This window comes from Diabrotica undecimpunctata, chromosome 1, assembly GCF_040954645.1.
Source record: "Diabrotica undecimpunctata isolate CICGRU chromosome 1, icDiaUnde3, whole genome shotgun sequence".
NCBI lineage: Eukaryota > Metazoa > Arthropoda > Insecta > Coleoptera > Chrysomelidae > Diabrotica > Diabrotica undecimpunctata.
In genome coordinates this window covers 58609824-58754002 of record NC_092803.1, presented here as the reverse complement: position 1 = coordinate 58754002, position 144179 = coordinate 58609824, and the positions used below count along the sequence as shown (strand labels likewise).

General features: G+C 33.7%; 4 protein-coding genes across 16 annotated transcripts in view; 1 reads left to right on the top strand and 3 right to left on the bottom strand.

The window, feature by feature from the left end:
* LOC140449696 (phosphatidylcholine:ceramide cholinephosphotransferase 2-like) overlaps positions 1–19435 on the top strand; it is a 302843-nt gene extending 283408 nt beyond the window's left edge. For all 10 annotated transcript variants that reach the window (XM_072543001.1, XM_072542994.1, XM_072543012.1 and 7 more), the window contains one exon: positions 4630–19435. In XM_072543001.1, the coding sequence (XP_072399102.1) occupies positions 4630–4779 (150 nt within the window). In that variant the 3' untranslated portion in view covers positions 4780–19435. The remainder of the gene's footprint in view (positions 1–4629) is intronic.
* Positions 19436–31524: 12089 nt separating this feature from the next.
* LOC140449676 (uncharacterized) lies at positions 31525–138896 on the bottom strand. 3 transcript variants are annotated; one of them, XM_072542960.1, is made up of 3 exons: positions 138767–138881; positions 38778–39107; positions 31525–33566 (listed from the first exon to the last, which is right to left on the bottom strand). In XM_072542960.1, exons 2-3 carry the CDS (start codon positions 39104–39106, stop codon positions 31538–31540), a joined length of 2358 nt encoding a protein of 785 aa, XP_072399061.1. In that variant the 5' UTR covers position 39107; positions 138767–138881; the 3' UTR covers positions 31525–31537. The 3 variants fall into 3 exon arrangements, with proteins under 3 accessions (XP_072399061.1, XP_072399053.1, XP_072399069.1); XM_072542952.1 differs by lacking the exon at positions 138767–138881 and adding an exon at positions 52697–52818; XM_072542968.1 differs by lacking the exons at positions 31525–33566; positions 38778–39107 and adding exons at positions 120960–122905; positions 127171–127500 and having other exon boundaries at positions 138767–138896.
* On the bottom strand, positions 60488–61966 carry LOC140448984 (uncharacterized). Its single transcript, XM_072542143.1, has one exon. The coding sequence runs from the start codon at positions 61964–61966 to the stop codon at positions 60488–60490; it is 1479 nt and encodes a 492-aa protein (XP_072398244.1).
* On the bottom strand, positions 71764–73368 carry LOC140439010 (uncharacterized). Of its 2 annotated transcripts, none has more exons than XM_072528643.1 (5): positions 73282–73368; positions 72841–73073; positions 72610–72776; positions 72330–72560; positions 71764–72272 (listed from the first exon to the last, which is right to left on the bottom strand). In XM_072528643.1, the coding sequence occupies exons 2-5, from the start codon at positions 73071–73073 to the stop codon at positions 72022–72024; spliced, it is 882 nt and encodes a 293-aa protein (XP_072384744.1). In that variant the 5' UTR covers positions 73282–73368; the 3' UTR covers positions 71764–72021. The 2 variants fall into 2 exon arrangements, with proteins under 2 accessions (XP_072384744.1, XP_072384748.1); XM_072528647.1 differs by lacking the exon at positions 73282–73368 and having other exon boundaries at positions 72330–72401; positions 72453–72560; positions 72841–73271.
* Positions 138897–144179: the final 5283 nt, after the last annotated feature.

The window sequence follows — 144179 nt, the reverse complement described above, 5'->3', positions numbered from 1 at the left end:
ATAAAATAGGTATTGTTGTAGGTTGTAATGATGTGCAGATTGTTCGTAAATGAGTCTTTTGGCCTCAAGTGTTTTTCCAGACTGCGATATGAACCTTCTTTATGTAAATGTATGTTTATAGCTTTCATGTAATCATTAGTGCCTGCTTTAATTCTTCTACGACTACGAAAAATGTTGTTCTCATTTTTTTAACTTTAAAAAATTCAGTTACGTACATTATAGCTGGTAGTTCTATAGAATTTCCCTTTCAGATATTTTCCATATATCCCGCCATAACTCTTTAACACGCGTCTCCATCTATCTCTCCATTACCTCTATTACGGATCTATTACCAAAAACTATTGTTACTTCACTGCTCTTCACAATTACTTCGCCATCCAAAATGATCATCTTATTTGTAGTAGTTATTTTATCTTTAAATGAACATTGCAAATACTATGTTTTATTTTTATTTAAATTAATGTGTCTCGGCTGCAATGGCCATTAACACAAACAGTATTGTGTACAATAATTAGAATATGAATGTCTTTCAAGAAATCAATTACGTTAAAGCCTTGATCAGGTAAGTTTAAAACGTCTTTATTACTTGACTTAAGTTTATGTTGCAGTCTGTGTTTCGCGTGTTTCACAGTTACACTTAAGTAGATTTGTCAATTGGGCTTCGGCTCGTAGTCATATGTGAATCGGGTATTTGGTGCAATTCTTAATCTTCGGACGACAGCTTTTTCTTTTCTAGAAATTGTTGGAAGTTCAAATGTTTTAACAGTTTGCCGGATCTCATGTAATGTACTCCTGATTATGTACCAGTGGGTTTGCCTGATATGATACTGTTGTTGATTGAACGTTGCGTATTTAATGGCGTCGTCACGAAAAAAAATATGAGTTTTAGAATAAGTAACTAAATTATATAACTAAATTCATATTATAATAAGATAATATATTATAAGTAATTAATAGATATATGTATAACTAAATAAAGTCATATTTTTAATGAAATAATAATAGGTATTAAAATCAAAATATGTAAACACATACTAAATACTTTCCCAAACATTCTCCTCCTCTAAAAACGAATGTTTTTAAGGACAGCTGAAAGTACAAATGTAAAGGATGGACATGAAAAGATAAAAATAATAATGAAGAACGAACTAAGAAAAAATCTACCGGATATTGTTGGATGCCATCTGAAACGGTCCTCAGATTAACAATGCGTACAATGCCGTCAGTTAAGAAGAATAGCGTCGAATCATAAATGAATTTTTCTACCGATTTAACTAGGAAAACTGTGTTAAAGAGAATACCGTTGACCTCTTTGTCGGATACGAGAATACGTGGTGTCGCATATAAGAAGAACTTCTTCTAGGACAGCCGGGAAAATGCCATTTTGGTGAAAATTGTAAGAACTGTGCCGGTGTTAAACCATGACTAACACAATCGGAGGGGTTTAGGTTAGATGGCACATAATGCTGAGAAGAACATGGTTTCAGTACTTGTGTGTGTATAATACGATTGGTAATTTGATGGATAGAAAATTAACCCAAGTAAAAGCAATCGTGGAATCAGACCAAACATGAAGACCGGATGAAAGACTCTTTGACATCAGTTACTAGATCAGCCAGCGATACAAAACTAGATCAGTCAGTAATACGGCTGCCAAAAGCTCCGATTTTGCGATAGATGGTCTTGTGCAGAGAAGATACTAGAAATTTAGCACGTAACTTATCCTGTTCAGATGTTTTATCATCCTAAGATACCACAACTGTTGTAACAGACGTTTGCCTATCAAAAAGATATGGAAAAATAAAACCAAGAGGGTAGAAAAAAAATTAGACTGATTTCCGAAAGAATAGCCCGCGTTGTGTAAGGTTCGTCAAAGGAACGAGAAGAATAAGAAAATAAGTCAGACGTAGGATCCCATTTTAGGTCTAGCACAGTAATAATGGAAGGTTCCTCTTTGTCAAACGAACAACATAAAATATCTGAGCCAAATCCTTGAAGGAGATGTTTGTTGGTGCATTGCCTAGCGGAAAACCATCTAGTTTTAAAAACTGAACTAGCTCCTAACTGAAAAGAACGAATAGATAAAAGAAAATCACTTCCTAATAAACCGTTGTCAATATATAAAAGGTAGCTTAGCGCTTCTGAGGCAGTAGGAAAGTGTGGTTTTGGCGAATTGGCTAACTCTTGTAGAGTTTTTAAAGCGAAATAAGACGAAGGAGAAGTGCCGTAACTGTATACGTAGGAAAGATTCTTGCAAAGATGTAGAAGAATCCGAAATACAGAGAACTCTTTGGTAATTACAAAATTCATTGTCTGCGTTAATTTGTCGATACGTTTGCTTTAATTTATATTTAAATGGGAATAAGCCACAATTAAAGGTTAAAATACGTTTATTGACGTTTCAATTTCCACTTCGGAAATCGTTCTCAAAATACAAACATTAGTAAATTGACAATTTACTAATGTTTGTATTTTGAGAACGATTTCCGAAGTGGAAATTGAAACGTCAATAAACGTATTTTAACCTTTAATTGTGGCTTATTCCCATTTAAATATAAATTAATTTAAAATGCCACAAGAAAATAGCTTCAGAACAATATTAAGAAAACGTTTGCTTTATATCGCAAATGAAAACAACAACGAAAATATCGACAATTAAGTAAAATAGACAAGATAGAACACCCTTTTAGAGACATACCTCGAACGTCATATAGCCTGGCGTCGAAGCTAGTACGAATTTTGGAGATCAGAAACGAATTAAAAAATTTGTTTTTTGGAAAAACTGCATGATGCGCAGCGTAATAAGAAATAGTCGATTTATCGGATTCAGCAACCGGCAGAGTTTAAAATATGGCTCTTTGAGATTCGGGACTTTCCTGAAACGATTCTCTAGCATGCAAAACGACGTTATGCATGAGATAATAAAAAAAGGTAAATAAAGAGGATTGGGTTGTCAGTAAATGATATAGGGGGATTCTGTGCGGGAAATGAGTGCGAGAGAGAACGTGTGCCGTCATTGAAAATCAATGGGTGGGAGAGAGAACGTGTGACGTACGTGACGTTACAGTTTACGATCATGCTGAACGTGATGGTGACGCTAGTCTACACGAGAGGGCGTTACATTTTACAATTTTTATTGTAAAAATAATAAAAAATTAATTTTTAATCCTAAACGACGTATGACAGCTCGTCTACCTGTCATATGTCATTGATTTCCCCTTTTAAAGAGGACTTGGCATGAAACACAATGATTTATTAAAAACAAAAATGGCGACCATTCTTCTTCTTTCACGTGCCAAGTACTAAACGCCTTAACGTTGCGCGACATGTCACGTGATAAGGTTTAACGAATACAATGCAGCTGCATAGAAAAATTTAAGGTGGAGGTTGTTCTGCTTCTTCTTTCACACAGCAACTTCTAAACGGTGGAGACGTACTATAGCTAAAATAGGGAGACGTACGATAGCTCGTTTTAAAGAGGACTAGGTATGCAACACAATGATGTTTCAAAAAAGATAGCGACCACTCTTCTTGTTTCACGTGCCGCTCGATGATTAGCGTGTATACTGGGTGGATAAAAAAACAGCGTTTAGCAAAAACAAAAGTATTTTATTATTGAAAAAAGTACATTTATTTACTATTAAAATTTAGTTATATACAGATACAAGTTTAGATATTAGAGTTTTTAATTGTTGTAAGATATTTTCCTCCTATGAACGAGGTTGTTAGTTGAGGCATCTTGTCAGTTGAATTCTTTTTAACGGGTATTGTGTTCTTTTTGGTAATTTTCTTTCTGACAAATGAAAGTCTGCAAATCGTTTTTCAATTGCAGTTCTATCTTCGTACCACTGTATATCGGCTTTTAACTTTTTTATTTTTTTCGCAAAACTCTTCTAATCTACACTGTAGGGAAGACATTGATGAAATGACACACGTTTATCGTAAAGAATAAATATATCTTAATTTTATATTTGTTTGAAATTTTCCTATATACTATAGTAATTATATAAGAGTATTTCAAAAATTAAAAATTAATTTTTTAATATTTTTAAAATAAAAATTGTAAACTGTAACGCCCTCTCTTGTAGACTAGCATAACCATCACGTTCAGCATGATCGTAAACTGTAATGTCACCTACGTCACACGTTATCTCTCGCACTCATTGACTTCCCATGACGCCACACGTTCTCTCTCGCACTCATTGATTTCCCTATCCCGCACAGAATCCCCCATATCATCTATTGATCGAAACGATTGCCTGGTGACTCTCGGAAAAGTAAAGAATTAGAAATATCCTCACGAGCTTGATTGTGTTGAGACAAAACTAACACGTTAAGGTATGTTTTTGACTTCCCAAAACTATTGTAGAAGAAGATCTATGTTTGTATCCATAAACGTAACGTAAGATGTGAAGTAAAATTTGAATGAGCCGTAGAGACCTACGTAATAGGGTCGCTTCACCCCTAAGCCGACCACGGACAGTAGCTAACGGGACGTTCATACATATAAAATATGTAAATACCTACTATCTACTTTCTCAAAGAGACAGATTTATATGGATATAAAGAAATAGCAATTAATCTTTAAACTGAATATTATTTTTGTTACAATAGTTTGTTTTGTTTTAGCAACATTCTCCAAGCAATTTGCTGGGCCGTGAATGGTGGTTCTCGTTATTCCTATACTTCGAAGGCAACGTCAGCGGTCCGTTGCCGCGGCAGTACAACTGGCCGTTCCCGTGGCCCCGGAGATGGCATCTCAAAAGTCGTGATAGTTAATGACTCACTCACCCTTAGAGGAACTACTTTAAAATATAACTATATGTGATAAATGAGTAACGTGTGTTTGCCTTAAATGACTACAACATCTTGCTCTTTATATATACATTTACAAAAGTGTTTATTTTCGCTGGATGATGATTTTTAAATTTCTCACTCTTTTAGGAATCTATCTTAAATTTTTATATAATATATTTTATATTAACTATTTTTCAACTAACACATAGGAATTTATATGAAAAAATGCTGTGTATGTTATCATTATCCTTATTATTAGATCTTAAGTTTCAAATTGTTATGTCTCATTCAATGGATTTCTTTAAAATGTTGAAGATATAAAGCCGGCCAAATGCACTTTTGCTAAGATTATTTTGGGAATCTCATGTAAATAGTATTAGTAAGCGGATTTTGCAAAATGATTTTTAGTATTTATAACTCATATTATCTCTCATATCATCTCTATTAACTCGTATTACTATTGCCAATTCTCTTTTTTCCTATAAGTTCTGATTAATATAACTTTAAATGTGGTCGTAATCTTTGTACAGTAAAACTATCATTGGAATCTCATTGTTTTTAAAAAAAACTTCAAAGTAGCCCCTAATCTTGCCTTATTCATTCATATATTCTTTATCCATTGAATGAGAATAAATATGTTACCTGTTAAGTTGTAGTTCATCTGTTTTAATTTTGATCAGATCGTTTGTAGATTATTTTTTAATTGTGCCAATTTTGGAAGTAATAGTTTCAAATTTAATCATATTCTCGAATTAATTTTTTAAATAATTATAGCAGATCGTCGTACAGAAACTACTTTACTGTGTGGATGTCATTACAAGGTTGTAGATTGAGCCATAGAGAAGGATTATGTTTTTCTTGTATGATAGATTGGTCTTTTAAAGAACAGTTTTTCAATGGAGAACTTACAAAAACCTAATTGTCGTAACACACGGGTTAAAATGTTCCATAATTTGAATTTATTGTAAAAAAACTTACAAATACAAATATTTACAAATAATAAAAATATTCAAAAGGAGTATAATTTACAAAACGTTTTGTGTCCTATCAGACCATCATTAGTGAAACCTTAAAGTAAGGAATCTTACTTTAATGTAATGAACAAAACGAGTAATTTTTGACTGTTAATCTCAAAAAAAAGTGTATGATTACTTAAGTATTTGCAAAAAAAACATTAAACTGTATAAAAACCTTTAAAAGGTACTATTACCGTCTAGAATGCTAGAAAATGACACTTTTTTATATCTAATTTATTATATATCGCAAAGTTTTTTCATATTATTATAGAACTTTTGAAGAATACAAAACTTTTTTTTCATTGTTCCTGTATTTTAAAGAAGGCGACAAAAATTTTTCGCTCAATACTGATCCATGGCGGACAGTTAATATCTGGTACGGCAAATCTGAAACTTACAATTCGAGAAGGTTTTTGCCCTTACGTAATAGTTTACCAGAAAAATTTAACAGTCTTAAAAAAATGGCGGATATTTGAAGATATTGTTCAAAAAATTAGCCTTTTTGATTTTTTTCAGTAACGAAAATTTTATTATTTTTTTTTTGTCAAATTGTGGTAAACGATCATAGAAAAAACCAAAACAAACAAAATCCATCAAGTTTTATTAAAATTTTCCAACTGTTCGGCAGTAACTACATTTTTAAAATATGTAAAAAAACTTCATAATGTTGGTAATTTTAGATTTAGCCAAAAGGAAACATATTGAGCCTTATTCGAAACGGCAACCACGGCTGGGTCTGACAAAAGTTACCAGCCAACTGAGTTGGAGGATCCGGAACTGGAATTAATTGTAAAGAAGAGAAGATTCATAGTTTGTTTTTAGAGCTGTAGGGAATGATTAATCTGTATTGATTGTATATCTTCTGTATTAGTGAACAGTGGCTATCTTATTTAGTATTTTATAGAATAAACATTTTGTATGTTATTGATTATAATTTTATTGATTAATCTAAATTGGAATTGACGATAAAATAAAAAATAGTTCCGTGATGTTAAAAATGTGTCTTCTGTCTTTTAAAAATGTGATATTTACCTTTGCGTTGCCTTTAATGGCCAAGAATAATATAAAAATGTAATACGATTTTAGCTGTTTGACGATCTTCTTAACGAGCCATACCATTTAGAGAATAAACGTCCCTGCATATACCGAAAATATTAAATCTCTTGAAAACAAAAATACAATATTCATGAAACTTTGCATATAATATGTAAAATTTGCTAAAACGAGAATTAAACCACTTTATAGTTTAAAAAAATTACTTCAAATGTTCAAAATTCTCCCAGTTCACATCCCGACAATGTGTAAGCTTATAGTTAAGTAGATAGATAACGAGCTCAGTGGTGCAGTTTGGCAAAATTGTGACGTTAACCTCATGCGAATACTGACGTCACAATTTCACTAGATCTGGTGGTCAGGATTTCAGGACTTGGTCAATATACGGACAATTTTTACTTTGTGAGGCCATTCTTCTAGTTTACTTGAAAGAAAAACATTTACCTCCGCTTATGTATTAGTTACGGTGCTTATGAGAAAACTATTTTGATAAAAATTGTGATTTTTCTAGATAGTTTTCAATATAAAAAAATATTTTTTATACAAAAATGTGCTTTTGGGTAATTGTATATACGTATCTATAACTACTGTTAATGCTGTATGTGTATGATATTACAAGTAATAAACATTTTCTTAAAGCATATTCAAAACCATTCGAACTAAAACATACAAAAAAGAATTATTACTTATTATGTTTTTCTAGATTTTTTGTCCTTTTTTATCCTCTATCTTTACCTTTTCTTCATTCTTAAATTACATATACGAGGATAGATTGATATTAAACTAGCCTTTGATAGATGGCGCTACTTGATACCGAATTGGTTTCGGTGTTGACATTTGCCATTCATACCTGACGTCTGTCAAAATTTTAAGTTTTAAAACAATTAGTTTGGTTTTTACAGCCGTCAAAACCAAGCAAATTTTGTGTTTTCGAAGAACTGGAAAAATTCGAGTATCGTTCGGTGATTAAGTTCCTCCACAAAAAGTTTAAAACGAATGTGTAAATCAAAGCCGATCTAGATGAAGTTTATGGTGAGGTTGCACCTTCGTTAGCAGTAGTAAAATTTTGGAAAGCTGAATTTGTTCGTGTTCGTACGAGTGTTTTTGATGATGAGCGTCCCGTAAGGCCAAATCAAGTCACCACGCCGGAAATGATCAACAAAGTCCATGACATGATTATGGTAGATCGTCGAATTAAGCTTCGCGAGTTAATAGAGGTCCTAAACATTTTCTACGAACGCGTTCACAACATCATTCACCATCATTTGGACATGTAAAAGTTATCCGCGCGATGGGTGCCGCGTTTGCTGACAATCGATCAAATGCAAAAACGTGTGACCACTTCCGAGACGCTTTTGGCGATGAACGGCAATATCCGAAGGATTTTTTTCGCCGATTTATCACCGTTGATGAAACCACGGTGCGTTATTACACACCGGAAACCAAAGAACAGTCGAAACAGTGGCGCAAACGCGGCGAAGGGCCGCCGAAGAAGGCAAAGAGTGCACATTCGGCCGGCAAAGTGATGGCAACTGTTTTCTGGGATCCGAAGGGCATCATCCACATCGACTACTTGGAAAAAGGAAAAACAATCAATGGTGAGTACTACACAGTATTATTGGATCGATTCGATGCCGAATTGCGTCGGAAGCGCCCCGGTTTGGAACGCAAAAAAGGGGTGTTTCACCAAGACAATGCACCGGCTCACCGATCGGCCGTCGCCATGGCAAAATTACACGAATTGGGCTATGAATTGGTTGAACACCCATTGTATTCCCTAGATCTTGCTGCCAGCGATTTTTTCCTGTTTCCAAACCTAAAAAAATGGCTAGGAGGACGCCGTTTCGCAACAAATGATGAAGTCTTTGCCGAAACTTCGGCCTGTGTTGAAGAGCTCGAGCAAAAGTACTATTCGGATGGGATAAAAAAATTGGAACATCGTCTTACTAAGTGTATCGAGCTAAAAGGGGACTATGTTGAGAAATAAATCGATTTAATTCCAAAAAACTTGTTTTTTCTATCCAAGGTCAGTTTTATATCAATCCACCCTCTTACTTCCCCCTTATCCTAAAGTTTCATGTACTAAAAATGTTTGTCTTGTCTTCTTTTATTTATAGTTGCTTCTTTCTTAAATTAACTTATAATATTTTACAATATCTTATCCATTATGATAGATTTATTGATTACATTGATTTTTTGTTACCTACTAGAGATTTCAGATTTTCAGTATGGCGTTCTATGTCCTTATTTCATGTTTATTTTTTATTGATTTTCCTGGTGTTCTCTTTTCATTCGCCGTTTGTTTCCCTTGATCTGCTTTTTCTTCTTATCTTTTTAATCATTTCTGTTGTTATGTTATATTACTGTTAGTTTTGTTTGGCAGTCTCACAAAAAACTGAAGATCTGAAACATTAATTTATGAGATACTTATCTGTTGCTTTAAGAATTTAATCTAAAACACAGTAGAATATTATACTGTTCAACCTGTATACCTTACCACGTAACTTAGGTATTACTTATCAGTAAGTATAGTTATTTTATTACTGTTATTAATTATTTGTATATTTTATTGAAGATATTCAGATTTAATTATTTATCGTTTCTGAAGTTTAATCAATTTTAAGCTTTTTCTTGTAGCTTTTGCTTTGCTTTTCTTGTAGCTTTGCTTCTGGTGCCTTAACTATACTTTTTCGCACATCATAGTAAAAAAGGTTTTCTGCTAAATGGATTACTTTTAATTAGTTGTTGAAAAACATTCGTAGAATTTATCTATTTTAATATACAAACAACGTACAACAACGAACGATTATAAAAAATTTTGACATGAATACTTAGGTTATTAGTGGATTTACGTGTTGTCCCAAATCCGAACATCTACAGTCTGTATAAAGTATATTGTTGAAAAATGTACTGAATAATAATGATATTTGATATAGTAGGCGTTAAAAAAAATTACGTCAATTTTTCGATAGACCTTTTCATCATGTAGTGCATGCGCAGCCGCCATGTTGAAAGAGCGGCAATTCAATAGGTTCGTATTGTTTTGATCAACAGTGGTTAGGAACGCAGTCTTATCTTCACAACTGAATCAATAATTACAAAAAATTTTTGATGGTGCTTCACATATTTATAATTCCGTTAAACACACAATTAAAAAAGTGGATCAAATGCCATGGCCGTCCACAAAAAGGAGAAAGAAGTAAGATGATTGAGAGCTTAAGCGTCACTACTTGTTTACAATTGTATAAAAAATAATATCTTCAATTTTTTATTATATTAAATGATCTCAATGGATTTTCATCACTTGCAGACATGATACTATAACAAACAAGATATGTTCACTTGCCATTTTAATTTTAATGGACTTTGCGCATGAAGTCATAGCGAGACAAAGCCAGGGAACTTGTGTGTATCTTATTTTAACGATGGCAACGTTGTTTTATTACTGTAATGAACAACTTCGAAACTTAAACTGTTAACGATACGTATACCTCGATGCCATATCTTGCACTAAGAAGTAATAACTAGTTACTTTCTGTGAAAACGTGGTTTAAAAATTAATAAGTAATTCGTAGAATTAATTGAAAGAAATATATGAATCTTCCATTTGATTGTGTGTATTACAAACAAAATAGATATTACTACAAAACATAAATTAAATATAAAAGGCCGGTAAAATGTAAAGAATTTGAAACATAAGGAAAAGCGTGTCATACTTCAGACTTTATGAATATCATTTAGACATTTATTTTACAATCTTCGTGATTTTTCTCTTGCGGATATTGTAATTATCTTTAATATTTTTATTTAGAATTAGTATTTTAAAATACATTTTACATCTAAAAAAAGTAATTTTACATCTTCGCTAACATTTACATATTTTGCAGCTTCTATTAGGTTTTTTAAATAATTTTAGTTATTTTTAATGTGTTGCCATTATAACTACGAAAAATATGTTCCAGTTCAATACATTTAGTTACAAATTCCAGTGTTGGTTTGAGTAAACCACCCTCAGAAACGTGGTTTACCCAAGTAAACGATTTATCGGTTATTCGGAATATATCCAAGTATTTCTTTTTTCTTTGTAACTGTAATGAAACCGGCTAAATTTTCCAATCCATCCCATTCCAGGTCTTTTATATTGGAATTAATAAAATCTTGATGACTGTCAATTAAAGGGTTAATTTCTGCATCACAACTAGAAAGGTTTAGCGAGGAAAAGATCTCTTCAGTGACAATTTCATAATTAATTTACTATTAGTAGTAATATTCCACTGTTTGTCAGGCAATCCCAATAGTTTTTCTTTTAAACAATATTCAGCTTCTGTAAAATGTTTTGATCATATTCTCGCGGTTTCTACATTAAAATTGTCTCGCTGAAAACACTAAGACCCATACACTACGCATTTGTTTGTCTCTAGGAAACACACAAAAAAGACACTTCGAAAAAGTTTTACTTTTTTATTATTATTATTTAAACAACCCACCACTGCACAATACATTATGGCAAACAAATAATTAGTCTTCTTTATAAAGTAGCTACAGGTAGTCGAGAGGAAGTTGAGTACGATAAATATATTAGCTGATATTAATACAGTAAACTTAATGTTTTCACCACAAAATTTATATAACAATATAATATATAAAGTCTTAACTACATCAATGAATAAATAAAAATATCATTCACTACGTTTTGAAGCACATAGGATAGCAACAGATACAGCATTTAACTTGGCATCCTTAAAGTTGTCTCGGGCTTACGTCACAGGTGTGCGAGAGAGATGCAAGAACATGCGCGTTGACTTATCTCGTTAGTTATAGTATCATGACTTGCAGAAATACATTAATTAACAAAAATAGTATTATAGTGTATAACCAATAAAATAGATCATTAATCATCATTAAAAATCAAATTAATGTTACTGAATAGTATTTAATACAATTAAAATATTGTGGGTAGTTATAGCATGAGGTTGTTAATAAATATTATTTATAAATTTATAAAATAATATTTACTGTCTCTAAATGATTTATAACGTGTAGCGTTTGAAAACTTATAAACCCGGAAAAAAAAAATAAATCCTAAAAACATTAACCATTTTAATTTCGTACTGAATCCAATATAAAGTACTAAAAACGACTTTTATTACAAGAAAAACAATAAATAATCAAACTATTTTACTAATGCAAAAACTAGTTTGATTCTGTCTTGGTATGAAATGTCCGATTTCATAGTTTCGTTCATAGAGTGTCGTCAGTAAATAAGTGAGTCGTGTTCATGAAATTTTTTGAGACCAATATCACTCTTACATACTTCACAACGACACCGCTTCGTTGTTCCTTTTCGTACGGATAGCATAATAATCGATTAAAAAAATTGTGTGCTAATTGAGGCACTTTTTTTTATTTATTTTCGTATTTATTTATTTGTTTCGATAACTATACTTTCTTTAATATGTTTTGTGTCGTAATTATGTTTTCACAGGTACTTTAACATCCTGGTTTAAAAAAAGCAGTACGAAAAAAATAGCTGATACTGAGGCATGTGCACAAAAAAATGTGATGAAAAGACCTATAGATATGGGTCGCTCAGTATTTATCTAATTAATGTTTATTTGCAGCAGTTGCTAACTGGTTGATTTATGTCAAAGCAATTTTCTATAATAGTTGTGTTTGTATTGTAATCATACTTAATAATATTGTATATCTAAGTAAGTTATAAGAAAAACATAGCTTAAAACTCATGTCAAGTCGTATTTGTGTCATTACTGATGAAGTATTTTCTGTATTGACGATGCATTATGAAGAACCAAATCTCATTGTAGACTGTTGCAGTGTATAACGTAAGAGCTTATAGTCCCTATTTTGAACGCCATCATACTATTCCTTTGGTACTAATCAATATTTAAATAACATTTTTGATTGTTTTACAAGCTTCATTTATTTCCTAATTCTCTATTTTTCTCGCAGAAGTTCTTCGTTTTATTTTAAGTAATCTATTTATTTGTTCATTTGCTCAAGTGCTCCGATCTGTTTACGTTGTATTGTTATTTCCCCGTAGAAGTACTCCATTTACTTCCTAGTGCTTCTTTTATTGTCTTCCTTTGTGGTCCATTTAATTTTTAAGTGTCCCTGATAGAAGTTGAAGTGTTCCGTTTACTTCCAGTTGTTCCTTTTATCTTAGCACTGAAACGGTCTAGATGCTTTGTAGTGCTCTTGTCTTTTTATAGAAATACCCTACATGCTTTCTAGTGTTCCTCTTATTCCCGATGTAGTGCTTTATTTTACGTGGTTCTTTTCGACTCCAAGTGCTGTTTTATTTAACGTTTCTCCGTATTCTCCACTAATATTTTAGTAATTATTTCATGTTGAAGTGCTCGTCTTATTGTCTCGCAAAAATGTTGTATAACTCAGCGGAGAGGCGGATTCATATCGTTTTGATTTAGTGTAAGTTTAAAAGTAGTAATTTATATTCTAAAGTAGAACTGCGACTTTATCCTGAGTATAGGCATGATCTGTTTTGGATCGGACATTTTCCATAGGAGTCTATTATAGGAGAAATCTATAATCACGATAATAATATTCATAATATCGTATGGCATTTTTACCGGTGATATCCTTTAGGATTGTTCCTTCACCAATTACATCTTGAACCCTGTTTCAAGTAGAGAAAATATCGGTCACTAGCCCAGGGTGCCCTCCGACGTATGATGAAGCGTCATTTTTAGAAATGAAAATGTCGTTGTTGGTGAAGAGATTCGAACTCATGCGGTCTGGCTTAGAAGGCCAGTATCTTGCTGCTGAGCTAAGACCGTCCTCTATAATAATCACGATATACACCAGTCGAAAACCTTATTTTTCAACCTGCTAATTTGTTTATTTAACAAAATTTGAAAAAAAAAATCGAAAATTTTAGCTTTTTGCGCCCATATTTTCGCTTATAACTCGAGGCGTATTGCTCATACAAAAAAAATATTTGACTTTGAAAATTTAATATTTATTGTTGAAGAAATAGCAACAGTGGAAAAGTGCAAAAAATTGAGTTTTTTCTTTAAATTTTTTGGACCATTTTAAACATATATTACAGCCTTCATAATCCACCTAGAAAAACTTTATAGTACTATTAAAACGTTTGGTAAATCTTGTTAGGATCATTTAAATAATTTTTGCATAATAATTTTGCAATCCAGGGACCGCAAAAAAATTCAAATTTGCAAAATTATGCTGAGCCTAAAATAAGCGCTTTAAATAGTCAAAAGTTTTAAACATTTTTTTGCTTATAAATAAAATAGCTTCAAAATTTGTACATGTATAGAACTTTGAGAGACGCCTCTTTAAAAAATCAATACATGCGGTTTACTGTTTGCTGAGATATTGAAACTTAAAGTTGGCATGTATTTTCGGTCTCACCATGAGTGATAGAGGGCTCGTTTTTAAATAAATACCCTTGTATTCTCATGTACTTTTTATATAAAAATTTCTGCGTTATTTCTCCTGATTACATGCATAAAAAATCGTATTAGCGTAAAAAGTCTGTCGACGTTCATGGGAAGCAGAGTGGAGGTAGCCCCGAACGCCGAGCAAAAACTGAATCAGCGAGTTCAAAATTACAATGCGCTCCAAAAATTGCATTTTTTTAGCTTCCTTCTTCTTCTCATGGCGTCGTCTCCTTTCGAAGGTTGGCGGTCCAAATGGCAATTGTAGTTTTGGAAACTGTTGCGCGAAAGATTTCTGCGGATGAGCGGTCGAACCATCTCCTCAGGTATTTCAGCCACGAGTTCTGGCGTCTTCCTACTGATCTTTTGCCCTGTACTTTTCCTTCCAGTATAACTTGAAGTAATTCATATATTTCTCTTCTCAACACATCACCCAAGTATTGCATTTTCCTCTTTTTGATTATTCTTAGTAATTCTTTTTGTTTACACATGCGACGAAGTACCTCAACATTAGTAACTCTTTGTACCCATGGAATTCTCAACATTCGTCTGTATATATACATCTCAAACGCATATATTCCTTTTTATATTTCAGAGTCCATTGTCCAACTTTCACAGCCATACAGTAAGACAGAAAAAACGTAATATCTGATCATTCGGATTCTAAGCTGCAGACTGATCTTGTAAAAAATGTTTTCATGTTCATGAATGCTTTCCTTGCTTGTTCGATTCTTGATAGGATCTTTGAAAATACTAAAGTTTTAGTTTTGGAAACGTTTAGATGTAAACCGAATATTTCGCTGTGGTGAACTACCGCATTTATTATATTTTTTAGTTCTTGTGCGTTGCTTGCTATTAAGACGGTATCATCAGCATATCTGATGTTGTCTATGCTGATTCCGTTAATCTTAATTCCACCTTGGACTTCGTCTAATGCTTCTCTGAATATAGACTCCGAATACAAATTAAACAGTAGCGGTGATAAGACGCAACCCTGTCTCACTCCTCGTCGGATTTGTATATCTTCGGATGTTGCTCTATTTCAGTTGTTGCCGTTTGGTGCCAGTATAGTTCTGAGATAATTCATAAGTCTTGATCGTCAACTCCAGTTGTTCTCAGAATTTCGATCATCTTTTGATGGTTAACGCAGTCAAATGCTTTTCGATAGTCAATAAAACATGCATATACACCTACATTCATGTCTCTGGATAATTGCGTTAACACATTTAAAGCAAAAAGACCCTCTCGTGTTCCCAATCCATTTCGAAATCCGAATTGAGTGTCACTCATCTGGAACTCGCACTTCTGTAAATGCTTAGCTTCCTGTCATTCGATTTTTATCTTTTTTTTTTTTAATCGATGTCTCGGACAACAAAGATTTTAAATGTGATATTTTCAAACATCTATTTTAATTGCAAAACGGGAAATTTGCAATAAACAATTTTATGCCATTCAATAATCTCATTTTTAAACAGGCTATTCGTAAGGATACCTTTTTATTTTTGATGTTATCTATGTGAGCGTGATGACGTCATTGTGAAATGTGGGTGTTCTAATACATTATTTAAAAGGTCTCTTAAATACCTATTCGGTCATATCAATATGTCTGAGTAATTGATGTTTGTATTGGATTAAAACATTAATAAGCATTTTATTATTACAATCAATATTTAGTATGTATTATTCATTAAATTTAACAACGAAACCTAGATTAAGTGCTCAAATTGTTCACATTTAACTAAAATACAATGAGAAAGACGTGTCGCAAACTTTTCTCGAACTTTTTCTATAACTTCCGGAGTTATTTGTGCAACCTCAATACGTATTCTTTCTTTAAGTTCATTGATATTTTGTGGTCTATTTTGGTACACTTTACTTTTAAAGTATCTCCATAAAAAGAAATCGAAAGGAGTCCAATCAGGTAACCTAGACGGCCACTATATTGTTTCTCTTCGACTTTTCCACAGATTTGTTCAAGTAGTTGCCCACGAAAACAGCTTAGTGTGGAGTGTGGACAGCCTAAATCATTTCTGTTTGAAAACAACTAGTTCACTTCTGGAAGCAAGAAGTTTTGAAGAAATTTTAAATATCGAGTTTCTTCGAAAAAGTATGGTCCAATAATCCTATTATTCCCATCCAAACATTAACTTTCTCTGGGTATTAAGTACTTGTATTCAGTGTGGCATATTTTAAACAAAAATCGGTAGAAACTTAGCAAAATATATTGGAAAACGAACATATATAATATTCTCGCAGAAATAACAAAAAATTGTATGATGTCTGTTCGCCACCACTGCTATTATCATCGCTAAATGGTTCTACGACTGGAGTATGGTCCTTGGTTTCCCCGGAAACCATTGCTGGTTTTAATGAAATTTTTGGTTGTGGATTCTTTAAAAATAAATCCTTAAAACTTTCGTCCGTAAGAAACCAGTCAGTTTGTTTCCTAGCATTAACCACTTTAAATGGAGAAGGTTTAGACCTTGACTGCCGAATAGATCATCCCATTCTTCTCGAACGTCAACTACTTTTTTTGCACGAGAAATGTGACTAAAAGTTACTATCGCAGGGTAGATATGAATGTCCTCGGATTGGGTGTACGTGTGTTATCTCTGATGCTAATTTCAGTACATGCACCAGGATATATAAAAAGCGGATAAAGATGTTGTATTTGTTCTGACCCGGGCAACCGTCAGAGAAAAACCATATCAATTTTACCGAGTATATTAGATTTTAGATAATGGAATATCTTGGAAGTTACTTGTTGTTTTTCAAATAAATGCTTCAATTACTGTACATATTGATATGGCTGAATAGGTTTTTAGAAGACCTTTCAAATAATATATTACAACACTCACATTTCTATTTAAAAATGTTAGCAATGACTTCATTACGCTCACATAGATGATGTCAAAAATAAAAAGGTATCCTTAAATTTTTTTTATGCAGTCTATTAAACCAATCCTGAGAAGCTGCTACGTTTGGTCTATATATAAATGAAAGCAAAACAAAATATATGGAGTGCACAAAATCGAATGAACATGAGAATCTGAAGGTAGACAACCATACCTACAAATATGCCTCCACTTTTCCCTACCTAGGCTCAATAATAAAAGACAACAACAACATCAGTCAAGAAATACAAGCACGGATTCTTAGCGGTAATAAGTGCTTTTATGCATACAAAGACTTAATGAAAAGTAAGTTACTGAATCGTGAGTCTAAGCTGAGAATCTACAAAACAGTAATTAGACCAGTGGTCACATATGGATGTGAAACGTGGACCCTCTCAACCACTGATGAAAATCAACTGAGAATATTTGAGCGCAAAATACTAAGGAAGATATTTGGACCAACCCAATGCAGCGATAGTTCATGGAGAATTAAAATGAACCACGAGCTGGATGAACTAATGCAGAGCGCAGATATTGTCAGATTTGTAAAATCACAAAGACTAAACTGGCTTGGTCACCTAGAAAGAATGCCAGATAATCGAGCTGTAAAAGTAGTCCAGAGATGGAAGCCCCAAGGAAACAGAACAAGAGGAAGGCCCCGTAAAAGATGGATAGACGACGTAGAGAGGGATCTTAAAACCATGAACATCAGGCAGTGGCGAAGGAAAGTATCCGACAGGGCAGAATGGAAGAACATTGTTAAGCAGGCCAAGACTCACAAAGGGTTGTAGCGCCATTAGAAGAAGATTAAACCAATCCTAATGAAATTTACCACACATTTTAGTCACATTATAAATTTTTTCGGGGCGAAATATGAAGGCTGTCAGTTATGTTTCAGAAATCTAAAAAATTTAAGGGAAAAACTTCCAACTTTTTACACCTTTTTCCCGATTATTGCTGTTTTAAACAATAAACATTAAATTTTCAATTGCTAGCTTGTCAAATTTTATGTAAAATTGAAAAACGAAACTTTTACCTTTTATAATTTTTATATCTCTCGAGTTATAGGTGAAAATGTGGTTTTGACGATGAAAGTATGACTTTTTTCAGATTTTGTTAAATAAAAAATTAAGATATAGACTCCTATGGAAAATGTTCATTGTGATCTACTTTTCGACAGATCCCGCCTAGACTATTAAATTGGAATTCGCGAGTAGAGAGGAACACCACAACAAGGAAAACTCCATAGTATTTTTAAATGTGCCTTTAGTTCCATGTTATTCTTTTATTTGAACTAATTACTTCTTTTTTATGACATATTTTAACTATCTGCTTTTCTTTTAAACTATGGACACCTTTGTATTTCTTTATTTTCTATATGCTTTTGAATGTTTTCCGCATATTCTTAGCTTATATATTTTGTTTACTGCGGTTTGTTTAATCTATTAGACTCTTTTCTTTTTTCTCAGTTTTTAAAAGTATTTTATCTCCTGAATATATGGATATGAATAGCTCCTCTTTGATTTTATCAAATTAGACTCAATAAAATTAATCTCACACCATGTATAGGTATTTCTTATGTTATATATTGCAATACAGCCTATTGGTTTTATTGTATTTGAGAAAGGAATTTATGATTGTTACAAATATATGAATATATTTATAGGAAGTGACTGGAATATCATAAAATGTACCTAAGTGTATAGAATCTCAAGAGTATTTATTTTCCTATACGTGAAAATTATTGTTATCTATTACATATTCGCATAACATATTTCCAAATATAAATCAATGCGCATTCAAAGTACAAGCAAGTCAAATCAAAGAAAATGTCACTGAGGATTCGCATAATAGAATATTGGTCAATCTTAAATAAGGGTATACTAGAAGGTTTATAATTTTAGGTGGACACATCAGACGCCGATATTCTTTTTTGCTATTGGAAATATCTTATGTGAATATCATTTATTTATGAATGAAGTACAGCAATATTAATGTTGGTACGCTTGCTGCACAATACTTTTGAATAATAAAATAATTTTGATAAGGTTCTTCGACTATTGTCGCTTCGATTCGATTTGTTCTGTACATCAAACGCCAAGTAATTTCATTCGCGTATCAAAATATTGCGTTAGTTAAAAATTTGAAAGTAAAATTCATGTTTTATTCAGTCTCGATGTTATTGACTAACTGTATGTTTTGATAAATATTGAATTGTTTTAATAAATCATTTTAAATATGTCGTTTTATTTTTCAAATATTTTATTTCTATATAATATATCTAATTATATTTACACCTGCGAGGAAAAAAAATTGACTCACTTGATGAATTGTAGTTAATGCTTAGCAATTTTATGTTGGGTTACTTTGAATTAACACAACTAATGCGAAAAAATATTGTCTATTACAGAGCTTCCAAAAAGTAATTGTTTTATGCAAATTGGCAACGTGTTGTAAAATTTGCCTACTTGACGTGTGTGTAAACTTTAAAGTGTAGTAAGTCAATATTTTACAAAAGGACACTTTACCCGTGAAGGCGGCCCAGGTAAAGTTTATTTAGCAGTAAATGGTTGACTTCAATTATTACCGACTATAAACATCCTGGGTTAACCGATGATAGTATAAAATGCCCGGTTTCAGGTAACAATGGTTTACTTGAGGTACAAGGTCTTAACTATGGACCAAGTCACATAAATTTAATAATATTTACGACCGCACTAATTGAAGACAACCACTTTTTGCTAAACAAACTTTAATTGCATTATTACGAGAGGGCTAGAGTCAGAGGACTGTCGCCGGTCGCCTAGTTATGATCCAGTTTGCAGTCTCAAGGGCTTACTGTCGATACCAGGAGACCGGTAGCTACGGTCGACGACCAGGTTCGAATCGGCGACGTGTGACTACAGAGAGGGACGATCAATTAATTGTCCTGGGTGCCTTGTATAATCGGCGCGCCACAGGAATTAAGCTTTAACAATTTAGGAATTTACGAGGTGACACCGCCGCACATACATAGATTTTAGATATTTAGGCGGCCAAAAGCCATGTTTAAAAAGGAGAAATAACTGTAAGCTTTCAACCGTTCCGGTGAGTCAACAGTTCCAGTTATAATATAACATCCCCACCACCAGCGACCGAAGCGCAGGAGTTGGCATCCGGTGAATCCGGTCATTCGAATTCGACAGTGAACGAGTGTGTACGTGTTAGTTTTTGATGCTCTCCTAAACTTATAACTAGACTTCGGCAAATATGCAAATAAAAATGTAGAAAATATGCGCATAAATATGCACGTGTTTACCCGAAAATATGCAAATATTTTACAAAATATGCATACAAATAAATAAAAAATCGTAAAATAGTAACAATTTTATTTAAAAAAAAAAGTGTACATAACTAAATATTTCCTACTATTCATTAAGATTTACATTTATTTTAAGTAACTACATCATTTTTAAGTATGAATAAACTTATTTAGAATTATGGTAACAATAAATGACCAAGTGGTGTTCAAAATTTTCTAACAAAAGCTTCTGTCTGAGTACATATATTTATATATGGAAAAACTTCGTTCAACATCAACTGATGTAACGGGAGCATTTTTCAAACTAACCAAAACATTTGGTTCTAAATTAATTGTTTCCGAAATATTTCCAGCTAGAACACTGACTACTTCAGAAAGAATATGGTAACCTTTATTTTTTTCCATAGTAGCTTCAAATTTTTTTAAAATATCTTTTCTCTAAAGTAAAATATTTTCTGTAAAATATTACCTCTAACGTTCCGACAACATGACGCAAATTCTTTTATTAATGCTGTACTTTCGAACAATGACAGTTTTGGTGATTCTGAGTAATTGTTTTTTGAACAAAACTAAAATTTGATTTTATAAATGAAAGTTCTTGTTGAAGCAAGTTACTCTGAAAAGTTTGTTTAGAATCCAAAAGAGATTGGGAACTTTCATCTGTTAACGTATCAATTATGTTTTGAATTCTTATAGGAGATTTAAGAAATACTTTTTTGACACTGGATATCATGGTATTTACAAGAGGAAACTTTTTTCGTATTTCCTCTGCAACTCTGTTTAATCCATGCGCTACACAAGTAAGATGTATTAAATCTGGGAAAAATATTTTTAAATTTTGTCCTGCTTTCACCATATAAGGAGCAGCATCCGATAAAATAAGCAGTAATTTATTAGAAGGAATAGTTGTCGGAAGAAAAAAAGTTGCTAATGTTTCTTGTATAAAACGCGAAATTGTTAAAGCATTTGTTTTCTCAAGTTGCTGGCATGAAATAAGATGAGATTTTGGTAAGGTATCTTCTTTAAGAACACCAATCAATAAATGAGCAATATACTTTCCTGAGGAATCAGTGGTTTCGTCTACAGATATGTAAAAATAATTATCTGCAATTTCTTCCTTAATATTAATTAACACCGACGAGTATAGCCCGTTCACATTATTTTTTCTTAGAGACCGATCACTTGGAACATTAAGTTTGCAATATTTTTTTAGAAACGAACTAAAATTTACATTTGCTAATTTTGAAAGCGGTATGTTTGCAGACACTAATGCGCGACACAAGTCTTCATTAAAAGTTTCTTGCTCATCTAATTTTTTTGAAGTAGATTGGAAACATTTAGCCATTGAATTTTGATGTTTTCCTCCTATTTTTCCTTTTTTTGCAATGTGTGAAGCAGTTCTCACATGTTGGTCTATCTGAAATTTCTTCTCACATGCTATCTATAAATAAAAATAAAAACCTTTATTTTAACCCAACCTTTAAAATATAAAAATATACAAGGTGTTTTTGGTTAATCAAATAACTGGTTTGGAAAAAAACACTCGCTAAGTGTTTTAAATGCAGTATTAATCCACAAATTAGTTTTTGTTACTAACCATTAGTACATCATATAACTTATTTTAAAATTCAACAAAAGTTTTTTTTTGTTAATTCAATTACAATAAAAATAATTGTGTTTTAGAATAGCTGACTTCATAAAAAAAAAGTAAAGGTGAAAAATTTTTCTAAATACACACCATTGTATTGTACCATGGACAATTTTTTCTCACTAAAGGAAGCTATTTTTCATTTAAAAACAACCTCCGAGTACTAAATTTCAAGTAAATACGTTTATTGGTTTTAAAGTTATTGTTGTTATTAACTAAAAGAATTTAATTTGTTTTAATTTTAACACCCTGTATCTCGAAAAGTAAATAAGTTTGACCCCTCATTAACTATATCGTTTTGTTCAATTTTTCGAGAAGTATCTACAGTCAAACGTTGTAAGTGTCATTTGGAAACACCCTGTATGTATGAAATATTAGATATTTAATAGAAAATATTAGATACTTACCATTTTTCCACAGATTGAACAGTAGATTTTTCCCATATCCATAGACAGCTCTTTATAAGGTTTAATCCAAGTTGAAGCACTGGTTGTTTTAGGCATTATAAAATCACAATCTTCCTTTTTGTTACGCACAACGAGTGTTTACGCTTTGAATATCAAAACAAAAATGATTTACAAATCTGAGCATCAAATTAGAAATGTTTAGGTACCTAATTCAATAAACTGGGAGATTTTGGAAAATCCCTAAATTAGGAACAAAACTATTAGCCGTTTACCTGCTGTTAAGATACAATAAATTGTAGATAGATTTGGGGATTAGATCATAAAATGCAAATGAGCGAACCCTTAGCGATTATCCAATAACTGAATGCCTCAGTGACCGAGACTTTCTAAGAATGTTGAGGGCTACTTAAATTGATCTTCTTTGAAATTGTAAATGTTTTGTACCTGTAGAGATTACGTACTTAGATCATTTCTTGATTAAAATGACTACAAAATTTTATACAAGAATTGAAATAAATTGATATGTTTAAAAATTTTCAAATACAGTATAAAAATCTGAACTTTTATGCACTTTATGCAAACTTTTATACAAATATGCCAAAATATGAAATATTTGCATAAAATATGCACAATATGCAAAATATGCAATATGCATATTTGCCGAAGTCTACTTATAACTTTCTTAAGTACATTATTCATTTCAAGCTAATTGTGATGGATTGCGATAATACGGGTAAGAACTATAGTTTTTTAAAACAAAATAACTCAGGTCATATTATCTATATACATGCAGGTCTACCTACTGCATTGGTTACTAAAGTAGTGACTCGTCAATACGTATTTGACCAACTACAAAGTCACATTTTACCAACATTAAATGAAAATCTTGACTACTATGAGAAATTTCTCCTAATGCGTTATGGGCACAATCAAGAGGCTAAAGATGTCTTCAAACAAACATATTCTAATATAAAATCACAAATTAAGCAACGATGGTCAAAAGCAAATAAGCAGCTTGATATTTTTCTGAAAAGAAACCAATCGTGATTAGAGGGAACATTCGAGATTCCCATTGAAACAGCGTTGCGTTGTAGACGAAGAAAAATGGAAGAAATAAGGGCCTCCGTAGGTAATGAAGATATTGTCCACGCTGCTAAATCTGCGTTGCAGACAACAGGACATAGGACAGCCTCAAAATTGCTTAACACTATTACGAACTCACCAACACGGGCCAATATAGAAAAGGCTACAGTAAAGCTTGCGACAAGGATGAGCTACCTCCATTGACGCCTCTGCAAGCAATTAATATGTTATTTGAAACCATTTTTGATGGAATCCATACACTTCATTCAGGTTTTCATGTATTGCTGATATTTTTTGTGTTCTGTATACAAACAGAAATCATCGTCAGCATATTGTACAATATTAAATGCAATATTAGTAATAGTGATGTGTAGATCTGCTGTGTAAATGTTAAACAAAGTAGGACTCAAAATGGAGCCCTAAAGTAATCCTTTGTTATTAAGTCTAGGTCCTATAAGAGTATGATTGTCTTTTAAATAAATTATCCTATTTGTGTACAGGTTCACAACGTTAGAAGCAAACTGTGCTGGAATATAAAAAAATTTAATAATTTTTTCTTGGAGAATTATAAAAGATACCGAGTCGTAAGCACCTTCGATGTCTCAAAATAAAGCAGGTACATAACTGTTCCTGGAAAAACTATTCTGAATGTCTACAACAAGAGCTATTGGGGAATCTAAAGTTCCATAATCTTTCTTAAAACCATGTTGGTTAGCGGGTAAGGGACTTTGATTTCTTAGCCACCAATCTAACCTAATTTTAATCATCCGTTCAAGAGTCTTCAATATATATGATAATAATGATATAGGTCGGTAAGCTTCAGCTAATTTAGGGTTTTTTCCCAGTTTGGGAATAGGGACAACTATAATACGCTTAAAATCGATTATGCCGTTATCCTCAATAATTATCTTGGTAAATATATTTAAAAGTAATTCTTTTGCGTTATCTGGCAAATTTTGTATCATAGGATATTTGACTGCATCATATCCTGGTGAGGTACTAACGCGATTATCAAGGGCAAACTCTAATTCAGCTCTTGAAAAAGGTGTTAAGAGAAAATAATTCTGATCAGATGGAAGAGTTTCAGATGGTATTACATCTATCTGGTTATTTACGTAAGGTGGAGCTATTTTATCAAAAAAGTCGTCTACCCATGAGTTACTTAGAGGCAATGAAAAGGTAACTTTTTTCCTATTCATTTTCCTTGCTTGGTTCCAAATAAGACTAGATGAAGTTTGTTTATTTAATTTTGAACACCATTCAACCCAACTTTGTTTGACACGAGCAGTCAGGATTCGAGGATTTTTTTGTAGTTTACTAATGCTTTTTTTCCGCAACAGATTGATCACATTCCGAATCCCACCACGGAGGGGGAGTACGTTTACATTTAAATAATTTATATTGGAAAATAGATTATTTAGAAGCTTCATTAATACAGTCAATAAGAAAATTATATGTATCTGAGGAGGCGTGAGGGTTGTTAGTTAATAAGGTTTCAATAAACTGAGAGTATAATGATGTTCCTTTTTAATGTTCCACTTACTACTGGGATAAATGATATTCGCATCAGTTCCCAAGATATCGATTACAACCCTTATAACGAAGTGATTTGATCCCAAAGTATTAGTATCTACAGACCACGAAATTTTATCAAAGGGAGAAGGTGAGCAAAATGTGACATTAATCATGGAATCTGTGTTTCCTGGTCTCGTTTGGCAAGTTGGTTGTCCATTATTCAGTGCCACATAATCTAGATTCTGATTTGTCTCTACAATTTGATGGCCTGTTTTATCATTTTTAGATGAGCTCCACAGAGAATTATATGCGTTCATATCTCCTCCAATGATACAAGGGTGTTTTAGTTGAGAAAATAACTTATCCCAATCTGCGGTGTTAGTTTTAGCTTTCGGACACCTATATACAGAGAGTAAAGTTAAATGACTTTTGTTATAGTTGATTTCAACACCACAAGCAAGCAATTCTTTATTTTAATTTTTTCTAATTTTTATGTTTTCAAAGGGAATACCAGTTTTAATTAAAATAGCAACTCCGGAATAGCCGTCAATCCGATCTTCGCGTATTACATTATAACCTCTATAACATAAACAACATCCCGTTTAAACCAGGTTTCACTTTTTAAAGCTATATCTAAAACTCAACGTTAAGAAAGCTAAATATATGATAGTTAGCAAATAAAATTATATACAGGATGACGGTATAAAAGTCGGTGATGCCACACTGGACAGAGTAGAGAAACTCTTGTATTTTGGCCGTAATATCAATGAGAGCTGGGATCCAACCGCAGAAATCAAAAGCCGAATAGAACAAGCCCGAGCTGCCCTTGTAAAAATAAGAAACGTACTTTGCAGCCGCGATCTTAGCATTGACCTTAGAATGCAAGTGACATCTTGCTACATCTTTCCTGTCCTGCTGTATGGAGTGGAAGCGTGGACTCTAACCGAGGCTATCCTTAAACGCTTGACAGCCTTTGAGATGTGGGTATACAGACGACTACTGAAAATAAGCGGGGTCGAAAGAGTTAGAAATGAGGAGGTCCTTAGGCCGCATGAACAAAACTATTCAATATAATAAAGAAACGCAACCTGGAATACTTCGGTCACATTATGAGACACCCTGAAAAATATGATCTTTTACATCTGATCATTTAGGGAAAGATCCAAGGTAATCGTGGTCCTGGTAGAAGAAGAACATCATGGCTGAAAAATCTAAGGCAATGGTATGGAAAATCAACTACATCGTTATTTAGAGCTGCTGACAATAAAGTCACGATAGCGAATATGATAGCCAACATGATATCCAACGATCGATAACGGTCATGGAACTAGAAGAAGAAATATCTTCGGTTATTAAAAAGTTAAGAAGGCTGTTTTTGTTAGCAACAGCTGATTGAGCATTCCAATTTATTATTTTGAGTTTAGCTTTGAAAGTAATCAGACTAGTTATTTTTTTAAAATATTATCTAAAACATTATTAATACCTTTGGCTAACATATTGATATCAAGTGATTTTGCCTCCTCTAAACAATTAATATTATGAATAAAATCTAAGAAAAGAATTACCTACTAAAGAATCTACTAATTAATTTTTATCATTGTCTACATTTGAAAAACTTTCCTTGTTTAACGGTGGTAAAGATTGAGATGGTCCAAATCTGAAAGGGATATGAAGAGATGTAGGATATTTGGAAGTTGGAGATGATACTTTTCTTTTTTTATTTTCCCTATAATCAGTGCTTGATTTACTACAACTTGGTTGACTAATATTTTTGGTTTTCTGTAAATGAGGCCTCAATAGGTTGCAATAAGCAGGTAGGTATATTAACTTCAGATGTGTTAGTTAATTTTGGAAATTCTTTATCTGAATTTGACAATATTTCAAATCTGTTATTACAAATAAGACCAGAAAAAGAAGAATCGTTCAAATTTTTGGCCTCCAAATATGAAATTTTATATTCAATCATGATATTTTTAGTTTTTTTTTATGTTCTAAAACAGGACAGTTTTTAGAGATCGATATATGCTTATCACTTTTACAATGTATGCAATACACTTTTTTCCATCACATGTATGTGTATTAGTTTAATTTCTCCACATCGTATACAGTATTCCTGTGTACCTTTACATTCTCTAGAAATGTGTCCAAATTTGAGGCAATTATAACATTGTGTAACTTTACCTAACAATTTTTTAACTTGAAAGTATACAAAGTTAATTACAACATAATTTGGCCAACAATTGCCTTCAAATGTAATTATAACATTACGTCTAGGTACATATTCTGTATTTCCATCCTTTGCATTCTTTTAATATCAATAATTTGTGAACTAGAGGTCATATATTTTTTCAAATATTCAATGTTATATTTGCTATCGACATCACGTATCAGCCCTTTGATTTCTAAGAGGTGATTGGGAATGTACGGCTTTAAATTATCGTCTTTTAAATGATTATTACTGACTAATTTATTTGCATCCAAAATAGATTTGAGCATTACTTTAGCACGGTTTCTTCCTATACTTTTAATTTCCTTAATATTGTTGATCTTTAATTTTTGATGTAAAATATCACCCACAACCATAGGGTACAATCGGCCTATATTCTGATCATTGGTCTTTTCAACATATACACAACAATTTTCATCGTAAGTCGTAATTACTAGAATTAATATTAAAAAGTTTTACTTTCCTTTTAATAGGAGAAACGGTGGTATTAATTCCTGTATCCATATCTTGTTCACTAACACTAACAACTTCAGAAGTATTTAGTTTGCGCATTGGCATCTTATTGGTATTTTCCCCCATCAGGGGAGAATATTTTCACTTTTTTATCACCATTTTACTACAATGTGAAAATCTTTTTAAACACGACGAAATTAAAATATTTTAATTGTCACAAAAACTGGGAGCTCAATGACTTTATCGATAAACACGTCTACCCGATATCAATGTATCGCTTTGACGGATAATAATTTTGATTAAAATATTTCTAGTAAAAGATAATACTGTTTCCAGAAGCTGTACAAGTATTACGACTTTCCTTGGTTTGATGAAGTCGAATTAATAGCAAATTTAAAATAACAGAATAATACGGTAATAAAGCATTTGAAGCATGTAGTTAAAGTAAGTGGAAATATAAAAAAAAATAAGGAAAACTGCAAATAGAAGATCGACAAGTAATAGTACTACTACTACTACTACTACTACTACTACTACTACTACTACTACTACTACTACTACTACTACTACTACTACTACTACTACTTCTCGGTTTATAACGTTCTCCGCCGTTTTCTGACTTCCAATCGTTACTTAGTCCGGTTGTTCCATAGCTTCTCTTCTAGGGCTCTCTCTCTCTCAGTTTTTTATTTATTCCTTAGCTCCAACTTTTTCTCGGTCTACCTCGTTTTCTCTTTCCTTCTGGTTGCCATTTTAATATTTATTTTGGTATTTCTTTGTTCATCCATTCTTTGTACGTGTCCGAACCAGATAAGTTGTTTTGTTGTTAGGTCATCTGTGATTGTTCGTTTGATTCTCATTATTCCTCTAATGCGTTCGTTGGTAGTCCTTTCCCTTTTAGATGTTCCTGCGGTTCTTCTCCAAAAATCTATTTCCGTCGCTTTCAGCGTTGCCAGTGTTCTTTCTTTCAGTGGCCATACCTCACAGCTGTATAAAGTGATACTTTTTACTATAGTCTCATATATCTTCTTTTTATTTTCTTTGCTGATGGATTGGTTCCATAAAATGCTGTTTAACATTGTGATGGCTTTTCTCCCTGACGTATTTCTCTCTCTTATGGCTTTGTCTAATGTTCCATCTTGTGAAATAGTGATACCCAGATATTTGTATCACAGCAGTGCTTTATCGTGGTGTTATCGTCTAATATGATTTATTTTTATTCTACTCCAATGCACAGGTATTTGGTTTTCTTTTTATTTACTTCTAGACCCCATATATCACACTCTTCAATTAATTTTCGTGTCATATAGTTTAAATCGTCATAATCTTGAGCCATTATTACTTGATCGTCTGCAAAGTTGAGTGTATATACCATAGTGTTGGTGAGCGGTATCCCCATTGTCCTATATTTTTGTTTCCATCTTTTTAAAGCACTTTCGAGGTATATTTTAAATAAAGTGGGGGACAGACAACATCCTTTCTTTAATCCTTTTGATGTTGTCTGTCCTGATGATGTAAATCCTGTTATTATTTGTGTCCCTGCTTTTATTTTTGTTATTGGTTGGTTGTATAGCACTTTGACGGCTTTTATTAATTCTATATTAATATTCGTGCTTTCCATTGATTGCCACAGCTTCTTCAGTGAAACGGTGGAACGCTGTCGTAGGCTTTCCGTAGGTCTACGAACAACATATGAATCTCTTGATTCCTTGCCATCTTTTTTCTATTATCTGGGTTAAGGAGAAAATGTGGTCAATAGTTGATCCACCCGTACGAAATCCTGCTTGTTATGCTGCTTCATAATCTAAGTATTCTTTCTCGATTCGCTTTTGTAAAACCTTTCCATATATTTGACTCATAGATCCGGTTACAATTATTCCTCGGTAATTTTCACAATTATTTTTATCACCCTTTTTTTATGTATTGTACTGAGGTATAATATCTTCCATTCCGTAGGGATTTCGCTTGTGTTTATGCATTCTTGAAATAGTTGTCGAAGACATTCGTACAATTTATTCGTTCCGTACTTAAACAATTTTCCGGATATATCCCCTGGTCTGGGTGCTTTGTTCCTCTTCAGCTGTTTACATACATTTTTAATTTCCTCTGTTGTTAATCTTATTGGCGAGCGGACTCTTAAAATCCTATCTTGGTTTTGATTTCTATGTTTTTGAAATTCGACTATATTCTCTAAGAAAAGTTCTTTGAAATACCCAGTCTTCAGGTTTTATGCTCTGTATTACTTCTTTTTTCTTTTCTCAATTTTTTTTCAGTTTCCAGCTTTCTGTGTTTCTGATTCCTTCTAGATAAGTATTTATTCGTTGGTAGTTTCTTTCCCAAGACTCGTTCTTCTTCTTAGATATTTTCCTTCGTATTTCTGCTTGTTTTTCTTTATATTTTATTTTGTCTTGTAATGATTTGGAGCTTAAATATTGTTGGTATAGTTGTCTTTTACATTTTATTTCTTTCTCTATTTTGTTATCCCACCAGTATGGTTTGTTTACCTTGGGTTTTATGTAGTATTCCATTGCTTCAAATGCTGCTTCGTGTAAACAGTTTTTTATATGTTCATATAACTGGTCGATATTCTTAGGGGCGGAAATTTGTAACTTCTCATCCAATCTATTTTTGAATAAGTCTTGGGTACTTTCTTCATCTAGGCTTCTGATATTGTATCTTCGTTCCTGTATCTTTTCTGTCTTGTTAATGTCTATATGTGTTGTCTTAGGGTTGGGAAGTGTATTTTCTAACGTAATAAATAGTGATCGCTACCGCATGTTGCGCTTCTCTGAACTCTTACATCTTGTGCTCTCAGTCGGGTTTGTTGTTTTGCTACAATATAATCACTTATTGATTTTGTTTCGTGTTTCCTGAATCCATGTATAGCTGTGTATCAGTTTATGTGGAAAGTATCCATTTAAGATTCTGAATTGATTTTGGTTGCATAAATCTATGAATCTTTCACCATTGTTGTTCGTGGTGTCTTCTCCGTATTTTCCTACTATTTCACCCGCATCTTTTCTTCCTACTCTACTGTTAATATCCCCCATTAATATTATTTCTCGCGATTGTCTCATTTTCGATATTTCTTCGTGAAGCTGTTCAAAAAATGTGTCTTTTACGTCGGCTAGTGCGTCGTTATTTATTGCGTATACGCCCATAATTGTTAGTTTATAATTACTTTAATTAATCTTTCATTTATGGCTTCCCAGGTTGTTATGAATTTTCTTAGTCTTCCGAGTCGTGTGATTGGGTTTTTTAACATTTTTGTGTTTTTTACAAGTACTGGGGAGTTAGCCCAATGCCCTAACCCCCAATCTGGAGGACCAGGGGTTTGGGTTCAGAGTCTCCCTCTCCTAGACGGATTACGGGATCTACCGCTAACTGGTTCTGTCAACCATTTTAATTTTATACGAACCCTAAAATCGGGGTCGCCACTTCCGCCATACACACCGTACCGAAGATGTTCTTCTCCGCCGTGGATACCGTTGTGGTCTTCATCCGTAACCTTGGACAAGGGACTCTAAGCAGGTACTAGTTTCCCGGGTCAGGAAACTCCTGGAATCTGTGGAGGGCAGGGATTGATTCACTTTCCCTGGTAGGACTGTCCAAAGGAGATCCTACCCGCTACCAGACAAGTAATAGTAAGATATGGAAAACAAGGATCATAATAAAAGAAAAATTAAAAGGAGTCTGCACTATATTTATTAATATTTTATAGAAATGTCCTCTGTACCAAAATAATTTCTAAATTCTTCTCTCAGGCTGGCCAAATCATTCTTCAACTGATTAATCTCACTCTTTAGCTGTTTTACTTCTGTTTCACACTTGGCGCTTTTGTCGAGAGCATAAGTTACTTTATTAGGGACTTGATTGTAAAAATTATTATTGAACTTTTTCGATAGATCAATTAGAGTCTTTTGTGTTCTGGATAAATTATTGTCAACCTGCTCTATTTTCTTTTCATTTTCTTCCAACTTGGTTGCAGAAAGCCTCTTGCAGTAATTTACTTCTGTTTCAAAGTCTGCCATTTTTTTACTAGAATTGGTGAATTGTGCAGCAACCTCATCTTTTAAGATATCTAATTCACGGCTAACGTTTTTTGTTATTAGAGTAGGGTTTAGTAAGGGTTTAACTTTAGACATAATGCCCGCCTCCACTCTTTGAGCAAGCTTATCTTTAGGGCCTTGCAAGACTAATATATCCTTTTTAATGTTCTGGATAGCAGTATCAAGAGAATTACCTTTCTCGTTGAAATCACCAGTAAACTTTTGTATATTTTTCTCTATTTCATTTATACGAGACTCATCATTGGATAATCTAACCGATAGGCCTCTTTTTAGACCAGCAAGTTCTTTAGAAAAGTCCTTATTAGTAGCATCTGTTAGACTAGAAATTGACATATTTACGTAATTGAAGAGTGATTCTTTTAATTGCTTAATGTCGTTTGCTGAAGATGAAATTCTGGTGGATATAGCTCGTTTTGTCTTTTCTAGTTCATCGGAAGTTGTCTTTTGATCAATTGAGCATTTGTCAAGCTTCCCTTCCAGCATTTCTAGATAATTCTTAAGAATATTTTTAAAGTCGGATACTGCATTCAATGATTGGTTGCATTTTTTATTTGCTGATGCTAAAACATTATTTAATTTTCGACTAAAAACCATTTCAATGTTTGTTAAATTAGTTAATATAAACTTCTTGACATTTTTTTCTAGCGATTCTTGAGTGTCCTTCAAGTCGTTTTGTAACTGATGTACAGACCTTTCTGTGTCTTTTTGGAGACCAGCTACTTTATTTAAGCAGGTTGTACTGCTGTGGTTAAGACTTTGTATTGTTGGATTAAGTGTGTTTATAACATTTAATCCTGATGATTGTGTAAGTTTATCTAATTCTATTTTAATGTCTGTATTATAGTCGTACAATTTCTTGTTAACATCATTTTTAAATTCCTTTAAATATTTTTCTAGGTATTTATTATTTTCTATAATTTTAATGTCTAACTTTAATTGTTTAACACTATTAGTTAAATTTGTTATTATCGAGTAAATGTCTGTATCTTTAGTTTTTAGCTGGTTGATATCTTTGGAAAGCTTGTTAATATTATTCAAGTTTGTATTTAGTGATGAATTTAGTTTATTCAATTCTGAAAGTACATTTGAAGATGGTCCCTTGACACTGTTGTGATTCTGTATATTTGTTGCTAGTTTATTTATCGCATTTTTGTTATTATCAATATTTTGTTGATAATACTTGAGAATGGTTTTAAGATTTTCTGAATCTGATAAATAATCGGTATCGATCTTCGTATCAAAGTTTAAGTTGTAGGATTTCAGAGTACAGTCCCTAATAATACTGTCACTAGTATCTCCTTGAGATTTTAATGGCGGAAACAGCTTTTGGTCAAAAACGGGTGTGGATTTATTACTAGGTAGCAAACTAGTAAATGATACTAAGAAACCTTGTTCGTCGACATACCAAGCTTGTTTTCCCTGGCAAATTGTTGTGTTCGATAGACTTAATGAAAATGACTCATCTTTTATAGGATCAGAGTAAACAAGGTATTTTCTGTTTTCTACAGTAAAGGTCCAAAAATCAATGTAACCATAGAAAATTTGCTGCAATTGATTAGGGCATACGGCTTTTGGTACTGGATTGACTTCCCAGACTACGGCGTAATTATTTCCTGCGGAAGAGTCATAGCAAAATCCAGCATCATACCTGCATTTTTTTCCGGATCTACAACCAAACAAAAACATATTGATTAGGACATGGCGTACAAAATTTTGGATTTGATTTTATTATTATAAGTGTGATATATTCATTTTGAAACTAACATAATTCTAGATTGTCATTAAGTTTTATGTTATAAGATGGTAAACGAAATCGTTGGGCACATACAGCTTAACTGCTTTGTCTTCTTCGCCTGAATTCTTATGCCTTTCAACATCGGATTGTTTATTTTAATGTTTAGTGCGTATTCAGTTTTTTCTTTTTTATTTCTTTAATCTGTATATTGTTTCCTTGGTCTTAGTTAAATTGTTTTGGTTTTTTCTCTTTAGGTATCCATACCAGCTCAACTGTTTTCTTTCAATTTTTTCTAGTAGCAGTTCTTGATTTATTTGTTGTCTAATTTCTTTATTTTTGCATCTGTCAATTTTGACATTTCCTCCAATCATTCTAAAATATTTCATTTCTATAGCTACTATGTTTGTTTCTTGTTATTTTTTCTAATATCTATACTTAGCTCACATAATATAATAGGTGGGCGAACTATTCGGTTAAAAACTAAAAGTTTAACTTTTGTGTATAATTCTTTATTCCGTTGAGTATTCTTGTATTTAATATATAGTGGCCTTTTTTCGTCTTTTTGTTATATCTAAGATATTTAAACATGAAAAAGCACGTGCCAACTTCGTGAAAATGAAAAAGATTTTATGCAGCAAATGTACTCTACTATGGAGCTGAATCATGAACATTAAACCGGAATGCAATAAATCCACTTAACACGTTTGAAATGTGGACATTTGGAAGATTGTTAAGGATTCCATGGGTAGATAGAGTCACGAAGTGTTAAGGAAAATAGGCAGAGAGAGGGAAATGAAAAATACAATAAAAGAAAGGAAATTGCAATATCTCGGACATGTGATGAGAGGCGAAAGATACAACATCTTGAGACTCATAATTCAAGGACAAATAGAGGATAGGAAAAGCGTAGGAAGAAGACGCGTTTCCTGGTTAAAGAACCTGAGAGAGTGGTTTGGTTGCAGCTCAAGGCAATTGTTCAGAGCAGCTACCCCGAAGGTCAGAATAGCCAGGATGATTGCCAACTTTCGTCGCGGAAATGGTACTTAAAGAAGAAGAACAAGATATTTAGATTTGATTATTTTATGCTTTCTATTATTTCTCTTTGTTTTAATTATTTTATTCTGTGTTTTCTGTTCCTTATTTATTATTATCTCGATTATTATGAATTATCTCCTTTCTACCACACAAGAAGCGGGCCAGACGTTGGAACTGGTTAAGTAGTTGGACTTGGATTAAATAATCCTTCGTTGAAAACAATTTCTACGTCGAATCGGTAATAATAATGCATTGTTGTATTTATTGACACTTTATTTTACGTTGCACTCTAGTTTACAAAGATTGTAGTTTACAAAAGTTACGAATGGCGTTTACTCGAAAACACTATAAAACTTTGAAACATACTACTGACTGCGACAGTTACGAAAGTCAAAGCCAAAAACGGTTTTTTAAAAAATTATTTTCGTAACAAAATTTATTTATTAGGGACGTACAAGTATGGTAACAACTACAAAACAAATAGCTCTTTATCTAATTAAACTTACACTAACTATTTATTTTTCTGCTATATATACAAAGGTAAAGTTTACGTAAAGCGCGTCTGAGAACTATCCTACTTAAGAATCGAGTGCGAAGTCTGCGAGAGAAGTTTTGAATGTGAACTGTTTGGCACTAGGGGCGAGCACGAAGTGTGAGAAGGGTTTGAAGTAACTACTGGCACGATGGCCGCGAGCGAAGTCTTGAGTATAAACTGTTTGGTACTAGGGCCAAGCACGACGTTTCTGAACACCGCTTTGATTCAAGCTTTTATAGGGAAAAACAACCGCCAATCTTTCAACCGTTGTAACGAATTTTTACCGTTTTATAACGAACCTTACATGTCCCAAACGGTAAGTTCTAAAAAACCACTTTTTTTTATACATTACGAAGAAACTGCATAATAATAAAACAATAAAACTAAAGATTTATGGCCTCTTTACGAGTTCCGATATTGTTGAACCAGTTCTAGGTAGATAAAAAACTTGTTTTTTTGTAACGAATTAGCGAGGCGGTTGGCAGTTGTGGTTATAAAAAAGATACTTTTTTATATTAAGAAGGGGAGAATTGGCGGTAAAAATAATATAAAAGTGTGTTGGATACTAAAACAAGCAACCTGTTTATAGCAAGATTCTAAACGAGACAAAAAACTCATTTTATTTGAGTCGAGGTACATCGAAAATAATAGAATATATTTTCGTGTTTTCTTAATTATAACAGAGTAATGAGGGATTATTGGGAATATGTTAAGACTTTAACATCGACCTTCTCTTCCTTTATATCCATCTTTATTTCTTTCTTCCAAATCTGCCAGTGTCTTTAATTTTTTAATTTTTCGTAGCTGTCTCCCAAAAAACAAGGTCGTCTGCGAACATTGTTACATCTTTTTGAATTGGTTCCATTCTATTATACCCTATTTTTTGCCCATCTTCTAGTATTTTTTGATATTATGTCAAATAATATTATAGATATCTAGTAGCCTATAAGATCCGCATATTTCTTCCATGTTTGTCCCTTCAGTTTCTTAATCTTCTTCATACCTTCTTTTTTGAGTAATTATGTTTGTTAAATTTAGTCCGTACTGTACCCTTTTGGTGCTTTTATTTTTATTTTTAAATATTTCGATCTTTGATGTAGACTGTTGCTTGTCTTTTTTTGTGTTATCATTCAAAATTTTTGTGTTATCATATTTTTTCGTCCAATTTTTATTTTTATTTTATCCTGAATATCTTTACTCTACTAAGAGAGGAAAAGAAGCACCAAAAAGCTCTAAAACTACCAATTTTCCGTATTAAGATGAATCGCTATGCAATTTTTTGCATTCTATTTGGGAAGTGCCAAGAAAATTTGTGAACAAAAAAATAAAAATTAATGGTAAAATCACAGTAGTTGGCTGTATACCATCGTTTAAAAAAAACATACAGAAGTTAAAACACTTCACCATTGTATTTAGGTACCTATATAAAAACATATAGTTAAAACTCTTACAAATGTCAAAATTTATACAGTAGCATAACGTTTTCAATCTAATCAGATCATCTTCAGTTCCTTATGTAGTTGAAGCTAACAATGAATTCGTGGCTATGACATCCATATATGGGATTACATCTTTCCAAAATTAAATTATATGGTGACTCTAGGTCGATGACATTGGATAAAATATAATACTTGAGGAGCTACATGTCTCCCTGCTCGGTTTTTAACACGTGGTTCTTGTCAGTTAAAACGAGTTAAAAGTTGGTCTGTGTCGTTGGTACTACACCTATACTATATAGGTACGAGATACCCACTTAAAAACTGAAGGTATGCTGGCCCGTCTAAATTAACTTCGAAATAGTAGGGTCCAATGATTTTATTTCTTACAATGCCAGCCCATACGTTTACCTTTTGCGGGTATTGCATATGATGTTCCCGCATCCAGTTGGAGTTTTCTTTTGCCCAGTATCTACAATTCTGACGGTTGACCTCGCCATTTAATTTGATTGTAGCCTCATCAGAAAAAATAATATTTTGAACCAAAAGAGGGTTTCGGTGGCTGTTATCCATCATTATTTCGCAAAATTGTATACTTTTATCTGGATCATCCTCGTTTAATTCCTGTACAACTATGCATTTAATTTACTTCACTTACTTTTACGTACTTTGTGTACCGTTGTTTTGCAAGCATCGAGATCACTACTAACCTTACAAACAGAAGTGTGCGCATCTTCTTCAAAAGCAAGTAGAACATCTAATGTTGTAACATAATTTACAGAGGGACGACCTGATTTGCGTGCATTTTCAACCGTACCAGTTTCTCGAAATTTCTTTTCAATCTTACTTACTGTTGACTGCGTGATGAGTATTTCTGGATATTTATCATTAAATATATTATATATTTCCATCTGAGTTCGCTATTTGTCTCCATACCCAATCATCATGAGTATTTCTATTCTTTGCTTTACAATCAAATTCATTTCTACTTAAAATTAATTCTAAACAATAATACAGAACATTCACGAATTAATACAATTATTGTACTACCTAATTGTTATTGAACGTTACTAAAAATAATTACAGTTTACCAAAAACTAGAAGTAGGCTACTTTTTTGATAATAAATAATTTATTTTCTAAGCGCATATCTTTCAAATTATATCCATTAGACCCGAGTATTATACTTATTTGAAATCAGCTCATTTTTATCGATCTAAAAATGTCCTAAAATACAGGGTGTTACATTAAAAAAAGAGCCGATGACGTCATCACTGTAATGTGTATCACCTTGTATAATAAAATTTTATTGTAAAATATAGAACATTAAATTTAAAAATCGACGTGGTTTAGATTTTTTTAAAAAGGCTTTAAATATAACAAAAAACTAAAAAAAAACAAAAAACAAAATAGGTATATAGATGGAAGGCAACCGTAAATACGTATTTCTGACTATTTTTGGTCGTCATAAGTACGATGCTGTCAAGTTAAAAAAAGGAGCATTTTTTTCTCGAGAGACTAATAAGACTGTCCTTCTTTCGATGTGTCCGTTGTTTTAGTGTCTCTACAATTCTGCCTGTCAGTTGATTTGTTATAACATAACATATAGTTGTCTTCATTGATATATTGTAATATAAATATCGTTTTCTCTCTTTGACTATTCTCCTTTCTCTTTCATATCTCTGATATCTCATTATCTCTCTCATAGAATAATTGCCATCTCCACCTCTCATTCTAATATCGTTTTCTCTTTTTGACTATTGTCCTTTCTGTTTCATATCTCTGATATCTCATTATCTCTCTCATAGAATAATTGCCATGTTTACCTCCCATTCTATCGATTTCTAGTCTTAAAAGTTTTTATCCGTAGTAAGAGCGTCCGCGATGATGTTATATTTCCCTTTTATGTCTTTAAATTCGAAATCATATTCTTGCAGCAATACTATTCCTCGATATACTTTATTGTTTGACAAAGCGACATGATCTATTTCTATTGTAAATTTTGAAGCCAATAAATAAAACATTAATGTTTTGATAGAGAAAAGCACACTTGCAAATGCTATCAAAAAGGATTATGAACTCATACGAGAAAACCTTATTTCAACGAACTGATCTGCTTACTTAATACAATACTCACTTAAGAAAAACTACGTTCTGTGATGTATCAGCATCGGCATAGTACGTTTTAAGAGAAATTTTGGATCCATCCACATTAACATTGTGTTCGTTGCCATATTTGTCAATAAATATTTTGGTCCTCGCAGCAGTAACGCAGTTGTCGGTAATATCGTAATAATTATTTTGCGGGTTGCCGTCAGTATAGAAACATTCTATCAGTTCAATTTGAGATGATGGTACTGTTCTATAAATAAATGATTTCTTTCTTAATACATCCGGACTTGAGCACTTTTGGGTGAAGGAAATCTGCCAGTTATAGAAGAGCAGAAGAAATAGAAGTGATTTCATTCTAAAATTAAAACTGCATGTAAATACATTAAAAATGTCAATTTTTATGGGGGTATTTTATTTAATACATACACTCTGGGCCAAAATTAACCGGCCATCTTAAAAATGGGTAATTTTTGATTTCTTATATCTCCTAAACCTGTTGTCCGATTTAAGTGATTTTTTTAATATGTTATGTCTTATTTGTTGACAATATCTTTATAATAATATTGTTGCTAAACAGATAAATTTTTATTGTATACGAATCAAACTGTGTTTTTTCTTATAGTTTACATCACCCTGTGGAATATTCTAGCATTTGTAGAATACTGAAATTAAATCGTAAGTCTAGCGTCATGCTTTCTCAACATTTTGTTTTTTGATTAATTTGTTTATGTTGGATAATACAAAAGTTAGGTGCTTTAACAACTACACATGTTTTATATCAATTTTTATCTCCGCGGAAGAGAAAAAATAATCTTTTTGAAAAAAAGTCATTTGTTACAGTAAAAATCCAATGAATAACATCGAAGAAAATTCAGATTAACAATATTTTGGAAATCAAAGTCTAATTGAAAAAAAATTGGGTATCAATAATGGGTGTTGCCGCCTCTAGCCCTTAGGACTTCTTGGAGCCGGTATGGCAATACCCTCATGATATCCTGGATATCAGATTGAGGAATATTGTGCCACTCCTTTACCACAGCTGTCTTCAGCTCTTCAAAGGATGCAGGGGCTGGTACTCTTGCTCTTACCCGTCTTTTGAGGTTGTCCCAGATATGCTCAATTGGGTCAAGATGGGGACTGTGTGCTGGCCATGGTAGTACTTGAATCTCAACCTCATTAAGGTACTCACGGGTAGATCTTGCTGTATGGCAACGTGCATTGTCATGCATTAGTCTGAAGTTATCACCAATGAATGGTGCAAAAGGCATGACATGGTCTTGGAGAACTTCTTGCAAGTATATTTGGGCATTCACAGTGCCTCTACCGAACACAACAAGATCAGTACGCGCTTCGTAAGAAATACCTCCCCAAATCATTATTGACTCCTCGGTAAGGCACTGTTTCGGTTATAGCGCATGCATCAAACCTTTTATTTTGACGTCTATAGACACGTTGGCGACTATTTGGACATTTTAGGGCTATTCTGCTCTCATCTTTCATTCCGCCATAGTCCAGTTAGCATATTCTCGCGCAAAATGAAGTCTAGCCCTACGGTGTTGTGGGAGCAGTTGTGGTGTACGAGCTGGACGAAAAGTCCTCAGGTTTATTTCTGACAGTCTTCTAATCGTTTGTCTACTCACACTAACGTTTCTCGCCTCAAGAAGAGACCTACGAGCTTCAGGAGCGGTGCAAAAGCGATTTCTTAATACTTTAGTGACAATGAAGCGGCCATCTCGAACTGAAGTGCATTATTTTCGGCCTTGACCTGGCCTGCGGTTGTACGATCCTGTCTCCCGAAATCGTTTGATTGCATCTTGTACCGTAGTTCTGGGTACATCGAGTTTACCAGCGATATGACGTTGACTGTAACCAGCATCAACTAAAGCCACTGCCCTAGCGGCATCAGTTGGAACGAGTGGCATTTTTAAAATCACAAACAATAAATAAAATAAACTAAAATTTCAACTTAAACAATATTCGCTCACAATGATATTAAATTACAATTTTAATTGTTAATTTTAATTAAAAATTGTTCAAGAATTGTTATTAACACGGAAACGACTATATGTCAAAAATCCTTCGATGACACAAATTTAGGAAACAAACTGTCACAGGTAATGTAAACAAAAAAATAATAAAGGTGGTGGGGTTAATTTTGCTGGTGAGTTAAATCGTCTGTATTGATAAAAAACATGACTAGTTGTTAAACTACCTAACTTTTGTATTATCCAACATAAGCGAATGAGAATCAAAAAACAAAATGTTGAGAAATATTAGATTATAGTTGGGTTTTAATTTCAATATTTTATAAATGCTAGAATATTTCACAGCGTGATACAAACTTTAAGAAAATCACAGTTTAATTTGTACATCCGGTATACAATGAAAATTTACCTGTTTAGCAACCATATTATTATAACGATATTATCAAGGAATAAGGCTATAACATATTAAAAAAATCACTTAAATCGGACAATAGGTTTAGGAGATATAAGACATCAAAAATTACCCATTTTTAAGGTGGCCGGTTAATTTTGGCCCAGAGTGTATATCGAAAAAAAAAAAATCATAAGAAAAATTGGACATTCCCTATGTCTTTATATATAAACTTATCACTTTTTTTAATTGTAAAAGGAGTATATTGGAAAAAATCTTCTATTAACACGTCGCATGCATAAAGCCTAACGATATGCTATTGATAGGTCAATTTTGAGAGTATTTTTTTTGTAAATCGTTATAATTGTAATTGGTTTCTTGTTGGCAGAATACATTTATAAAGTTTTTGCTAAATTTTGTCTTTTTTAACACGTTAAGCTCATAGGTCTCGTCAGCACTAGATCAATAATGTTTCATCCATATGCTAAGAGACTCACATGTGCGTCTTTGATTTTGTCTTTATCCGACTTTTACTATCAACATTTAAAATTTTTGAAATGTTGTGCTTGTCTGTTGTTTGTATGCTGTAGTAACCAATACTATTTCAGAATTTTTTAAGAGATATCTGATAATTTCTAAACGATATTTATTAAATTCATTTTTTTCCAGTGTATGGAGTATAACTTTAGTACAAATAATAGGAATTTAATAACAAAACTGGAAATATGTGAATACTTTTTTTATTACTATCTGAGCGTCTTTCGCTCACATGGATAGTAAGCGAGCATTTGATATTTGCGATCAACACCACTCATAAACTCGTTATATTTGGATATAGGTAGCGGTTTTATTTTTATTTGGTTTCTTTTGTTTTCAGTTTCGATGAGATGATTTTTAAATTCCTTGAATATGTACATAACTTATTTTTTATCTCTCCACTTTCCTTTAGTTTAGTTTTAAAACTGTTTTAGGGTTACCTTTTCTCTTGGATATTAAAGTTCCAGTGCAGAAGGTATTGTTTTGTAAAAGCTTGTTTACTAAATCAACACTTTCATAAAAATGATCTATAAAAAGAGAATGCCCAACGTTAAGTTGATCTCGCATTAGTTCTAAAACTACTTTTTCAGAGTGGCCTTTTTCACCTGCAGAGTCATAACGTCCTGTATATAATTTCATACAAAGCTTTAAGCCGTTGGGTTCTGCCAACACATACAATTTAAGTCCGTATTTGTGACGTTTGATTATATATATATATATATATATATATATATATATATATATATATATATATATATATATATATATATATATATGTTATTGTGATATTTAAAGTCTTGGTGCGCCAAGCAATAATTAGCTAATTAATTTTTTTGATTAATTAAAATTATCTAGATGATATGATTATGACTCTATCACAATTTTTAATTCTTTTATCTCAGGGTTAAATTCGTGCTTCAATATCTATGCTATTACATGTGAAAGGTAAGGTCCAGAGAATACCGGAATAATAAAAAACACATATGATCTAACACTATATATTGAAATAAAAATAATGAAATAATTCACACTCAAAAGTTTTCAATAAACAAATCTCATATAATGATTCTCAAAAATTTTGTTCTACGTACGTGAACAATCAAAATTAATGGTACCAACAATATTAATTGAAATCTCAAAATTCCGAACTATTCTAACTCTCCTAATCAAAATATTTATATCCTTTCTAAATTAAGTGTAAAAATTGTGTTATCAATAAAAGAAAAAAAACTGCAGAAAACAAAATATCTCTCTCTGATGATGAGTGGTCCAAATCCTTGTTCCTTGTAGACTATATTATCTCCTCTCAACCGCTCCCTATGTAATCAGCAATCTTACAACAGATTGTTGCAAGTATATCGTCCTTAATGATCTCCTTCAAAAGCAACAATCATTCAAATTATGATAGCCTTTCTCCTCTCGATAAACTGAATCTCTCGTTGGCCCGAGTGAAAAATGACTCTTGGAATATCTTCTCTTTACGATAAACTGAATCTCTCGTTGGCCTGAACAGTGACTCTTGGAATATAAGTAGGAAAATATGACTTACAATATTTTGCTGCTCCAGCTTCTGTCAGATACACTAACTCCACAAAAACTCACTAACATTCAACACTACTGCTTGCTACTTCTCAGGAACTGACAGAGAACAATCACCGTTGCTCTTACAAATTTGGAAAACCGACTGATCCTCTTTTCTCTCTCCTCAATCTCACTAAACTTTTTCCTACATCTTATCCCACCTTTTTCAATCTCCGCCAATCAAAACTCGTCACAATTCCCCCATTTTTTTATTTCGATAACAAACAAATTTTTACCTATAATTATAAAATTTCCTAAAACTTATTTACAAATAATATTTTCTATAATTCTTAAAAACTAACAAAAACCTCTATCTAAAATCTCTTCTATTTGTCCCTAATCACTGCATTAATGTATTTTGGAAAACCCCGTTCAATTGTCTTTTTGTTTTCACTTAAAATTATGCGGGTCACTCAAGTATAACAAAGAAATAATTTATGCAAAGCTTACTTTTTGTTTGGTACAGGTAATTCAAGAAATTAATAACTCTCCTTCTTCGAAATGTTTGTTGGATATTATCCTACTTATCTGAATTATTTTAATGTTATTGAATTTTGAAATATTTTTAAACAAACCAATATTTTTCTCGATTTTACATATCATAACAATATATATATATATATATATATATATATATATATATATATATTCGAAAAGATAATCTACCACGCCACAATACCATACTTTCATCAAGGGATAGATTTTTTCCTGGTTGATATATTTCAGCCGTTATATTATTGAAGTAATTTAAAAGTGGTTTAATTTTATAGAGTTTATCTTCTATTATACTCTCTTCTGGATTTCTGGCAAAATGTAGAAATCTCAAAATAAGGAAGTAACGATCTCGGCTCATATTATTATGGAAACATTTCAATTGAAAAAGAGGATCGGTATTCCAGTAGTCCTGTATTCTATTGGTTTTCCATGTTCCCATATCCAATGTAAGTTCAAAAATTGTTTTAAGTTCGTTAACAGACACGGGCTTCCATTGATTTATACGTGAATGTTCTGCAACATCGGATAAAAATAACGGTTCGACATAAACATTTATTTTCTGCACTATCTCAAAAAAAAATCTTCTACAAGAAGGCAAAAAAAATGATATTGAAGTCCCTGGAAAATCTACTAATAACCCAGAAGATTTGGTAGAATTAAAATTTTGCGTTCCAATAGGACCATCTTTCCACGAATCCTCACTTAAATTTGGCTCCTCCTGTATATTTTCATTCCTATCTGCAGTTCCATGCAACGCTTTAATCAATCCAGAATATACATTTTCTTTTTCAATATTTAAAAAAGAAGAAAATAAAGCAATTGTACAAGAAAATCTAATGCTGTAAAATAATTCTGTTGATAATATTTTAAAAGGTTGATATTAGAAATAAACATTTCAAAACATGTATACAAATGAAGTTATGATATAATTTTGAATTCAGTTCTCAAATCTCGTTTTAGAATCATATCTGTACTTTATAATAAACATACCTGTATCTTCATCTGACAGAACTACACTATTATTGGATTCACTGTCTCCATCTTCACTATATAGATGAATTATTATTTAGTATATTATATAATTAATCAGTACTATAATATTTTGATCTTTTACAATTTGAATTATTTGCATTCATTTTACCACACGAAGTACTATATTTTGATCGTTTACAATAGTGAACTTATTTACAATATTTTCAAAAATGCCACTATGATTTTTAAGATACACGATAAAACCTGACCAATAAAAATAAAACGTGAGATAAGGCAAGGAGACACATTGTCACCGAAATTATTCATAACGGCATTAGAGTATTCCTTTAAGATGGTCAATTAAGATGATGATTAAGATTAAGATTAAGATTAAAACAAGGATTCATACTTTCTATTGTTACTTCTAGTGTTTAACGTATATTTAGAAAAAAATTTGGAAGAATTATATTAGAAAGTTAGTGGAATTAAGATGAATGTCGACAAAATAAACAGCAAAGTATATGATTGCGATACAGTAGCTTTTGCAAATCGTCCCGAAAAACTTCAAAATATTAAGGATAAATTTACGAAAGTAAGTAAAAAATACGGACTTTCGTTGAAAATATATATAATCCCCAAAAACAAAATCCATATTGGAGAGATATAAGTAAATTGTCACCGTATAAAGAGAGTAAAGACATACACGTGTATTGTAACCATTGTCAACGAAGACTGAGATCAATCTTTGGACATTATGTACCGAATAGAGAAAATAAAGCCAGCATTTTTTTAACTGTTAAAATTATTTAGGGCATTCCGCTGTACCAGTTCCAATCCAGGGTCCTTATAACACAAGGGATAATGAAGGAGGAGGAAGGAGTAACAACCTCGTAAAAAACCAGGGTTTAACTTGTTCCGGTTAATAGTACCCTGTGAGGGCCCCTGTCTAGGGTTACAGATAAAGATCAATGGCGAATGGAGCAGATGAGGTTCTATTCAATGCTGCTGAAGTCGAAATAATATTAAAGAAAATACCTATCTCTGAAGTCTTGAAAGACAATTAATATATGAGAAAAACATCCTAAGAAAAAATTATCCTGCACCCGACTTGGAGGGTTTGGAAATTGAGCCTGTCTCCAATTACTTGTAAAAATTTTTATTCCAACTAAGCCCAGAATTCGGAAAATACTGGATGGAGTACATGGACGACGACCACAGCGACAAAATGGGACGTACAGGGCTGGTGAAATAAAACGAAAGACGTTACTATAGAACTAGAACAATAAAAAATATACTTATTGTTCAATATACTTATTGAACAAAAATTTATTTATATATTTATAGTTATTAACATAACTTAGTATTTATACTTATTGATAAATACATCACTGAAAGTGATACGAGACGAAGAAAGCTGGGTAAAATTAAATCTAATATCTTAGCCTCGGTCAAGGAAGTTCTTGATGAAAGAAATATAAATAAAAATAAATCGTTCCTTAGGCGAAGAACTCCGCGGTTTTGTATTAAAGTGAATAAATAATGTAAAGAAAAGAAAAAAGTTTACCTGAAATACATGTCAACCAAAACATAAGAGGCATACCATAGTTACAAGACAATTAGAAACAAAACACATGTACTTGTAAGAAAAATTAAAAATGATCATAGCAAACTCTTTTCGAAAGAAATAGAACATGATTTTTACGGTCTACAAAAGAAAATATGGCGTTTTATAAGAGGTCAAAGAACGGAGGTAAAGGAACTAATAGAGCCAAAATACATAGAAAAGTATATGTGGACTGACTATCCAAATAAACTCTATATAGAAGAAAAAAAAAATGACGCTAGAACCAGAAACAACGGAAGTGACTACAAGTGATGAACTAAATACAAATATACACGAAGGTCGTAAAATACTTAAAAAACTGGAGAATAGAAAAGCAGCTGGTAAAGACGGGAAACCAAACGAATTACTGAAATACTGTGGAGCAGCAATAACAGAACAATTAACGACATTAATTAATAAAATTATAAAAGGCAATAAATTACCAGAAGAATGGAGAACGAGCGAACTAATTCTATTGTTAAAAAAGGAGATAAAAACAGCCAGAAAAGTACAGAGGTATAAACTTGTTAAATACTACCCTAAAACTTACAACTAAAATTTTAAAAGTAGTAATAAATCAGAAGATAAGTTTAAGATTAGATTAGATTAAGAGAGGTGGCCTTTCAGCCTATTCCACTGCGACCTTTTGAGGTCTATTGTGTTCCTCTAGTTATAGATAACATTCTCTAGACTGACCCTTTTTATAAAGTCTAGTAGTTTCGAGACTGTACCTTCCATGTAGCTATTTTCCGGTGGATTTTCTTCTCCTTATGCAAAGAACCGCACATTTGCCAGACTGTCACACTGACATAAAATGTGCTCTTCTTTGAGGTGACAAAATCTGCACAGGTCATCATCTAATAATTCCATCAGCTTCAAGTGCCTATTCAGCTTACAGTGCCCTGTTAGCAGACCTACTATGGCCTTGAGTGTTTTTCTGTCTTTGCTTATTAGGTCTGCCGTAAATTTTGGCAAATGTTCTCTAATGAACTGTTTCGCGTGTCTTTGTCCTGGTGAATTCCTCCACCATTCCAGAGATTTGTGAGCTACCCACTTTCTTGTAACTATTCTTGTTACTGATTTTGTAACTCCGCAGAAGGGTTCCGGTCCAATGAATGGCAATGATGAGCCTTGTTTGTCCATTTCATCTGATTTTTCATTGCCCTTATGACCCTCGTGCCCCGGTACCCAGGCTATCGTAACTTTGCTACGGTCTCCTAGTTTATTTAGGGCACACACGCAATCCCATTCTAGTTTAGAATTGACCTCTACAGAATTGAGTGCCTTAAGCGCTGCCTGAATATCTATGAAGATGGGAACTGAACAGAACGTTCTTTCCTGCCTTTCTATTTCTTCCACGCAGTGATGGATTGCAGTTATTTCCGCCAGGAAAACTGTCATATCCTTAGATAGACTTACCGGGAAATGTATCCCTTGATTTGTCACTACTATGCCGACTCCCACACCCTCCGATGTTTTTGAGCCATCCGTGTACCAGGTAGCAGCAGCTTGTATGGGTACACCTTTATTCCAGTCTTTCCTGCCTGGTATCTTAATTGTGAACTTATTGTTAAAGCTATATCTCGTAACTGTTGTATCGATAGGTTTCCCCATCACAATATCGGCTTTTAGCTCCTCGATTAGCTTTCTGTTATTAGTACCATGCATCTTGTATGTCGCTGACTATGGATTAATCTGTGCATCACTGATCTGGCTTCGCCCTGTATAAAGATATAAAGTGGTGGTAGATTCAACAGGACTTTCAACGATGCAGTAGGAATTGTTTTTAAGGCCCCCCTAATACACAAGCATGCCAACCTGTGTGTATTACCTAGCAGCCTTATTGCTCCCATTTGCTGCGTCTTTGTCCACCACGTCACCGAGCCATAGGTTATCATGGGTCTAATAACCCTTGTATATAACCATAGAGTCATTTTGGGGTTAAGTCCCCAATTCTTACCGCACATTCTTCTACATCTGCCCAGGGACATAGTAGCTTTCTGTGTGGTTTTTAGAATGTGAGTATTCCATGTAAGCCTATGATCAAAATATACCTCAAGGTATTTTGTTTCTTTGGCAAATGAAATCTCTGTTCTTCCCAGCACCGGTGATTTTAGGCCTTGTAGTGCTGTTTTTTTTGGTGAAGTTGACGATTTGTGTTTTCTGAGCATTGAATATCAGTCTCTCTTGTTTACACCAGTCGTCAACTATATTTAGGGCTGCTTGCATTCTCTCAGACACTACCTGAGCAAACCTGCCCCTGACAATGATTGCTATATCGTCAGCATATCCTAGACAATAAAAGCCTTCTGTGGACAGATTTCTGACGAGATCATCTACCAAGGTTGCCTAAAGTAGAGGGGACAGAACTCCTTCTTGTGGACAGCCTCCTCCTACTTTTGCTTTGATGGTTGCTTAACCCAGAGTGGACATTACTGTCCTTACAGGGATGCCCTTATCCATCTGCATATTACCGCAGGTGCGCCTCGTCTACTCATAGCCCCTATCAAAGAGCTGGTAGTAACATTATTAAATGCCCCTTCTATATCTAAAAAAGCGGCCATTGCTATCTCTTTGTCTTCCATTGACTTTCAGATAAGCCTATTTAGATCATCCAACGCAGAGTCCGTAGATTTACCAGGTTGGTATGCATATTGACGATTGCTTAGAGTATTATCTTTTAGCACTTCGTCTCTGATGTACCTATCAAAAAGCCTTTCCAGCGTTTTTAATAGAAAAGAAGATAGGCTTATCGGTCTATATGACTTTGGTGTTAGGTCTGATACTTTACCTACCTTAGGCAAGAATATGACTTTGACCTTTTGCCGTATTTCCGGTATGACTCCCCATGCTAAACTGGCTTTGAGGAGCTTGCATAAGTGTGGTATCAATACCTCTAATCCCATATGCAACAGTATTGAATATATGCTATCTGTTCCCGGTGACTTATATGGCCGAAACTTATTTATAGCCCATCTAATTCTGTTTGGTCTTGTGGTTGCTGTGGCTGTTGGTCTAGTGAGCCTTTGTTCTATGTTGGTTTGCCTATCTGCATCATCTAAAAGCCCGGAAAGTGCGTGTTCATTAGTTCTATATGGCTTTCCTCTTTGGTGTCCATAAATTTGCCATTAGCTTTCTTTAGGAAACCTACTTCTTTGATTGTAGCACCATCCTTTGCTAGGACTTTATGGATTCTAGAACATGCCGGGATATCTGTAATCTCCTCGCAAAACTCTTTCCATGAATTTCTTTTGGCTTTCCGAATTTCTTTATAGTATAGCGTTAGCTTATACCTGTAGGAATCCCAATCTTGGTTACTTTTGGCTCTATTAAATAGGCTTCAGACTTCCGACCTCATCTTCTTTAAGCCGTTGTTCCACCAGACTGTATTACTGCCCGTACTTTTCCTTGTTTTTTCTGGACAATTTTCCTGGTAAGCCGCCATAATAGCTTCGCTTATCGTTTCTTCGCTTGAACGCTTGAAAGACAATAAATTATCTGAAGAATGGAGAACGAGCGAACTATTATAATTCTATTGTTAAAACAAGGAGATAAAAAACAGCCAGAAAAGTACAGAGGTATAAACTTGTTAAATACTATCTACCAAGAAAACAACTACCAAAACAACAAAATGGAAATCAGAATAGATGGACAACTTACATAACCTATATAAATAGGCAGCAGAATAAGACAAGGGAACTCCTTGAGCCCTATGCTCTTTAATTTAATCATGGATGAAATCATCAAAAGCGTTAACTAAGTACCTTGGAATTACACTGTCCAAATATATAGAGCTGGACAAAGAATTGAGAGATCAAGTAGAAAAAGCAAATAGACTGACAGGATGACTTAATAGTACTATATGGCGAAACAGACACATTAACACTGAGATGAAGTCAAGAATTTATATAGCCAGTGTAATGACATATGCCTCAGAAACAAGACCTGACACAGCCACAACACAAAGGCTACTGGAAATATCAGAGATCAGAGTACAGGATTACAAATTCCAGGAAATACGATGAAAGATTGAAAGAGAAGTGAAGGCATTAGAAGAAAATGTAACGTACAGTGTACAAATGAATAGACACAACGTAGAAAAGAAGAAAGGAATAACCACAGAATGGAGGAGACCCGTGTGGTCAAAATAGCAAGAGATAAGTACCAATCGGCCGAAGAAGTATCGAACCGCGCAAAAGATGAAGTGGCAACCTACCATTTTATGAAAAGATAGTCATTGTAAATTTTAACATTCACGAACACAAAATTATTATATACTCAGTGACATTAGAAGTGTTACATCCAGGAGGAATAATTTCTTGAACTGAATTTTTTGGCAACATTGTAGATTTACATCAAGAATGCAACGATAACGTTGTCAAGAATTTTTATTAACAAGTAATCAAAAAAAAAAGAAATTAATAATGTGTTTGGCGACCCCGTAGCTTTAAGATATTCAATTTTCCTTAACCATGCAATGTCAAGTAGCTAAATTTTAAGCATTGATTCTTCGTATGCAATCCCCTTTTCTGTAAGCCATTCTTGAATCCTCCCTTTCAATTTCTTTAATAATCACCTGTTTTTTCGACTCAAATTGAAGAAAACCATCATCAAGAAACCCTGTATCACTTCCTATATGGGTGACGATTAAACGCCGTCCCTTTCCTGATGGAGCTTTTAATCCTGTATATCAGCATTCTATAAATGCTTCGCGTTTACGTTTGACATTTAAATCTTGCCAAACTTTTCCAACCTTGGTTAATCCAGGTTTCATCCAAATAACATATTTTACGTCCAGTGCTGCGAATTTTGCGTATTTCTTCTAAATATTTTCTTCTCCGCACAATAATTTTATTTTTTTCTAATAGCATACTTTTTCTGTTGAGTTTTACATATCGAATGTTCATTTCACGCATGGTCCTGGTTAAGACTCTACGAGATATCTTGGGTAAGGAGTCATCGTTTTCGAGCTCTTGAGAAATATTTTTCAGTGTTGGAATTTCACTCCGAAAATTAAATGAATGAATTTTTCGACGTATAATATTCCTTGTCTCGTCATCCAAAACAATGCTTTTCCTACCTCTAGTTTTACCTTTTTCTTGCTTTTTATTTTAAGATGTATTTTTAAGTACACGATAAATACAACTAACGGATACTTTTGTTAAACTGCTACAAATGTCGACCGCTTGGCTACCATTTAATTCCATTTTCTGCCGACAATTCCTTCATAAACGTTTCGTATCATTACCTTCTCTTCGGACGTTAACATTTTCCGTCTCTTTTGCGGCTTTTCATTTTTGGAATCAACATCAGAATTTTGCAGTCTTCTCTTGGAACAACTCGATTTTTCGTCCAACTCCAATAAAACTCAAACCAAATAATCACAGAATATAACTAAAAATTTACTATAAAACGACAAACTATAACACTCGTATTATCAATAACACGTTTTATCAATAACACAAACTTATCGCATAAAATACCCTACCCTCAGAAACGCCAATGTAAATAACCTATTGTTGATGGGCACTCGCTCGACAAAAACTAGTTTTACGGCTTTCTGTGGAACTGAATTGAAACGGAGTTCCGTCGCTAATTCCAAAGTTGCCAAACGATTGAAAAATATTGTTTTAAAATATCGATTTTTATTTTATAAATTTAAATATGTAACGAAACGGAACATATAAATAAAATTTATTTCATTACAATTTTGTGCTTAATTTTTACTATTGAAAAAATCAGGTTTTTTTGTATTTTTATGACGGTAATAATCGCTGCGTGGAAGAATACAGGTTTTGTATGACCATAATTACTACTTGTGAACAAGAATTGGCTACACTGTACAACAACTTCTGGTCAAGTCTACTATAGAAAAGCACAAATAAATATACTACTTTATATATTCTGTAATTTCTTATGAGGAAACGCAAATTGCAATCGAGAAAACAGGCAGTTTTCGAGGGCCGCTGTGTACATTTAAATTTGAGGATATTCGGCGTTTAAACTATGATATCACTCTTCTAAATTGAGGGTTTCTACTTTAGGTGTAACACTTCTAATGTCATTGAGTATATTAGGCGAATGTAATGCACTCAATGAATATGCATATGTACACGAAAAAGTTACAATCTAACAACAATTAGAGTGGTTTTCTTAAAAATAGGCAATTAGTGTAAATTATAATAATAATAATACTAATGGAAAAGGTGTAATTCGTAATAAATAGTAAACCAACTTTGGTGTTTTGAGGTTACCTAACATTATCTAACAGGTTTTGGGTCAAATTAAAATAACCCTGAAAATAAGTGATTCACGTTGTATATTGCCTTCCCTTAAAGGGATAAATTGCCAATAATAATAATATTTAAAGTTTACACTACCTTTATTGCTTTTTCAACCACCACCTTATAAAACAAAAATTAGTTCACTAAGCAGATATTTATATATAATAATCTTACTCTTCGTACTCTTTGTAACTACTAATAGCAAACAATATTTTAATACTAAGTATTATCTCAGTATAAGTATTGTATACGTCTTATCCTGAGAAACCTAACGTAAAAAATCTGCATGGTGGAAATCCGTGCAAGAGTATATAGCTATAATAGACCTGGAAAATTAGCATATAAAAAGCCTTTTTCTTGACACTCTTTGATACAGGTATGTAACAACTGCTTTTAATAAATTTGGTGATTGCAATATGTAATAAACAAAATATGCAAAATATTAAATGTCATTTTTTTACTTATAAACAAAATATAAACAATGTAAGATCGCTATTTGATTTTAAAGGGAATACGCCGCAATTAAAGGTTAAAGTACATTTATTGACGTTTCAATTTCCACTTCGAAAATGGTTCTCAAAATACAAATTCATTGAGATCTATCAAATTCAAATAGGTATCAAATATTAAAGTATTATTATATATAATTTCAAATTCATATCTCAAATATATAAACACGCATGGGATAATGAACATACAGTTCAATGGAATGATTCAAATATAGTCCTAAAAAAACGGATAGTAAAAAGAGAAAAATCAAAGAAGCGGCTCTAATTATGCTAAATGAGACCAATTGTGTCGCGAATTCCTCGGCAGAATATAGTAGGATCTAGTTACCCATATTAAAAGAGGAAGTTATTAAAAGGAAAATACCAGTTTTAGTAAGTCAGTAACATATAGAGGCATACATCATTTATGTTTTTTAAATAACAAACATATTAAATCAGAATTTGTGTTTATTGAAAGTAAACTAAATGTACGACCATATACTTACCATGTCGGGATAGTATTATGAGGTTTTTTTCCTGGTTTTTCCCTCATAATTTACTATGAAATCACTAACAGGAGAATTTTACTGTCAGCATGGCATGTGTTTGTCTTTTTAAAGACGAATTACATGCTATGATTTTTTTCTGACGGATATTCTCAAGTTAAAGTTGATTTCATGTAATCGAATGAAGTATCTTACAAGTAAAGTCGTCCCAGGAACGCAACTCAACAATATTGGCAATATGATTTTAAGGTCGTCTACTTTAAAACGTATAGTGAATGTCTGAATTGTCAATATAAATGAGTCAGATAAAATTAAATTATTAAAAGAATTTTTCACCAAGTAACAAAAAAACAAAATTTGTTTAATTTACTAATGTTTGTATTTTGAGAACGATTTCCGAAGTGGAAATTGAAACGTCAATAAACGTACTTTAACCTTTAATTGTGGCTTATTCCCATTTAAATAGTAATTACTTTAAAATGCCACAACAAATTAGCTTCAGGACGATATGAAGTTGAATATTGGGAAATAATATAAAAAAAGAAAAAAAAAAAAGACAAAATTTTACTGGAAAAGCATAGAAAATCGTTTGAAACGAGAGTTTTTAAAGTTATGTTTGTTAATTTGTTGCTTAATTATGGCAAAAATAGCTTTACATCTCGATTGCAGCCAGTTAATAATAATACTAACGAGATGATTTTATTCTTATTAGATTCTATTGCAAATGTAGCGAACAAATAATGCACACCTATTAAACAGTCAACAAAATATTTAAAAATTCCCCCTGGTGGAATTAGGTGTTGGCTGCTTCAATTTTGACGAAAATTTTTTTTAAAAAGTTTAAATCTAATCTTAATCTTTTAAATTTTACTGAATGTAAAAGAAACGAGGCTATGTGTAAACGTACTTTTCACTTAAAAGCTAAATCTAGCTGGGTAAAGTATTGCTCTTCTCTTAATAGGCAAACCCCTTCATCAAACATTTGGAAAACGGTAAATAAAATTCAGTTTTAGAAAAAATTACCATTAACGATGAATCAGCAGAAAAATGACTTTTATCTAAAATTGCTCCCGACTCTGTCGATGCCCACTTTTTACTAACTCCTATTACTCCGAGGGAACTTACAGCAAACATTAAAATGTCAAATAATACAACTCCAAATATGGACGGTATGAACTACCTCATGTTAACAAATCTTCTCGAAATTGCTATATCTATGCAAAATATTTAACAACATTTTACAAAAAGGAGATAAGTAATTGTGATTTTCTTAAGCAATGTCTGGTCATTCCTATACCTAAAATAAACGATCGTACTTCTTTGTGGCCTATTTCTCTGATGTCATATCTACTAAAAACACTTGAACGGATCCTGAAAACTAGATTGAAATGGTGGAGTGAAAACAAAGGCATATTCCCGGTAGCTCAGTTAGGATTTCGGAGAAATAAAGGAATAAAGGATATCCACTATTTCTAGATATTTCGGGTACATATGATAACGTTATTTTAAACTTATACATATAGGAGTCCCAACTTGATGTGCACAGGTATTGGTTAATCTATTTATTAATAGACACGTATTCATTCGGTGCAATAATAAATTGATTGGTCCAAGGTTAGTTTATCAAGATTCTTTATTCAAGGGATCTTTGCTTAGCCCTCTGTTGTTTAGTCTATATACTGTTACGATAATTATCCTGGCCTAAAATAACCGTAAATATTATGACTAATGCTGTTATGTTGTAGATTTTACGAGAGCCTTCGATTAGCCGGCAGAAATTTACCTGAAATAATGAGTCAAGGGCCACTACCAGTTGAGAAACTAGTTGACCTGCTTCTAATCTATTCGATGGCGTTCCCGTTATGTTCGAGTCTGCTATAGGGAATTCCGGAACTAACGGAGGTTTATATAAAGGAAAAATTTTATATGGAGAGGGGAGTTAATTCTCAAGACGCGCTCGCGAATTTAAATGTTACGTTCGCTTTTTAATAAATTATGTATGTTTAGTGATAAATAAACTAATATCAGTTATTGTGCTTTTTAATAAATTTAGATAAGAACCTTTTGATAAAGACATTATAAATTAAAGACATAACAATTAATAAATTCACAACAATACTATGAATCTACATGATATGGGTATTAATTGTAATATTTTACAATACGCCGATCATTTGTATCTTTACACTTCTAAAAATACTTATCAGGAATGTATTGATTCAATATAACGGATTATGTACAGTGCAAGAGAATACTTTCTTATCCAAGGGCTGTTACTTACTTCGAATAAATCCAGCATATATCCAGTATTAGAATTGATAATATAATATATTTTTAATTTACCTCTAGCCGAAATACTATTTTGTTAACAAATGCAATAGGAAAATACATCATTAATAAATTCAAGTAGTTAAATACATTATCGTGGCTGAATGGATCAAGTTATCCAAAGCTATTAATTAAATAAAAAAAAGTCGATTTTTTGAAAATTTTTAATAATTTTTCTAAAAATCAACAAAAAATTGCTAATTCTAAAAATAAGTTCGCGTGATGACAGACAAAATTCACATATATTCAGCTAAGGTAAGTCAGAGTAAGAATGCGCACTCTTCTATGCACTAATGATGTTTATGACTGCATAAACATCATTGCTCTGTCATCACTGTTTATGATGCAATTTTTTTGATGAGAACAAAATATAAAATCTAGATTTCCTAGCATACAAAATTCAGTCCATCGAAAGATACATTAAATTGAAACGATTTCTCTCTTCTATTTTCTACAGGATCTGATCCCTGGTAATTTTTAATGCGTACTAACGAGATAACCAAAATAGGGGCGGACTACAAAACTTTATACAGAATTTATATTATTATATAGATATTAAATATTATATATAGACACAAATTTAAAAACGCTACAAAGTTCAAGTCATATTCATTGGCTTTCTCTATTAGCGTTCTGATTGTAAGAAGATGATCCGCTGTGCTGTAACCCTTTCGGAATCCTGCCTGCTCTACCGGTTGATAGCTATCGAACTTCGACGTTAACCTGTTAGTTATTACTTTTATAAATAGTTTGTACATTTGGGACAGCAGGTAGATTGGTTTATAGTTCTTCAGATCTCCTCTGTCTTCTTTTTTGAAAAGAAGTATTGTTATACTTGCATTCCAATCATCTAGGACTTCTCCTCTGTGAAGACATTTGTTGAAAAAAATTTTTCAATTCTTCGAGAATAACTTCGCTCCCCTCCTTTAACATTTCTACAAGTTTTCCATCTGAGCACGGAGACTTATTGTGCTTTAGTTGTACCAAAGCTTGTTTTATTTCAAAGGATTCTATGTTAGGGAGTATTTCTGAGTTGACATTCGTTATCTTTCTCTTATGATTTTACTTTACAGTGTTATCTGGGTTCTTGTTTGGGGAATATTAATCACGGTAAAATGTTAAAGTAGCTTTACGGATTTTGTTCTTTTCTCTTATTTTTTTTATCCTTAACCTTTAATTAGATTAATATAGGCTTTCCTAAGTTCTTTTCCAATATTTTTTCTTAAATGAATGATTTATTTGATAAAATAAGCCTTTTCCTTCAATTTGGTGCTTACAAAATTCATGTAGATCCAATAGTTTACTTATAATAACGTTGTAGATAAAATCTTTTTGAAATAAACAATTTAAATTTTGCAATAAGTGTTAAGTGAAACTTGTTGAAATTTTTAAAGCTAAATATTAAATTTGTAATATTGTTCTTGTGCTCACGCGAAATCAAAGTTTTTGTGGCGTTGAAAAGGTATTAACTATTAAATAAAATTTTTTAGTAGCTGTTTTTGCAATAATTAAGGAACAAATTAACAAAAATACCTGTAAAAACCTTCATTTTAATTTATAATCTATATTTTTTCAGTAAAATTGGGTAACTTTTCCATATAATTTACATTTATTTATTATTTGTAAGTTAAATCTTTTGCATATTTTGTTTATTACATATTGTTAGCAACAAATTTATCAAAAGCAGTTGCTAGATACCAGTATCAACGAGTGTCATGGGAAAATCGTTAGTTGCCTGGTCTATAAATACAAAGACGATAACACATAACATTGGTAGATATATTGAATTTTTTGGTTAATTTTGATAATATTTATATTTATTAAAATATTATTATAAAAATAGAATATGACCATGTGGTATTTTCTCATTTTACTCGTATCGTCGTCGGCTTGAATGGATTTGCCACAGATAACTGACTATTTGAAAACAACAATAATTAAGTTAATTTAATTAATTCTTCTAATAAAATTTGTTTTATAATTTTCCCAATTAATTCACAATCTGTAATACATGTGTAAAAGAGTAAATTAAATTTTTTATAGTTGTAAAAAAATAATTCATACACTCTGACACTTACAACGCGTTGGAGGTACGCTATTTCGTTACAATATTAACCTTCCCAACATATACTTTGGATTCATTTTAATATTAACACTTTACTATAAATGTCTACTGTACTGACCAATTTGATACCCAACCAGAACAGCAGTATTGGTGGGAAAGAAATAGAACTCGTAGATAGATATAAATACCTGGGACATGAAATTATGATTGGTAGGGATAACCAGACTCATGAACTGAAGAGAAAAATCGGCCTTAAGTGGGCAGCACTTGGAAAACTGAGAGAAACTTTTAAAAGTGAGCTGCCCACATGCCTAAAGAGAAAGGTATTTGATCAGTGCGTCCTCCCAGTCTTGACGTATGGAGCAGAAACACTTACCTTAACAAAAGCAGCAGCTACCAAACTGAGAGTCACGCAGAGAAGAATGGAGCGGTCCATGTTAGGAATAACTCTGCGAGACAGAATAACCAACGAAGACATCAGGAGAAGAACCGGAGTGACTGATATCATCGAGAAGATGGCCAGACTAAAATGGAGATGGGCAGGACACATAGCCAGAATGACAGATGGGCGATGGACAAAGAGGTTATTGGAATGGAGGCCAAGGGAAGACAAGAAAAGCATCGGTCGACCACCTACAAGATGGACTGACGATTTAAGAAGACTCAATAAAAACTGGATGAGAGCGGCGCAAGATAGACGGAGTTGGAAACATGAGGAAGAGGCCTATGTTCAGCAGTGGACTCTGAGGCTGGATGATGGGATAAATGTCTAACTATATATTTATATAATATATAAGTAAAATCCCCCCCCCCAGATAGTAAAATGCATGGCGCAAGACCAAAAGGAAGGCCACGGAAAAGGTAGCAGGATGAAGTGGTAGCGGACGCGCAAAATTTGCTTGACGTGAGAACCTGGAGAAGATCGGCGCGGAACCAGCAACTTTAGAGGCATAGTTTTGTCGTTGAATTGAACCCTCGGGAATGAGGGAAGGTGGTCCAGTTGCACTATCCATAGCTGAAATGGACCGGAGTAGGTAATGATCACGGTCCGTGGACATATAGATCGTATGTGAACACTAAGCTAGAGGGAAATACTTTTTAAAGAAATGCAAATAAATACTAAAGCTAAGAATCTGCAAATAAAATGTTAATTAGTCTTAAAACTAAGAATCTGTAAGAGAAAGTAATTAGTTATCACACCTAAGACTAATTAATGCAAAAAAAGTAAAATTGAAAAAAAGTGAAAAAGTCCCAAATATTTCGGAAAACAAGAAGTGTAATTTCTAAATATCAGATTTAGTCCAAAATGCGATAGAAGTGTTTGTCGTAGTGATTTCGGGACGAATCAATAAAGACATGTAACAAAATAGCAATATAAAACAAGTTATTTACAATTTTCGACTATCGACAATTTCCTTAGTCGAAAAGACCTGAAATGTGGAAAAAGTTATTTTTATATTGAAATATCGCAATGTCCAAACAGCAAATAGAAGGTTCGAAAAATAATCTAAATTATTTTATATTGAAAAAGAAATAAAATATTAGAAATATTTTCAAAGTCCCTACAAGAGAAAATAAAATATTAGTAAAAATTCTCTAAAGTAAAAAAAGTTATTTTCGGTCTGAAAATATTTCAGAGTCCCTAAAACAAAACATTAGTAATATTTCTAAGTGTCTGAAAGAGAAACAATTTACAAATTTATCTAAGTCAAATTAATAAATAGGAGAAATATTCTTATATTTTTGCGTTTAGAAACTTAGAAAAATAATCTGAAAGAGAAGTTAAAATAACAATAACTAGCTGACCCGGCGAACTTTGTTCCGCCTTAATGGCAATAAATAAGCAGATTGTGTTTTTTTTTATTGAAAAAAATACAAAAAAAATTAAATAACTACATTAATTATTCATTATTATTTCTGTATTTTAGTACATAGGTTGCTCTTCACTTAAGTATCTTGTGATACACGACATTTTTTGTTTTATTATCAGGCGCAAAAACAAACAACGCAGATGGTCTTCCGACCCGTGAACATGCCACGTATAAATGACCATGGGAAAAACATGAATGTTCTAGATTTAAACCACAAACTTTTAAGGATTGGCCTTGTGATTTGTTGATGGTCATGGCAAATGCAAGACGTATCGGAAATTGAAGTCTTTTAAATTCAAACGGCATATCGGTTGGGATCATCGGGATCCTCGGAATGAGAACTTCCTCACCTTTGAATTTTCCTATCATTATCGTAGCGTAAATTACATTGTTCGTCAATTTACTAACCACCAAACGCGTACCGTTGCACAGTTTTGGTTGGTTTATGTTTCGAAGCGTGATTACTACGGAGCCAACCTTTAGGCGTAAATTGTGCGGTGGTAAGCCAGGCACGTCCAAAGAGTTTAAAAATTCAATTGGATAGTTGGTGGCTTCATCTTCATTTGTGACGCAGTCAATAGATTTGAATGAATGCATTGTTCCAATGATCTTATTTTGAATTATGTAGTTCAGGTCATCTCATCTACATCTTTATTCTTAGCCGCTAAAATTGCTCGCTCACTCAACCATTCATTATTTTTGTAGTTAGAAATAATATTTGGAAATAAATTGTTGATAAGTTCGTCTTTTGATGAGACAAAATTACAGAAATTATTTGGAAATGATATTAATCCGCTCGATTCATCGACAGGTACTTGACCATTACCGATAGTCAGCAATTGCTCCGAGAAATCTTCAGCAGATGTATCATTAAGCAATGTAACTCTCATGTTTAATGTCAGCTGCAGTTTCTTCACATAGCGCCATAGATTTGACGATTTGAGGCAAGCATTTATTTCATCGGCAGCCGTAGATCTTGGAATTACTGGCAGTATTTGGCGGAAATCGCCAGACAGTAAAATCATTGCTCCTCCAAAACATCTCGAGTCATTGCGTAAATCTTTTAATGTTCGGTTAAGTGCTTCTAATGCACGTTTATGCGCCATTGTGCATTCGTCCCAGATGATGATTTTCGATGCCGCTAAAACTTTGGCCATTGCTGAGTGTTTTGCAATATTACACGTTGGTTCTTCAATAGTTTGAAGATTTAACGGTAATTTGAATGCTGAATGAGCCGTACGGCATCCTTCTAACAATGTGGCTGCTATTCCAGAAGAAGCAACTGCAACCGCTATGTTTGATCTCGCCCGAACAGTTTCTAAAACTAATGACATAAGGAATGTCTTGCCAGTTCCACCAGGGGCATCTAGGAAATATAAACCACCATTTTCATCAGCGATTGCCTTCATTAAAGTATCATAAACTTCCTTTTGTTGGTAATTCAACAGGGGTACATTCCTTTGAACTACTAAATCTAATTCCTGGTGATCATATTCACGTTCCCGTTCCAATTCTCGATTAAATGCGTCATTCATTTCACGATTTGGCGCTGGCATTCCTAACCTGATTAATAAATTACCGCACATGAGGTAACACATATCTTCGATCAAGAGTAAAGCACGATTATGTATCTCCTCATTCATCTCAATATCGTGATTTCTGGAACTGACACGAATTTGATGTAAAATATCTTCTGACATACTATCCTTGTATTTGTGCCACAGGTTACATGGGTTTGATGGAAAACATGTCGAAATTATGATAGCGAGTAGTGTGCGTATCTGACTTGGAGATGCAGAGATAATGGCTTCAGCGATTGTCGTATCCCAATGGGTATCGTTTTCTAATAAGTTCAATTCTTCACATGCAGCACGATATATTGGGAATATTACACCATTAACAGTTCGTAGTGTCTCAAATGAAGTTGGCCTACGCACATTTACCAGCAACAACCGCAAATAGAAACATTCATCATTCTTTGGATGAACTGTATACATACGACCAAGAGCATCAGTAGAACGCACATCTGGATACCCAGGAACTTCATCACCTTGCTTCCGTCTTTGAAAATTCTTGGATGAAGCATTCCAAGTATAATAACGTGGCATCTCCGAGTAAAGCAAAGTTCGTGCAAACTGATCGCTTTGGCAGATTGCAAAAAAACTGGTCAATGTAGTTGCTGGAGGTGTTTCAGCACGTTGCGTAGCATTCGAAGCCGTGAAATATACTCGTTGACCATTCTCCAGATGCACTGCCTAATGTAGGACAGTAGGATGACGTTCGTGAATTGGAAATGCGAATATACGCCAAATCGCTTCATTAAAGTTCACATAACGACCAACTTGATAGCGTGAAATTTCATCGTTGGTATTTGAGGATTGCAATCCAAAAACCGCCATATCACTGCCTTTCGTGACATATTTGCAAATATATTTTATGGACTTAACTGAATTGCAGTATTCAACGTTGCAATGTGTCTTGAACGTTTTAGAAATAAGTGGCGAATATGGAACAATCCAACTGTTGTCGAAAACGAAATCCATTCTTTTCACTTTCGTTGTGACAGTTCGACCGTTGTCATCTGGTGATCGACGCCGATACAGCGGATACCCATCGTTGCCAGTGACAGTCTCCGCCGTTAATTTCCGTGGATATCGTTTAGAACACTTTCCATCGACCATGCAAGGTGATTGGGGATTGATGGCACCACACGGTCCATGAATCATATTAGTAGTAACAACATCATGTAGGTCTGGATCGACTTCATGATCAGGAATCTCGGCACATATGATATCATCTATTTGGTCAGGCTGAATTCTTTCCACTAACCAAATAAGAATGTGTGCGTGCGGTAGGCCTAGCTTTTGCCATTTGATTGAATACATCCAGCATCGAGTATCTCCAAAGACGCGTTGTTTAACAATAAAGTTCATCAGGGACCGAATTTTTTGCCTGAATATACGTGCTGTGATGTCGTGTCTATCATTTGATGTTTGTCCGGGAAGCAGCAATTGAGTAATTTCTATCCATTTTGGATTACAGGTAAAAGTAATAAAGAGATCTGGCAGGCCGTAATGACGAACATATGTCATTGCATCTTGTGCATATTCATGCATATAACGTGGGCTACCAATGTACGTCGCCGGCAGAATAGTTAATCGACCAATATTAGCTGCATTTCCTTCAGTACTAACTGCATCACGTAAATGGATGTACTCCTCAGAACGCAGTTTGGCTTGGTTCAACCTAATAAATGTTAAACGTTCCGTTTCTATTTTTACATACATGTCAACGCAATACTGCTAAAACAATCGACGAAACCGCAGCAAATAGTTGTCAGCATTTTGACGAATCACCAAACGATATGCATAATAATTCATTGAGCTAACTTTCTTTGTAGTTTCTTCCCCTGAAATTAAAAATTTGATAATTAACCATTTCAAAGACAAATAATACAGACATTAACCATTATTAAGATACTGATACTTTACCATTCAATGGATTTATCATTTTAATATTAAAATAATATCCATCTTCTCCTTGCCAAAACATCAGTGGGTATTGCAATGCGTCATATGATCGATGAGTTTCAGATATTTGTTGCAGTTGCCCAGTATCGCGACGTGTAAGCACAATATCGCGTTTTTCCAATTGTTCACCAACAATCAGGATGGCAACTTCGTCTACTGTTGGAGCATTAAATGTGCGTTCGTGTGTTCCACATGGTCGTTTATCTGCTTTGATGACAACTTTATAGTCATCATTTGGCATGCGCTCTAAAACACTCTTAAACAACTTGACCAACGCATGATATTCATGAAGCAGACACTGCAAGTCTTGAATAATTGCTCGCTTCATTCCTGCATTGATCCCTAGGCGTCGATCAAGTTGTTCTTCCATGTTGCCCATGAAATATATTTGTAAAAATTTATTCTGTGTATCTTCGAAAGGTAGTAATGATCCAATTCGATGGTGAATCTGTCCTTGTATCTACAAAATAAAAACCAGACAGTATTAACTGGGTTATAAACACTTTTTCTGTGGGATAGTAGAATTCAGTATTAGCAAATATAATACATACCAATAGATAAAGTAAGTTATTCTTTAACTACATTCTATGTAAGTACAAAAATAAATACCTTAAATGTCGGATTAAATCATCCTTCTGCGATAATGTCTGCCCCAAATGACGTCATTTGGAAAAAACTATTGTATTTTCGAGTATTTGCAAGAAAGTGGCGTGATTCTTGTGTTTCGCCACAAAGCAATGAATACAATGGCTCATGTGGCGGAGTCAACACTGGCAATTTCACTTTACCATTAAGGCAGCATAATCCAGGCGGTTCTCCGGAAAACTTTAATGCACCACAATACTCGCAAACAACGTACATTTGCCCAATGCAAACGCTAGGATGCAAGCTGTAATCATTGCTGCAATCGTATCGAAACGCTGCTCGATTCAAATCAGCTAAATATCTTGTTATGCGTCGCAAATTATCTATTTGTTGCCTTCTGTTGTTCGCTCGACGATTCTGCATTGCCAACCGAGCTGTTTCACGGGCTGCTTCACTTTGCTCTCGTGATTGAGAAGCACGAAGTCGAGCCATACTATCGCGGCGCTGTTCACGTGCAATTTCTTGTTCTTCTTTAGTCTTTTCATTTGCAGTATTTTGTATTCTTCTTGCATTACGGCTTTGTCGGGAAAGATTCGATCGTCTTGGTCGCGGCATTATTAATTAAACTTCACTTCGCTTCAATTACTTCTTTGCCGGGAAAGATTCGATCGTCTTGGTCGCGGCATTATTAATTAAACTTCACTTCACTTCAATCCACTTGTTAATTATTTATTTAATAGAAATAGTTTTAATATTGATTTCTTACAAATATCAAATTGTCATCCATACGTCATTACATAGCTGTCATTTTACGTCAATTACATAGCTGTCATTTGCGTTTTGTTATTCCAAGTCTGATTCTTTTTTGTTAGACCACGTTTTATAGTGACTGACGTTTCATGTCAAGTCACACGGGAACGCTGTCGAACGGGATAAAAAGTATTCTATGCCCGTCTCCTGGCTCTAAGCTACCTCCCTACCAATTTTCAGCCAAATCTGAACATGGCAACATAATTGCATTGGCTGCAATTAAGTTGCAATTTGACCAATGGTAAATCCGCAATTGAGCTGCAATTTTGGGCAATACCATTGGCTGCAATTAAGGTTACAATTTGACCAATCGTAAAGCCCGAATTTCGCTATTGGTGACAGTTTGGAGGAGGATAAGGCTCGATTTGGCCGTAGCGCCATTGGAAAAGAGATATATTTTTAGTGCAGTATTATTATGAAAATTCTTTATAAACCTTTGAAGAGTTTAGCTTTAAAATGACATTAGGCCGTCAAAAAGGTCATAATAATTTTTCAAATACAAAAATGTCTTTATATGTATGCCCAGAAACATTTTTGTTATCCCAAAGTAACGGAGCTTTATGTCGAACTTTATCAGAATTTAATGTAACCTAACCATAAAACTATTAAAAAATGTTAAACTGTTTTGTTCGGGCTGTTAGGCCGTTGTCTTCTGAGATTAGTTCTCGACATTTCGCCAAAAACTAGGGGTTGGCATCTTCTGGAGATGTTACTGCTTCGCTTGTAAGCTGAAACTCCACTGGCTTCCGCGTGAGGGGGCATGTCGTCGTTTGTAGTAGCTTTTCTTTCTTCTTGTTTTCCGGGAAGGGTTTTTGTGAATTTTAATATTGGTATCCATGTTTTGTTAATTTTTAGTCCTTCTTCTATCCGATTAAAGTTATTTGGGTGCTTATATATCTCCACCGCTTCCCGATACAACCGTGGGTAGTACTGTGATGTTTTATCCAGCATCTGCGTTTCTTCAAACAGTATCCGATGTTCTCCGCTTCCCAAAGCGTGTTCAGCAACGGCAGATTTGTCGATATGTCCTAAATGACAATGGCTCTTATATTTGTGTATTCTTGTTTATCCTTTAACATCCGGGGTTGGTAGCATTTCTTACAGCATTTCCGTAATTGACTGTAGCCTACCTCCCGGTTTTCTTTCAGGCAGGCTTCTACCCAGGCTCGGCCACCCACCTATTATAAACCAACAGAGGTTTTTACACAATGTCTGATTTCCGCTGTTTTTCTGTACAGGCATTTGTCATTTACTGCATTCATTTCATAACTGTAAAGTTATTGTTGGGAAGCTAATTTCTTATGGCATTTTAACAATTTGCTATTTTTATTGGCAATTAACCACAATTTTAGTTTAATATTATTATATATTTGTTTAATATTATTATATATTATATATTTGTTATGACGTTTCGAAGTATACTTAAAAACATTGTAAAGTTATATCCCAAAATTTCCTTGTTGTGTGAGCATCTGCATAAAAAAAAACGGGTATGGCAGTCCAGTGGGACTGCCGGTAGGTTTGCTATATATAAACAACATTAGACTTGTAATAGGAGGATTTCATCAAAATATAATACTATTTTGCGAAAATGTATATTTTTATTTCCATACATATATGAAAGGAGTTGAATCCAAAAAACTTTTTTACACATACTCTGCAGTAAAATTCATTGTTAATATTGTTATTAATATAAAAATACAACACAATACACTGTAACATAATTCGATATAATAATGCAATACAAATTAAAATGCAATATTCGTAAGTATTTAAAAATGAAAATATACATAACTTACTTACGCATATGTTTAATATACGCATATAACTTCAAAAACTGAGCAATGAATCGCTGTTGTAAAATTTTTATTCCCAACTCCATTAAAAATTTGTGAAATCGTTATTTTTATGTAGATAAACAAAAGTATCATTTTTAATCCTACCCTATTATTGAATTTTTTGTTTCCAACAATAACTTTTTCAAAACAATTTTTTTGGAGCGGGTTAGAGTATTTTTTATATACCTGTTTGTAAAAATTTGTTCAAAATACATTTTATTGTTTTAAACACAGTAATTAATATTTTTAAATATTTTTTAACAAAAAAAAAAAAACAAAAAGTTACTTTACCGTGACATGTTAGCATATTGCCGTGACCAGAATTCGAACTTGGTTACCACGGCCACAACGTGGAGCCCGAGCAACTAGTCCACTAGACGATCACGGATAATCAGGCGAATATTTTAAAACTCTAACCTAAGATTCCATTAAAAAAAATTTAGGTCAGTTGTTTACAAAAGAAACAATGTACTTAATATTAATTTAATTAATATACCATTTTCTATAAATGAGTACGAGAATAGTTAAAAATAAAGTAATCAATCAGAGGAAATAATAACACATAAACGTTCCCGATTCTAAAAATGCGAAGATATTAAATAAATAATTTTCATCGGTATTTAAAAATGACAATAGGTATACATAACTTACTTACCCATATGTATAATTTACCATGATAATATTTTTAATACAAATTAAAATGAAATATTCATAAGTATTAAAAAAGACAATATACGTAACTTACTTACGCATATGTTTAATTTACCATGATAACAATATTAATAAAAAATATTGTTTGGTGATACAACTGTCAATTTATCTGACATTGACAAATACAATATTTAATTGTTGTTTGTTGTATAAACACGTACACATTTGAACTTTCTTGAGATATTTACAAGTTTTAATTTATAATTTTACATGCCTAACGAGGCTTGTTACTCCCGTGCAAATTTCCGATTCACTCCCGTTCAAATTTCCAAAGTCGAACGCGCGTATAGAAGTATAACTTCAAAAACCAACAAATCGGATTACGTTGTAAATTTTCATTTTATTTTAAAATTTAGCATTTTTGCGTATATTACATATATTTAATAAAATTAACGTGGGGTTTTTAAATATTTCAAAAATAAAAAAGGAAATTCATATTGGGATTCGAACTCACATACACCAGCGCATGAACCAAACACGTAAAATATTTGCCACTTAGACATGACACAAACGTATTTCAAAATTAACAGTTCTCGGTCATACAGTGATTTATTGAGATTATTATTTTGAAATATAAAAAACTAAAATAATTATGAACATTTAATAAATAATACAAAACATATCATATAAATAATGATATTAATACATAATATATTATATATATATATATATATATATATATATATATATATATAATATTTATATAATAATAAATATATATACAAAAGAAACATTTTATTTTCGAGAGAGGAAGAGAGAGAAAATATATCTTCTGTCTCTCTCTTACTCATTATCTTACATATGTGATGATTTCACCGATTCATTCTCATACAAATTTCAAACGTCGAGCGCGCGTATAGAAGTATAACTTCAATAATCCATTACCCGCCGTCGATTCATCTTCTTATATTCAGAATTAGCGTCTTCGTCCACTACGTCACACTCCCCTTCTCGTCACATTCCTCTTGTCACATTAAGGCCCATATTTATAGTCGATGCTCAAGTATCGGTCGATGCTTGAGGTCGACCTTGAATGAAATTTGTGTTCTATAAACCGTTCTCAAGTACGAAGTCGAGCTTGAGTACGCAGAAATGACAGCTCGTACTCAAGCATCGGATCGACCTGCCTTGAGCACGGGATCCTAACCTAACTTTTGTTGTTTATATTTGTTAAATTTGTTTTTCGATTCGCTTCCAATATATTTTTTTTGTTTTTCTCATTACAATAAAAAATGTATGACGAAGTTAAAGAATTTTTAGAGTTTATTGATCATATTGAAGAAGGAAATCAGCCGGAACGTATACCAAAACGATATATTCGTGATATGGAAAATCCCATGGAGTTTTACCGCGATGTTGAATTTCGTCAACGGTATCGTTTCAACAAAGATACCGTTGCAGATACCATTCTGCCTCTGGTATTTGAAGGTCTACGAAAAGCAGACAATCGTGGTTTACCAATACCTCCAATATTACAATTGTTAATTTGTTTAAGATTTTATGCTACATCTAATTTTCAGGTTGTATCTGGTGATTTGCGGGGTATTAGTCAATCGACAATAAGCAACACCATTAAAAAGGTATCAATATTAATAGCTCAACGTTTAAATGATTTTGTAGGGTTTCCCCATACTGGACAAGGATTTAGGAGGAATATAACAAGTTTTTATGAGGTTGCCTATTTTCCAAATGTTTCTGGGTGTATTGATTGCACCCACATCAAGATATCTAATCCAGGTGGTAATAATGGGGAAGTATTTCGTAATAGAAAAGGCTTTTTTTCATTAAATGTGCAGGTATAGATTGATCTTTCTTATCCAGGCCCTCATTATATAAATAAATTGCAGGTTGTTTCAGGTCCTAGAAGAGAGATTATGGATATTGTTGTTCGACATCCCGGATCAAGTCATGACAGCTTGATATTTGATCGAAGTGCATTACGAGTTAGAATGGAAAGAGGTGAAATTCCAGGATTATTAATAGGTGACAGTGGATATGCATGCAGACACTATCTACTTACTCCAGTATTACAGCCAGGTATTTATTGATAATTGGCTAAAAAATAGGTTATTTGATGGATATCTCTTTTTAGGTAATGATCAAGAAAATAGGTATAATAGTGCACATATAAGAACAAGAAATGTTGTTGAAAGGCTATTTGGAACCTGGAAAAGACGGTTTCCTTGTCTTCAACGAGGTCTACAAACTAAATTAAATACATCTCTTGCAATAATATGTGCTACAGCAGTACTTTATAATATAGGTTTACAAGAAAATAATAATGATGATGATGATTTTGTAGAAAATATTGATGTGCCAGTAAATAGAAATGTTAATGATGTGGAACGAGGTTTAAATTTTAGGAGACATTTTATTCACCAATATTTTGCATAAGAATTAAAATACATTATTGAATACTTATCTTATTATAGGTAGATATATGTTAGCATCATCATTAGCTTGATAACACTTTTTATTCATGATTTGTTCTTTTAATTTTTAAAATTTCAATATTTAATTGTATTCCTTATATCTAACCTTTGTTCAATTGGCATTTGTTTGTTTAGTTTGAGAATACATTATTGAATACTTGCATTATGTTAGCTGTAGTATGTTTTATCTTATTTCTCAAAATATCAGCATCATTATAATTAGCTTGATTACACTTCTTGTTCATGATTTGTTCTTCCAATTTTTTATTTTTAAAATTTCAATAGTTGATTTCATTGCTTCCTTATACACAAGCTTTTTTCAATTGGCATTTGTTTGTTTAGTTTGATAATACATTATTGAATACTTGTATTATGTTAGATGTAGTATGTTTTATCTTATTTCTCAAAATGTCAGAGTGATTATCATTTAAAATTTCAATATTTTATTTTATTTCTTTCTTATATCTAATCTTTGTTCAGTTCAATTCAAAGTTGTTTATTTTAAGAATACATTATTGAATACTTATATTATGTTAAATATAGTATGTTTTTGTCTTATTTATAAAAATATATTTTTTTATGTTTTAATTTAAAATAAATGAGGGTTTTTCACTCACTATGCTCAGACAACTTAAGCAAGTATGTCTTTACTGAGTACAAGGAGTTTCCCTCCTTTTAATTAAGTGTTTATTCCTTTCATAAAACCTTTCCTTACCAAATAAAAATTATACAAATTTAGAATATTAATATTCTTTATTTAAAAAATTATACAGTTATAATTAAATACAATATAAAATAGATTATTTTATTTTATTTTATAGCTTCATCAGGAGTAAACTGTAAAACAATTAGAACATTACAAAAAAATGATGTAATTATATATATATATATATATATATATATATATATATATATATATATATATATATATATATATATATATATATATATAGAAATAGAAAAATATCCTAATAACCTAAACACTCGAGATGATGCCCAAAGACTACCAACAACATGGAAACCAGCTCTGCAAAGAACCGTCCAAAAAAATTCAACTTCAGTTAACGCACAGAAAAAACAAACAGCGAGACCGCCAGACAAGGCCCCGCCCACTCGCACACAGGCAGGACCAATCACAAGAGCCCGCGCGCCGCCGAGAGAGTATTTAAACGAGCGCCGAAATGCCCAGTCGACCAGTACTAATCGAGTAACGACGAGAAGTAGATCCACCAGGCTTGAGAATGGCAAGTGAGACCTTGCCGAAACGTCGCCAAAACAATGGTTTTCAAGAAAACCAGCATTTTACAACGCGGAGTCAATCCCGGAAAAATAGTGACAGCATATATATACATATGTATATATACATGTATATATTGCAGTGGCAGCAATTTACTAAAAATTATGCAAACTCAGTATTTTAATAATTTTCAGTAAACAACATAAAAATATGATCTATGTAGCAATCAATACTTAAAAAAACTGAAAAAAAAACATACATAATCTAAAAACAAAAGACTATACAACAAATAAAAAGGTAAAACCATATCTTACCAGCTGAAATTAAAATATTAAGAACCTTAAATCTACATTAAATACTATCTAGAAATAAAATAAACAGGAAGGAGAATAGAAAGAAAATAACCATGATTTTACAACACAAAGTATATTTTTTTTTTTATTTTTTTTCGTCTTTATAGAGGGGGGGTCTGAAATCTTCAAAAGACATCTCAGTCCAGGACGCCGCCTGACTGACCTTAGTGCAGGATTCATTCTTCGTAGTCCCAGCGATAGTTCCCGAGGTACTTTAAAACGCCCTCTCGTCGCTGATTCTACGTCAAATGCCTACCTGCTAAAACAGACCCTCCTCTGACATTCAGTGCTCCGAAAGTGAAAAGGCCACTGTAAGACTGAGTTAACACTATCTTCAGTTGGGAATAAGCCACAATGTTTATTTATATGTTATAGTTACTGATGTTGTGATGTCTATGACCAGATATTGTTACCAAAAATACAAAATTGTGATTTATTTTCTGAAAATAAATCACAATTTTGTATCTATGATAACAGCCCTCTGGTCATATAGATTGAAAAAAATCAGTAAATAAAATATGTAAATAAATATATTGTGGCTTATTCCTAACATTCTCTCTAAAAATGCAGAGTACCCAACAAAGGAAAAAGATCTTCTAGCGCCTGAAAATATACAATTAATTATAGCCAAATTCTAGTAACAAGTCAAACATGATAAAATCTATAATTACCCTTTTTTATAGTCTATTAACTTCAATGAAGCTAATTCAACTTCATCAGTAGCTCTCTGCCTCTCCTTCTCAGCTGCTTCTCTTAAGGCTTTTGCCCTCAGCATATCTTCTTCCAAAATCTTCATTTTCATCCTGTGAATCTCGTCTTGCTGTCTGATGGTATCCCTCATTTTCTTGGACCGTTGTTTATTTTCAGACAATATTTGTGGTATAGCACCCAGTGCCCTACTAGAAGTAGGAGTGTTTGCTAAAATTGATATTATTGTTAAGTACATATGGCTTTAACTACATTTAAAACACTTACCACTTTGAAGCACATCATCATCATCCTCTTCTGTATGAACAGCAGGTGTCACACTACAAGTATTACCTGAAACTATTATTAAGTGTACAGGAAGACTGCTCAAAATTATTACATCATACTTACATAACAAGTCCATTTCTTTGAACTCTGTAGTGGGAAAGAAGTGAGGGGGGTCAGAGGCTACTGATGGTCCTGCTATTGAGCTTCCTAGCTGGTTGAACTGTTTTTGGCCTACAATTATACTATGAGTAAAGCACAGTTACAAATTTAGTACATTTACCTTTTTCAAAGACTGCTGTGCTATCAAAAGAACAGTCGATGCTGACGTCTATATTGGGAACAGCCTCTTCTATTAACTCCAGCACTGCATCACACTCTGGCTTTATCGGGGGACCACCACCTGTAGCTAACATGCTGTGACGCAGTGCTGTTGTTTCTTTGCGTTTCCTATGATAAACAAAATTATTGGTCAATACTTAAGCATTTGCTTAAACTAATAAAAGTATTCTACCTTTGTTTTAGGTTGTTCCACAATTTTCTAAGCTGGTCGCTGGTCCTGATGTTGTTGACCTCAGGCTGGCAGTTATAATTTCTTGTTATTAACTCCCAAGCCATCTTTTTCTCCATTGTCGAAGCACCGTCTGTCCTTTTATTCTCTACCACACCGTTTTCAGTTACCAGCTGGATTAGGAGAACTTTTTCCTTTGTTGAGTAAGGTGCATATTTCATGCCATTTCCACTCATCTAAAATTTAGATAACCAATTTATTTAGCGTACGGCTTATACAGACAATATAATTATAATGATTGTAACGCATTACACACATATAAATATATCCAAAAACAAATATACATGTAAGCATATATTGAACATCTAAAATTATGCCTCAGACACAGTAACAAAATGGAAATTAATTCTCTAGAATAAATATTTTTTATAATATATTACATACCTTAAAATAGTTAATCCAATATTAATTTCAAACGCAAAATATTAATACCAAATACAAAATTTCAGTAAGTATACTATACTATAATCCAACTTTGCGCGGGCTAAAGCATAAACTAAATTTGGCGCTAAAAGTTTAGTCACAATTATGATAAAATTGACAGAATCTTCTTTTTATTCGATATTTATTCGAAACTTACTTTTACTGTACTAATTTTTCGTGCTTGAGATCAACCTTGTACGAGAATACCCGAAGTATCGTTTATAGAACACAACAAATACTTGAGCATGACTTTGACGTAAGTTCGACTTGGCGGAGCACATGCTCAAGCACGGGCTTGAGTACCGACTATAAATACGGGGCTAAAACTTGCGTTTCCTTGACTAATACGCCGTTTCTATTGGCTTCCCCCAGATATTCCAGTTAAAAAATAGCACCCAGTAATTTTTCGATTTTTGAAGTGATTTTTCGGCTTCGTTTTATAGATTAATAAACTATAAACAACTGATAAATTTAATTTAATTATTTATTTCTTTGAATAAAAAAAATCACAAAAATAGTTTTAATTGTTGATGTAGATAAGTGACTTGATTAATTTATACAGTTTTATAATTGTTGTATTATTTTTTATTTAATATTTAGCTATATCCCTAACTTTTGGCTCGCAGTTTATTATAGAGTGTTATCAATATTAATTATTCATTCTATTTCTAATCAATAATAATACTAAAATATACATAAGATCCAGCCAAGTACCGCCCTATTATTAGTATTTCAACTTTCTACAAATTGGTCACATCCCGTGTAGCCGATCACATCTATCAAGACTGTGCCTGGAACAATATCATGATCATGTACTCTAAACTAATCACACATATCGAATCAGGCGTACACCAACAAAAATAATATATTACTGCCTAGCTTTATTGTAAGAAAACCTTTGATTCAGTGCCATATGGCATGTCATCATCATCACTGGCTCGACAACCCTTTTTAGGTCTTCGCCTGTTCCAGGATTCTTCTCCATTCTGATCTGTTTCCTACTTTTTTTCTCCAGTTTTTTATTTTTAAGGTTGTTATATCATTTTCTATTTGTTCTAAGTATCTCAGTTTCGGTCTTCCTCTTGTTCTTTTTCCTACTGGCATCTGTTTAAATATTTTGTTTGGTATTTCGCATTCTTCCATTCTTTCTACATGTCCTATTCAACGCAGCCGTCCTAATTTAATGAATGTTAAACGAATGTTAATGAATAACATTCATATGGCATGTAAATATATATATATATATATATATATATATATATATATATATATATATATATATATATATATATATATATATATATATATATATATATTAATCTTGTCACGATTCGAAAAATTCAGTAGGTCATAGTTCGAGTATTTCAAAATCCTTTAACTTGAATTAATTTTATTGTATACAGAGTATACAGAGTGGTAATGTTGTTATGCTTTTTCTGTTTATTAATTTTGTGTCTTTATGCAGTCAGATGTTGTAGTAGGTGTATATTTTAGGTGCTGGAGCAAGTTTTTTGTGGTTTTTTGATGCTCTACGATACATACAGGAACGTCACCTATAGTCTTGTATCTTGGGATATTGTTATTTTGAGTTTACACAATTGTGGTGTTTTAATACAGTTTATTACACCATATTTTCGGGTTTTGCCTTTTTATTATCTTTGTTCATGATATTGCGGAGGTAAAATTAATTTGCCGCTGTCTATTTTGATGCCTGTTAGAACACCTTATTTAAACATCTTAGATAGTTCTAGTACTACTGTTAATTGACCCACTTAGAATTCAGAATAAGTCTTTTGTATTTTTATTTTGGTCCCTTTAAAATTTAGCAAAATAATAGTGAATATTTGTTTTTGATTTGTTTAACAACCATCTTGTATTCAATTATCATGCGTAAATTTCTTTATTTCTTAATGATTCCTTGTTTATTTTTCAAACTGTGCTGTGACCTTATTAGTTGTCAAAAGAGAAACGGCTGGGGCGATGATTTTTGGATTCGTCCGCCAGGTGACCTGTTAAGCTTCTGAGGAAGATAAGCATTAGTTATGTTCTTTTTATTCTTCCTCCTTACTCTTGCCATTAAGTTTGAAATTTGTTATACCAAGTTGAGATTCGAATAATTGTTAAAAAATGTTTTACTGTTCAACTTCTATTGTTGTATCAATTTTTGAGATGTGTTACATCCCACGTCACGAGTTTTTTATTATTGACTATGGCCTGTAATACTTTTTCGGATTTTTTAAAAAACATGATTACTCTTCTTTCGTTCGTTTGGAAGTCTTGTATCAAGAAAGTGAACGTTGAAAGAATATCCGTAACCACACGGAGCTAGGCGATTCGTACCAAAGTAGTGAATGGTCAACTGTTAGAGATCTCGAATGGAGCTTCCGGAAATCATTCCGATGAGGTTTTTTTCTTAAGCGAGGTAAAGACGCACTGCCCCGCTGGTATCCTAAGTATATCTTGAGTAGACACTAACAAGCTTTCTTCCTTTAGTTTATTCCTTACAAAATCCTGATGATGGATCTGACGCCGGAAACTAGGGTTTTTTGGGTTTATTTAAGATCAATTAGTTAAACCCATATGAGTTATTTTATTCCAACTAATTTGGGTCATTTTACTTGAGTTCATTTGGTATTATTTTAGCTAATTTTTCTGCGACTGTTTTAACTAATTGTTTAAAATTTGAGTTAATTTGTTATTGATTCGATTAGAGATGGCAATATGTTTTTGTTGTTACTTTTTAAAGAGTAACTATTCCTTTTTTGTTGAGTTTTGCTGTCTCGTCGACTGTGCTGATTCTGCCATTCCCTTAGCGAGTGATGTGGTTGGGAGTATGATTATTCTTTTGATTAGAGTTAACTGTAACTAATTCACATCTATTTTTTTTTCTTTTCTTTCTCCCCAATTCTAGTTTATGTTGTGTAACAAAGGAAATATCTGAAGAACCACGCCCATATCTCTGCCGATTCTGAGCAACTCAGCCTAGTTTATTTTAAGTGCCTCGAACATATTCAACGTTTATGTTGCTACAATCTACAAGATAATTAGAGAATAACGAAACGGGTTAAGATGGAATTGTGTGATTCCAACTGCTTGTTGAATCTGCTGCAAGCTACCTCGCTTTGTCTTTGGGGTGATTAGTGAACTGTATTATTTGGTTACCTATATATCGTTTACGTAAAAAATAGGAGCCACTCTGGATACTAACATTTATTTCTCTACGTACAATAGATTGAAAATATATCAAATCTTGTTATACCAAATTGCTGTTTTTATCATAATCGCTATGACAATTGTTTTGTTCCTGCTGTTGATACAACAGTCAGGAGAAATAGAAACACAAACACTATCAATTTAACGTTGCGAATGCTTCTAATAGAATGGTCTTGGTCTCTCGGGCTGGAAACCAAGCAACTGGTTTTTGAATTTTGAATACCGGTAGTGTTTTTGTTATTTGATTGTCCAACCATATTGCCCCCGAGAGAAATGTCTAATATCTTGTAGCCTTAATCATACTATAAGGTGAAGGTAGGATCAAGAATATGTGTTGTTCAGGTATCAGGTACCGCCAAGGGGATAAGTTAAGTAATTGGGCGAGTAAAGATGTCACCTTTCATACGAACTTGGACCGCTTCGACGTTGTGGTCTTTTTTTTTTCATATAATTCGGTCACCACAATAGAGAGGTTTCCCTAGATATTATAAAAACACTCTTTAATTTAATCATGGATAAATTCATCAAAAGTATCAACAAAGCAAGAGGATACATTATGAAAAGCAAGGAAATAAAAATCCTCTGTTACACAGACGACGCAATATTGATAGCCCAAGAAGAAGATAGTTAATTAAACAGAAGAATTAAACAAGTAATGGAAATAAAATACCTTAAAATTACACTATTCAGCTGTGGGGACTTTTACAAAGAAGTGAGAGATCAAGTACAAGAATCAAATAGGCTGGCAGGATACGTTAAAAACACTATAGTAGTAAACCGACATATTAACACTGAGATGAAGTCAAGAATTTTTAAAGGCAGTGTAATACTAATAATGATATTTTGCTTCAGAAACAAGACCCAACACAGTCACAGCGTAAAGATTACTAAAAATGGCAGAAATGAGGGTAATGAGAAGAATTACAGCAAATAAGTTGGGATATCGAAAGAGGAGTGAAGACATTAAAAGAAATTGTAACGTATAGTATATAAACGAATGGACACTAAAGAGAAAAAAATAATAGAGTAACCACATAAGCAAAATGGTTGAAACCTGTGTGGTCAAAATAGCAGGAGATAAATCAACAATCGGTAAAAGAAGTATCGGACCACCGCGTAAAAAATGTAGTTACAACCTTTTACAAAGATATCAATCAACAAATGAACAAGCAGAGTTCCTTATAAAAAGGAAGAAAAAGAAGAAGAAGACTTCGTTCACCTGAGCTAGTGATCAGTGCAACGGACAGGAATCAAGGTTTTTGACAATTACTAAATCGACGACTGTAATATTAGGAGATGAGTTAATCCATTTGGGTCAGGTTTGGAGCCAATTTAAGTAAGTAGTCCGAGGTCCAACGTTTCCAAAAGAGCTTCTTCTTCTTTCAGTACCTTGTCCCATTATCAAACGTTGGGGATCATATTGGCCATAAAAACTTTGTTTACGGCGGCTCTAAATAAATTAGCGGTGGTCTCTTGATACCAGTCTCGGAGATTTCGGAGCCAACCGAATATACGGAGTACAACTGAATACCCTAGTCAAACAACTACTTTCAGCAGTTTGTACTTGTTCTATAAAGGAATTCAGTGAAGCAATTTATTTGTTGAGTATCAATCGACCTTGTGTCAGAGATAATATTTCGGATTTAAAGAAAACGGCTTAAACTTGAGCCATTAGGAATAATCTGGAATATTTCAACTCCTTAGGAGACAAATGACTAGATAAGCAGTCTTTATTTCGAGCATTGTACACAAATCGACGTATGTATGCCAGGGATTTTATGTGTTTATGTTCCAGAGAGTTTAGTGAAAGATGGGAACCGTTTGATATATTGGGTCTAATTGGGTCACACATTAAACAATTTTCTTTCTTTAGAGAGATTGACAATGGGCTCAAACGAGTATTTTTAGACGAATCGCTATGTCCAGAAGGATCTGACTTGATTTCAAAGTTTGACCCGTGATATGAGGTCTGCGGGGTTGAATTACGACTTCATATGGTTCCATTTTGGGCAAAGACTAGCGTTTTGGATTACTTTTACCCTGTTGGTCACAAAAGTAGTCAACTTAGAAGGTTAATGAGCCCAAAAGAGAACTGCCATAGAATCTGGTAATATCGCGTATAACCTTATAAAGAGAGTGATTTAAAGAATAATTACACACAATTGTGTTTCGGTTTCGTTATACTTTCGGTATGGTGAGAGTTTTTTTCAGTGGAGCTACACGTGACTTGGCAGCAATGAATTGTAATGTCATAGATGAATCCGAGTATTCTGTTCTTAAATACACGCAACATGCGTTTTCCTCTAGTGCTGGTATCACAAAAACCATGTAATTTGACTTGAACTATGTTTTTTCTGCCGATTATGCATTTTGAGACCGAAAAAGAGAAAAGTTAAACGTTAAAAAAGTTAAAAGAGAATAGCTAAACTTGATAAGAACTTGGACCAATTGTCTAAAATCTTGAGATCGGTTATAGTGTGAACAGAAGAGAGATGTTTGATCCACATTTGTTGCAAAATAATTTTTTCGTAAACAATTACAGGATTGACAAATACTAGGGGGTCATAGCACTACTCTATGACAGAGAATCTTCCATTTGGTAAATGAGGTAACATTAAGCATCTCTGGAATGGCAAGTTGGAATACATCATTTGTGAAAGGACTTCTTCTTCAGTATTAGAGCATGATAAGATGCCGTCCACGTAAGTCTGGTACAATAGGGTATCTTGCACTGCCTTTGTCCTTTAGAAAACGGCAAGCTAGATATGGAGCACTTTTTTCGCCAAATAAGACTGTAGTTAGTGCGATGCAAAAGAATTTGTTTCAGAGTGTTTCTCTCCGGAAAACATTTTGGAGAAAGTGAAAGGAGGCTTTTTCACGTTCCTATATATTTTCGTGAGATCAGCAGTAAATCCATTATATGTATATGGAATATGGTAAGAATGTCAAACTCTTTCGGGCTAAACTTTGGGACTACGGAGAGTTATGCCTTTTAGCAAGAGAACCGAAGTAGTCTTGGCTAAAAAGTCGAAAACCACTCTGATTTTTGTAATAGCTTTGGTCGTTTACGACATCTAAATGTAAGACAAAATATTTATTTTTAAATTGGGTATTATAAAAGGCTGGAGGGACTTCCCTTTCATGAACTAGCTCAATATTTTTTTAAACCCTTCTCTCTATTCGTATTGCCAAATATATAGGCCTCTCCTAATTCTCGCCATTCATCTCTGTTGTTTGTAAGACGTTTCCACCTTGGTCCTACAGTTCTTTTAAAATCGTCGCTACAGCGCATTTGCTGTCTTCCTCGTGGTCTTTTAGCTTCATATGGTCGCCAATTCCTGATTTCTTTATTCCACCGGCCATCCTTAAGACGTTCGTTAAGTACAGCCCATTTTCATTTCAGTTTAGCTGCCTGTTCGACAGCATCTTTTACTTTTGTTCTATTACGAATATCTTCATTGGTTTTATGGTCTTGAGTAAAATACCTAGCATCTGTCGTTCCATAGCTCTCTGAGTTTTTTTGATCTTCTCCATCTTTATTTTAGTGAATGTCCAGGTTTGAGCTCCATATGTAAGCACAGGTAGGATATAGGAATTAAACACTTTGTTTCGCAGTCTTTGAGGTATATTTCTATTTTTAAGTACGTATGAGAGTCTTCCGAATGCTGCCTATCCCATTTTTACACGTCTGCTTATTTCGGCAGTCTGATTTTCTTTGCTTACCTTGACATTTTGACCCAGATATGTATATTCATCTATACACTACAGCTCAATATACTCCATCAGAATCTTTCTATACTAATCTTTTAGGAATAATGCGTAAAAAATTTCCTTTGGGAAAGGAAGAGAAGTCTATTTTTTGTACATACTCATGAATGAATCCCCAATTTTGAAATCCCTTTGAAAAATCGATCTAGTGTTTCATTTAATGATTACTCGGTGTCAGTTTTATTGGTGGAATAACTGTATTCATCGAATAGACTACTATTTGTCGTTGGTCATAGCTAAACCCAGTCAAAGTGATACATTGATATCGGGTAGACGTGTTTATCGATAAAGTAATTAAGCTTCCAGTTTTTGTGACAATTAGAATATTTTAATTTCGTTGGGTTTAACAATATTTACATATTGTAGTAAAATAGTGATAAAACAGTGAAAATATTCTCCCCTGATGGGGGAGAATACCAATAAGATGCCAATACGCTAACTATACTTAACTATAACTATAACTTATAACTATACTGAAGTTGTTAGTGGTAGTGAACAAGATACGGATAATACAGGCATTAACACCACGGTTCATCCTGCTACAAGGGAAGTAAAAATTTTTAATATTAATTCCAGTAATTACGACTTTCAAAATTGTTGTGTATATGTTGAAAAGACCAATGACCAGAATATAGGCCAATTGCACCAGATGGTTGTGGGTGATATTTTACATCAAAAATTAAAGATCAACAATATTAAGGAAATTAAAAGTATAGCAAGAAACCGTGTTAAAGTAGTTAAAGTAATCCTCAAATCTATTTTGGATGCAAATAAATTAGTCACTAATAGTCATTTAAAAGACAATAATTTAAAGACATACACTCCCAACCACCTTTTAGAAATCAAAGGGCTGATACGTGATGTCGATACCAAATATAACATTGAATATTTAAAAAAATATATGACCTCTAGTATACAAATTATTGATATTAAGATAATGCACAGGAAAATAGAAAATGATGGAAATACAAAATATGTACCTAGACGTAATATTATAATTACATTTAAAGGCAATTGTTTGCCAAATTATGTTGTAATTAATTAAGTATATTTTCAAGTTGAAAAATTGTTAGGTAAAGTTGCACAATGTTATAAATGCCTCAAATTTGGATACATTTCAAGACAATGTAAAGGTACACAGGAATACTGCATACGATGTGGAGAAATTAAGAAATTAAAAACCCTAAAAACCCTAAATTAGCTGAAGCTTACCGACCTATATCATTATTTTTATGTATATTGAAGATTCTTGAACAGATGATTAAAATTATGATAGATTGGTGGCTAAGAGATCAAAGTCCCTTACCCGCTAACCAACATTGCTTTAAGAAAGATTATGGAACTTTAGATTCTTTAACAACTCTTGTTGTAGACATTTAAAATAGTTTTTCCAGGAACAGTTATGTACCTGCTTTAATTTTGGATATCGAAGGTGCTTACGACTTGGTATCTTTTACAATTCTCCAAGAAAAAATGATTAAATTATTTTTTCATATTCCAGCACAGTTTGCGTCTAACGTTGTGAACCCGTACACAAATAGGATAATTTATTTAAAAGACAATCATACTCTTATCGGACCTAGACTTAATAACAAAGGATTACCTCAGGGCTCCGTTTTGAGTCCTTTTTGTTTAAAATTTACACAGCAGATCTACACAACATCACTATTACTAATCTTGCGTTTAATATTGTACAATATGCCGACGATTTCTGTTTGTATACAGAACACAAAAAATATCAGCAATCCATTAAAAACCTGAATAAAGTTTATATATTCCATCAAAAATGGTTTATAGCTTTCCTAATGCCAGTACAATCAATTTAGGTAGGCATCAATTTTCCCTTAAAAACACAATTAAATATCTGGGAATGATACTCGACCAGAAATTAACCTGTAAGGTATATATTGATGACATGTTGAACAGATGCAATAAGGGATTAAACTTTCTTAAATCAATTAATAAAACTTGGTGGGGTCGGATGTTGAATTAAGTTTAATATTTTACAAAGCTCACATACGATCTATATTAGATTACGGAAGTGTTTTGTATGGATTAGCAAGTAATGTACTACTAAACAAAATCAACGTTTCATAGCCTTACGAATATGTTTTAGAGCCATGAGATCCACTCCAGTAGAAGCTTTATTTTTGGAAGCCTTGGAACCTCCTTTAAATATACGACGAAGGTTTTTGTCCAAAAAATATTAAATGAAAGTATACTCACTGAACTCATCTCTATACGAAAATATAGTCACTTTGAATTGCCATGACATGACAAATAAATATTGGCAAAAAAAGAAATCTCTTTTACGTTGCGAAGCGTATAATCAAAATATAGCACTTTTCTACTATACATATTCAAAATTTCTACTACTACATATTCAAAAACTACTCTTCTTTCTTTTTAGATACAGATATTATTGTACCAAATTATAGTGAAAACATATATTTAAAGAAAAATATTGTTCTATCTATAACGAGCAATTAGAATGAGGCAGTAGCTCTATATACAGATGTGCCTAAATCTCCAAATGGGCACACACACACACACACAAACACACACATCAGTTCATCCCAACCCCTAGGAACATGAGTGTACCACTGCTAGTCAGTGGGACCCCCATGTCCGAAGATCAGACCGGTCACGTTCCAAAAGAGCTAATCGTTTTGGCTCGGTACCTATCTGACCCCCAGGTTTTTCCTCCACCCCTCCTATACGTCTGACATCCGCAGAGGAGGCTATGAGCTGTTACGGCGGGCGATTTTGGGAAAAGAAAACACCCTCCGTTTTTCTTGACTTGTGGTTAGGCCACCTGACTGTAGGGGTAGCTTAGTGTAGCTTTTCTCCCTATTTACTTTACTGAGTTTAACTTTTGCATGACTTTGGGCTTTATATCCGGGAAAAAAATGTGTGTCCGATCAGGGAGTCGGCAGGAGGCTGACGGCCCCCTGTTCGGAAGTTGTGTGCTCGATCAAATAGTCACCAATTTGGCAAAAGCTAGTTTTGGTCTCCTTGCCGGCTGAGTGATCGATGGGTCTGGCCATCAAGCTCGTGCTTGTAGCACACGGCCTCAATGCTCAGGTTTCGCGTTTGCCTAGGGCAATTGGTACTAAAGGGCTGTTTCCTGAAGGGTTTTGCCTGAAGGGCATGCCTGAGGGGCCTTTGACTGATGGGCTTTAATGACGTGTGGATCTGTATCCAGCTATTTTTTCTTTAAATCTTTAAAGTTAACAGTTTGTTTGTTAGTGGGGATTTTGGGTGAAAATAATAGGGGTAGGATTTAAGGGTGGGTGGGATGTGCATTCCCAAGTGTTTAATGCTTTCACACATCCCGTGTATATGTTTTTTGGGTTTTTGTTTTTTTTTGTTTTAACTGGTTAGTGAAATTAAAGTAAATAACTAAAATAAGACAAATCATAATAAAAATGGAGTGGTGGTTGGGAGTTAAGGGTATTTTTTTTGGTGAGCAAACGCTTATTTTTTGGTTTTTTAATTTTTTTGGATTTTGTGTTTTTTTTGGGCCAAAACTGTTAAGCTATCAGGGATTACCATGCGAGTATCTTTTCTTTACGTTCAATCAGGGTTGCCCCCGTATCCTGCGAGCTGCTGTTTAGGCCGTCTATGTACCGTCCTTAGATTTGGATCGTAGTCAGTCAGCTCTCTTAGCAAACGATTCGCATGGTTTCTGAGGTTTTCAAAGAGCTCATGTGCATGTTCGTCCATCATGCTCAGGACTCTCTTTTGCTGCGAATCTCTATATACGTACCTTAAAGGTACGTACGTAGGGATTTTAAGAGCCTCACTGATCATAAAGTTCTGTACAGTTTGGATTTTCTTCCTGTTTGTTTTACATGCATGCCCCCACGCTGCAGAGGCGTATGTGAGGGATGGCAGAATGATGGCGTTTGTCATTCTTATTTTTGTTTTGAACCTCAGTTTACTTCTCCTCCCAATTAGCGAGGAGAGCTGACTTTTGAGGATCTTTGCCTTATTTACCGTTTGGTTTATGTGTTTGGTAAATGTGAGACGTCTATCTAGTGTTACTCCGAGATATTTGTGCTCACTGTGGCACCCCTGCCTCTATGGTTCCGACTTCGAATAGGGTGGACCCTATTCAAACCCTGAACCTTCTGTTGGCCAGGTACGAGGAGAGAAGGCATGTTATCGCCTTACTGTATCCCAGTTCGTTCATTTTATACAGCAGACCGCCGTGCCACACTCTGTCGAACGCTTTACTGACATCTAAGAAAGTGGCTGCTGTATATTTTCTTTCGTTGAACCCTTTTGTGATGAACTCTGTCAGTCTCAGTATTTGCAATTCGCAGGAGTAATTGCTCCTGAATCCGAACTGGGCCTCTGGAATTGCTCCTATTGTATCGGACTCTTCCTTTAATCCGGCCAAGATAACTTTTTCCGCAATTTTGCTTATTGATGGTAATAAGCTAATGGGTCGGTAGTTTTGTGGAAACATTCCGTTTTTACCTGGTTTCCCTATCATGATAACATGAGCCTCCTTCCATCTGTCCGGAAAGTATCTTAATCTTATAATATGATTTATTAAGTTCGTTAGATGAACAATAGCTTTCCTGGGCAGATTTTTTAAGGCTTTGTTTGTGATGTTATCTGGGCCTGGAGCCTTCTTAGCGTTGGTCATTTTGATGAGCAACTGGATTTCTTCAGGGGTGGTATGTTGAAGTGCTATGGTTCCTTTACTTCTTTTAAGGTGTCTGCTCCTTCTTTCCACTTCTTCGAAGTCTGGATCTTCGTTTGGATGGTAGTTGTTCATGCATCCTCTTTCCAGTGTATCTTTCATTACCTCCACTTTGTCTTGTTCGGAATATACTAAGCCGTTAGCCCCATGTAATGTGGGTATTGGCTTTTTATCCTTTCACAAGACTTTAGAGAGCTTCCAGAAACCAGATTTATTTGGGTCTAGCTGTTGGATGAAGTCGTCCCAGCTGTTATTTCTGTGTATTTCCAGCTGTTTTTTAACCTACCTATTCAGTTCATTAGCAATTCTTTTATCTTCTACATTCCTTGTCCTGTTTGCCCTTCTTCGTTGCCTGTTTTTCTCACATATTAGAGTTTTCAGTTCATTGCTGATATCTTTAAACCTGCCTCGAATTGTTGTTGAGGTTTCTTCTTTTGTACTGGTTCCCAGTGCATTTTGTATGGTTTTTTCAAATTTCAACACATACTCTTCCAGTTCCCGTTTGTTGTTGATGTTAGGAGCTTCTCCTATAGTTTCGCTCATAATACGTTTGAAGTTGGGCTAGCTTGTTCTCTTTTTCTTGTATGGCTCCACGTGGTTTGTTTCCACGGCGCCTAGAGTTAGCACGATTAGGTTATGTGTAGAGTCTCCTTCATTGAGTAAGACTATGTCGTGTTGATGTCCCACGTTGTGAATAATTGCTAAGTCTAAATAGGTAGGTAGTCTGTCTCCTCCATAAAAACAAGTGGGCTCCATAGGGCCCGTGACGACTGTATTATTTTGATTTTCAAGATACTCGCATAGCAATATCCCGTTTCTATTGCTTACTCTGTCAAACCAATAAGGCGATCTCACGTTTAGGTTTCGTCAGACCATGGAGTTGGGTATCTACATTGTAAAAATATCGTGTGCCCCATCCTCCATGCTATGGCATGCTGGAAGAGCCATACAGTCTCTAGTCAAGACCCCGAGGTAAGAGCGGGAACACAAAGTGTATCAATACTCTTACGCTTATGAAGCAAACCTGGCGCATCATAAGAGCCTTCACATTTTACTCTTTTTCAACTTGTCTCGAGTAAAATGTATTTAATCTTTTCTATCAGCCTCTCTTGGCCAACTCTTGTTTCTTCTGACCCTGAGTGGCGATTAGGTTTCCGAAAGCAGACGGGTCACTATATATCCTTCTACTACACCCTCTAGTAACCGAGCGATTACCGATATAAGTAATCCCCCATCTACCGGCCACCGGCTTCGGGCGGAGGAGCTGGTAAATGGCGGGACACTCTGTTGTCCTGAGACTGAGAAATCGGTCTCGAAGGCGGAGGAACCAAGACAGTGGTCAACGGCATCAGGATGCAGAAGGCAACGGGAAACCACTGCATTAAATATCCAAATGGATTCCCTTGTAAAAAACCATCAATGGCAATGTTCAAAACGAAATATTCCGGAGCAAAAAGTTACCCAATCGGTTCTACGGGGGGAACAGTGGCGACGAACAAAGTCGTGAAACTTAAAAATAAAGTTATAAGAACAGCTACTTGGAATGCAAAAAGCTTGTATGCAGCCAAGAAATTAATCAACATAACAACAGAAATGGAAAGACTACGTGTGAAAATACTTGGTATCAGCGACGTATAGTGGAAAGGTTCCGGCAAATGTCCAACTAGAAACAGCACGTTCTACTATTCGGGAACTGATGATACAAAACACCGTTATGGCGTCGGAATAATAGTAGAAAGGGAAGTCAACAAATCGGTACTAAGGTTTACCCCATATTCAGAACGAATCATAGCAATCCAACTAAAGTCGAACAAAGGAAAAATTAACATTATTCAAGTATATGCACCGACAGCAGAGAAGGAGGATGAGGAAATAGAAGAATTCTACAAACAACTTGAATACATTCTGCAATCGACCAAAAAAGAAGAGGTCACCGTAATCATGGGCGACTTCAACGCTAAAGTTAGTAAGGTGAAAACTGATGGATGCATTGGTGAATTTGGACTTGGACAATGAAATGACCGAGGTGAACGTCTCATACAATTTTGCCAAGAAAAAGAATTTGTAGTAATGAACACAATGTTCAGATTGCCAAACCGTAGATTGTACATGTGGACATCACCAAGGGATAATGCAGACAACATCGTCAGAAATCAAATCGATTATATACTAATCAGAAGCCGGTTTAAAAACTCCATCACGTCTACAAAAACCTATCCAGGCACTGATATAGAATCGGATCACAATCCGGTGGTGGCTGTAGTAAATATAAGATTCAAGAAACTACAGAAAAGTGCAGTTAAACAAAAGATAGACGTTAAGCAACTGAAAAACGCAACTATACTGAAAAGGACAAGAGAACAGTAAACAACAATTTTAGAAACATCGCTGCAAAAAATAGGAACACAGACAATGTAGAGAATAAATGGATGGAGATAGAAAAGGCCCTTATGACAGCTGGTGAAGGCTCCTTAGCTCCAAGCAAAATTAAGAAAAAGGAATGGATGACAAACGAAATTTTGCATCTCATGGAGGAAAGGCGAAGAAATAAAACCAACAAGACAAAATACAAAGAAGTGAACCGTGAAATTAAGAGAAAAATTAAAGAAGCCAAAGAGAACTGGGTTCTGGACAACTGCAAGGAAATAGAAGAATATGATAGAAAGTACGATAGCTTTAACATGCATAAAAAGATCAAGGAAATAACAGGTAAAAAAGTGAAACAAGCATCAATAGTAGAGGACAAAAAAGGTAAAATAATTACAGATTTAAATGAAAAACTGGCAAGATGCACAGAATACATTGAAGAACTTTTTGCAGACGAAAGACCAAAAATAGCAGTGGCAGAACCTACAGACGACACAACAGGGCCTGAAATCCTAAAAAGCGAGATAGAATATGCTATAAGGAACACAAAAAGGGGTAAAGCTGCAGGACCAGATAAAATTCTTGTAGAATTGTTGAAACTAATAGACGACGACGCACTTGAAATAATGGTGAACCTCTTTAACACAATTTATAGAACAGGCATCATACCAAAGAAATGGTTCTCCCCTACTTTTGTCACAATCCCGAAGACGAATAACGCCAGAGAGTGTTCAGACCATAAAACTATAGCATTGATGAGCCACACACTAAAAGTATTTTTAAAAATAATTCACAAAAGAATATTTAATAAATTAATCCGCGTCAAATATGTATTGTTCGAGTCGCCTCGAAAAACTTTCCGTAGTCTCAGGATAAGGAGAGGCTTCCGCATCTGAATATTCGGTTGCGGTCGCGGGGTGCGGTGTCTAAAGCCGTACCGTCGAGCGATACCAGCTCCGAATCCTGTTTTTTGTTTTTCCAATCGACTGCTGTCGAGTGGATTCTGGGTGCCGTCCCAGGTCCTTACACGGTTGTTCACTGCCTTATTCAGACAGGGTTCCTCTTGACGTTCTCTTTACACAGGTACAGTGGCCGTGTCTGCGAACGTTAAATCCAAAAATTCAACGCTCACAGTGTCATCCCTGAGCGGACGCTATGTTTTACCCGTATTTTTCAATACAGTTCCTCAGAGGTCTAACCTCCGAGAGGAGTCGGTGAAAATAACTCCCCTCGATTTAATTATAGTCTGATTCACTGTCCTTCAGTGCGTATTGATAGTATACGAAACGATTTTAGCTTGCGCTATGATCGTTTTGTACGTCTCTCTACGCTGGCCGTCGCGAGACTACCCATCTCCAGATGGAACCGGATGCGCTTTTTTTTATACCATCGAGACATAGAAAAGAAATTCAAACTGAACTTGTAGACTTCGATTTATACAGCAGAGGCTATTGCAATATATGAAGCTTTATTATATGTAGCTGATGTTGATTTTGCCCATTTTAACCAAAGGAATTAATGTACATTTTCTCTGGATTAAAGCACATGCGGGATTTGAACATAATGAATATGTCGACTTATTAGCCAAAGGCTAAGCTAGCATTTCAATCGATACTGGTATTCTACATAATGTAACGCTTTCTGATAGTATTATTTCTTGCAAGTCAACATTGCTTCGAGAGTGGAGATACCAGTGGAAGGAATACTCTTTTGTGAATCAAAATTTTATCAGCTACCATTTGTATAACTTCCTCCTCTCCGTGACCTAGTGTTGTTGTGTCTTATATAAATTAATGCCTTGATAGGTCCCTAGGCGAGAAGAGTGTGTCCCTGTTCTCCTAATATCGATGTTGTCTCTTATTTTGATAGAGCATTTAGGTAAATTATAAAGATGGATACTGTCTTATTTCTTTTGTGTCTAGCTGTATGACGATAAGTATAAACAAAAAAAAATGCTAAACCGGCCACAAGACATTTATTTGTATTGAACTCTGTCTATTTTTATGTTACTAGAAGATTTGATGTTACTAGAAGATCCTTATAAAAAACATTTATACTCAATAATGGATCGCACAGAGGCTCTATATAGTATTAAAGCTATAAAGGGGTGACGCCCGAACTGCAGTTTGTTATGCATTTAAGTAAATTAAAACTTTTTCGTTTTTGCTTTTTAAGTAACATATATGACTGGGCCATAGTAACTTTGTATTAAGTAAGATACCCAAGCACTTATATTCATTAAATGCCGATAGTATACGTCCACACAGGGTAAGGTAAGGTTCCTCTGTAGTATATAAAAGGATATTGTGAATTGAGGTTGTTAATCATTTGTCACTACTTTACTTCTTAAACCGTCTTTACTTTTGTACACTACACTACACTCTTAGATAACTGCTTTGTTTACCATATTGCCCGGTTAGTATAAATACTAACTTACTAACGACCTACGCTAACATTGTGAAATACTATTCTAATATTTATATGAACAATAATATTACAATAATGATTATTTATAATAATTTGTGTGCTCATATTTATATCAAGTCACCCGTGACTTGTCATATATATATATATATATATATATATATATATATATATATATATATATATATATATATATATATATATATATATATATATATATATATATATATATATATATATATATATGAAAACGAAAGGAGTCAGAGATATGTGGCAAATTTAGTGGGTGTAAATCAGTCGACAGTGTCACGAGTGGTAATAAGGTACCGAGAGACTGGTCTGTATATGAAAGATGAGCTGTAACAGGTCGGCCAAGAGCAACTGCATGTAGACAATAGATTTTTAGTCCTTCAGGCTTTGCGTCGAAGACATGTGACTGCAAGTCAATTTCATCATGACTTAGCCGAGACTCGAAATGTACGTGTGTCTTCAGAAACTGTTAGGAAGATCTCAAGACAGTCTGGAATTAGGGCAAGAGTAGCTGCGACTGCCCCAAAACTTACAAGGGAACACCGTATAGCACGTCTAACATTTGCAAGAGAGCACGTAATCTGGAATATCGACGACTGGGTAACATACTCTTTACAGATGAGTCAAGATTTTGTTTATACACTTCGGATCGAAGAATACCAGTTTATAGATGAGATGGCGAGCGGTATTTTCAATGCAACCTAGGACCGGCGACAAACTTTGGAGGAGGATGTATACGCTCTAGGGCGGAATATCTCTTAGGGGTCAAACCGAATTGGTACAGCTAGATGGAGGATCCTTAACTGCTAATAGGTACATTAGAAAATTTTTGGAAATGCATGTTGTTCCTTACGCCCCATTTATTGGTAATGACTTTGTTCTAATGCATGACAATGCACGCCCACACGTCGCAAAAATCTTTACCGAGTACCTTCAAGAGGTAAATTTTAAATTATTTAAATCTGAATTTATTTTGAAAATGAGTATTCTAATTACCAGTTAAGTGAGCTACACGCTCTTTTTTAAATCAACTTAAACTTTATCTGCAGTAGCTTCTTCGGTTGTAAACTTAAAAACATTGAAAATTATTTCTCGTGCTTGAGATCTCAACGGTTTGCCCTTTAATACACTTGCCATTTGAATAATATAAATAATAGTTTATAATTATTTAGGGCCACTCCAAATAAAAATGTAAATGCTTGACAACACTGTCAGAAATCTAGCACTAACCGCTACGATGGGAACTCCTAGCCGACAGCAATAGAAATGAGCAATCCCTTCTACTTTTTAATTTGGTCTACGCGCAACCCGCCAGCTCTCGCTTGTCGGATTGTACATCAACTGGTGTAATATTCTGACTAATATGTCCTAAAGTTCATTCGTTTAGCAAATTTCCATCTGTCAACAAACGCACGTGTTGGTATTCGCCGTCTCATTCGTCAAGAGGCTATTAAATATAATTTATTGCCTTAAGCCAGACCGATTCTTATGTTACAGATCTAAACTTGCCAGCATGTTTAAATTCAAATTGTATCGTGTTCATTTTTAAGTTAATATATTGTGTTATAGTTATTGTTAAGTTATCTACTGGTCGTGTTATTTTTTAGAATTTAGTTTAATTGTAATTTAATGATTAAATTTCAAGAAGTTCCTACACACACACACACACACACACACGCAGTGATCAACCCTGCCCCTAGGAACATGTGTATACCAATGTAAGAATGGGATCCACATGTCCGAAGATCAAACCGGTCACACCTCGCTAGTCGAAGTGGTACCTATCTGACCCCCAGGCTTTTCCACCACCCCTCCTCATCGTGTGACTTACGTGAGGAGGCTTATGATCTGAAATTTACTTAAGATGCCCTGGGTAATAGGACATCCTCGGTTTTTAGTGAATGTGGTTATGCCACCTAACTGTAGGGGTAGCCACATCTAGGCTTTTCTCCCTATTTACTTTACTGACTCAATTGATTTTACTCTAGCTTTACGTCGGGACTTGAGTCCCTAAAAAAAGAAAAAAGAGCGTGTGTTCCGACCATAGAGCCATCAGCCTGAACTGATGACTCTATGTCCGGAAAAGAGTGTGTGCTCGGTCACTCAGCCGCCGATTTGGCAAAATAAATTTTGTTCTCCTCGCCGGCTGAGCACCCGAGAGGGGTCCGGCCACCAAGCCCATGCATGCCGCACATGACCTCAGTGCTCGGATTTCGCGAGTAGATCTTTCATTTCGATCTGCCTTAAGGGCCTAGTCCGCGGAGCGGTATATAGAAGGCCTGGCGGGCCCCTTCTATATTTGCTATATAAGGTAAATTTACGTTAAACGGTTTAATGAAAAGTATGAATGTATCAATATGAATTTACGTTATTTAATCAGAAAACACTTTTTTTTTTGTTTTTTTTTTGTTTTTTTTTTTTTTTGTTTTTTTGTTTTGTTTTTTTTTTTGTAGACTTCCTTGTGGCGTCGGGACTATAAAATGCCTGGGCAACAATTCTTTCCTTTTTTCCTTAATCCTATTTGTGTGCGTGTATTGGGGTGTGCATTCCCAAGTGTATAATGCTCTCACACACCCCGGTGTATATTGGACTTATAATTACCTAAAAACCTAAAAACCTAAAAAAGAAAAGCGTACCCTCTCGCCAGAGTTTTTTTTTGGTGTGTTTTCTGATTGTGTGTCTTCTGTGTACCGTCCTTGTGTTTTCATTGTAGTTAGTCAGCTCTCTTAACATTCTGCTGGGGTGGTTTCTTAGTCCGTTAAAAATTTCATATGCTCTCTCGTCTAGCGTGCGTAGGATTCTTGTTTGTCCTGAGTCTCTATATACATATCTCAAGGGTACGTACCTTGGTATCTTAAGGGCATCTCTGACTATTTGATTTTGAGTAGTCTGTATCTTTTTCCTGTTTGTTTTACAGGTGTGTCCCCACGCAGCGGATGCATATGTTAGGACTGGCAGGATAATACTATTCGCAACCCTGATTTTGGTTTTAAATCGTAGTTTACTTTTCCTTCCAATAAGTGTTGAGAGCTGACTTTTCAACGCTTTGGCTTTGCGTATTTGCTGATTGATGTGCTCAGTGAACGTTAGCTTCTTATCTAGATGTACCCCTAGGTATTTAGCCTGGTTGGTCCAGTCTACTGGGGTGTTTTCGATTGTAATTTCGCGATTTGGTACACTTCTTCTGTGACTAAACATTACAGCCTGTGTTTTATCTGGATTTAGGGCTATTTTCCATTTTATGCACCATCTTTGGAATCTGTTTAGTGCTCTTTGCAGATGATTAGCTGCATGATCCGGGTTTCTCCAGCTAACAGCTATTGCTGTGTCGTCAGCATAAAGACTCAACAGAGAGCCTGGCTCTTTTGGCGTGTCGGCCGTATAGATGGTGTACAGGTACGGCGACAGCACCGCTCCCTGAGGCACACCCGCCTCCAGGGTCCCGACATCGGATAGGGTTGCCCCTATTCGAACTCTGAACCTTCTGTTGGCAAGATATGACGCAAGGAGGCATGTCATCGCCTCACTGTAACCAAATTCATTCATTTTATAGATGAGTCCATGGTGCCAGACTCTGTCGAAGGCTTTGCTGACGTCCAGAAAAGCTGTAGCTGTGTACATTTTTTCATTAAATCCTTTGGTGATGAATTCTGTAAGTCGTAGTACCTGTAATTCACAGGAGTGTTCGCTTCTGAACCCGAATTGAGCCTCTGGTATGGTTCCTAGCATTTGTGATTCTTCATTGAGTCTTTTTAGTATAACTCTTTCCGCTATCTTGCTTATAGATGATAATAAGCTGATAGGTCTGTAATTTTGCGGAAATGTGCCGTTTTTACCAGGTTTTGCAATCATTATTACGTGTGCCTCTTTCCACCTATCTGGGAAATATCGTAGTTTTAGCATGTTGTTTATTATGTTAGTGATATAAACAATAGCTTTTGTTGGTAGATTTTTCAGCGCCCTATTTGTGATGTTGTCGGGTCCTGGGGCTTTTTTGGCATTTGTCATTTTTATAAGTTTCTTTATTTCTTCGGGAGATGTATGTGTAATACCTATTCTGCCCTTTTTCCTTCTAAGTCTTCTCGCTGTTCTTTCTACCTCTTCTTCAAAGTCTATGTCATCGTCGGGGTCTTCGTTGTTTCTACACGCCCTTTCTAGTTCGTCCTTCATGACTTCGGCTTTGTCGATTTCCGTATGGACAATCCCGTTTACTCCGTGTAGGGGAGGTATGGGTTTCTTGTCCTTTCGAAGGATTTTAGATAACTTCCAGAAGGCGGATTTGTTAGGATTTAGCTCATCGATATAGGAGTCCCAGCTTTCATTTCTATAATTTTGAAGTTGTTTTTTCACTTCCCTGTCTAGCTCATTTGCAATCCTTTTGTCTTCTACCATTCTTGTGCGGTAGGCTCTTCTTCTTTTCCGGTTTTTCTCTTTGATTAGGTTTTGAAGTTCTATACTTATATCCCTGAATCTTCCTTTTTGTCTTGTGATTGTTTCGGTTTTGGAGCTGGCATCGATAGCATTGTTTATTGCTTGTTCTAGTTTTATTACACTGTCTTCTAGTTCTGTAATATTATTAATTGTTGGGATGTTACCGATGTTCTCGCTCACAATTCTTCTAAAGTTTGGCCAACTTGTTTTCTTTCTGTTGTGGGGCTGCAAATAGTTCAATTCTGTTGCGCCCAGGGTCAGGACGATTAGGTTATGTGTCGAATCGCCTTCATTTAGAGAGTGTATCTCGTATTGTTGACCCACGTTGTGTAGGATTGCAATGTCGAGATACGTAGGGAGTTCTCCGTGGAAACATGTCGGTTCTGTTGGTCCGATGACATATGTGTTCGGTCTGTTCTCGAGATGGTTGTAGAGATATCTTCCGTTTCGGTTGGTCGTCCTGTCAAACCAATTGGGAGATCTAGCATTTAGGTCTCCAATAATTATAGTTGGCTCTTCTGAGTTCAGTATTAGGCTCAAATCTTCGTTGAAAATCGGATCATGTGGTCTAACGTAAGCTGACACTATTTTTAGTGTTTCGTTGTTGGCCTTAAGTCGAATAATTGTGGCTTCCATTGTCACCAGTCCGTCTGGTGTTGGGATGTGCTCGTGTTCGAGTCCCCTTTTGACTAATATAGCTGTTCCTCCTGATAATGCTCTATGATCCGTTCTATAGATATCGTAGCCTGGAAATTTTGTTTTTTTCCTTTCCACTAGTTTGGTTTCTTGAAGGGCTACGATATCGAGCTCTAATCTGTTTATTATTTCATCCAGAAGGTTGATCTTTTTGAATATTCCGCCGGAATTCCATGACCCAATGCGTAGATCTTCGTTTTGGTTTGCTAACATTTTCGGACGGCTTCTCCAAATGCAGTCATCATTTTTGTTGCTTTGTCCATCATGGACATCATTTCCATCATTTTGTTATTATACTCTGTATGGAAGTTTGCGATGAGGGTAGCTGCGTCCTGTACCGACACTTCTTGTGGTTGTGCTGGAGATTCTGAGGTGGTTTCAGCGGATTTTTTCGCTGCCTGTGCGTAGCTGACTCCTTTGTTGATTGGAGCGCTGTTTATGGGTCTTCCTACCGGTCTTGTTGGGGCAGGTGTTTTCTTTTTGGGGGCCTTAGAGCATCCTCTATAATTTGCTGTGTGTGCTTCACCACAGTTTGCACATTTGGGGTCGGTTTCCCGGCTTTTCTCACAGTCGTTACTGATGTGGTTTTCTCCGCATTTTACACATCTGGATCCGCAATGGCAAGCCTTTGAGCTGTGATAGAACCCTTGACAGTTATAACACTGTAGGGTGTCTTTTGTGATTTTGAATTCATCCTCCACATAGATGCGCATGTAGCATATATCAGATATTTTTTTAATTTTTGCAACGTCTTCCTCTTTGAGGGTGACGATGAAATGTGGCAGTACTTTTTTATCAGCTTTTTTGGAGATCATATTGATCACCCTTGTTGCTTCTATTCCTTTATTGTATAGTTCGTCTTTAATTGCTACTGTGCTAGTAGTAGCAGATAGCCCTTTTATAATGACTCTTTTTAGTTTATCGCTATCTATGGGATATGCGATGAATTCTACTTTTGGACTGTGTTCTTCTAGGATGTGTACCATTCCTAGGTAATCTTTTCTGGTTTTTGTGTTAATAACAATCGATCTGCCTGATCGTGCAAACTTATTGACTGATATTATGCCTTGGTTGGCTGCTCTCTGCAGGATTTTTTGGTGTTCTCCTACAGTTTTTAGGATTATCGCCGGTGGTTTCGGCTCTTTTACTATAGGCTCCTCGCTTGTTTGCGGTGAGTCTTTTGGTACGTCGTTTTCTTTTTCAACTTGGCTATTTTTGCTCAAGTTATTTTGGGCAGTTTTCTTTTTCTGGTTTCTTTCATGAGCCTCTTTCGCAGCCTTGTTAAATTCGATTTCTTTCCGCTGATTTATTATCTGCGTCTGCTTTTCGGCGACGCTTATTTTTGTTTTCACACTACTGTCTGATTTCTCAGTAGTGGTGCCTGTCTTTTTTCCTTTTTTGTTTTGGACTTGTGTCCAACCTGCAGGTTCTTTGGTTGTTATGATTCTTTCCGGCTCTTTAGGCTTGCCTTTGCTACCGGATGGCTTTACGGGGGGAGGTGAACCGATTCCTAGTTCCACTAGCTTTACAACGTCATTATCGAGGGAGGCTTTCCACGGGTCGATTTCCATTATTGACTCTTCTTTCTCCTTGGCTGCTGTTAATGCCATTATATGTTGTACAAGTTTTTGTATCTCCTTGTCCTTTTCTTTGTTTTCGTTTCTCAGCTCAGTCATCTGAGCGAGAAGGTCTTGGATTTGTTTATTTGCCTTTTCCTCGCGGATACGGCTTTCTTCTTTAAGGGATTTGATCTGTTCCGTCAGTACATTGACCGACCTTAAAAGCTCATTGGCCTTTTCCCTTTCCGCCATTTCTCTGGCCTTTTTCTTTACTTCTTCGTCTTCCGAAGAGTCTTCTTTGGGCCTTAGCCTTTTCATTTTCTTGCCGATTTCGGGCTCGGCTTCATTTTTGGAGACGTTGTCCACGGCGGGTTGTGTCTCTACTACAGTTGGGGGTGGGGCTTTGCGCGATTCTGCAGCTGGGCTCGGCTCTTCGTCGATGGCGTCCATCGTATTGATATCGTCATCGGTGTCGATTTCGCTTTTTTCTTCCTCCGACTCGGGCAGATAGGAGTCATCGTCAGATATTACGATTTCTATGTCGTCGATCGCGGGATTAGTCGATTTAATAAATTTATTATATAGCTCGATCGAGCTGTCAACAGAGGGGTTTGATGATTCGGCTAAATCATTCTCTTCTTCTTCTTGTGTTGTCACCTGCGTGACAACACTTTCTGGGGGGGGGAATATCACTCATATTGCCGTAAGGCAGTGAACAAATAGTTCATAAGATATAAGAAAATTCTACTTAGACGACTCTGTTTTTTTTTCCACCGACTGACCGCTGTCAGTACGGCTTACTGGGTGCCGTCCCAGGTACCTCGCGGTAGTTCACTCCCTGTATTCACAGTGAGGGATCCTCTTCCTGTTTCTCACACCTCAGGAGCAGGGGCCGTTTCTGTCCGACCTTGTCAAATGTCAAGGCCTTACAGTGTCATCCCTGACGACACACTGAGGTGATCCCGAATTCTTCGCAAACGCGAAGCTATTATAGCCTCCGCGAGGAGCCTATAAAAACAGCTCCTCGACGGTTTAACTAGTAACAACCTCGCATCCGCTTTTCGCTAATATGTAGGACAAGTGCCTATGCCACACTCGGTGTCTTACCCACCGGGAGCTGAAAAGCTCCGTTGACAATAGGTCAGTCGCCCCCACCTAAGCACGTTTCTCTCTCACGTCCGTACTGTTCGGCTGCTCGAGTCGAACTGAGAAGTTCCTACACTAATAATTTGAAAAGTAAATATTTTTAAAAATCATATAATACACTACAATGTAGTTTAAGCTAAGCTAACACTGGTATTTGTTTTTAGTGTCATTTATTTTGCATGATTTGGAAAATCTTAGCTAATAGTAACATGTTTTGATTATTATTTATTTTTAGGAGTACCCTCTGAAACAAGAGTCAAAGAAAATTAACGTTTTTTTTTTCAATTTTTTTTATTTAAACAAAAACGACCCTGCATCAACTACTAAGAGTTATTAGCAGGGGGTACAAACACAAATTACAAGTATTCAATTTCTTACAACGTATTATATAACTTAAATATATTCTATTAAATACTGTAGAATTTAATGTCTTTCAAATATTTCAGCACTTGGTTGAACTGGCAGCTTAGAAAATCCTTCATGTTGGTAGAGAGGTTATTTTTCTTCTTTCTTGGTGTATGTTTTGCATTCTAACAGAATATGTTTCACAGTGATTTGTGTCTTGCAGTTGTGGCAGAAAGGGATGGCTTCTTTATTTATGAAGTGAATATGGGTTGGTATAGTATATCCTATTCGTAGTCGAGTTATTATCACTTGTTCACAACGTTTGAGTGGGAGTGGTAAGGTGGTGCCGACAGTTTCTATGACATCTTTTAATTTGTTGGATGTGGAATTCCAGTTACTCTGCCATAAGTTGGTAATATGTTTTTTAAAGGAGGTTTTTTTTGGTCGTTTCTTGTTAGCATGCGTGATACAGGGATGATTTCATCTAGTGCAGCTTCATTCGCCACTTGGTCCACTGTTTTGTTTCCCTTGATTCCCACGTGTGATGGCACCCATAAAAAAGTTATTTCTATGTTGTTTGTTGATAGTAGTATGAGTTCATTTTTTATTAGCATTATAATTTCATTCGATGGATACAATTGCTGTAAAGCTTTTAGTGTACTTTCAGTGCCTCTAAAATAGCCAATGCTTGTCCAGTAAATATGCTACAACTCGGAGTGAGTCGTATTTTAAAATGGTCTGCTCCATGTATGTAAGCCGCTGCTAGTCCTGATTGAGTTTTTGATGCATCAGTGTAGATATGTTCAGAATTTGGATATAGGGATATTATTTCATGGTATGATTGATGTATTACTGTTGGGTTAGTGGATGTTTTGGAATAGCGAGTAAGAGATGTATTTACAATTGGTCGACTAGTTGACCAAGAGGGAAAGTTTTGGGTTGGATTTATGATGGCACTAAACTGCTCACAGTCGAAACCACTGAATTTAATTCTTTCATGAAAAGGGAGTGTATTCATAGGTTTATTTTTGCAATTAATGATACATTTAGGTTTTAAGATATTTGAATGCATGGGATTTTGATGATTTGATGATACACGAGTTGCATAATTTAGTGACAATTGTTGACTTCGTAAGTGTAAAGGTAATTCGTTAGCTAATACTTGAAGGCTATTGGTTGGGCTAGTTCTAAATGTGCACAGAGCAATTCTTAGTGACGTTGATTGAATTGAGTTTAGTTTTTTTAATGTAGTTTTTTTGGCGGTACCATAACATATTGAGCCGTAGTCTAATTTGCTACGTATAAATGATTGATATAAGTTTAATAGGGTTCTTGTATCTGCTCCCCACTTACGGTTTGAGAGAATTTTCAGGAGATTAATTCTAGGTTGACATTGTTTTTGCAAGGTATGTATATGACTTTTCCAGTTTAGGGTGCAATCTAGAGTTAACCCTAGGCAATTTATTTCGTTTGTTTCTTTTAGAATATGTCCATTTAAAGTTAGATTAACGTTCTTTATATTTTTCCGTTTGCTGAATATTATGTACTGTGTTTTTTTAGGAGAAAAGTTAAAACCAGTTTTAAGTGACCATTTTTCCAGCGTGTGTAAAAACTTCTGTATTACTTCAGCTGCACAGTCCACACTTCTACTTTTGTGGTAGATAATCAAGTCGTCTGCATGTAAAATTGGCTTTAATCGGTAATCTCATTTCGTCCAAGATGTTATTTATTGCAATCAGAAACAATGTTGGGCTTAAAATGGAGTCTTACGGAATTCCATTTTCAAGAGAGCGTGGACTAGAGTTATAATCGTTAGCTCTTACTTCAATGTGTCTATGATAAATTTTGTATAAAAGCTAGTACGTGACCTTCAGTTTCAAATTTCTGTAGTGTTTTTAAGATGTTATATTTCCATGCAGTGTCGAAAGCTTTATTGATATCGATAAAGACAGCTAGTAATTTTTGATTATGTAGAAATGCTTCATGGACTTCAGACCCAAGCGATACTAAGTTGTTGGTAGTGGATCTGCCTTTACGAAACCCACTTTGATAGGAGGACAATAACATTGAGTTTTCTAGATGCCATACTAGTCTGTTATTTATATTCTTTTCCATTAAATCCGTAAAATAGTTTCGAAACACAATTCAGATAACTGCCTTAATCTGAACCTTCTATAAATGCAAGGTATAACAGACGTTGATAAAGATGTTAATAGAGATGTTAATAGAGACATGGGGAATCTAAAATTTACATTCCATGACATGTCTCCTCAACTAAGCAGAAATCGTTAGCGAATTGGTTTCTTGTACTCATACAGAGTAGATCCGAATAAAAATAAAATTAAAAAGACAGTCAAGATTTCATTTCACGTACAAATCGTCTATGTATCTGTTGATATCAACAGATACATAGACGATTTGTACGTGAAATGAAATCTTGACTGTCTTTTTAATTTTATTCTTTTCCATTAGTTTACACATACTACATGTCAAGGAGATTGCACGATATGGCAAGGGATCGTCTTTAGGTTTGTTGGGTTTAAGAATTAAGATGATATTTGCATGGCACCATATCTTGGGAAATATATTATTGAAAAATATTGAGTTAAATAGTTCTAGGAGGATAAGTTTAGCTGATTCTGGAATATTTTTTAAGAAAATATTTGGAATATCATCTGGACCGGAAGTGGTATTTTTAAGGCAGTTTAGAGAATAATCAAATTCTTGTTGAGTTATGTTTTCATTTAGGGGCGATTTGCTGTCATGGATTGAAATTTTAAAGGATTCTTCATGATTTTTGTATTTAATGAAATTTGAGTTTAGGTTGCTATCACTAGAATTTAGTTGATACACATCGGCTAATACGTTAGATATGTCTTTTTTGTCGGTAACAAGATTATTATTGTAAGAAAGAGTATTAATATTGATGTAGCTGTTTGATCCTTTAAGGTTTCGGATCTTTTTCCAGATGGTTTCGATAGGAGTTGAGGGGTTTATTGAGGCAACATAATTATGCCAAGACTCTCTTTTGATTTTTTTTTAATTAAATATCGAGTTTTTGCCCTAAGCTTTTTAAATTCCAGGAGATTAGTATCTGTTTTATGTTTTTTAAGAATATTCAGTGCGTGTTTACTTGCAGATAATGATTTGGCAATTTGCTCATTCCACCAGGGTACCGGTATCCTATTACAAGTTTTTGTTTTACCGATAGCTTTATGCGCTGCCGATATAATTATATTATTTGAGCCGTTGAAAACCAGAGTGGTCTAAGTCAGAAATGTTGAAATTCGAGAAACAACGACTTAAAGTTAACATGTTGGCGTTAAATGGGAACATAAAAACTGACTTTGATCAGAATGATTTTCAATAAAAAAAGCTTAAACTTAAGTAATTCCAGCGGAACAATCAGCCAGCAGTCGAAATTTTTATATTTTTTGTTAATATTTTGACTTAGACCACTCTGGCTTTCAATAGGTTCATTATTTTGGAGTAAAGCAAAAAAGTTAGACTTACAAACGATCCTGTGTTTTTGTGTATTATATTATTACAAATTAAATTTTTATTCATAAAAAACATCGTCGTCTCCATTCGCCACCAAAATATCTTCCAGTGGACCTACTTCTGCAGTGTTGTTTCCATTTACGGATAAATTTTTGAAAAAGTCGTGATGAATGGGCGGTATAAACGCCAAAAGATCTTCCATATCCTTTTTTTTCTTAATCGTAACTGGTATTGGAGCTTCATACAGTTTTGAAAATTCAATATTTTGAAAATTGGCGATACGTCCTTTTCGTACAGGTTGCAAGTTTATGACATCAAAAGGAAACTCCTCATCTAATGTTTCTTTATAAAATATTTTATAGGGATCACTCTTTCTAAATTGTAGCCATTGAATTTTAAGCCACGATACTGGCGCGTTATCTTCATTTTTCTTTCTTCTGGTAACAGCTGCTTCCAGGTTTTGTGACGATACAAAATTATTTCCGTTCATCTTGCAAACACGATACGGTTTCTTTGTGCGGCACTTCTCAAACACACTGTACCAGTCGTCCGGCACGTACTTCACTCTATTCTTTGCGTATTGTTCGATTACACCAAAATCACGATCATTCGGGAGAAAGGAATGTCCGGATACCATAAACTTATGGTCTACCATTTCCAAATTATCGGAATCTGCAATGAGTTTCAACCAAAACAAACACTGTTTAAAGTTCCTATTCTGCCCCCCACAGGCATCAATAAATGCAATGATATGTCTTGCGTCCTTTGCATTTTCTAGAACATGCTTTCGAATACAAGATCCTATTTCTTGTGCTCCTCGAGAGGCTATAGTTTCATCCCAGGCATACAGGAACACCTTGTCTTCGTCGCTAAACTCGTGAATACCCAAATTGTACACATACATGTTTCTTTTATAGTAGGCTACAGAGCAAGTCAAAGTTGGAAACGGTAAGGCCTTTTCTAAATCAAACGTGAATGCACACACTCTCCCTTTTTCACGTATGCTTGTAATTTTAGCGTCTTTCAAAGCAGCTCTGGCCTTTTCACTGCGCCGTAAATGCAGCTCGTGTTGTGATTGAAGCACTTTCTTCGTATTCTCGTCCTTTCCTGGGTCACCTGATTTTTGTATTTGTCACACTTAACACATGTATCTTTTAATGGTACGTGAAAGTGAAGATTGAAATCGCGATGGAAAATTTGTCTGTATAAACTTTCTGACACAGGATCTTCTACACATTTCTCTTTGTACAGGGTATACATTGTAAGTACATTGAGCTCTGGATCTAAAAATTTTCTATTAGGATTATGAGCTCGTGTATAATGAGATTCATAAGAAGGAAAGCTGTTTATGTGATCGCGTACTAACTGTATATTTCCTTCAGGAGTTTTATTGCTAGGTGCGTGTTTGCCCCGTAAATCTTCACCAGGAAATGATATCTCCCCCTTTTTTAATGCACGCATTAACCTACCATTACTTATTGCAAAGGTTTCCAAAAAGTACATTTTGCACACTTTATGAGACTCTTTCGGAGTATTTAGGACATAAGTGTAGGATACTACTTTTTTCTGCCTTGTATCATTTCTTGGACGGTGAGTGGCTGGTTTAGACAATTTTACAATACCAACTAGAAAAGCATTTTGTGCTGAAAAATTAGCTATGTTCCAGAAATTTGTAAAGATAGCTTTCCTTTCTTCCTGAGAAATTTTTTGAATGCATTTGCCCTTGCACGTACACTCCCTGTTATGAAACTCTTTCGCTTTTACCACCTTATTAGATGTAGACACATATTGTTCCCCACAGTTTATTTTTTCTTTTCGAACATTCTTGATGTGTTTACTTGGCTCTCTATTTCGTTTTCTGCCGACGTGCTGGTAGTTGATCCCAATTTTAACTTCGAACTTTCGTCAACTGAAACAAACGTGCAAATAAAATACTGCTATTCACACATTTGAGGTTATGAAAGGAAATAACAAAATAAACTTACCTCTATCAGAATCAGATTCTGTTGAATCGCCATTGTTTTCTGGCTTGTACTCGCCCAATTTTAACTTCGAACGTTTGTCAGCTGAAACAAACATGCAAATAAAATACTGCTATTCACACATTTGAGGTTATAAAAGGAAATAAAAAAAATAAACTTACCGCTATCAGAATCAGATTCTGTTGAATCGTCATTGTTTTCTGGCTCGTACTCGCTATCATTAGCACTAAACGATTCATTTACAGATTCACTAGAACTTATTTTACTACAAGCAAACGTGACACTTATAAAAAATTCGTGACAGAATTTCTGGCAGAATGGTCCAAGTCAGACTTAGACCATTTTGCCTTAAAACGGCAACCTTCATAGCATTTGACATATATTACAGTAGTGTCATCTGTGAGTGAACGGATGCACTAATATTTTTCAAATTTTGTAGCAAAATAGAACACTGTTAAACATAATTATATACCGAGAAAACGCGAAACATGAAATTCTTGACTTAGACCACTCTGGTTTTCAACGGCTCATTTAATGTACATATGTTTTTGTCAATATTTCTAGATAATGTGAAGTTGTATAGTTTTTCATCGATATACTGTTGAAAAAGGTCCCAATTAGCGGTTTTTATTATCCACGTCTGGTAAATTGGATATGTTGTTTCTTGTTTGTCATTTAGGATGTCAATTATGATTGGAAAGTGATCACTGTCATATAAGTATTTTAGTGTCCTCCATTGTAATATAGTTGCCAGTGATGGACTGCATAGTGAGATATCAATAGATGAAAGATTCCCATTATAGGAATTAAACCTGGTGGGTTCCCCAGTATTCATAAGTATTAGATTTGAATTATTGATTGTGTTTTGTAATAAGTTGCCGCATTTGTCTGTTTTTGAACTTCTCCAAGTGGTGTTATGGCAGTTTGTATCCCCTAATAAGATTAGTGGAGACTGTATCTGATGTAGTAAATTATTTACCTCTTGTATTTGGCTTTCATGTGGGTTGATTTTCATTTTGTATATCACCTGAACTGCAACGGCTTCGAGATTGGTATTTAGATTAATAGGCTTAGCTTCAATATCATTTCTGACAAAGATAGCCACGCCCCCTCTGGCGTGTTCTGTACTCCTATTTTTTAAAAACAGTGTATAATTTTTTAGGTTTATTATAGAATTCTCTTTGAAGTGAGTTTCTTGTATACACAGTATTAGTGGAGAATATTTTTGAATTAATAGTTTGAGTGATTCAAGGTGAGCGAAATACCCATTTGGGTTCCATTGAAGGAGTAGTGATTTATCCATCGGATTTTTCGGTCTCTTCCGTTGAAGATGTGTGAGTGGGGTTAAGTTTTTCTTTTTAATCTGGTAATGTTGTTTTTTAATTTAGAGTTGTGAGAGTAAAAATGAAATAAGTTAAGGATATCGGTTAATTTGGAAGGTTCATTTGAATAGTTCTTTGAAATAATTTCAGGATGTTTAGCATGAAGAGTATTAACTAGAAAGTCGCATATTTCATTAAAATTTAATATGAATGAGGGTGATCGGTTTTCAATTTTGTCTTTTATCAATTCTAGAGAACAAATAATGTCGTCATTAGAGGTTTTAGTTTACTTTTTAGGTTTTTTCAGTTTATGTGTGATAGGAGGAGTAAAGATTTGTAAGTCCGTTTTTGGGTTATTTTGGTCGATGTCAGGTGAGGATGAGATTTGTCTTTTATCTTGAGTAGATACTTGAGTAAGTTGTTTATTAATATTAACTGAAGGTTACAAAGTTGAAGTTTCAGCAGGATTATTAATATTATTTAGATTTGATGATATTGATTCTTTTGGTAAGGAGGGTTGACTTGCGTTTTCTATAGTTTCAGTTATGCTGGCGTTCGTTTCCATGTTTGGTTGTGTTTCAGGATCTCTATAATTTATTTCAGGTGTCGTATTTGGAGAGGTTTCTGAGGGTACGTTTGAGGAATTAGCAGTTTTTATGTTGGGACAATCTGTATCGTTATGTCCAATAGTCTTGCACTTAGTGCAGTTTAGTCTATCAATAGAGAGGAATAAACGATAAGTTTTATTGTGGAGTACATTGAAGGAGTCAGGAATGGAGGTATTATCCAGGGCGAAATAAATACTTGCCGTCTGAAGCTTAAGACGTGGCTATATTCGGTTTCTGTCATACCCACTCTTAGAAAAGTCATCTTGGAAACTGCAGTGATGCCTAATTTTTGTAATTCTGCTTCAATGATATTGTTTGGAATTGAAGGACATATGTTAGAAATTACAAGTCGTTGTGCTGGTGTGATTAATCTTCGTATCTCTATTTCTGACTCATTTATATTAATATATTTGTAGGAATGAAGAAGCATATCGATTATATTTTTGGTAGAGAGGTAGATACATATTCTGTTGTTTAGAATTCTAGATGCAAACAAGACGTTACGTGGACCAACCAGTGATCCAATTACTACGATGTAATTGTCGATTTTGATGCCTTCGATACTGGAGAGTACTACTGCTTGGCCTCTGTTGGGTTGGGTTTACTACATTGGAATAAATATTTTTTAGTGTATTTGAAGTAGAAGTAGTCATGTTGTTAATTGAAGTCACTTTTATGTTATTTCCCGCGTTGTAGCAGGTCTGGTCCGGTCACCGGCCAAAGAACCGGCGTGGATCAGTTCCGAACGGTTCCAAAAAACCAGTTGATAAAACCAGTAGGTTGAAACTTAATTCGAATTGTATAAGTTATAATATTTACTACTGTAATATCTTATATAAAGGTTTTTTGTTACTCACGTCGGGTTGAGTCGATTGGCATCAACACTGCACTATTGTTTGTTAATAATATTATTTAAGGATATCAAATCTTTGTTCCATATTTTACATTTAAAAATTAAAAATTACAGAGCGGTTGCAAACGTGGTATAATCATTCCACTGTCAGGGCCGTCTCCCTCAAATTTTTTAAAGGACACATAAACCTAATTAACTACTAAATTATGAACAGAGACGGTTAAACAAATAGAAAATTGAAATTTTAAGAAATAATATTTTCAAAATAAGTTTATTTATCTAATTCTTTTAAAATGTAATTATAATAGGAATGATAAAACTTAGGTTTAAATAGCTTTAGAATAATAATAAAACAGAGGAATCAGATTGGCAATAATAAGGCTTTGGAAATCTTACGTCCTGATATTTCAATTTTATTATAATATAACGTTTTTCATTTTTTCTGGTCACAAATGTCATAACTACAACAAAACTACAAGAGCAAGACTGACGGTGCACAGTTTGAGCAAGAACAAGACTAAGCCTGCGAGACTCTTTCGTCTTACAGTTAGAACTGAGTGTCATTTTGGGGAGTATAGTAGTTGGGGTATATGCTTAGAGACTATGAGGTGCAAAAAAATATATAACAAAAATTTGGAAAATTGGACTTATGCACATTACAAGCAATACCATAAACATACATAGCGAATCAAAATATTCATTAAAAGAACAGTTGACACATTTGACACTGACATACATAATTACAATGTAAAAATAAAATATTTTGTACACTCTTTTCCAGCAGACGACTTCTTCGCTCTGAAATTGATTGTCCAAATTTTGAGAATAGCCGCCCTCTATAAAATAATCGTCTTGCGTTGCGACGGCGACAGTAATATCGTATCGAAACTTTTCAAAAATATGTCACTTTAGCTGATAAAAAATATAATAAGGTTAGCATACCTAGTGTTAAGAACACCCACTTAATAATTCAATTTTGTTCCTTATTAATAATTTAGTTAGAAGAAAATTATACCACAAATCTTAACGGCTCAAGTCTAAACATCTATTCTAGTTATTTCGGCGCTTAGTTGAAAGACCTGTTTACTTGAATTGTGATGAGTCACCCACAATTCGAAATTTCCAGAGGCAGGCCGAATAAAACCAGCATGGGTGACTTTCTCAGTGACCAGCATGGAAGAAACAGGGACAGCAGAGAGAGGAAACAATCCAATTACAGTAGAGACAAAAGAAGACGAGACAAAATGTAAGTTGGAAATACGGCCGAAATTTGAAGGAAGTGGAGGTTCTGTTCATGTGAAAGTCCCAACTTTCGACGGCAAATCGTCATGGAACAACTAAATGAAACAATTCGAATCAGCTGCAAGAGCGAATGGATGGTCTGAAAAAGAAAAGGCTGTAAACCTGACTATCGCTCTTCGAGGAGATGCCTTAGATGTGCTTCAGACCATAGCCGTAGAGGAGACGGATGATTTCTAACAACTGAAGAAGAGGTTAAATATGCGATATGGCCACGAACATTTGGAGCATGTATATCACTCGCTGCTTTAAAATAGAATACAGAAGAAGGATGAGGCTCTTCAAGAATATGAGGTAGATATTGCCAGATTTGTACGATATGCTTATCCAACAGCTCCCGAAGACATGATGGAAAAATTGGCCGTTCAAACGTTTATTGATGGTCTTCGTGATCATGAAATGCAGAGAACACTGCGACTAGCTCGTCACAAGACGCTGGTTGATGTCTTATCCGCCGCCCTCGAATACGAGTCAGCTACGCAGGCCTCTGGCGAGTACAGTAAAGTTACGGCTGTAAAAGAGGAAGGAGATGAAGATAAACTTGACCAGCTCGTTAATATGATTAAGAGTATGACATACAAGAAAACGAAGACTATAAGAGGCCGGAATTGTGGCGAAATAGGACACGTACGAAATTCATGTAAGCACCCTAGGTACGACGTACATCAAGAAACTCACCATCAGGAAAACTAGAACGGGTCGGCCTTAGGGGGGCAGCTTCGACCCGGAACTTTTCCAAAGACCCTCTCATACTAATAGCTTCTTTGAAATGTCGTGAAGATAGTGTATATGCAGATGGAGAAATAAATGGTAAAAGGCATACGTTGTTGGCGATACCGGAGCGACCAAGACCATTATACGCCCGACAGTTATAAGCAGCCGTAAGAAACTGTTACCAACGAGGTTGCGACTTCGGACCGCTACAGGTGAAAATGCCAACATTCATGGAGAAATCCAGGTTCAATTGGGAATTGGAGCAGAAAAGTTCGTCCATACTGTTATAGTTGCTGACATCAAAGAGGATGTTATATTAGGAATGGACGTAATGAATACGCATGGATTCCAATTGGATTTTAAGAATAAGGTAATCAAAGTTGGCAACGAGGAGGTATTTCTTAATCCACATGATAACAACACTGTTAAATCAGCCATTAAAGAAGATACAGTCGTGCATGCGAGAAGTGAAACGATAATAGTAGCGTGGCTACAGGGAATTGTGGAAGAAGGGACATCTGTTATGATGGAGCCTTGGAACCATGACGACCAGGTTGGGCGTGGAATCATAATTGGAAAGGAATTGGTGACTTCGGCTAAAGAAATTCCTGTGAGATTTATCAATGTCAACGACTACCCAGTGACCATCAAGAAAGAGATAAAAGTAGGAACTTGAACACCTGTGACATCCATAATCCACCAGGCGACAACATCTGATAATTCTAACGACAAATTCGACCAAATGGTTGCAGTTGCTGGACAGTCTCTAAATCAGATGGAGAAAAGGAAATTAAGGGAATTTCTTCGGCAATATCGTGATATTTTCGTACCGAAAGGAGGAAAGACGGGAAAAAATCATTGTTAAGCATAAAATTGATACTGGTAATGCTAAGCCAATTTGTCAAACAGCTCGACGATTACCACAGGCGAAAAGAGAGGAAGCTGAAACAATTGTTCAGGAAATGAAGAAAGACGGGGTGATAGAACCTTCTACGAGCCCATAGGTCCCTCCGTTGGTCCTGGTTAAGAAGAAAGACGGAACGACGAGGTTCTGTGTGGATTACCGTTTGCTGAAGAACGTTACCAAGAAAGATAGTTATCATCTGCCTCGGATCGACGATACATTGGACACATTGGCTGGAAGTAAATTGTTTTCTACTTTGGATTTGAAGTCTGGATACTGGCAGGTAGAAATGGACCCAGTGGATAAAGAGAAGACAGCCTTCACCACAGGATCTGGATTGTGGCAATTCAACGTTATGCCATTTGAACTCTGTAATGCTCCTGCGACATTTAAGAGGCTTATGGAAAATGTGCTGAGAGGGTTATCTTGGAAACATGCCTGGTTTGTCTAGATGACATAATCGTCTTGGGGGAGACATTTGAAGATCATCTGAAGAATTAAGAAAACGTTTTTAATCAACTTAAAGCTGCCTAATTGATGTTAAACCCCAAGAAGTGCCAGCTATTTCAAGGTAAAGTCAACTATATGGGTCATATAGTCAGTAAAGAGGAAGTGACCGTGGATAAGGGAAAAATCGATTCCATTAAGGAATGGCCAGTACCAACGAACAAATATTAAGTGAGAAGTTTTCTTGGACTATGTACTTACTACCGAAACTTGATTAAGAAGTTTGAAGATATCTCTAAGCCATTAACACGACCTATAGAGGAAGCAAGAGATTGCCGCTGGGGTATAGATTGCCAAAATGCCTTTGAGACCTTGGTGCTGTGATTAAAAAGCTTAAAAGGCTTAAAAAAGCCTTTAATTACAGCACCAAGTTTAGGATATCCACTGCCAGAAGGAGAGTTCATCATAGATACAGATGCAAGTAATGTGGGAATTGGAGGAGTGCTATCTCAGATTCAAGGAGGACAGGAACGAGTCCTTGGATATTTTAGTAAAGTTCTTTCAAAACCTGAGCGGAATTATTGCGTCACGTGAAGAGAACTTCTAGCAGTAGTGAAATCAGTAGAGCACTTCTATCAATACCTCTATGGAAGGAAGTTTTTAATCCGAACCGACCACGCCGCCCTTAAGTGGTTGATGCAGTTTAAGAACCCAGAAGGTCAGATAGCCAGATGGATCGAACGACTCCAAGAATACGATTTCAAGATTGAGTACCGGGCCGGAGTCAGCCACAGAAACGCTGATTCTCTTTCCAGAAGGCTATGTCCAGCAGAGTGTTCCCACTGCAACAAAACGGAATCCAAGGAAGCAGCAGTGCTAAGAACGACGATGGTCAACGACGACTGGACGCCTACCAAGTTAAAGGAAAAACAAGAGAGAGTTATTAATTTGGTTTATTTCGGTGTCAGTTGTTTAGACATTTATTAATTTTTATTATGGCTATGTTAATTTAAGCTTAAAATGTACTTACTCTGTTACGTTGTTCTAAGATCTAAAGTAAGGTTTAATAAATAGCAATAGGCTAATGGGTAACTGCGAGACTTGCAAGACCAAGACCAAGACCGCGAGCGTAATACCAAGACCAAGACCAAGACTGTCTAAGTTTCGTCTTGTTCTTGCATTTGGGCAACACTACACGAAAATAGGCTGTTTTGTAGAATATTTGGATATTATAATTATCACTGAACAATCTTTATAACTTTAATATCTGATAACTTTACTGCTTCTTCATTAACATTCTTCTTTAATACAACACTTGGTAAATTTTTAATATGAATAACATCTGCATAAGACATTCCATTAACTAGAAAATTATTTCCACGTTTTTTTGCGTCGGGATGTAAATGGGACCAGACCCTAATTTTGTTTTAATTTCTGTCTCAATTACTAAATGTGCAGTGCTCCCTTCATTTTAGGTGTGCCACCTAATTAAAAATTTATCAGTAATTGATTTAAACTTCAGATTCTTAATAGCGTAAATATACATCATATTAATTTACCTTTTTTTATTTATCTGAACACAGGAATTATCGGAATAGAAAATGACATCCATATCTAAGTCACTTCCTGCTGACTTTTTTTAAGCAAAACGTAAAACGCAGGTGCCAAACTCATTCGCTTTACGCTGACCGTCGGACTCATCTCAAAATACCATTCTGTATAATATACACCTAATTCGAATATCGTAAAGTTTAAACAGTTAATTTTCGATTTATAGTAGAATGTCGATGGTTCTCCATTAGGTGTAATCATTACCGCCTGCAAGTCATAGCAAGCTACGAACGAACTCTCTGGAAAATAACTCTTTGTGTTTTAGTTTTTTTATCTACTTTTTTTTCTTGTAAATGTCGATTGTATAAATTAATAAATGTAATTGTTAAATTTTCATTGTACAAATGCCCTGCCATAGGCGCTACATTATCAATTAAAAAACAATGGTTTAATAGTTATTTATGCACCAAGAGTGTTATTAAGATGATTACGCCCGTTGAGCAACATAATCCAGCCAGATGGCATCTGGCCCGATGGATGTTGCTTGATGGGCGTAATTATCTAGTAACACCAGTGATACATACAAAATAAGCATATATATATATATATATATATATATATATATATATATATATATATATAAATGTGCACTCGTAAGTGAATGGGATATTTTCGGTCAATTTGGAGATAAAAAAGACAAGAGATGTGCTACTTTATCTTTTTATTGAAGACGTTTCGCCCACTGTTCAATGGGCATCATCAGTTCATCTAAAAGAGTGTTATTAATATACATACGATACATCTAATATGAAAAACAATTAAGTAAATGATCTTACCTTTAAAAGATCTGTAGCATTAAGATGTTATTATTGTGAAGAAACATCAAAAATTAATGTACTAAATAAATCAGCAAAAACACAGAAACACAGAACGCCGGAAGATTCCCAATTTAAGTAATTTTATATTAATTTTTTTATTAATTTAACTTTTGAAAACATTGATTGATTCTAAAATCTATCAAAAAATGTAATTGTCAATTTTGAAATGTTATATTAACAACGGCAAGGCTAGGGATCTTGACTGTTATGATCATATCATGCAAAATAAACTATTTGAAAGCTCGAATGTCAACTGACAATCAGCTGGTGAGATTGAAGAAAAAGTTTTGTAGATGCCATCATAAATGTTATGATATAATAAAAGAAGTTGAAGAAGAAACCAATAATTTAAAAGTAGAATACGGAAGAATCAATTTTGTAGTATTAGTGCATTGTAAATTTGGCTTAAGTTGCTGATATCAGTTCTCTTATTTAATGCATTAGGTTGTTTCAAAATATATATATATATATATATATATATATATATATATATATATATATATAACTGTTTTGGATGGGTTGGAGTCAATAAAAGGGCTATTGGTTAACTATTTTTTTAACCTCGAGCTTTCAATTGTGTTTACAATTATTATCAAGAGCTAAAAAAGACAAAATATCTTACAAGGTTGAACTAGAAGGAAAAAACAATTTTTGTTAACTTACCAAATAAAAATTAGTTTAGTAAATAAAAATTGCTGCTAATACATCTTAAAAATAATTAATTTAAAAATGTCGAATAAATGATTCTCTGAAAATTTTTTATAATTTTGAAAACATTTTTTTTAATACAAAAATAATTGAATTTATAAACAAGTTAAAATAGCAACCAATTACAAATAAGCCTCAATGTCATAAATGACAATTTTATGTCATTTATGTTTATTTTATAAACATAAAATTTTTATTTTTGACAATTTTATTGCCAAAAGTAAAATTTCGTTTAAACATTCTTTTTTGTTTAGTAACAAAAAAGAAGAAGATTTATTCACCGTTGACAGATGTCTGAAAAAGTGTAACAGATATATTATCACGATACACTTACACCGGTATGCTAGATCAAAATCCTAAACGCGTCGGCTTGGCGCAGCGACGTCACGGCGAAGCAAGAATAACGCGCGAAACACATTAGATAGCTATTCGTAGCTTTTGTTAACGTTTAGATACATTAATTCGCCGGTGATTTATTTGAAATTAACCTTTGTGTATAAAACTAAATAATTATAGTTATGCCTGGGTGTGCCGTTTTTGGATATGGCAATTATAATAGAGAAATAAAAGGGACTGATATACGACAAGATTAAATAAATTTAAAAAATGGTAAATGTCTCTTTATATTAATAGTGTGTAAAAATTTGCATAAAGAGGAAAAGTTTGTACCAAAATAATTTCTCAATAACGCTTAAACATGTAAGGAGATAATTATGTTGTATTTGCCTAAACTTAGGTACGTATGAGCGTTTATGCAAAATTTTTGAATATACCGAGCATATAATATATAAAATAATATTTTAAATACCCTACAGCATGCATCTGTTCAATACATTTCGATGATAATTGTTTTGAAATGTCTATAAACCAAAGATATTTTTCTTCAAATTTTGTGCCACCAAGTATTAGGAACCTTAAACCTGATGCTATTACTGCAATAAATCTTCTTATGTATTGTGTTGAATGCGGAGAAAAAATTAACAAATATGCTTTGAAATATACAGATTGAACGAATTTAAAACGGAACATACAATTTAATATATTTCTGTTTGAACTGCATTTGAAATAGTGGACCAATATAAAACTTGGACAAAAATAAATCCATACCCAGTGATAGACATTGTATAAAATATCGTTCAACTATCTGTCTCCTTTAAAGGAAAGAGGAGCTTGCCTAATAGTCGGAGAGATAGAGCCGAAATTTTGGAGTGATCAGTAATATGACATTTCTCTATTGGAATATATTCATTGTAACTGGGTTAAGACTTTGCCTTACAGGCGGACGCCCCTCGTGGTAGAGGGGGTGGCTATACAGGGATAAAGTTGTAATTTTTTTCGGAAAAATTAACGATCGATAATATGGCTGAAAATTTGTCCAGAGTAAGATCTTGGTATAACTAGACGGAATTCCAAAGGGCGGATATGTCCGCCATTTTCATGGCTCATTATTTAGCCCCTAAAAACTCTAAATCCAAAAGAGCGGACAGCTGGGTTGGTACAGAGAGCCATAAAACGGGGTCAAATGTACCACTTGCCTGCGCATTTTAGGTCTCGGTAAGAATTTTCAAACTGAATTTATTATGATATTTTTATACCGATTGATTTGAAAATTTGTATGCTCACTTCTGTTACTATTCTGAAAAGCGTCAAGTAGAGTTTTCCTCAAAATTGTCCAAAAAAATTTCCGTAAATGAAAATTTTCGTAATTTTTTGTGGTAAAATCTAATTTGTAGAATCCTTTCGATTTTCTGTCAGTTATACCATGATTTTTTTCCAAAAATTTTCAAACGATTTTTCCGATAAGAAAAAAAAATTTAGAAAACCTTTAAAAATTTCGTCATTTTACTCACTCTCATTGATGTCATCACATTCATCATCTTCGTCACTTTCACTTTCAATAATATCACATTCATTATCTGCTTCATTTTCAATCACTACTTCTCGAACTGATTCTGGCATCTGAGGTCCACTAAACCATTTGAATTTATATGTTTAATCTTCAAACTCCCAACCATGTTCTTCAACAATCAATTCTGTTGGTACTTTTTTATGAGCATTTGTCCAAATATTTGAAATATAATGGGCTCGCAGTAGATGTTGGTGTAATTCATCTTGACATGGTGGTAAGCTTGAAGCATCGAAATTTTTTTTAGTTTTTTTTTAAAAAGGCTCGTTTACATCATGCAACTTATACTGCCGGTTAAATAGTGAAAATCTGACATCGTTTACTTTTCTTTTTGGAATTGTTCTCGTCAGTCCTGTTCCATATAAGTGACATATGAAAGTTTCTAAGGTTTCAAAAACCTCATTACAATCGAAGTCAGTTTCACCAAGTTGGATAAAAGCATCTTGATACTTATTACATTTAGCGCATGCGTCTAGAATTACTGATCTAAATGGAACGCGCATCATTATTATTTTAATATTTTAAAATAATAATGATGCAAAATTAATGTCCAAACAGAATTTGAAAAATTATAATTAACTACTGAAAAAAAAATTCAATCAATTTAAAAGTTAAAAAAAATATTGAAAATATCTACAAAGTAAATTTCAAAACTTAAAAAATTGATAATTCCACTATTAAATTGATTTTTATTAATAATTATTTGTAAAATGTTAAAGGAATTCTACAAATTGAATTTTACCTATTGATAAATAGAAATAATATATTTTGTATTTGATTATTAATGTAATAATAAATCAAATTTTTCTTATATCTGAACAACCATTATTTATGCAATATAAATTTAAAAACCTTTTTATTGTAATAAAAAATAAGTAAAATTACTATTTGTTATACTAAAAATATTTAATAGTTAACACTATAAAATTACTTTAATTTAATAAAATATCAAATATCAAACATTTATTCAATTAAAAATTAATTCGTAAAATATTTATATTTAAGAAAGAAATGTGATTTGTAAAGTAAATATGACTAGTTTGTAAAAAAAAACATACAGAAAATCGAAAGGATTCTACAAATTAGATTTTACCTTTAAAAATAACGAAAATTTTCATTTACGGAAATTTTTTTGGAAAATTTTGAGGAAAACTCTACTTGACGCTTCTCAGAATAGTAACAGAAGTGAGCATACAAATTTTCAAATTAATCGGTATAAAAATATCATAATAAAATCAGTTTGAAAATTGTTACCGAGACCTAAAATGCGCAGGCAAGTGGTACATTTGACCCCGTTTTATGGCTCTATGTACCAACCCAGCTGTCCGCCCTTTTGGATTTAGAGTTTTTAGGGGCTAAATGAGCCATGAAAATGGCGGACATATTACTTATCGTTAATTTTTCCCCAAAAAATTGCAACTTCACCCCTGTCCGCCACCCCTTATGTATCCACTCTTGCGTCCGCCCTTTGGGATTTCGTCTAGTTATACCAAGATTTTACTCTGGGCAAATTTTCAGCCATTTATATAAATTACAACTTCATCCCTGTATAGCCACCCCCTGTACCACGAGGGGCGTCTGCCTGTAAGGCAAAGTCTTAACCCAGTTACAATGAATATATTCCAATAGAGAAATGTCATAATTACTGATCAGTTCAAAATTTCGGCTCTATCTCTTGGACTATAAGGAAGCGATAAGTGGTTTGACAGCATAATAACTGCTTGTGTAGTCTAGTTTTTATAGTGATTCTAGGCAACCTATTTGGGTGGAGTTTTGACTTGTTCTTGAATGAATTCAGAATCCAGCAGCCCGCTGAAGTATTGGATTTTTATAATATAATTATTTGACAACCTTTTGTTGGCCAACCACCTAGAGCGGAGTTGAGCCGAAATACATTGATTTCGTATGTTCCGTTTTAAATTCGTTCAATCTGTATAGCTGGATACGTTACCTATAAATTCCAAATTAGGATGTAAAGCGGATACCATAAGCATTACTGACATGCCGGATTGGATACAATTTATTTCAAGAGGTGGTTTATTAAATCCTAATGACGACTTACTTTTTGCTGCACAAATATTGGATAATTGTATTTCATCCAAGGCATGAGTCTTCATTATCACATGACACCAATTTATTTAAAACTTTAACTGCTTGGACCATGGCAAAATTAGAAGAAAATAATAATACCATACCGTATGAAGTAGTCTATTGTTTAAGCAAAACACGTACATATATTAGATTAAGACAACTTAATCAAAAAATTAGCTTTGAAAACTGCAAGAGAAAATTAGAAAAAAATGTCAACATTTACAAATTGCAAGATTTGAAGAAATAAGTTATAAGTAATAATAAGAAATAAGTTATAAGTAATAAATTCATTCATTCATAAAAAAAATACTAAGGCGCATCTATGGAGCGGTAAATGAAAATGGTGTCTGGAGAAGACGATACAACTTCGAACTCTATAGGATATACCAGGAACCAGATATCGTAAAACACATAAAGATAGGACGTCTGAGGTGGGTAGGCCATGTAATGCGGATGGAGCAAACCGACCCAGCTAGAAAAACGCTCCTTGATAGACCTATTGGTCAAAGAAGAAGAGGAAGACCCAGAACAAGATTCCTAGATAACATCGATGAAGACATGAGAAATATGGAAATACGTGCTTGGCGGAGGAAGGCGATGGATAGAGACGACTGGAGAAAAATTCTTGGGGAGGCTAGGACCCACACAGGGTTGTAAAGCCAAAGTGATTGAATAAATTCATGTCGAGCATCCGTTTGAAAGGAGCAAATATTATGCATTGTGCGTTTTTCATTGTAACTTCCCTATTTTTTAAACCAAATCTGTAAAATTTTAATATCTGTAATATTGGTAAAGTTTGTAATTTATAATGATACACATTTGTTTTCTTTTTTTTATTCACAACATATTATAAACTAAATATTTTCAAAAATGATCACATTTGTTTTAGACGGAAACCGTCTTTTCAGTTCGCGTTTAGTCATTAATTTTTTATTTATTTATTTTTATTATGTGCTTAGTGGACTTATGTTTATGTAGCTCTTGATACAATTTAAATTAGCATTACATTATATTAATTAAATCTTAATAATTTAAATGCTTTCTTTATCTTATTTTAGGCCAATTAAACTCATAAACCAATATATATTATAAGATATTATATTCAAGTTGCTTCGCCGTGACGTCAAAGTGTGAGAATAATAGACTAAATATTCATTTGCTCTCTCTGCGCGTTAGCATACCGGTGTAAGTGTATCGTGAGATATATGAAGAATTAAATATGACATTTTACAAGTTTTAGATATAAATCATAAAGAAAGAATATAATTATAAATTTTGCTTAGATTTTGAATTTCTGATCTTTTGTTTAAATTATTATCACTTTTGCTAATACAAACCATTTCCAAAAAAAGTCCTTTTAAATTTATTACTTTCACTTATAATCTCTAAATTAATAATATTTATTCCAAACCTGTCACATAATTTCCGAGCATCATTAATCTCTAAATTAATAATATTTCTTCCAAACTGTTTTGGATGGGTTGGAGTCAATATATATATATATATATATATATATATATATATATATATATATATATATATATATATATATTTGCTAAAGTATCGAAGAATATCTTAGCGTCACCGAGGTCAAAAATAAACCATTTTAGAGTTTGTTTAATATTTCATAGATGTATTTGAAATGTTTTCTTATTTTGTGTCCCTTTTTATGGAACATAAGTAGCAGTAGAGTTAATAGAAGCAGTTTAATCAGTTCAATACGTAGTTACACTTAAAGTGAAATTTGAATTGTTGCTATTGTGTCCAGCTGTACCTGTTCCTGTTTTTTGATTAATATAATTGTTTTTTATTTAATTGTTTTTTAATTAATATAAGACGCGTATGGCAGGGCGGGCGCTCATTTGTACAATGAAAATTTAAACCAGCAAAAATTTGTACTATAATATTGTTCTATAACAATAATAAGCCACAATTAAAGGTTAAAGTGCGTTTATTGACGTTTCAATTTCCACTATGGAAATTGAGAACGATTTCCGAAGTGGAACTAAACATAGCATTTATATAGTCTTAGACTGTAACTACACCGTGTCGGTGTAGTTTCCAAGAACGAAGGGTTCTGAATTGAGTAGGGGTTCTTCAGTACTTCTTGGAAAACCAACTTGGAGGGGGTAGTTCTCAACCTCAACACGGCGTGTGCCGTGTGGTAGGGCACTTCATTGCTCTAGAGCTGAGAAAATGACTCCAAAGGCGGAAGAGCTAAATTAGCTAACGGCATTGTGATGTGGAAAGCCACGATATGACTACCATATTAAAGATCCGTAAGGATATCCCCAGGACACTATAATGACTGAAAATCCTAAACAAACGGCCCTCAATCCCGGGCACCCCTCAAGTGGAGTGGGGGTGCTAAGAATCCCTCGGTCAGCCAATAATGTCCCAAAAGTTAAAAGGAGTGGTACGTGGAACATTCGAAGCATGTACCAAGCAGACAAAGCAGCAAATATGATTCAAGAAATGACTCGCCTGAACATAGATATTTTAGGATGCAGTGAAGTTCGATGGCCAAATTCTGAAATAAGAACTATAGGTGAACAACATATCTATTATTCTGGAGACGACACAACAAGAAACAGAAACGGCGTAGCGATAATGGTAAAAAGGGAAATAGCTAAAGCAGCAATAGGATTTACGCCCATATCAGACAGAGTTGTGCTATTGAAAATATCGTTCAGGCCTACGCACCGACATCAGAATCCACTAAAGAAGAAATAGAAAATTTCTATCAGGCTCTAGAAGACTCTCTAAAACTGACCAAAAAACATGAACTTACTATTATTATAGGCGATTTCAATGCCAAAATAGGACAAGGTACAGTCGAGAATGTCGTGGGGTCATATGGTCTTGGCATAAAAAACGAAAGAGGAGAAAGACTGATCCAATTCTGCCAAGAAACGGATATGGTTGTAACGAATACAGTTTTTAAATTACACCCAAGAAGGCTTTATACATGGAAAGCACCCGGTGATACCCCAGGGAAAATCATAAGAACAAAATTAATTTTATTGAAAAAAGAGGTAAAAGAAATAAATTAGACTTACAATCAATTTAATTTTACTACCCAAGACGATCGGTTTCGCTTTCTAAGATTTGCAAAGCATGATCAAGTCAGTGGTACAAAGTTAATTATATGCTGAAATTATAAAAAGCTCATATTAGGGTGCTGTCTTACAAAGATATAGATCAAAAAAGTTATAGTAATTATGCCAATATTACCTGTCTGTGTTTATTAATATGCATAAAATTACTTTAGCAGACAAAGTAACAACCCAAAAATTGGTAAGAGAAAAAATCTGTTGAGTTGTAATAAAATCGAAATAAACAAAATACTACTTACATTCCGGTACAAGAGTTTTTATATAGTGATTGGTGATACATAGTGCGTCTAACCACATTTAGAAGAAGAAGGCTATAAGGTTGTAAACAGCTAACACTTTATGTAGAAAGAAAATGTGTATGAATGCTTATCCCTTTTTGTGACTTAAGTCGCAATGAGAAAATTGTACGAATTTTTGAATACGGATTTAAAGATATTTGTTGGCTGAGTCGATAACAAGTTTCGAACTTTGCGTCATTATCTGGTAACACTCACAACTTATAATTTTTTGAATGATAAGGTGTATTAGTGGTAATTTATTTTAAATCTATTAGGATATTGATTTAGAAAAAGTATAATTCTTTTATTTTTCATATTCTAAGTTATGCTTGATAGAGTTTTATATACTGAAATAATTTAATACATTTTTGTATCAGAGTAGGTAAGTAAATTTTTTTAGATGATTTAGTTTTAAATCGGTAAGTAAAAAGTCTTTATTAAATCACTACCACTAAATTATTGATTGAAGATGCCATTACGTAAAAAATTAAAAGTAACAGTCAATACTAAATAATGAAACATAAACAAAATGCAGATGAATTAAAAGTTAAAACTTCTGAAGTTTTCTTTCTGACTTTTGCTAATTTTTAATATCGGTACTTAAAAATATAGTAATAACCTATTTTAAATAGCACCAGCCTACTCAATAGTCAGAGAATCGTTGATTTAACATTCTTTCTGGCTTAAAGAAATTTCGACAATCGAAGTTTCATAAATTAAGATGATTTTTATTTTTCTTCTAAATTAGAAAATGTTTAGATAATTAAACTCTTATTAAAACAATAAAGTTTTTTTAAAATTTTATTATTTTAATTTTTATTTAAACATATTTTTAATAAAAGATAATACCATTCCCAGAAGCTGTACAAGTATTACGACTTTACTTGGATTGCATTTTCGAGAAAGTAGAATCAACCGCAATTTCAAAATAACAGAATAATACGGTAATAAAAAATTTAAAGCTTAAAGTTTAAATAGATGGAAATATAAAAAAAATTTAAAAAAAATAGCAAATAGAAGATCGAAAAGTAATGGTAAGATATGGGAAACGAGATATCAGAGTAAAAACAAATAACAAAAAAAAAACGACTCTGCAATTTATATATACTACCAGACAATAGTACTGTCTTCTATACCAAATCTCTTTCTAGCTTCCTCATTTTCTGCTTTGAGAATGTCCAAGTTTTTTTGAAAATCATTCCTCAACTTATTAATCTCACTCTTTAGCTGGTTTACTTCGGTTTCGCACTTACGGCTTTTGTCGAGAGCAGATGTTGCTGTATTACCGACTTGATTAAGAAAACCATTATTAAACTTTTCTGATAGGCTTCTTTTTAGATCAGCAAGTTCTTTAGAAAAGTCCTTGTTGGTAGCATCTGTTAGACTAGAAATTGACATGTTTACGTAATTGTAAAGTGATTCTTTTAATTGCTTAATGTCGTTTGCTGAAGATGAAAATTTGGTGGAAAAAGATCGTTTTGTCTTTTCCAGTTCATCGGAGGTTGTCTTTTGATCAATTGAGCATTTGTCAAGCTTCCCTTCTAGCATTGCTAGATCGTTCTTAAGATTATTTTTAAAAGTGTATATTTCATTCAATGATTGGTTGTATTTTTTATTTGCTGATGCTAAAACATCATTTAATTTTCGACTAAAAAACATTTCAATGTTTGTTAAATTAGCCAATATAAACTTCTTAACAGTTTTTTCTAGCGAGTCTTGAGTGTCCATCAAGTCGGTTTGTAACTTTTGTATGGACCTTTTTGTGTCTTTTTCAAGACTAGTTACTGTATTTAAGCAGGTTGTACTGCTGTGGTTAAGACTTTGTATTGTTGGATTAAGTGTATTTAGAACATTTGATCCTGACGATTGTTTAAGTTTAGCTAATTCTATTTTGATGTCTGTATTATAGTCGTAGAATTTCTTGTTAACATCATTTTTAAATTCCTTTAAATATTTTTCTATGTTATTATTATTTTTATTAAATTCTTTAATGTCTATCTTTAATTGTTTAACACTATTAACTAAATTTGTTATTATCGAATAAATGTCTGTATCTACAGTTCTCAGCTCGTTGATATCTTTGAATAGTTTGTTAATATTATTGAAGTTTGTGCTTATTGATGATTTTACTTTATTCAATTCTGAAAGTACATTTGAAGATGGTCCCTTGTCACTGTTGTGATTCTGTATATCTTTTGCTAGTTTATTTATGGCATTTTTGTTGTTATCAATATTTTGTTGATACAATTTGAGAACTATTTTAATATTTTCTGAATCTGATAAATAATCAGTATCGGTCCTAGTACCAAAGTTTAAGTTATAGGATTTCAGAGTGCAGTCCCTAATAATACTGTCACTAATATCTCCTTTAGATTTGAATGGCGGAAAGAGCTTTCGGTCCAATTTAGGAGTGGATGTAATACCAGGTAGCAGACTAGTAAACGATACTAAGAAACCTTGTTCGTCGACATACCAAGCTTGTTTTCCGTGGCAAACTGTTGTGTTCGATAGGCTTAAGGAAAATGATTGATCGCTTAGTGGAACAGAGTAAATAAGATATTTTCTGTTTTCTACAGTAAAGGTCCAAAAATCAACGTAACCGTAGAAAATTTGCTGAAGTTGATTAGGACATACGACTTTTGGTACTGGATTGACAGTCCATACTACGGCATAGTTATTTCCTTCGGAAGAGTCGTAGCAAAAGCCAGCGTCATACCTGCATTTCTTTCCGGATCTACAATAAAACAAAAACATATTGATTAGAAAATGGTGTACAAAATTCTAGATTTGATTTTATTGTTATAAGTTTGATACCTTTTTTTGAAACTAATATCATTCTAGGCTGTCATTAAGTTTTATGTTAAAAGATGGCAAACGAAAAAGTGGGGCACATATTTGCCTTCACTGCTACGTCTTCTTCGCGTGAATTCATATACCTATTAGCATCAACCCGATTTATTGTAACGTTTGTTTCCTATTATTTCATTTCATTTAAGTTTTTCTTTTCTGTAGTCATTGCTTCTTATTTCTTCAACGTTTTTTTAGTTAAATTGTTTTAGTTTTTTTCATTAGATAAAATCATACCAGCCCAAACTGTTCCCTTTTAATTTTGTTTTTAGTAGCGGTTTCTTGATTTATATTTTATCTAATTTCTTCATTTTTATCTGTCAATTTTGGCATGTTCAGCAATCATTAAATATTCTATTTCGGTACTTTATATTTTCGTTTTCTGTTTTTTCTGTAATGTCTATACTTAACTCGCACTATAATAGTTGTTTCACACGAAACAACCATTCCGTTAAAAATTATCAGTTTAACTCTTGTGTATTATATTTCTTTCTTTCTTTGAGTACTCTTGTATTTAATGCATAGTATATTATGATAGTGACCTTCCTTCGTCTTGTTATATCTAAATTATCTAGATTTGATTATTTACTTCTTTCTTTCTATTATTTCTCTTTGATTTTAATTATTTTATTCTGTGTTCTTTTTTATTTATTATCATCTTGATCTTCTTTTCACTCTTTATTTTTTCCTTCCAAATCTGTCAGCGTCTTCAATTTTTCGTAATTGTCTGCTAAAAGAACAATAGTATTTTTTAATATTATGTCCAATATTATATAAATAATAGTTGACTTAAACTATATCATTGCTTTATGCATTTTTTTATATAAAATATTTCTGATCTTGTTCCATTCAGTTGAACTTTTTAAATTAATTTGTTATTAATCAAGTTATTTTCCCATTCCACTGGAATTTAGCCATAATTGCCTTTATTTCTTTTCTCTTGCCTTTATCTATCAACTGTCTTTTTTGTCAATTTGTCAATTTGTAATGTGTTTTTCCTTTATTACATTTCCAAATTTTTTTCAGCTTTCCCCTTTTGCTGTTTTTATTTTGACAATATTTCGAATTTTTATGTATACTGTTGTTTATCTTATTGAATTTTCGTGTTATTATATATTTCCGTCCATTTTTTATTTTCGTTCGTTCCTGAACGTCTTTCGATTAGAAAGCCACACACTTCTAGTGCGGAGTTGTAAGCTGTATTTTTAAAAATTTCCCATTTCCAATCAAATGATCCTATTTTCCTATTTTGATATGTTTGAAATATATTCCTATTTGTAATATTCTTTGATATTCATTTTTAATGTTTTCATCAGCGCAAGAGACATCATCAGACAATGATATTTCCCTTTAATGTAGGTAAATTCAAAGTCATATTTTTGAGGCAATAATATTCCTTGACGTATTTTATTGTTAACCAGTTATTTTTCATTAAATGAATTAAAGCAACATTATCTGTTTTTAGCGTAAATTTTTGTTGATGAAAAATGCTATTTCAGTTATACCGTATTTCCTTTCACAAGCTTTTGATACTCTAGACATTACTTGAAAATTGTGATTAGAAAAAGAAAAAAACATAAAAAGGATCATGAACTCTTTGGCGGAAATCTTATTTTAACAGTCGGATTTGCTTACTTAATCCATGAACGGCTAACGTTACCATATGGTAACAGTTGCGCCCATCTCTATTTATGTTCATATTGTTGAGATTTGTTGGAAATTCAGTATATCGGTTGCGTCATTTTACTGTCGAATATTAGTGCAAGCGATGGTTTAACTGGATTCTTCAAAACAAAATTATTTTTAGTTGAATTAGTGTGTTGAAGTTTGTGGTTGAAAATAGACTCTCAACCTAGTGGACTTGCATATGAATGAAATGCATACGCATAGAATTGCATATGAACGAAAGAAAAGAATATTTAACTAATTTCATCCATTAAAATTAATAAGTGTGAGTTGTGACAATCCTTTTAAGCCATTGTTAAGGACATACCACAGATTAATCTACGAAGCCTTTGCCAAAGGAATTCTAACCTATAATGAAGTTTGTGGTATAAAATAGACTCTCAACCTAGTGGACTTCCGTCTAGAGTAAGTGTTAGAAATATTTTATTTTAAGCATAATTGTCAAAATATTGATAATATATGACGGTTAATAGATCACTTTCGATCTATGTTATATTATTTTAATGTTAAAATTTACCAGCTTCATTATTAGCACTATTTTGTAGAGCGTTACGATATGGTAACGCTAGCCAGTTATGGGTGCTAATGTTAAATTACTGTTTATTTGTTGCAGGTGAGGTTTTACGTTAGGAGAGGCTTTGAACATGGTTTATGATTATGAGATTAATATTCAAAAAAATTTTAATAGAGCCTCTAGAATAAAATCTTCTCACGGATGAAAACTCAGGTGAAGAGGATAATGAAGGTATTGTTGACAATCTTAAGAAGCAACATCTAACAGCCCCTGCTGAAGTACGATTTCATACAGAGCAGTTTGAAGAGGATGAAAGGTACGAAATACCAAAATGACCAGGCAGAACCAAATAAATGGAGATTTAGTTCCTCGTGCAAGACAATTTTTAAAACAAAATGATGCACGATTCAAAAGCTTATTCCCTCTTAAAGGTTTGGAAACATTTTTGAATGATGACATAATTTAGTTCATTGTTGACGAATCAACTAATTAGCAATTTTCTTGAAAGACACAAATTCTATCACGCTGGATGAAATGAAATGTTGCTTTGCTATTCTCATTTTATCGGGACATGTCGAATTATCTGGTCGAGATTTTTACTGGGACTCTCAAGATGACATGCGAAATAAAATGGTAAGTCAAGTTATGCGCCTAGATAGATTTCGTCAAATTCGAAGATACCTGCACGGTTCAGATAACAACGAACCGGAAAAATCTGATAAAATGTGGAAATTGAGGCTGTTGATGGATAAGTTGAAAAAAAAATTTAGACTGGATTCCAGAACAAAACTTGGATTTTGACGAATGCATGATAAAATATTTCGGGAACATCCCTGTAAACAGTTTATTCAGGGAAAATTAAATAGGTTCGGCTACAAGATGTGGTGTCTGAATACTGCATCAGGGTATCTAGTAAATTTTGGTCTATACCAAACCACAAACCACAAGAAAACACCACATTTTAAATTGAACTTGGAAAAAACATAGCTCCAATTGTAAATATGATACACGAATTCCCTGAAGCTAACCAAATTTTACCATTCAAATTTTATTTTGACAACCTAATTAAGGGTTTTAATATTATATTTTATTCAAAACAACTGAAATACGATTCAGAAAAACCGCTTACCCAAATCTTGCTCATTACCCCAAAAGAAAGATCTTTTGAAACAAACTTTGAGAGGTGGCTATAGTTCAAGACTAAACAAGGATGATGACGTAATTATCGTTAAATTGGTAGATAACAATGCAGTTGCTGCAGCGTCTACATGCCATGGAATAAATCCAGTTGGTCATAAAATTATATAAAAAAAATTATTCAAATCAGTCGTCCATCAATTATAACTGAATATAACCGATTTATGGGAGGTACTGATTTGTTAGATGAGAATCTTTCAAGATACCGGATAAATATCAGACGTAAAAAGTGGTGGTGGGCAATCTTCACATGGTTGTTAGATATTTCTATGGTAAATGCATGGAATGTTTACAGGAAGACGCAATCTACACCTCAACTAGATTTTAGAAGACAAGTAGTACAAGCATATCTTACCAAATATAAGGCTCCCCCTAAAGGCGCTGGAAAACAGCAATATCACGTTCCATTGTGACATTTAACAGAGTGTCAGATGATCTACGATATTATGGTCGTAGACATTTACTTGTGCCTAATGAAAATAAGAAAAGAAAAATATGTGCCAGGGAAGGGTGTTCAATCTAACGTAAAAAATGTTTGAAATGTGACAGTGGGCTATGTATATAATGTAATGAAATATTCCATAACAAATAATTTTGTATTGCGTATTAGGCTAGCGTTACCATATAGCAACAGTACAATTGTGGTTAATAAAGTGTATGCCTTTCATATATTTTTTTTATTTTCCGAAAATATATAGTTTTAATAAGATAAGAAAAAACAAATTTCGCTGTTAAAGGGTTAATACAATACTCACTTAAGAAAAACTACGTTCTGTGATGTATCAGCATCGGCATAGTACGTTTTAAGAGTAACTTTGGATCCTCCCACGTTGACACGGTGGTCATCGCCATATTTGTCAATGAATATTTTGGTTCTGGCAGCAGTAACGCAGTTCTTGGTAATGTCGTAATAATTATTTTTCGGGTTGCCGTCAGTATAGAAACATTCTATCAGTTCAATTTTAGATGATGGCACTGTTCTATAAATAAATGATAACTTTCTTGATACTTCCGGACTTGAGCACTTTTGGGCGAAGGAAATCTGCCAGCTATAGAAAAGCAGGAGAAATAGAAGTGATTTCATCCTAAAATTAAAATTGCAAGTGAATACATTAGAGTTGTCAGTTTTTATTGGGGTGATAATTTTGTTACAAAATCGGGAACTATATTCAAATAGTTGGTCTCATAATTCAATAAAAACATATTTTTACGTTTATTTAGTTTCATTCCATTGATATCTGCAGTTATATTTATGAAAAAATATATTTATTGATATTCTGGTAGAAAATGGGTTAACTGATTAAAATGGTAATTGTATCCATGCAGTCTAACGTCTGGGAAAATAACAGCATCTTCAAAATCAAGCGTCACTGTTGTTGGTTTCCGTCCGCCTAGTTTTTTGTCAGTATTGTAAACAGCCTTATATACGTTTTCATTTTTTTGTTTGAAGCGCATAGAGCACAGGAACAATTCTTGTCTACTTTAAAATGTATAATATATGTCTGAATTTTCAATATGAATGAGTCAGAATAAATTAAATTATTAGAAGAATTTTTTAGCAAACAACATAAACAAAATTTGTTTTATTTTTATTCATATTTTGTATTTTCACAACGGCATCCGATTTTTAAGTCGAAACGTCAATAAATTTAATTTTCAACATAAATTGTGGCTTATTTTCCATTTAAAATAGTAAATTGCATAAATAAAATATTAAGGGATTGTTGATTATTTCTATACAGGGTGTTTCAAAAATTGTAACGCCATCCATTTTCAAGATACAGGACGTTGAAGAAAAAAAAATTTACGCATTTTTTACGATTTTGCCGAAACTAGTGGCAACATTGTAATGAAATTTTATACGAATATGTTTTGGAAGCTGATACATCCCATGAATTTGTTTTTATATCTGATTCTCATAGAGGGCGCTAGTTACACGGATCGTACTAAGTATTAGTCAATATAACTTTATTAAGAGTATAATTATTAATCAAAATTTCAAATAAACTTAAACATCATTCAATGTTACACGAAAAAGGTACTCTTGGTAAAACTTGATGCTGTGTACCGTTTTCGGAATATTTTGATTTGAAAATTATGTAGTAATAATTGATGCTGGTAGTAATGATAAAGTTCTAATAGGTATACCTCTATTTTCTCCAAGTGTGCCATGGAAATCTCACATTTATTGATTGTTATGACGATAAATCAACAATAATTAGAGTTTTGAAACCTTGTTATTTGTAAAATCAAATCAACATGTACCCAAATGTTGAATACACTGACATGTTAGATGTCAGATGCAGAAAAGTTTCATAGAAGAAACTTACCAAGTAAAAAAACATTTAGAGCCGTAGAACGACGTTGTCGAGAAACTGGGAATGTGAGACCAAATAAAATAAATTCTGGTAGACCAAGAATAACAAGAACAATTAATAAAGAAAATAATATTTTAAATTTACTTGATCAAGATCCAACAGTTAGCGTAAGGAATATAGCAAGACAAACAAATACTTCTTCTTCAAGTACTTGGCGGATACTGAAAGAACAGCAATTACATCCTTATCATTACAGACAAGTCCAAGAGCTCTTGCCAGATGATCTACCGGTTAGAGTGGATTTTTGTGAAACATTGCAACAAAGGACAGCCCACAATCCAAATTTTTTAAAATGCATTCTTTTTACGGACGAGGCCACCTTTACGCGCCAAGGTATGTTTAACTCCCATAATGTACACTACTGGTGTGATAAGAATCCATGAGTCAAAAGGGTATCACATTACCAACACTCATTAAAAGTTAATGTTTGGGCAGCAACTTTAGGTAACAAATTAATAGGTTATCATATTCTGCCTGGAAATTTAAATTTGGTCGTATATTAAGGAAAAAGTCTATGCCACAGAGGTAAATTCACGCCAAGAAAGAATTCAACGTCAATTTAATGACATCATAGCTGATCCCTTACCGCTTAGAAGGTTAATGGAATCTTTAGAAAAAAGAATAGACTTGTGTATTCGCGAAAACGGAGGGCATTTTGAACACTTACTGTAATTGAATTTTATTTTATGTTTTTAGTCATTAATTTAATTTGCTTCTGGTTAGTTTTGTTTAATTACTAACTATTTTATACCAGCATCAATTATTACTTCATAATTTTCAAATCAAAATATTCCAAAAACGGTACACAGTATCGAGTTTTACCAAGAGTACCTTTTTCGTGTAAAATTGAATGATGTTTAAGTTTAGTTAAAATTTTGATTAATAATTATACTCTTAAAAAAGTTTTATTGACTAATACTTAGTATGATCCGTGTAACTAGCGCCCTCTATGAGAATCAGATATAAAAACAAATTCATGGGATGTATCAGCTTCCAAAACATATTCATATAAAATTTCATTACAATGTTGCCAGTAGTTTCGGCAAAATCGTAAAAAATGCGTAAAATTTTTTTTTTCTTCAACGCCCTGTATCTTGAAAACTGATGGCGTTACAAAAATTTTTTACTAAGCAAACCCCAATTATTTTTCAGTGTTTTACCTACCCTAGAGACGGGGTTACCTTTTTTTGAAACACCCTGTATAAATTAGCTACCTTACTGTTTGTGTCAAATGTTAACAAGTACTATAAATTTAAAAATTGGAGTTTCTTCCCTAAGAGTCTTTTTATATTTAATGTGTATTAGTTAAGTACAAACATTTAAAATAATCCTTCATATTTTATCCAGGCTTAGGACTGGCTATGATGAATCATAGGCATGTTTAATTTTTTTTTTGTTTTTTTTTGTCATTTTTTTATTTTAATGTTTTTTTTAGTGAAATTTTTGAATATTTGCCACGGAGACCAAAAATGATTTTATATCACAAGAGCACTGCAATAGTTTTGTTGCACTCTGTATCCTATTATCCAGTTGAATAAACATTTTCTTTCGTTTCTACACCCCTCTTCTACTTGCTCCAAAGGTAGTATGATAATGCAGAACACATTCTTAAATAAAGTCTAACGTTATCGTCGTTAATGTATTGTGTTGTCAGTCCGATCGACTGAATGTTTCTCCAAAGCGACTGATTAAAACGGTAGTTGCATCCATACAGTCTAACATCTGGGAAAACAGTTTTGAGAGCTTAAATAACAACATCTTCAAAATCAAGTGTCACTGTTGTTGGTTTCCATTCGCCTAGTTTTTTTGTCAGTATTGTAAACAGCCTTCTATACGTTTTCATTTTTTTTTTTGGTAGAAGCGCATACAACACAGGAACAATTCTTGTATCGTCGTCAGTGTTGCCCATATCAACATGCACGGTATATATTTGTGTAAACTGTTTAAAGGAACTCTTAAATATACCGTCGACAAAAAAATCTGTTTTTGTTGCTAACGTTTCCATTGCTTTTGAAGTCAAAAAATATAAAATTCTTTCTTCTTCTTCAGTGTCGTCAAAACACAAAACGTCTATCCATCTTCTAATGTCAACATTTCCAGTGGGATATCTATTTCAATAGACGATGCTGGTTCTAGTCTGACACCAGTTGGTAAATGCCTTGAACGACACAGTGTAGACTTATGTGAGGCATACAAAGGAATTTCACTCACAAAATCGACTCCTTTGGTAAATAGTTTTTCGAACTCTTCCATGTAAATGTCTGGGATTTTAGCGTCTTTTCCTCGAGCTCCCTTTTTTGAAATGAACGTAGCCTTTTTACTTCTAAGAGAGCTACATCGGGGACACAGGTTTGTTGGTTGACTTCGAGTAATTCCGTCAGTTTTGTTTTCATCCTCCCTTTACAGTTGTGGTGACGGTCTTTTACACATACCTAAGTTACAACATCTTTCTTATTCTTCCTATATTTTCGATACTGATATCCAACGTGAAGAGCAGAAGGTTTTCCCTTGGTGTTTTCAATCACTTCAAAATTTTCCATTATTAAAAGTTGTTACGTACTGCACTAAACAATCTCTCAACCTAACAATATACAAATAATATGCATTTGTTTTTATATTTAGATTTTGGTAATTCCCCCCCCAACCTTATAACTAGGCAAATACAAACTTTCTAAAAATCCGTAACGATGGGATTATTCTGGTTTAGCCATTACTGTTTATATTACGTATTCATCGAAATATATATAAGCGGATTAAAATATTTCAATGGGGTCGACCGCGCCTGTTAATAACTCAGGTGATTACTAACTTACGACCTTAGATTTCTAGCTTTTAAGTTAAATGTCTGATCACAAGTGCAACGTTACCTGCCGAAATATTTTGGATTAACCGCTTTTGCAACGAAACTTACCTTGACCGCATATGCAACGACCGCATCTGGACCTATTTCCACAGCGGTCCTCGCTATACGACGGTTCAAACGAAACTAATAATAAATGTTATAAGATATGAATTTATACATTATCGAAAGAATCAGTTGATATAGTAACTGTTTGCATATCATTTTTCGAAAAAGCTTTGCAAGTTTAAGATGGAAGGCTCACCAGAGATTTAATAAAAAAATCAAGAAAAAACGAATTAATCACTCCTCTAATGGATAAAAGAGGCAAGGGGCCCGCTAAGAATAAGACAAAGGAAAGGGATATTAAAAACATAAAAGATTTCATTAACAAATTTGACAAATATACATCCCACTATAGCCGCAACAAACATCCTAATCGAGAGTATGTATCTGTCACTTGATTTAAATATCTCAAAACTTTTTGATTTGTATGTGCAAAGTGAAGAACCAGAGATGTAAAGGTATCCAAATTCGTCTTTTCGAAAATATTAAATAAAGATTTTAATCTTCATTTCCGTTACCCTCTTACTGACACTTGCAAACGATGTGATGCTTATAACATGAAAATAAAAAGCTGGTGTGGGTGTAGAAAAAAGCTGAATGGAAAAAGAAAAAGAGTTACACCTACGGAAGGCAGAAGCAGCTCGAAGTGGAATAAAGAAAGATGTAGTCAATGATAAAGATACCACAACAGAAATTACATTTGATTTGATAAAAGCTTTAGCTACTCCTAGTATTTCTACGGGAGTGGCTTATTACAAGAGACAGCTGTGAATGTATTGTTTTGGCATCCATAATCTAACGACAGGTCAGATACACATGAAGGCATAGTCTCACGTGGTCCATAAGAAATTGGTTCTTACATTTTACACTACCTACGTAAAAACGTATGTTAACGATTTTCCGGTCACTCTTATTTGCCATGTGACAGATATTTTGGAGTCATAGAAAAACAAAAACGATATTTTAAAGACATTTTTTTGCCAGACAATTGGGTAAAACTTATTTCCAGTTCCAAAAAGAATAATAAATTTTAGGTATTTAAAATGATCTCTTAATATTTTAAGTGTACTGAAAAACTAGAGAAGTTACTTACAAACCGGAAAAAAGGGGAGCAAGATATAAAAGTAGAGCGGTTTAAAATACAATGACTAATGTTCAAAGCAGAAGAGGCCTTCATAATGTATTGGAATATTTCAAAAAAAAATTTGTGTATTATTTAATTGTGTTGGTTGAGTTAAGTCTCAAAAAAAAGAACAGATGTTTTTCAGATAAAAAGAGAAGACTTCGACTTGGATATCCTCTATCCTGCTAGAAGACCCATAGAGTAACTATAATATAAAGACCTTTAGAGTCTTTTTCCTAACATTCCGTCGGCATATCATACCATAGATAATGGTATGGGATCGGAAACAGAAGAATAGGTTAACCAAGTGAAAGTTTTATGTTTTTTCGTACAAGCTTAATATTTGACATAGTGGCACAACTGACTTTTTTTTATATAAGAAAAGATTTTTTATTAATCTTTTGCTCATTTGACTCAGATAATGTATAGGGTTTCAGAAATATTTATGTAAGTAAATAGAATAATACTTGTTACTAAAAATAACTGGTTCCATTTTTAGCTTAATTCTTCAAAACATCAATTTTACATTTAGACCATTGTGCTTGTCAGCGACTCATGTATAATCTCGAAAGGTATAGTTAAATTCGCAGAATGGTAGAAAATAAAGTAGTTAAAATTGCCTGAGATGTCACCAGGAGAAAGAAGAAGTATAGGGCCATCTAGAAATAGAAAAATATGGAATGACAATATTCTAGTTACCGTACCAAGAGGTAATGTTAAAGAAAAACAGGCGATATGCTTGGATTAAACTATAAGAAGTAAAAAAAGACTATGGGTAAACTGTATTGGAATAAAACAGCATGCATACGTATCCATGAAGAACAATTAGATATCAACATTAAGATAGTTGGTCTCAGCTTGCGTAAAGGACGGACTCTGAACTTAGTAGGGGTCCTTCAGTACTCTCGCAAGATAGATTGAGATGGGAAGTCCTCAACCCCGACACGGCGCGTCCCAATGGCTGATAGGGAAGGTATTGTAGATATGCAGGACAGGTACCTACGAATGAGGCTTGGCCAAATAAATACCCGTGGATCAACTGAGGACATAACACAGGTCAGCAGCTGTGTCATTAGTGGCCCGTGGCTGACGAACACAATTCTTGAGAGGTGCGGTACCACAAAGTTGCAGGCGACAATCAAGTTTATTTAACCGGCTGTCCAACCCGTCTGGCAGGCGTGGTGTTTTAATGCCAATATACGCCTTAAAACCGCAATGTCAGATTTTAAAACGAATCTCCCAAGGATTCTGGGGGAGGGGGGACAAAAAGTTGACTATACGGAAACCCAAAAACCCCATAACTCTTTACGTTAGTACATACATTGTTAGAAGTCTATTGTCAAAAGAGAGATTCACGGAAATGTAAAAATTGAAATGAATAAAATTAAATAAGATATCATAGGTATCAGAGAAGTTAGAAAGAGAGGTGAAACTTTAAAAACACTGAAATCAAGGCATATATTCTATCAAACTGGCCCACCGAATAAGAAAGTTCTGCGAAAAAGGACGAGTTCTGCGAAAAAGGACGAGTATTGCTGCTATTGAGGAACACATAGCGGAATTAAAATGGAATTGGGCTGGCCATGTAGCGGGAATGCATGTCTCACGATGGAGGAGCAAAATTACACATTGCAGGCGAAGAGCAGACAAACGTAGTAGAGGAAGACCACCTATACGTTGGGCTGACGACATCAGGCGTACCACGAAAAATTGGCAACAAAGAACACAACATAGCAAAGAATGAGAGATTTTAAGGGAGCATTATGTCCAGCAGTGGACGTAATAAATAAAGGCTGGATGATGATAACGATGATTAAGATTAAGATTAAGACAAGGATTCATACTTTCTATTGTTAGTTCTAAAAAGTTAGTGGAATTAAGATGAATGTCGACAAAATAAACAGCAAAATATGTTATTGCGATACAATAGCTTTGCAGATCGTCCCGAAGAACTAAAATATAAAGGATAAATTACGAAAGCGAGTAAATAAATACGGACTTTCGTTGAAAATATATGAGAATCCCCAAAAACAAAACCCATGTTGGAGAGATATAAGTAAATTTTCACCGTCTAAAGAGGGTAAAGACATTCACGTATATTGTAACCATTGTCAACGAAGATTAAGATCAATCTTTGGACATTATGTACCGAATAGAGAAAATAAAGCCAGCATTTTTTAAAATGTTAATATTATTTAGATCATTTCGCTATACCAGTTCGCAGTCAGGGTCCTTATAACACAAGGGATAATGAAGGAGGAGGATGGAGTAACAACCCCGTAAAAACCAGGGTGTAACTTGCTTCGGTTAATAGTACCCTGTGAGGGCCCCTGTCTAGAGGGACACATAAAGATAAATGGCGAATGGAGCAGATGAGGTTGTATTCAATGCTGCTGAAGGCGAAAGAATATTAAAGAAAAGACCGATCTCTGAAGTCTTGAAAGACAATCGGTGTATGAGAAAAACATCCTAAGAAATAATTATTCTGCACCCGACGTGGAGGGTTTGAAAATTGGGCCTGTCTCCAATTGCTTGTAAAAAATTTTATTCCAACTAGGCCCAGAATTCGGAATATACTAGATGGAGCACATGGACGACGACCACGGCGACAAAATGGGACGTACAGAGCTGATGACGTAAAACGAAAGACGTTACTAAAGAACTAGAACAATAAAAAATTAACTTATTGAACAAAAACTTATCTTATATTTATAGTTATAAACATAACTTAGTATTTATACTTATTAATAAAAGTCGAAAGCTTACAGGGTGACTCCACAAGATACCTATTCCAAAAAAGAATATCCCAAAAAAGCAGAAACACATTATGTCGCAGACATAATAGTCTAATATCTTAGCCTCGGGCAAAAAAGTTCTTGATAAAAGAAATTTAAATAAAAATAAATCGTTCCTAAGGCGAAGAACTCTGTGGTTTTGTACAGAAGTGAAAAAAAAATGTAAAGAAAAGAAAACAGTATACCTGAAATACATGTCAACAGAAACAATAGAGGCATACCATAGTTACAAGGTAATTAGAAACAAAACACATACACTTGTAAGGAAAATTAAAAATGATTACAAAGAAAATATGGCGTTTTATAGGAGATCAAAGAACGGAGGTAAAGGAACTAATAGAGTCAAAACACATAGAAAAGAATACGTGGATTGACTACCCAAATAAGTTCTATGCAGAAGAAGAACCAACGACACTGGAACCGAAAACAACAGAAATGATTACAAATGAAGAACTTAATATAAATGTACACGAAGGTCGTAAAATACTTGAAAAGCTGAAGAACAGAAAAGCAGCAGGTAAATACCAAACGATTTACTAAAACACTGTAGAGCAGCAATAACAGAACAATTAACGACATTAATTAATAAAATTATATAAGACAGTAAATTACCAGAAGAATGGAGAACGAGCGAACCAATTCTATTGCTAAAAATGGAGATAAAAAACAGCCAGAAAAGTACAGAGGTACAAACTTGTTAAATGCTACCCTAAAATTTACAACTAAAATTTTACAAGTACTAATAAATCAGAAGATAAGTTTAGCAGATGAACAACATGGTTATTGTAGTGGACGATCGTGTACAGATGCAATATTCGTTATAAAGCAAATTACTGAGAAACTACTACAGCATAATAGAGCAGAATTTGTGTGTCTGATTGACTTAAAGAAAGCGTCTGGCAGAGTAAGACTCAAAGATGTAATCCATCTTTCGCATAATAGATAAAAATCTTCCCTAAATAATGTAAAAACTATCAAAAACATCTACCACAACAACAAAATGAAATGACAGCTGGACAGCTGGACAACTTACAGAACCTATATAAATAGGCAGCGGAATAAGACAAGGGGACTCATTGAGCCCTATGCTCTTTAATTTAATCATGGATGAAATCATCAAAAGCGTTAACAAAACAACTGGATACAGAATGGGAAACAAAGGAATAAAAATATTCTGTTAGGCAGACGTTGCAATATTAATAGACCAAGATGAAGATAGTCTGTACAGACTGGTCCAAAGATTTAACACAAGAGCAAAAGAATTTAATATGACAATCTAATCTCAGAAAACTAAAACAGTAATAATTAGTAAAGAACCAACCAGATGTAAAATAGAAATTGACGGCATAATAATACTATATGAAGAAACAGACACATTAACACTGGGATGAAGTCAAGAATTTATATAGCCAGTGTAAAACCAATAATGAAATATGCCTCAGAAACAAGACCTGACACAGCCACAACACAAAGGCTACTGGAAATATTAGAGATCAGAGTACTGGAAAAAATTATAGGAAATACGCTGAAAGATCGACAGAGAAGTAAAGACATTAGAAGAAAATGTAACGTACAGTGTATAAATGAATGGACACATAATAGAAAAATGGATGAAACTCGTGTCGTCAAAATAGCAAGAGATAAGTCACCAATCGGCAGAAGAAGTATCGGTCGACCGCGCAAAAGATGGAGTGGCAACCTAACATTTTATGAAAAGATAGTCATTGCAAATTTTAACATTTACGAACACAAAATTATTATATTAGGCGAATGTAATGCACTCAATGAAAATGCATCTGTACACGAAAAAGTGTACAATCTAACAGTAACTAGGATAGGTATTCTTAAAAATAGGCAATTGGCGTAAATTGTTATAATATACATATATATATATATATATATATATATATATATATATATATATATATATATAGTCGGTATTTAGGCGGCACACGCCCTTCCGGTAGGGATCTATGGAGGAGTATCACCGAGCCGCAAGCCCTTATCTCTTGCCGTACTGCTCCACCATAGGCCGATCAGACACCAACATATTCCAGCATAAATTGTTATAATAATAACACTAAATATAATATAATAAACAAGAAAAAACGCGCATCTGAATGGGTAAACCTCTACACGAGCGACATCCGAATGAAGTCAGTCAAGACTATGTCGACAATATAGCGTCGAACTATTGGCTGACATCAGGAAAGATGTTCCCTGAAACAGAAGGTTCATTACTCGCCATTCAGGATCAGGTTATACCAACCAAAAATTACCCGAAATATATCGTCAAAGACCCTCAGGTCCAAAACGACAAATGCCGATATGGATGTCAAGCCCAAGAAACTATCCAACATCTTACTGGGGTCTGCCAGGCATTTGCTGCAACTGAATAAAAGGAACGCCATGACTCAGTAGGGAAGATCCTCCATCAAGAGATAGCATTTAAACTGGGACTTCTACAAACAAACCATCTCCCATATTATCAATACATTCCTGAGAGTATGCTTGAGAATAACAACTACAAGCTATACTAGGATCTCACTGTGCTCACAGACCAAACTGTAGCACATAATAGACCAGATCTTGTGCTAGTTAATAAACTAACAAGACAAATAACACTAATCGTTGTGGCGATACCTAACAACAATAATCTGCGTGTTAAGTACAACGAAAAGATCGCCAAATACTGAGATCTGGAAATACAAATAAGGAGACAATGTAGAATGGAAAGTATTCAGATGATACCTATTATTCTTTCTACCACTGGAGTCATCCTGAAGAACCTCCTAGAAAACATAAAAAAGCTAGGTCTAAATGAACATCTCTGCAGAACGCTGCGCTACTTTCGACGTCCAGATGCGTATGAAAATTTTTGGGAGATACACCGAGTACCAAGTCACCTAGGACTCGATAACATGAAAAGCGTCGCACCAGAGCTCAATCCCTTTGATACCGTAGGTATCTGGGGTGAGTGAATTTTCTCCTTAGAGGAAGTGTGAGCTGTTTTGAGGTTACCTAACTTTATCTAACAGGCTTGGGGTCAAATTAAAAAAACAATGAAAAAAAGCGATTCACTTAGTCTATTGCCTTCACTTAAAGGGAGAAATTGCCAATAATAAAAATAATATTCAAAGTTTACACTACCTTTATTGCTTTTCCAACTACCACCGTATAACACAAAAATTAGTTCTCTAAGTAGATATTTATATATAATAATCTTATCGTACTCTTTGTAACTACTGATGGCAAACAATATTTTAATACTAAGTGTTATCATAGTATAAGTATAGTCTTATCCTGAGAAACCTAACGTAAAAATTCTGCACGGTTCAAATCCGTGCTAGGGTATATAGCTATAATAGACCTGGAAAATTAACAAATAAAAAGCCTTTTCCTTGACACTCTTTGATAAAAGTATTTAACAACTGCTTTTAAGAAATTGGGTGATAACAATATGTAATAAACAAAATATGCAAAATATTAAATGTCATTTTTTTACTAACAAACAAAATATAAGCAATGTAAGATCGCTATTTGATTTTAATGCACTCTAAAGGTGAATATTGGGAAATACTATGAAAAAAAGACAAAATTTTACTGAAAAAGCGTAGAAAATCATTTGAAACGAGAGTTTTTAATGGTATGTTTGTTAATTTGTTGCTTAATTATGGCAACAATGGCTTTACAAGTCGATTGCAGCCAGTTATTAATAACGCTAACGAGATGATTCTATTCTTATTAGATTCTATTGCAAATGCAGCGAACAAAAATGATGCACACCAATTAAACAATCAACAAAACCTGTAAAAGTTCCTTCGTGGTGGGATGAAGAGTGCCTAGCTGCTTCAATTTTAACGAAAAATTCTTTTTAAACAAAGTTTAAATCTACTCTAACTCTTTTGAATTTTAATGAATATAAAAGAAACGAGGCTATGTGTAAACGTACTTTCCGCTTAAAAGCTAAGTCTAGGTGGGTACAGTATTGCTCTTCTCTTAATAGGCAAACCCCTTCATCAGACATTTGGAAAAGGGTAAATAAAATTCAGTTTTAAAATTGCTCCAGACTCTGTTCATTTGCCAATAAATATACCAGATAACCATATCGATATCCACATTTTTACTAACTCCTATTACTCCGAGGAAACTTACAGCAAACATTAAAATGTCAAAAAACACAACTCCAGGTATGGACGGTATAAACTACCTCATGTTAACAAATCTTCTCGAATTGCTATATCTATGCAAAATATTTAACATTTTACAAAAAGGAGATACTTTTAATTCTCTTAAGGAATGTCTAGTCGATCCTATGTCACGTCCTGATGTCATGTCTACTAAAACACTTACACGGATACTGAAAACTGGATTGGAATGGTGGAGTGGAAACAAAGGCATATTCCCGGTAGCTCAGTCAGGCTTTCTGAGAAATAAAGGAACCATCGACTGTATGTCACAATTAACTACTGATATCCACTATTTCTTGATATTTCGGGTGCATAATGATAACGTTATTTTAAACTTACACATATAGGAGTCCCAACTTGATGTGCACAGGTATTGGTTAATCTATTTATTAATAGACACGTATTCATTCAGTGCAATAATAAATTGATTGGTCGCAGGTTAGTTTATCAAAGTTGGCTACAAGGGATCTTTGCTTAACCCTCTCTTGTTTAATCTATATACTATGGATCTACATGGTATGGGTATTAATTGTAATATTTTACAATACGCCGATGATTTCTGTCTTTACACTTCTAAAAATACTTATCAAGAATGTATTGATTTAATATAACGGATTATGTACAGTGAAAGAGAATACTTTCTTATCCAAGGGTTGGTACTTACTTGGAATAAATCCGCTGGGGTGTTGTTTACTCGTCATCGTTTACCGAATATATCCAGTATTATAATTGATAATCTAAGTATATCTGTCCGTCCAAAGGCACTATACTTATCTCGGCGTCACACCAGATACCAAATTAACATGGGAAGAACATATTAATAACTGTTTAAATAAATGGGAAAAAAGCCTAAATGTTTTAAAGATAGTTAACCGTCACAAATGGGACGATGATCATAAGGTTAATCTAATGTTTTATAGGGTATATAACAGGTTAACACAGTTATACCAGGTTATACCAAACATAGAAACTTTAGTTTTCTTTTATTATTAGTAGAAAAAGTTGTGAAATGATAGGTAATCTTAAGTATTTTTTATTATAGTTATAAATAATATGCTTTAAAAATCAATTTTAAAAAAAAATAAATTTTTTGTTTGAAAATCAAATCTATACCTGTTACTTTTTCTTGAATTATGCTTATCATTTTTAAAATTACTTTTATTAACTAAAAGAACGTTATAAATATATTTTAAACAAATAAATTATTATAAACTTTGTATAATTATAAATATGTATATATATATATATATATATATATATAATATATATTATATATATATATAATATATATATTATATTTATATATATATTATATGTATATATATATATATATATATATATATATATATGTATATATATATATACATAAATATATATATATATATATATATATATATATATATATATATATATATATATATATATATATACAGATTGAACCAATTTAAAACGGAACATACAATTTAATATATGTCTGTTTGAACTGCATTTGAAATAGTGGACCAATATAAAACTTGGACAAAAATAAATCCATACCCGGTGATAGACATTGTATAAAATATCGTTCAACTATCTGTCTCCTTTAAAGGAAAGAGGAGCTTGCCTTATAGTCGGAGAGATAGAGCCGAAATTTTGAACTGATCAGTAATATGACATTTCTCTATTGGAATATATTCATTGTAACTGGGTTAAGACTTTGCCTTACAGGCGGACGCCCCTCGTGGTACAGGGGGTGGCTATACAGGGATGAAGTTGTCATTTTTTTCGGAAAAATTAACGATCGATAATATGGCTGAACATTTGCCCAGAGTAAGATCTTGGTATAACTAGACGAAATCCCAAAGGGCGGACGCGAGAGTGGATACATAAGGGGTGGCGGACAGGGGTGAAGTTGCAATTTTTTGGGGAAAAATTAACGATAAGTAATATGTCCGCCATTTTCATGGCTTATTATTTAGCCCCTAAAAACTCTAAATCCAAAAGGGCGGACAGCTGGGTTGGTACAGAGAGCCATAAAACGGGGTCAAATGTACCACATACCTGCACATTTTAGGTCTCGGTAACAATTTTCAAACTGATTTTATTATGATATTTTTATACCGATTGATTTGGAAATTTGTATGCTCACTTCTGTTACTATTCTGAAAAGCGTCAAGTAGAGTTTTTCTCAAAATTTTTCAAAAAAATTTCCGTAAATGAAAATTTTCGTAATTTTTTGAGGTAAAATCTAATTTGTAGAATCCTTTCGATTTTCTGTCAGTTATACCATGATTTTTTTCCAAAAATTTTCAAACGATTTTTTCGATAAGAAAAAAAAATTTAGAAAAACTTCGTCATTTTTCTCACTCTCATTGATGTTTTCACATTCATCGTCTTCGTTACTTTCACTTTCAATAATATCACATTCATTATCTGCTTCATTTTCAATCACTACTTCTCGAACTGATTCTGGCATCTGAGGTCCACTAAACCATTTGAATTTATATGTTTCATCTTCAAACTCCCAAACATGTTCTTCAACAATCAATTCTGTTGGTACTTTTTTATGAGCATTTGTCCAAATATTTGAAATATAATGAGCTCGCAGTAGATGTTGGTGTAATTCATCTTGACATGGTGGTAAGCTTGAAGCATCGAAATTTTTTAGTTTTTTTTTTTTAAGGCTCGTTCACATCATGCAACTTATACTGCCGGTTAAATAGTAAAAATCTGACATCGTTTACTGTTCTTTTTGGAATTGTTCTCGTCAGTCCTGTTCCATATAAGTGACTAAGGTTTCAAAAACTTCATTACAATCGAAGTCAGTTTCATCAAGTTGAATAAAAGCATCTTGATACTTATTACATTTAGCGCATGCGTCTAGAATTACTGATCTAAATGAACGCGCATCATTATTATTTTAATATTTTAAAATAATAATGATGCAAAATTAATGTCCAAACAGAATTTGTAAAATTATAATTAACTAATGAAAAAAAATTCAATCAATTTGAAAGTTAAAAAAAAATATTGAAAATATCTACAAAGTAAATTTCAAAACTTAAAAAATTGATAATTCCACTATTAAATTGATTTTTATTAATAATTATTTGTAAAATGTTAAAGGAATTCTACAAATTGAATTTTACCTATTGATAAATAGAAATAATATATTTTGTATTTGATTATTAATGTAATAATAAATCAAATTTTTCTTATATCTGAACAATCATTATTTATGCAATATAAATTTAAAAACCTTTTTATTGTAATAAAAAATAAGTAAAATTACTATTTGTTATACCAAAAATATTTAATAGTTAACATTATAAAATTACTTTAATTTAATAAAATATCAAATATCAAACATTTATTCAATTAAAAATGAATTCGTAAAATATTTGTATTTAAGAAAAAAATGTGATTTGTAAAGAAAATATGACTTTAGTTTGAAAAAAAAAACATTATCATAATATCATTTTAAAACTACAAAATATTCTATAAAAGATTCAGACGATGACGTAGAGGTTTATCAAATGTTTAAGTTTTTATAATTTTTTTTTTCTTATCGGAAAAATCGTTTGAAAATTTTTGGAAAAAAATCATGGTATAACTTACAGAAAATTGAAAGGATTCTACAAATTAGATTTTACCTCAAAAAATTACGAAAATTTTCATTTACGGAAATTTTTTTGAAAAATTTTGAGGAAAACTCTACTTGACGCTTCTCAGAATAGTAACAGAAGTGAGCATACAAATTTTCAAATCAATAGGTATAAAAATATCGTAATAAAATCAGTTTGAAAATTGTTACCGAGACCTAAAATGCGCAGGCAAGTGGTACATTTGACCCCGTTTGGTGGCTCTCTGTACCAACCCAGCTGTCCGTCCTTTTGGATTTAAAGTTTTTAGGGGCTAAATAATGAGCCATGGCGGACATATTACTTATCGTTAATTTTTCCCCAAAAAATTGCAACTTCACCCCTGTCCGCCACCCCTTATGTATCCACTCTCGCGTCTGCCCTTTGGGATTTCGTCTAGTTATACCAAGATCTTACTCTGGGCAAATTTTCAGCCATATTATCGATCGTTAATTTTTCCGAAAAAAATTTCAACTTCATCCCTGTATAGCCACCCCCTGTACCACGAGGGGCGTCCGCCTGTAAGGCAAAGTCTTAACCCAGTTACAATGAATATATTCCAATAGAGAAATGTCATATTACTGGTCAGTTCAAAATTTCGGCTCTATCTCTTGGACTATAAGGAAGCGATAAGTGGTTTGACAGCATAATAACTGCTAGTTTTTTCAGTGATTCTAGGCAACCTATTTGGGTGGAGTTTTGACTTGTTCTTGAATGAGTTCCGAATCCAGCAGCACGCTGAAGTATTGGATT

Excerpts from the sequence above, each read along its gene's own strand:
- LOC140449676 (XM_072542960.1), bottom strand. The coding sequence starts at position 39,106 with ATGAAATCACTTCTATTTCTTCTGCTCTTCTATAACTGGCAGATTTCC. Across the intron at positions 33,567-38,777 it reads CAGAACGTAGTTTTTCTTAA|ATCCGGAAAAAAATGCAGGT; the intron begins GTGAGTATTGTA and ends GTTTGGTTGTAG.
- LOC140448984 (XM_072542143.1), bottom strand. The coding sequence starts at position 61,966 with ATGCCACGTTATTATACTTGGAATGCTTCATCCAAGAATTTTCAAAGA.
- LOC140439010 (XM_072528643.1), bottom strand. The coding sequence starts at position 73,073 with ATGAGTGGAAATGGCATGAAATATGCACCTTACTCAACAAAGGAAAAA. Across the intron at positions 72,561-72,609 it reads CACAGCAGTCTTTGAAAAAG|GCCAAAAACAGTTCAACCAG; the intron begins GTAAATGTACTA and ends GTATAATTGTAG. Across the intron at positions 72,273-72,329 it reads TGATGATGTGCTTCAAAGTG|CAAACACTCCTACTTCTAGT; the intron begins GTAAGTGTTTTA and ends TATCAATTTTAG.